Below are 128,539 nucleotides of genomic sequence, written 5' to 3'. Positions count from 1 at the left end.
TATCCAAATGCCTTGATTTAAAGGCATGGAGCGAGAGCTTGGTTTAAAAATCAAGTCCATTCAGTTATAAAGATACCAAAACTTGCAAACATCTTAGTGTTCATGAGTGCACAGTAGGACTGCTGACATGAATTAAAAGGGATCGATTTTTGTGATCTCCTTCTTGAGGGTAGATGGAGTTGAAATGGCAAAAGTATGTACTATGGTTTAAATACAAAGGTCTATGTGTTTTAACAAAAAAAATCAAGTACATTTTCTGGGAAGAGAAACACCTTCAGTCACAGATCAGCCTCCGACAACAGAAACTGCACGAGTTTTTTGGTTTAGCCCTGAAAGGTGCCAGAAGAGTTCAATTAAAAACCAAACCAAACTCCAACACTGGGGAGCGGGAGGTTTTTTTTTTTTTTTTTTTTTTGAATAATGCATGCATCCTTCAAATTGATGATTCAGCAGCTTCAGAGATGAGGACAGCAGAGAAAAAAGAAAACGGCAGACAGGCTAAGCAAAGGGGTGCGATCATCCCGCTGGCATTCCAGGACATCTCGTGTAGTTAATTTTACTCTTCTTTGTGTAATAATAAACCAGCATGTTCTCAAGTGTCACTTTTTCACTCCCTGAGACATGCCCAACTCAGCACAGTCTGGGAAGGGGGTGGTTCAAAGAAGCCAGAGAGAACACTCTAGGCTGAGGCCAACAAGCCCAAGACCTCCCGGAGTGTAGGAATAGGATCCCAGTGACTGTTTTGATATCAGGGAAGCTGCCAAGGAACAGCCTGAGTGAAAAACCCAGTCAAGAGGAAATGAATTTCCAGGTTGTTAGGAGAGATATTACACAAGCGAACGATTTCCGATCATAAGGGCAGTTAAACATTGTGTGATTTGGGACCACTCCTATCAGTGTGGGCTGCCTTTTAGCATTTTTTTACTGAAAGGAGAAAGAACAGACTGGTTGGTTATGCAACTGCCAAATAGCTAGGTTTCTGGAGTCGGGCAAACCTAGATTTAGATTTTTCCTTAACATTTTGGAAAAGCCATGTCAATTCTCTACACTTGGTTTTCTTGTCTGTAAAAATAGGGATAATCCTGCATTTTATCACAGTCTTGGCATATAGTACTTTCAAAATGGTTAACTCATATCTAAGCATGCTGGTGACCTAAAAGGCTGTATCTGTATCAGTGCTTCTTGGGGACAAATAAACCACACACACACACACACACACACACACACACACACACACACACACACACACACACACACACACACACGCACGCTATGGTCTCTTGTCCACGCTGGCTTCAATTCCCTATCTCCTTATGCAGCTGAAGATAGCCTTGTGCCTCTGCCTTCCAAGTGTTTGGGTCAAAGAATGTTAGGTGCTTCCATGTCTGTTTTTTTTCCATTCATTTATTTAGCTCATAAATAAAGTCATGCACAATTATGATACATAATACAGTATGTTCACAATGGCATGGCTAAATTAAACCAATTAACATGTTGTCTGTTTTATATGGGGCTGGGAATCAATGAAGGCCTTTGCTGCATGCCATGGCGACAAGCACTTAACTTGGTTACATCTTAGTCCTCAAAGTGCATTTTCTTTTTAAAAATGTATTATTGCAGTTTATTCTCGCCCCCTCCCCCAGGTCATGTAGGTTCTGGGAATTGAACAAGTTATTAGGATTAGTGGCAAGTGCCACTAAGCCATGTCACTGGGCCACCCAAGTGCATTTTCTACCATGGATCTGAATTTAATTTAGACAGGTAGTTGTGTTTTCCAGGTCAAAACTTTTCAAGATTCTTTCCCGACATTTAAATTGCCTGAAGATCTTGGAGAAGTTTCTATTTGTAAGATCTATCAACAGAGTAATCGGGGAGAGAAAGCAACAGGGATCGCGCCTTTACTTCAGCTGTAAGAATCTGGGATGGAAGAAAACAAATCGTTTACTAGGTCCCACTGCTAGAGAAGACCTCTGTCCAAGGGCACAGCAGACTGGGGCTAACTTCCTGAAACTTAGGGATTGTTTAGTTTCCAAGAGCCACTTTTCTAATTCAGAGCCTCCTCAAGTTCTTTATACTTCAAGCTGGATATTCACTTTAACCCTTGTGCTTAACCTTTGTCTTCCTATATTTCTGCTTCCATAATGTGATTGTTTATACTACTCCCAATTACTGAAAAATGCTCTCCTCATACTGTCCCTTCCAATTCTTTAGGATTTCAGGGCCCGTCTGGATGAGTAGACTTGGGGAGTTGGGCACCTTTTCCTCATTCTTTCAGGACACAATAGGCAAATGTGTGAAATGTGTTTGGAATGTAGAAAGCAACCAAAACATTTGTACTACAGTACTGAAAAGTAGGTTAGGGGTTTATGGCAGGTCACACCAAAATGCCAAGTAACACAAATTTCGTTTTCAGATTTTATTTTCCATTTCAAAATGGGGGTTATAGTTCACTAGTACCATGTATAGTTAGCATGCACAAAACCATACCTCAATATTCAAGACAAAAATAAAATAAACAGCTATTTGTGTCTCACTTATGAGCTAATTTTTGTATGCCCAAGACTTTCGGGTCACTTCTTACAATTATTTAGTTTATTATCCAAACCCGTGTCTTGACTTGGAGACATGTTCTCACTGTGTAGCCAACACTGGCCTTGACTCTGGATCTTCATGCTCCAGACTCTTGAATGCTGAGTTTACAAACAATGACACCCTGACTTTTATTTTATTTTATTTTATTTTATTTTATTTTATTGGTTTTTTGAGACGGTTTCTCTGTGTAGCTTTGGAGCCTATCCTGGCACTCGTGCTGGAGACCAGGCTGGCCTTAAACTCACAGAGATCCGCCTGCCTCTGTCTCCCGAGTGCTGGGATTAAAGGCGTGCGCCACCACCGCCCGGCCACCCTGATTTTTAAAAAGATTTATTTTAGTGTCATGTATATGCATGCTATCACATGTACATGCAGGTGTCTGTGCAGCCACAAGAGGGTTCAGATCCACTGGAACTGACGCTTCAGACTATTGTAAACTCCCCAGTATACTTACTGGGAACTGAACCTCTGCAGGAGCAGCAAGCTCTCTGAACCACTGAGCCATCTCTTCAGTCCATGGTGACTTTAGAATCCAAGCACATGGTTCCTGATATAAACCATGAGGGAGGGTGTCCTCATGGAATATGCCTGTCTCTAGGGGAAATCATACTTGCCTTAACCTGACCTTACACGGAGAATTCTTGAGAAGACTGCTGTTTCACTTCTAATGCAGTGCTCTAGAAAGGGGCTTTAATTCACAGTACATGGTTCTGAAATATGTTTTATCATGAAATTGCCCCTGGGAATGAAGAACACAGCCTCTTCCTCTAAATTCTTAGGTCAGACAATGTGCAAGCATCAGCCATGGGCAAAAAAAAAAATGCTCTTGTATTCTGGTGTCACAAGATAACTGGTCTGGTCATCATCCGGGTGCCCATGTGTTCATGCAATATGCACTGAGCTAACACATACCTGGAACTCATTTTCTTGAAACTTGCTCTGTTCTTAACCTGTGAATAGCTCTTCATTGTTACAGCTGAAATGAACCACTATCAATCACTCTTGAAAAGACTGAAGAGTTCTTAGAAATATTTTTCTGTTTGGTTCTTACTCTCAAGATCTAGTCTGTAGGCCAGTCTCCTGGTTACATTTTGTAGTTCTCAGTATTTATTCACATAATTTGTGTGAAGAACACCCATCTCCCCTTTCTCTTTCACAGTATCTTTCACATATTGAAGAGTTGCTAAAGTGGAACACCAGGGTACTCACAGGGGCCCCTCTCCTATAGCCTGCAGCGCCTACTGTATTAGTCTTTCGTTTATCTACCTCCCTTATACTGACCTATGTACCCTCTTCAATGAATGGGACATTGTTTTAGAACACTGTGATGGAGATATGAACAAAATACAATTCCATCATTAAACCATTAAGAATCATTTATTGCTTATTTACTATATCCCAGGTACTATGATAAGCAGTAGGATACAGCGGTTAGCAAACCAAGCATGACCTTAATGAACTTATTAAAACAGCTATATAAGAACAATGTGTGTTATATTCACCACTGGGTATCACTCAGCACATAGTAGGTGCCCAATGAATATTTGTTGAATGAATGAAAATACGCAGGTATATAACCTTGTAATGAACTAGAAACAAAACAAGGAAACTGTGGGAAGCTAATATGATAGAAATAGAGAAAAACACAAGGCTTATCTAGGAGGAAGAGAGAAGCCAGAAGAGTGAACCATGCCAAGACTGGAAACACAGCGTTCTAGCAAGACAGAATGGGTGAAGAACATCTCAGGAGAAGGCACAATCTAGGTGAGGGCTCTGAGCTTAAGTGGGAGCTTGATATGTTTCAGCCAGAAGCCAAGTGTACATGGGGGTGCTTATGTGAAGTGGTAAATGATGAAAGATCACTGAGACAAATTAAGAGGTAGGCAGGGGTCTTGTAGGACATTGTAACAGGGCTAAGTTTTACTCTAAATGAAATGAAAGTGGGTTATTGCCTTTAAGCAGAGTCACATGATTTGACTTGTATTTTATTTTTTAAAAACACTACATCTAGTGATAAGACAATTGTGAGCACAAGAGAGGATCCAAGGTCTCATTGTGATCCAAGCAAAGGAACGATGTGAGTTTAGACTAAGGTTGTGGTAAAAGCTAGTAGAGTCAAGATTATGCTTTGGAAATAGAAACAACAGACAGACTGGATGTAGGGAACGAGATGAGGAATTAAGGATGACTTCCAGGTTTCTAGCTTAAGCAACTGGGTGGCAGGAAGTGCCATTTTCTAACATGAAGAAAACTGTGGGGGAGGAAAAATCCTGGGGTATGTTGCTGCTTATTTTTAGCATGATTTACTTGAAACGTCTGCGAGACATATAAGTGTAAATGTCAAGTAGGCAGTTGAATATCAATCTGGAGCTTTCTAATAGGGAAAGCAGGATCAGAAAGTTTCTGACACAAGTCTTATAAATGACACAAGGCTTAAATGTTCAAAGAAAAATTTCATGCCTTCCCAGGTTAGAGGAATTTTCAGAAATAAGTTGGCATTTGAACCAAAGGAAAGATGATTAAGGAGAACATTCCAGAAGTGGACTAGCAAAGGCAGAGGCCAAAAATCTTAAGGTGCATTCAGAAATTGAAAAGGAGTTCATTGTGGGTGGAGTAGAAGCTTGTGTTTGGCTTGCTGGAAGATGAATGTATAGCAGAAGGTACACCACACAACACAGGGCTTGAGGATCATGCTAAAGAATTTGAGTAACATTTTGTGGCCATAAGAGGGTAATAGCAAATCTGTGAGCAAAGACATTACCTGATGAAGTTGTCTAGAGCTATTGGGTGATGTTAAGAAGTGCGCATTGAGTAATGAGAATAGGAGAAGAGGGAGGCCAATTAATCAATTTCAATCTTCAAGGAATGCCATGACAAGTACCTACATGCTAACTGTGGCACGTTAAAGGGAAACATTTGCAAGATTCATGTTAATCTCAGAGGAAAGCCAGTGGGAGGACTCTTTGTTTTCTTTATTGGTAGTACCTGTTTTCATGCTAGAGCATGGCTTCTGGTAAGGATGGGCAACACTCCAGTCTTTCCACAGTACTATTTAACACAAATTCAAGACTCACATGAGTATTTATCGATGATGGGTCACCTTTCAAAGCATTATGTATGGAACTAGAGAATCCTTTTATTGTGGTAAGGTTAAAGAATGTTTCAGAGGGCAGAGTACTAGTGTAGCCTCTGAAGTTAGTTGACAGCTTGACATGCTTCCAGTAGGAAACCAAGTGAGCCAGAGAAGTGCAAATGATGAAAGGCTGCTGAAACCAAGTATACATAGCCAGGGGTTCTGGTGGGACATTTGTATGATGTCAGGGTAAATAGGTAACAAAGTAATAGCTCCATTACTGGAGCGGATAGACTAACACAGGTGAGTGTTGCTGGAAGAAGCAGGGTGGGTTCAAAACCACAGGCTGACAGGACATGAACCAGGGAGTTTGTGCAGACAGGAAACACCGGTAAAGATGAGTTAAGTTTTCAATCTTTCTTCCCCTTTTGAGCTCCATTATCTGCCTTCCCCCACTCATCCAACAAACAGCTACACAGATTAAACTTTCCATTCACTAAAATCCCTCCTCTCCTATTCATATTATTCTTATCTATGCAAAATCCCACCCCTCCCAGTCCCTGTCTGACAAACAAGTATCACAGAACATAATCACATGCGTTATCCTTCCCTTGTTAATAATCCCATTTAGACAACCGAGGCCTTGGATAGACTGATGCAAATGGCGAACATGGAAGTTAATGATGCAGTATGCTAGAGCTGGGATGAGGTAGAGTGGTAGGAGCAGGGGTGTGATTAAGTACTATTCTAATGGTGAAGCCTGGCTATGGCCTCTCCATATTCTTCAGACTCACAGGGATATCTATTTATGATGGGCCTCCCTTCAAAGGAGGTAAAGTATCCCTGGGACAGTCTGAAGTAAACATACTGAGGAAAACAGAACGATTATCCAAAATGTTTTGTCTGTACTAGAGAATCCTTTTACTGCTGGTGGATTCCCCTTCTGTTTATTATTCCTATCCTCTATTTCCTAGTTCTCAATGCTGAGACACACATATACATAGGTAGGTGTGTGTATGCATATATATGTACATATATATATATATATATTTCACTGTACAATGACATTTCAGGAATACCTTCAACTATAGCTACAGAAAAATAATAAAGCAATGGATTCATAAAACACCTTCTTTACATAAGTATGAGATGTACTATTTCTGTACTCTGAGGTCTTCCTCTCACTCTGTAAAGCCTAGAAAGTTTGTACTGCAAGGGACAGCAAGTAAATATTTCTAATCTAAAATATTTCCCCAATACCTGAAATTTAACAATATGGTGATACATACAAACTTTGATCCTTATATATTTATTTTCACGTATCTGTTATTAAAATAAAAACACCATGGCGAATTAGTGAGTTGGTTGGTGGGTTCCTTTTACACTAACCTGTCACTCTTACCAAACACATTTTTCACATTCTGGATTTTTTGCACATTTGCTTACACTGTCTCTCCAGAGGCAATGTTAAACTCAACTTAAGCTATAAATGTAAAATGACTTTATACTTTCATAAATGTCTCATTTGACACCCAAATTCAAGCCTACTTGTTAGCTTTCAAAACAATTTATTTTCCGATGTAAGAAGAATAACAAGACTGTTATAGAAAATTTGAAAAGGGCAAGAAGATAGGAAGAAGAAAAACTATCGACCATAATCCTACCACTTCAACAACCATCTCTGAGAGTGTTGTCATGTTCACTCTTTAAAGCTCCATTTAGTCCCACTTAGGGTGTACTGCCTTCCTTTAAATTGCTCTCCTTTATCTTCTACGTCATGTTTATACCACTCATACACACCATACACTTCTTTGTATAGTCAGTTAACTTGCTGTCACTTGTGCTTCTGACTTCTTGTCAGCACCTTGGCTGGGCTACAAGCATCATTTATCCCACCAGGTACATTGGACCCAACACTTGCTGACAGATTTAACCTAAATGAATACGAACTACCATCAGAACATGAAATAGGCCAACTATCTAGATCACGAAAATTAAAGCTTTCGGGTCATCTAACTTGGTGACCATTGCTTTCCTGGCCTCTTCAAAGGCTATTTAAAGGGCCTCTTTCTCCATACCCACACTGAATGTGCAGCACACTGATTAAGAACCAGAACTTATTCAAGGATTCTCGATATAAGGCATACAGGTGAGAGAAAGAAAGAGGCTGGGGATGGATCAGAAGGGAAAAGGGGAGAAAGCAGCAGAGAGTAGATAGGGGAGGGCATACAGAACACAGGCAGAGAAGAGAAAAGAAAGCGAGGAGAGGATATATAGTCTGGTGCTCAATCCAGTATGTGATTTGCCTCCAGCACTGTGTACAGGATCCCATCCACTTGTTCTGAGTCATACCCGATCTCACGAAGCTCCAAGTGAGGGAGGACAGAAGTAAGGAGATAGCTGACGTGGATACGTAGCCGCGTAAGCTTTGCCAAAGCCCTGTATGATGGAGTGAGGGGGCAGGAGAAGAGATGACATGAAGTCATTAGCCAACAGAATTAAATGAAGTCCCTTCAAAATGGGCCTACATTTCTTAACAATTATGTCTCCATTAGGTAGAAAGGAGGCAGAAAGCACCATGCCATCAAACACAGGGAGACTGGCTGCGGCTTTCTAAGAAATAATTAATCAATCCATGGTGGTCAATGAATTAAGATTTTTCTCCCTTGTCTATGACCAGTAAGAGGGGGTCTTAGCAGGTAATTCCCATTAGTCCTCACAAGCTGATAACTAAACTCTAGTAATTAACCTTTCTAGGTCATCTCCCTCTGCGTTCCGGTAGGAGGCCTGGGCCTTCTGCAGTACTTCCAGGTGTGTCTCTGTCTCTTTAAGTTTCTCTTTCAGTTCTTGCTTCTCCTCTTTGGTTCTTTCTAGCTCGGCTTTTAGAATCTGGAATTCAGCTTGGCGATAACCCATGTGCTTCTTGCTCCAGTATAAGCCTTCTGTCTCCTGGGTACTATAGGTCACCAACTCATGCTGAGCTTTCTTAAATTCAGAATGCCAATGGTTCTTCTCCTGTTCCAGCTCCTCCACCTGCAGTCCAAGAAAGAGAAAGTCAATGAGCCATACAATCAAAAGGTAGAGTATGCCAAACCGTTCCTACTAAATCTACCCTGTGGTTACAGTATTTATAATGCTCTATTACACTTATGAAAATCTATTGTCAAACCTAAAATACAGAGGGAAAGCCCATTAGGGTCCACTCAATCTGAGACATACCATAGACTAGTTTAATGATGTATTTTGTTGAAAAGCTTCAGAGTATGAGAGAAATCACCAAAATATCAACACCCTAGTCCAGTGGTTCTTAACCTGCAGGTTTTGACCCATTGGGATTTCAAATGACCCTTTCACAGGGGTAGCCTGAGACCATCAGAAAACACAGATAGTAGTTACCTTATCATTCAAACTGTAGCTAATTACAGTTATGAAGTAACAACAAAATAATTTTATTGTTGGGGGTCACCACAACATGAGGAACTGTATTAAAGGGTCGCAGCATTAGGAAGGTTGAGAACCACTGCCCTAGTTCCTTGCTTACAATGACCTCTTCTTATCCCTAGTGATAAGGCAGTGCCCAAACCTTTTGCTGGAACAAATTCCTTTCAGCCAAAACACGTTCCAGTTTTTCCGTGGTTCTCTTCAATTCTTCCAGTTCTTTCTGATTCTTTATCTTTGGCATGTTACGACCTCCGCTCTCCTGGCAGCCCTTTCCTTTCCCTGGAGTGGCTGTGGCAGGGGCCACAGAATAAGGATTTGGGTTCCATGATTCTGCTGCCTTTCTTCTCCCTACAAACTCCTCCCTGTTGAAAGGGATCAGCTGGATGGGAGCTCCTGAATCTGTAAGTCCCTTTGCAACACCGACTACAGCCACAAAAGGCCCTTTATTCACTTCTTTGTTTATGTTTTCGATACTTCTGTTAGATTCTTCTGCTACCAATCTTGGCATCTGATCTTCTAATTCTTCAGGAAGCAGGGATTCCTGGTCTTGGTCCTGGGACCCTGGACAAAGTGCTGGAGCTTCCCTGTTCTGTCCTGTATTCTTGTTTGCTTCTGGGTATTCTGGTAAGAGGTATGGTGGTGTACTTCGCTCAGAACTGGATTTATCATGGCTGTTTTCTCCATCTGGGTAGGCAACAGCTGCGTCTACCCTCCTGTAAGGACTGGACATGGAATAGTCTATAGGAGACGGTGTCATGTCAGTTTGGAATCTCCTTCGTTTCTCCACAGGCTCATCACCCAGGATCAACTTGTACTTACTGCCAAAAAAGAAGAAATCAAATCTCGTTAAGTTGTCACAGTACAGGTTAGAGATATTCTACAAATCCCCTCCTCAAGGCACACTCCTGAGAATGTGCCAGAAGCTGTCCCTAGCGTGTCAATGTTAACAGGTAATGTAGAACTTTTAAGAAAATCAGATGCTATAAAAGATGTAATGGCTTTCTCTCGAACACAACCCTAACCCTGTGATCCCACCCATCATAAGGAAGGCTTTCACCAGACCCAAGGTGATAGCAGTGCCATACCGTGCCCTTGAATTTCTAGACCTGTGAGCTGAACAAACATTTTTTCTTATAAAGTTACCCAGTCTAATGTACTTTGTTACATTAACAGAGTAGTACAACAACTCAGCCCCCGACCCCAAGCGCATCAACCTCTTCACTCATGCAACTGGATGAGCTGGAAAATGGTGGTAAGGGAGAAATAAAGTTGATAGGTGTTAAGGGTCACCATAAGAATAAAACAGGAGGAGGATGACCTTGGTAAAATGTTTCAACAAATGAATTTTCAACCAGCCTAGTTGTGAAGCTTCCTAAAAAACAAACAAAAACTGCACACACACACACACACACACACACACACACACACACACACACACACACACACACACACACATCTCTTAACACAGAATGGAATAAAAGGTCATAAAAAAGCCTAGCAGTGTATGCAGAGAATAAAGCCAGCTCGTTAATTTTAAAGTATCACAAAACCCTCTAGTATCAAAGACTTAGCACATTTTTATATTGCAGTAGAACTCCATACAATTCCTTGCCAGCCAAGTGGATTATGGCTATTGCCCATTATTACCTTGTAAAAGTTAATTAAAACACAAGGCCCCAGTTAGAAACAAAGAAATTAAACCAGTCAGTTCAAGTCATTTCCCCATTATGACAAACAACTTCACTTTGTCAGGCACAAAGTGGAGCTCCCTTTGTTCTTCACAGAACCCCAGGATCATGGTCTCGAATCACCCTCCTTTTCTGACTGCTATAAGCACTAATGGGTGAAGAATCTATCAAAACAGCTGGTGCCAGAGAAATCCATAGCAATTTTCAATAGGGAGAAGGATTGGAATGCCATTTTCCTTCTTGTAATTGCCCTCTCTCTGGGTGACCAACATATGCCAAGGTAAAAATCAGCTGTTGAACTTTTGGTGAGAAAGAATCAGGCATGTAATTAGCCTCCTTAGAGGACCTGAAGGCTGCCCTTATCTCTGTGGTTTCTGAGAACAACTGTGGGACATCTTAACCTTAACTTCTTAAAACGCTCTATGAGTTTTCCAGAACACAAACTGGCCTGCCATCTCAACAGCTCTTCTGTTATCCTTCAGCAGTTGATATAATACTACACAGAAAGAAAAGCTGGACATAGTGGTGCATGCCTGTAATCTCAGCACTTGGGAAGCTGAGGCAGGAAGACTGATAGGACTTTGAGGCCAACCTGGGCTACAGGCATGTCAGGGGAGAGGAGGCTACAGGCTGAGGCTGTCTTAAAAAAAACAACAACAAAGAAAGGCAAAAACAAGTTTTATGAAAGGTAAATAAATTTGTATTATTTGTCTAATCTTCATTTGCCAACTCTAAGGGTCTGTTGATAACTATTTCCACTTTTGACTATGCTCCTTCCTTTTAGCAATCTCAGACAACCTGTGACTCCTACCTATGGGAAGGCAGCTCCCCACCTTCTTCTAACTTGCAACCCCCAATAATGAATTCACAACTTTCCGGAGGTCCCAATGGTAACTCTAACTTGGTGTGTATAAAACAGACTCTTCACTTTTTCCTTCAAAGATGTTACTTCTCTCCTGTTTCTTACTGCTGTCACCATCATCAAAGCGTTGGCAATTTTTACAGTTTTATATGGTGACTTATACTACCAATGTGCTGGCTGAGGCTGTCGCTGCAATGGCTTCATATGACCTGTTTTCCCTGCAACTCATCCTAAAGCCCAGATTATGCAATTTCCTTTTAAAATTTTTTAAATGTGGCTCCCAATAACATAAAAATTTAAATGGCTTAACTGGACAATCAAGACTTCTCATGCCAAAACACAAGGAACATCTCTATGCTAGATAGTGTATGAAACCTTATCTGATTCTCTCAGTTGGAAGGCAGATGGTAAGATTATCTTAACTGCTTTTAAGGGACTATCTGCTGATGCTAAGTGGTAGAGGTGGGGTATATAATTTGGCCCTAACTTTATCTCCCACTACTTCCTTCGCAAACACAAGACAAACTGAATTGCTGGGTGATTCCTTATTGTGACCCATTTAACCTCCAAGATCTTCTCTTTTCTAACATTGCACATTTAAATCCTGCTTGAGTGCTTCTTTGAATTTTTGTAACTGTGTGTGTGTGTGTGTGTGTGTGTGTGTGTGTGTATGTGGAAGTCAGGGGTTGACATCAGGTGTAGTTCCTAAGAGTCATCTACCTTGCTTTTTGAGGCAGGGGGTCTCATTGGGGCCTGGGGCTCATGATCAGGCAAGGTTAGCTGAAGAATAGGTCCCCAGGGAATCTTCTGTCAGTTTCCCCAGTGACAGGATTACAAGCACTCATTGCTGAATCTGGCTTGTTATGTGGGTGCTGTGGATGGAACCTGGGTCTTTGTGCTTGGCTAGTAAGCACTTTATCAACTGAGCTATCTCCCCAGGACCTCTTGGAACATTTTTTTTTTAAGGTTTTTCGAGACAGAGTTTCTCTGTGGTTTTGGAGGCTGTCCTGGAACTAGCTGTTGTAGAGCAGGCTAGCCTTGAACTCACAGAGATCCTCCTGCCTCTGCCTCCCGAGTGCTGGGATTAAAGGCGTGCGCCACCACTCTTGAAACAATTTTAACATTCTTTTATAACATACATTGCCATCTATGGGATGTGTTTGTACATCTTACTTGAGTACAGAATTGGAACCTGCTTGACAGAGATCACTTAATTGTGATAGAAACAGGTGAACAAAACTTTCATGTAAGTGGAAATCCAAATAGGATTATCATGCCAGGTGGTGGTGCATACCTTCAATCCAGCACTTTTGAAAAAGGCAGAGGCAGGCGGATCTCTGAGTTCAAGGCCAGCCTAGTATACAGAGTGAGTTCCAAAACAACCAGGACTACACAGAAAAAAAACACAACAAAAATAGAACTATGGATTTCTGTTATTTGTATTTCTCCAGAAACCCTGGTTCTTCTCTCTAGGAATCGATCATCATACTGGATCTATATCCACTCCTTTGGTAAAGACTAATTGTTTTATATTCGAGAAATTCAACAACATTGTTATCTTCTCATTCTTTCTTCTTTTTCTTTTTTCTTTTTGGTTTTTCGAGACAGGGTTTCTCTGTGTAGCTTTGGAGCCTATCCTGGCACTCGCTCTGGAGACCAGGCTGACCTCGAACTCACAGAGATTTGCCTACCTCTGCCTCCCGAGTGCTGGGATTAAAGGCATGTGCCACCAACGCCTGATTTCTCATTTTTTTTATTGTCACATTATCTGTTGTCACTTTACATTTTAAATTATTTTCTAATTATTTTACATTTTCAGACAAAACTACATGTACCTTTCTTACGCTACTTCAAAATGCTTCTTGAAGTGCTTTTCTTTGACTGTGAGTTGAGTACTTCAAAAGCAACACACAGAAGTCTCTATTAGAATTTGAACATTATAGTTTTTGAACATTCCCTCTGGTTAAGACACCATGATAGGCAAGAAGAAGGATCAAAACCGTGGCTCCTGTGCAATGTGTATATACTCTTTTACGATGACCTCTGTTAAAAATCCAGGATGATGTGGTGAAGTTTGCGGAGCCCTGGTTGAGGGCCCTATCCTGCCTGGGGAGTAGAGGGTGGATGGGGTGGGGGATGGGTTGGGGTGGGGGAGGAGGGATGGGGTTGACAGGAGGGAGAGGGAGAAGGGATCGACATGTGAAACAAGACTGTTCCTAATTTGAACTAATAAAATAAAATGCTGCACATTTACCCACTTAGGGTATACGTGTCCATCAACAGGAATTCTCTGCTTCAAACTTTGGAGCTGCTGGGATAACAAGCCTGGCTTTTCTTTTTGGGGGGAGGGGTTATATTTTTTAATTAGAAACAAGTTTCTTTTACAAGCCAATCCCAGTTCCCTCTCCCTCCCCTCCTCCCCTGCCCCACCTCCTCCCTGTCCCAATCCCTTTCTGCTCCCCAGGGAGGTCGAGGTCTTCCATGGAGGATCTTCAAAGTCTGTTATATCATTTGGAGCAGGGCCTAGACCCTCCCCTGTGTGTCTAGGCTGAGTGAGTATCCCTCTATGTGGAGAGGGCTCCCAAAGTCCATTCTTACACTAGGGATAAATACTGATCCACTACCAGAGGCCTCATAGATTGCCCAGGCCTCCAACTGACTTCCTCATTCAGCTATCAGTCTGGGCTCCATGAACAACCCCTTGTTCAGGTCAGCTTTCCCTGTGGGTTTCTCCAGTCTGGTTCTGGCCCCTTTGCTCATCACTCCTCCCTCTCTGCAACTGGATTCCAGAGTTCAGCTCAGTGTTTAGCTGTGGGTGTCTGCCTCTGCTTCCATCAGCTACTGGATAAAGACTCTAGGATGTCATATAAGGTAGTCATCAATCTCATTATGGGAGAAGGGCATTTAAGGTAGCTTCTCAACCACTGCTTAGATTGTTAGTTGGGTTGAAACTCATAGATCTCTGAACATTTCCCTAGTGCCAGAATTCTCTTTAAATTTATAATGGCTCCCTCTATTGTAGTATCTCTTTTCTTGCTCTCTTCAATTCTTCCCCTGACTAAATCTTCCTGTTCTCTCATGTCCTCCTCTCCCCTCCTCTTCTCCCCCCTCTTTCTTCTAGTTCCCTCTTCCCTCCCCAGTGCTCTCAATTAGCTCGGGAGATCTTGTCTCTTTCCCTTTCTCTGGGGGACCATGCATGTCTCTCTTAGGTTCCTCCTTGTTTCCTAGCTTCTCTGGCTGTGGGATTGTAGGCTGGTACTCTTTTGCTCTATTTCTAAAATCCATATATGAAGTCTGGCTTTTCATAACTGGTGTCTTTTATTTATTGAGTTTTCATCCTTTATTCAAGTTGTATCAGTATATTACTGTCTCTCTGGGGTTGATATGGTTTGTGTATGTACCCCAATAATTTACACGTAAAAAGCTAATCCCCCTTGTAAGATACAAAATATGGAAAAACTTGATTCAAGTATGTTTCAAGGTAGGGTCTTTGGGAAGTGATTAGGGTTAGATAAAACCATTAGGGAAAACCCCACTGATTACTAGTCAGGGTCATCAAAAGGAAAGGGAGAAACAGAAAATCAGGGGAGAGAGAAGAAGAGGACAATAGAGAGGGGAAGAGACTGAAAGAGACTGAAAACATAGAGAATATTGATGCAGACACAGATGTGTGCTTCCTGTCTCTTGCCATATGATGGATGCCTTTCACCATCTCGGCACTCTGCCAGCAAGAAGGCCTTTCTTCTCCAGAGCTAGTGATATGCTATTTACATTTAAAGCTTCCAGATAGGGTTACACAGTCTAGGACATTTCATTATAGTAACAAAAAGCCTATTATTACAAGTCCTTTATATGGCTGAGCAATATTTCATTGTATGGTTTTTAATTTCAAATATTTTACTTTTTCTTTTAGAATACCATAAAATGTACTGTGATCATCTTTATCCCCTCCCTCAGCTCCTCCTCTATCTACTTTATCCACCCTTTTTTCTCCTTAGCTACCCAATTTTGAGTCTTCTCATGTTTCATCCTCACCAAGTTCAGTTTGTGTTATCAGACTAGTCTTGGGAGTGAGTCTACCCTGGAGTGTGGCTGTCCTACCAGGGGTCACATCATTAAAGAAAACAGGACCATCTTGACCATTTCATTAGATACAAAAAGGCCTTTGACAAAACCCAACATCCCATCATGAGAAACCTTGAAGAGAATTTAGGGATTCAAGTCCATATCTCAAAATATTAAAGAGTCAACCACAAATTTCCTACATCTGACATAATTCATAAATGTAGTAGGAAACAAAATTTATATATAAACAATAGCTTCAGAAAATTAAAATACTTTGGAATAAATCTAGGGACGTGAAAGACATATAATAAAGACTGAGAAAGGGAAGAAAGAAATTGAAGCGAATGTTCTATATTTTGAATTTTCTGTTGATGGGAATTTCGGCAGCTTTCTCCAACCTACTGTAAGCAATGCTGCTATGAACACATGTATAGCTTCTGTCATGAATACACATTTTCACTATTCTAGAATGTATGTTTTGAAGTGGAATTACTGAATCATTAACTATTTGAAGAATCTGTAGCACTTCCAGACGTTTCCACTGAAGCAACTGCAATATTTCACATTTATATCGATATTGGAGAGTTCTGCTTCCACCACATCATCACCAACACATGTTATGTACCTTCTGAAGTTAGCCATCTTAGTGGTTGGGAAGCAAAAACTCACTTTGGTTTTGATTTGAATAGCTTTCATGGTTACTGATACTAGCTTCCTTTCATTTGATTATCAGTTATCTGTGTATCTTCATTGGGCCATTAAGTTGTTTTATTAGTGAGTTGCAATAGTCTTTATTTTTTCCGAGACAGGGTTTCTTTGTATTGCTTTGGAGGCTGTCCCGGAACTTACTCTGTAGACCAGGCTGGCGTTGAACTCACAGAAGTCTGTCTGCCTCTGCCTCCAGAGTGAGTGCTATGATTAAAAGTGTGCGCCACCAACACCCGGCTGTAATACTTTCTCTGTACAGTCTGGATTCCAACTCTATCATATACAATTTTTCTAAAGTGAGTTTCCTCAATTCTATGGGCAGTTAGCTTTATTTTGGTGCTGTTGCTGCTGCTATTATTTTGGAGACAGGGTTTCACTACAACTCAAGCTAGCCTTGAAATCCCAATACTTTGGCTAAAATCAATAACAACTATAACAATCTATGCTGGAGAGGATGTGGAGAAAGAGGAACTTTCCTCCATTGCTGGTGGGAGTGCAAACTTGTACAACCACTTTGGAAATCAGTATGGCGGTTTCTCAGGAAAATGGGAATCAGTCTACCTCAAGATCCAACAATCCCTCTCTTGGGCATATACCCAAAGAATGCACACTCATACAATAAGAACATATGTTCAACTATGTTCATAGCAGCATTATTTGTAATAGCTAGAACCTGGAAACAACCCAGATGTCCCTCAACTGAAGAATGGATAGAGAAAATGTGGTATATTTACACAATGGAGTACTACTCAGCAGAAAAAAAACAATGGAATCTTGAAATTTGCTGGCAAACAGATGGAACTACAAGAAACCATTCTCAGTGAGGTAACCCAATCACAAAAAGATAAACATGGTATGTACTCACTCATTTTTGATTTTTAGACATAGAGCAAAGGATCACTAGCCTACAATCCACACTACCAGAGGAGCTAGGAAACAAGGAGGACCCCAAAAGAAGATTGCATAGCCCCTCGAAGGGGGGGACAAAAACCTCTGACCAAATTGGAGCCCAGGGGCAGGGAGAGGAAAGAGAATCTTCATCCAGTTGCTGTTCGAAGCAGAAACAGACACCCACAGCTAAGCACTGAACCATACTACTGGAATTCAGTTGTGGAGAGGGAGGAGGGTTGAGCAAAGGAGCCAAGATGGGGATGGAGAGACCTGCAGAAACAGTGGACCTGACCTACTGATAGAATGGAGACCCTAGTCATAAAGCTGGGGAAACAGCATTGGACCAAACCAAGCCCTCTGAATGTGGGTGCCAGCTAGGAGTCCAAGACAGTCTATGGACCCTCTAACTGTGGAGCCAGTCTTTAACCCTAGAGCACAAATGGACATCTGGGAGCCCATTCCCTATGGAGGGTGTTACTATTTTGGTCCAGATACAGCAAGGAGGGTCTAGACCCTCCCCCAAACAATATGTCAGACTTTGAAGGTCCTTGGCAGAGGGCCTCACTATCACTGGGGAGGAGTGGGAGGGGTGGATTGGGGTGGGTTGGATGGGGAACATGGGAGGATGGGGGGGCAAGGGAATGGGGGGATGGATATGTAAATATGAGTAATTAAAAATAATAAAAAATGAAAAAAATTAATTTTGTGTTTAAAGTGTCAACCTAATAAAGTTCTAGACGCTTTGAAAAAAAAGAAATCCCAATTCTTCTGTCTCAGTTTCTCATCACCTTATTGACAAGGTTCTTCGCAGCTTTTTTTTTTCCTTCAAGGCAGGGTTTCTTTGTGTAACACCCCTGGCTGTCCTGGAACTCGCTCTGTAGACCAAACTGGCCTTGAACTCACAGAGATCCGCCTGCCTCTGCCTCCTGAGTGCTGGAATTAAATGCATCCACCAGCTCATTTTGTTTTTAAAGATCTATTATTTATTTTTATTCATGTATGAGTATTTGCTTGCATGTATGTACATATATGCACTGCATGTGCGCCTAGTACCTTCAAAGGCCAAAAGAGGGCTCCAGATCCACTGGAACTGGAGTTACAGGAGTTTGTGGGTGCTGGAAACTGAACATGGGTTCTTTGGAAGAGCAGAAAGTGGTCTGAATCACTAAGCCACCTCTTTTGATTTTTTACACTTATCAACTGAACTATTTCTCACTGTTTCTTCCGTTTTGGTGTTATATCCAAGAAACTATAGCCTAGTCCAAGGTTATAAAATCTTACTCCTGTTTTATATTAAAAGCTTTACACTCGGCTGTTACACTTAGATCTGAAAGCCATTTTGAGTTAGATGTGTATAGTGCAGAGTAGAGATTCACCTTTATTTTGTTGCATTTAAGCCTATTGACCATAAATGTAAGGGTATGTCTTTATTTTTTGTTCCACTGAAGTGTGTATAAGGCCTTATAGCACTGCCACACTGTCTTGACTACTGTGGATTATTAAAGGTGAGTGAGACTCACTTTGTTCTCTTTCAAGATTGTTGGACTGATTTCCATGTGAATTTTAGGATGACACTGTAGATTGCTGCCACTAAGATGTAAGGAGTTTGTTTTTGCAATACATTCATTTAGCAATAGCTTGGATCTTCCCCCTTTAGTCACCTCCAAGAGAGCACAGGATTTTCAGGGAGGTGATTTTATCTTTAAACCTGGCTTCTTGGGAATTGTCACTGGATCAGAGCATTATTTGGCCAGTTGTTGGTGGTCACAGTATTGAAATCCATGCCAATGGGTTTGCTGCCTGTTTGCCGTTTGATCTGAATGTAGCTTGGGTACTGGTTTCAAGTTCACTTTCTGTCCTATTCTGTTTGTTTTTTAATGGGTGACACCCTTGCTGACAACTGGAATTAACTGCCATCTCAAGAAACTTTCCTTGATGGTCTTTCTATTTCCAAACTTCTGCCTATCTGGCTATTTTTTGCAAGTTGTATCATATGGAGTTATAAGTACCCTCTATGACCTATTTTACTCCTGACAATGTCCTTAGGCATGAAACTCTTGATAATTCATTCTAGGTAAAGTCAGTTCTTTTAGGTAAGGCATGCAGTTCAACCTTAACACTTGCCTCTTTCTCAAAGTTGAACAACTTATGCAAAATTGGAAGTAGAGACAATGCCTATTTCTTCCAGAGAGAAATCCCTTCATTATGGATGAGGACTGGAGTGGTTTTGAACTTGCTCCATCCAGAATGAACCTTTGATCTATGAGCAATCTTGAGCTGGGGCAATGGAGGCCTAGCATTGTCAGCTTGCTATGTCCGGGTGAGTGTCTCCACCCTGCAAATTGGGGAAGCAAAAGCTGGATGGGAGAAGAGAGACCCAGTCCTTGGGGTCTATCTATAATATACCTCCCACAATATAAAACTGGGGAAAATGGAAGCAGTCAGAGGCTTGTTCCTCTGGTTGAAATCAGTTTTCCTAGGCAACAAAGGCATCTTTTAAGTATTATTTTAAAATAAAAACTCATTAGCTTTTGGCATACTTTATTCAAAGTATATAAATAAACTATAATAACAAATTCTTTCCTTTGCTGATACACTTATGGCTATTTTAGATCTTAGTTGGTACCATTTTTAAGGAAACCTGCATGTACTGGAGATATTTACACACAACACTGATTATTCCATCATCTTGGATACCTTATTATCCTAAAAGAACACCTTTCATAGATCACTCAAATTTATGTAGAATGAATTAACAGAAGTAAATTACTTTCTTTAACAGAAAAAAAGCTGTCTTCCCATAAAAGGTTATGACTGGTAGCTTACATCTTAGCTGAATGTTTTCTTCATTGTATTGTAATTCCAATCTCCCCTTGTTAGATGTGTAAGACTCATAAAGCCATTTCCAATGACCTTTGTGGGGGACTCTTCTAACCTACCCCAGTATGACTTCTTAAAGGTCTGCTGGACAGACTAGGCTTTATTTTATATAGTTTATAAGCAGGACTAAAAAGCTCAAAGACTCTTATTATATTTTAGGTTTTTGATAATAAAGGAAAGCTTTGCACCTCTTGGTTAAACCTATTCATTAGTACTCTTATCAGAAACTATATTTTATTAAACATGGGAGTATCCCCATTTCCCACTTCCAAATGAAAAACCTGCTAATAACAAAATTGAAGCAGTATTTTGGTATGTTTCCCAGGCTTGTCTCCAGCCCCCTGGACCCAGCTGACCTTCTGACCTTAGTCTCCTATGTAGCCAGAAATGCTACTGTGCCTCAACCAACTTAAATGGTGCTATATGTGCAGCCTTAAATAATGTAATTATTATCATTTGCTAATCTCACATAAGATATATTATTAGCAGCAACGGGTATCATTTAGCTCTTGAAAGAATTTTACTCTCAACACATTAGAATTGCACATAAAATTTCAAAGCACGTTACTTGCCCTCTACAGCCTAAACCTTATTATATTCCACAAAGACCCATGCAAAGTCTCCAATAAAAGCTGATGAGGTATGCCACCCAATGGATGTAGCATAGTATTGCACTCACAAAATATTTATTATAATATCCCAAAGAACATTTGTAATCCCCCTGGGTAGCCATAAACCATGACAGAGTGACCAAACAAATGTAGGCAGAAAAAGAAAAGTGGTCACCAAAGTGTAAGGATTTGAAAACAATGGCATGAAAATAGCCAGATGACCAAGAAAGAAGTCATAATGTCCTTAAAAAACAAAATTATGCAGGTTCCCCAGCTGTCAGTCCATAGTCCGTGTGGCACCAGGACCTATCCCAGGTGCATAAACTGGCTCTTTGGAGCCCATTCCCTATGGTAGGATACCTTGCTCAGCCTAGACGGAGGGGGGAGGGGCTGGGTCCTGCCTCAACTTGGTATGCCAGACTTTGTTGACTCCCCAAGGGAGGCCTTACCCCCTATGAGGAGTTGATGGGGGTGGGAAGGGGGAAGTGGGGGTGGAAGAAGGGGAGGGAGGGGGAACTGGGGTTGGTATGTAAAATGAAAAATAATTTTTTAAATGAAAAATTCAAACCTGCAATGAATGATGAAAAACTATTGATAGCACTAGGGTAGAGTTTGGGTCCAATTACAGAGACCAGGGCGGACTGTCATGTTTTACCCCTTTGCCTCAAAATTCAGTTTTCTAAACTGCTCTTTCAACCTGACCTGAATTTAATCGTTGCTTACCGAGTAATGATCATATTCCAAGCAAGGCAGTGTTCCAATGCTATCATATAGACTGTCATTTACTCTTTTAATAGTCTTACGTGTAAAGTTTACTTTCTCTTGAGGCCATCCGCTCATATTCAAGGCATCTAAAGATTCCTGTATTGCCTACAGTTTAATTATGGAAGAATCACAGTATAGGGGACCGGAAAACTTGTACAAGTCTGTGTTTATAAGAATGAAAGACTTGTCTCAGAAGAAACAAACAGGTAAAGAGTGTGTATCACTAGGGGAAAGGTTAGGTGACCTAGGAAATAGTCAATGGCCTCTATCCTATGGTATATTAAGAAGAACACTGAGAAATCCAGAGCTATTATGTAATATCACATTAATGAAGGCTGTAGACATTTCTACTATTTGAGAGCAATTCTCTGCCTGCCCTACAAGAATGAAAACAGCAGAGATAAATGCAAGGTATGCGAATAAGGAGTGCTGTGTTCATTTCTAGTGACACTATGGGGGCTGTTGTATCTTTTAGTACCTCAGAGATGCCTAACACCTAAGAAAATACGTTGCTATCCTCCTTCCTATTATATGGACTAACAATATTGATGAGACCATAGAAAATGAAGTGAGTGAAGCCCAAGAAGAAACTTTTTTTTCCCTGGACAGGATCTCACTGTGTAAACCTGGCTGGCCTGGAATTCACTATGGTCTCAAACACACGGGAGCCTCTGCTTCCTGGGAGCTGGGATTAAAGATGTGTACCACCCTGTTATGCAAGAACAAACTTTCAGTGATGACTTTTTTTCTAGAAAACATTTTTCTATTAGTTAATTTTATACAGGGCCAACATATCCTAGGCCTATGAATCCTCTGTAGACATTAATATTCATAAATTTAAGTATAGGGTCAATGATTTTCTATATAGCACTACCTTATTTAAATAGCACTTTAAACCGGGCGTTGGTGGCGCACGCCTTTAATCCCAGCACTCGGGAGGCAGAGGTAGGCGAATCTCTGTGAGTTCCAGGCCAGACTGGTCTCCAAAGCGAGTGCCAGGATAGGCTCCAAAGCTACACAGAGAAACCCTGTCTCGAAAAACAAAAACAAAAAAATAGCACTTTATACTTTCCAAAGAGTGAATATGAAGACTTCAGTAGGTAACACAAGACAGTGATCACTTCAAAAGTCTATAGGCTCAACATAGTACTTCTAAGAAGGAAAAACTAGGGGCTGAATACAAGACACAATTCTATCAATTCCAAACCATATTTCCATGAGTGCACTTCATGTGTTAAGAAAAGCAACTTACCTGACATGGTGGTACACTTACATTACATACATACTATATATAAGAGATATTATATATGACACATCAAATTACTCTACAGGAAAATAGATTCTGAGGCTTATTGTTGAAAATAAATGAAGGTTTTAGTCACCTGGAAAACTGAAAAACACTGGAATCCAGAGACTTAAGTTGAAGAGGTGATTTGTTTTCTTCTCTAACAGATGGAAGCAAATTAGGGGTATTGATTTGCTCATATCCAATTGTCTTGTCATTTAGTTCAGCCATATCTTGTGTAGCAGGACTCTTTGTTGGATTACTGAGGACCTAGCAAGAAAGAAACAGTTCATAAAATCCCACGTTTAAACAAAATACCAGAAGATGTGTCAGTTCTTCTGATGCTAGGAAAGAATGCTTGGCCAAATAAAAAGAAACTGTTTCCTAAACAGAACAAACAGTGCACAGTATGTACACTAGAACACTGAACCCAAACACAGTCAGTCACTAACCTTATCAGCTAGACACCAACAGACCGCTCCCAACTCTTGCATTGGTTACTAGACCTATCCCACCCACAGCACAAACCCAGGCCCCAATCGCTGTCTAATTCGTTCTTGCGACCCAGGTGGAGGCTGGGCTTTCATCCTTTCGGGCTCTGTGTCGAGAATATGGGTGGAAAGGAAAAGCATTGCGGCAGGTATCTGCTGGTTTAGGAGAGACACATGCCAGAGGCTACCACATGTTCACAGTGCACACAACAGAGACATGCACCTGGGATCTGGTAGGAGAGCCAGCATATGAAGAAAATACGAATAATTAGGGTGAAAGAATAAAGGGAAGGAAAACTGAATGAGGAAAGGGCAGTCCAGGAAATCCCGATGTCTGTATAGACATAGGATATGAAACATGACTGCTCATACGCCTCAGCTCGAGCAGGGTCCATGAAAAAGCATTAGTACTAAACTGCCTCTCTCCTCACTAGTCTCACCTGCCCGACTAGGGAAGGAAGTGAATCTAACATGCCACTAGCAGATCTCTGGGAAATAGGGTCAAGAGGGAAATCATGCAGAAAGGCAAGGAGGGGTGGGAGATATATGGGTGCTATGGTGGCTGTCAGGAAAGGAGTGTCCCTGAAAGGACGGCCAACCTTATTGCACCCTTCAGCGTCCGGAGCTGGGCAACCATGTCCGAGAGACAGTGCTCCTGAAAATTCAAAACAGCAAAGTCTTTATAAAAGCCAGCCAGCCTGAAAGCAGGGATGGGGGGGGCGGGGAGGCACAAAGAACCAACCCTTCTTCCCAAGAGAAAAGAGGAAGGAATGATCCCTGAATCCCAAAAGAAAGGAGACAGGAAAACCAGACACTCAAGAGGAGCAGCTTATGAAGATGGCACACGACTATTATGTGACAGCAAATGTGTCATTCCCACTGCCCAGAAGCCAGATCTGGAAAATAAGTGACGTGACTCTTCTGTTTAAGTGATCTGAACATCAACAGCAGAAGAGCAACACAAAATCCACAGATCCAATCCAAAGAAGAGAGAGTGAGAAGAAGTCCTCCGCAATGCGTTCTTCAACCTGAACCCTGTGTTGGGGAAAACGGTGTGAGAAGACTAAGACATGGACCTGTGTCTCACCTGGTGCTTGTCACTTTCCACAGCCTTCTGCTTCTTCTCAACAGTTTCTTCTCTAGAAGAGAAAAGTTCTGTTTAGATTCTGGAGGCCAATGTAGGAGGATTGTAAGCTCAAAGCCAACCTGGTCTACAGAGTCAGGTCAGTCTAAGCTACATACCGAGACTGTCTCAAAATTAGGTGTTATTTAGTTCACTCATGAAGTTCAGAGAAATTAGGGCTATATTTCTGAATTATATGACTGGAGAGATTTCAAATTCTCATTCATAATCTCTCTCTCTCTCTCTGTCTCTGTCTCTGTCTCTCTCTCTCTCTCTCTCTCTCTCTCTCTCTCTGTGTGTGTGTGTGTGTGTGTGTGTGTGTGTGAGGAGCAGGGAGGAGAATGAACGAGCAGATGACAAGTTGAGGCATTCTGCATTATGTGAGTTACGAGGAAGAAATGGCAGAGCAAACAGGTGAGGAAGGCAAGCACAGAGCCCTCCAAAGGGAGCTCCCTTCTCAAATCCTTGTCTTATCATAGGGAGATCGATTTCTTCACTCTAGGATGTGGAGCACCATCTCATGTATACTCAACTGTTGCTTAGCCTTGCTCAGGTATAAGTCTTCATCAATGCGTTCTTGTTCTTCCGGAACAGAGCATCTCCTGTAGAACAGAGAGGAGATCATCTTTCAGAGATAAAATATGGTCCTAGCTTTTATTCTGTACTTCCCTTGGTAGCTTAATGATAGAGCAGCTCAACATCTGAGTAACAGTATACAGTTAGGATCCCATTCGCACTACAAAAGCCAGTTATGCACATAACTACTGAGTTATGTCAGGCACTGTTTAGATGTTGGCTGCTACAAGGAACATATGGCACATTAGGAGCACAAACAAGCAAAAAACAATATTGAATGTGCAACAGATTCTATTTACATTGATTCTACAGAAGAGGCATATGAAAGCTATTGACTCAATGTGGAATGGAAGAAACTTAGTCTTAAAGAATTTAAAAGCTCTTGTGGAATCAAAATAAAATGAACACCTGAAAAATACCCCCCTAATAAAAACATGGCATCTGAACAAATAGATTTTGGGAGCCCATTCCCCATGGAAGGACACTCTCTCAGCCCAGATACATGGAGGAGGTCCTAGGCCCTGTCCCAAATGATGTAACAGCCTTTGATGATTCCACCATGCAGGGCTTCACCCTCCCTGGGGAGTGGATGGGGGTAGGATGGAGAGATCGGTAGGGGGCATGGAAGGATGGGAGGGAGAGGGAACTGGGATTTATATGTGAAATAAGATTGTTTCTAAAATAAATAAATAATTCTTTTAAAAATTGCAAATAAACAAATGTCAAGAATCAAATGGTGCAGGAGGTCAGAGAAAAATCATTGAAATTCGAATAGGAACATGAGATACAGAAAGTCATTTCAATCAAGAAAATGGACACTATCAAAGTCACAGAGGAGAGACTAATCATGGCACATGTAAGGTATTTTGGTAAAGTGTAGTGAAAAATAAAGTTAGATAGTTAGAATGGGGCCCAGTCAGCATAGGGTGCTTGAATACCAGGCTAAAGAAGGTAGATTTACTATGAAGTGATTCTGTGAAACAGGATGACAAATCTGGAGTTATGGAAAGAATAATGAGTCCTAGAACCTTACCTGTATTTTGGATGGGGATTATAGTAACAAAACCATCTTGCAGGTAATGTGCATGGATCCACCTTTCCAGGAAGTTTCCTCCACTTAAGACATTCATCGCACTGTACCCATGTCTGGTCAGGAATCTTCCTGAGAGAGGAAAAACAGAAATGTTATTATGCAGATCCTAGCTTTGTGCTTTGGCCTACATTTAACAGGTATGTCCTGAAAAGGGAAAAAATTATGTGGAAAATAGGCAAGAAATCTTATCATCTTGACATCTGAAATGTGTATATTTTGAGCAACATAGATAACTATACCAGATATGGACACAAAAATATTAATCTATGATTATTTATAGAGGTTAATAATAGTTATTCTAGAATTCTTTTTTTGAGAAAATAGGAAAATTTTACCTCTAAGATTTATTAACTTGAGAAACATTTCTATAAAGAAATAAAACCCATCAAATTGTTTTATTTGCTTGTCTAATCATGAACAAATTTTAAATTTATTTATAGGAGGCACAGAAGCATTGTCATCAAAATCTCTCCCCTACTTCCCTGCATGCTTCTGATTTCTCTTTTTCCTTTCAAAAACAGTCCTTTGAGTTTAGGGGTCTATCTCAGCATACAGCTTGCCTAGCAAGCACAAGGCCCAAGTTTGAGCTCCAGCCTCACATCCAACCCATGTGTTTATAATGCTGTGATCACAGTATTAGGTTGACATTCCCAACATAAATCATAAAAGGCAATATAATTTGGTTAAATTTCCTAACTACAAATGATGGCTCCAATAACTGGTTGAAATTATTAGGATAAACTCATTCAGAGTTGAACTCTTCAAATGCATATCAACCCTCATCAGTTCCAGAAGTGTGCAACTCAATCACTTGTAGATCAAAGTGAATTCATTCCCCATGGAAAGGAGTAGCATGTATGTGAGAGAAGGTATAGACAGTGTGAAAAGTTGTATTGGAGAGAAAAAAGGCTGATGAAAAGATACAAGGGGGAAAGAGGCACCTCAGGCCCATTTTACTACCAGGGTGGGTTTTGAGTATGTTGTATTCTACTGCTCTTCTGGACTATTCAATAAAGCACTGTGGCTCTTTTATGACTTCTTTCAGTAATTTTTCATTGTTTTAAATCCTGCCTTTTTATTACTACTTATAAAAGTAAACATATCCCATTATGGAAAATTAGAAAATAGAGAAATATATAAAGAAGAAAATAAAAGGTACTTGTGCCACTTAAATACAATGACCTCTCCTTTAAAAATTTATTTAGTCAAGTTTTCCCAGACTTTTGGCCCTCCCTATTGCTCTAGGTTGCTCCGGACTTGCAACCTTGAAGCTCTAAGCTCAGGTCTGACCTCTGCTGTCTGTTATTCCCACACAGCTACAGAGACAGAGCCCCTAGAGAGCAATTTCAGCAGAAGTGGAAGAGGAGAGGAAGGGACGGTCGTGTTAGCTTAGGTTTTACATGTATTTGCACAAAGAATGTCTTGCAGAAAGATGCCTGTATTATTCATGAGGACAAGAACACTAAAAGGCAACAAGTCTCTGCTAAGAGCTACAAACAGATCCTTCAACCTAGTTAGAAAGAAGGGCTTTAGAAATTCTGTTTGTAGTAAATAGGAAATTGAAGGAGCTGTACTATTTTGTCCTTGCTATATCCCTCCAGAAGATCTGGTTGCTTAATTTGAACCTTATCTCTAGATCTACTGTGTTCTACGTGTTTAATCCTGTGCAAAGGATGAAAGTTCTTGGTGTACTGGGCTTTATATCTGCAAAGAAATAATATCCGTGTACTGAGAGTTTTGTGGGTCATTGAATAAATTATTACATGAAAGGAAGTAAGAGCAATGTCTGGAATTTAAGTAAATAATAAATAATCTCTATTATTAAAATTCTGCTGCTAGAGAAACACTTAAAGAAATGTTCAATATCCTTAGCCATCAGAGAAATGCAAAACAAAATTAATTTGACATTTTATCTTATACACATTAGAAAGGCAAAGATCAAAAATAACAATAACAGCTTATGCTGGAGAGGATGCGGAGTAAAGGGAACACTTCTCCGTTCCTGGTGGGAGTACAAACTTGTAGTTTCTACTTAAAAAAATAGATGCCTCCCCTCATATGAGAGAGGCAGTGTAATCCTACCACCTTAACATTTAGTTTGGTGATTTTATAGCTAAGTGTATGTATGCTGATACTGTAGCTTGCCTTCTGGGCTGATCTTTGTCCCCTTACCTACTAAGGCATAGATCCAGTAACCTCTACTGTTTCTCTAAAATTTTCATTCTCTATTTCTGCTCCAAAATACCAGTTCAATCCCAATAAAATTTAGCAAGAATAAAAAGAAAGCAGGTTTGTTAACATATCTGAACACCTACTCTAATGGCTCAAAAATCATGGAGCCTAATTCAATACAAAGAAGTGAAGTCACTCACTTACCAAAGTGCACTCAACTATCAAGAAGCCGGTCCAGGCTTTCCAGCAATGAGTGTCTGATGTAAATGGCCATAACCCCCCCCACACACTATATTAGTCTCTTCTAAACTGACAGCATTAAACCTTTCACATTTATGATACAAACCACATAAGCCTAAATCAGAATGAAGAGGTAAAATGTTGTAATTAGTACCTGTGCTTTCTTATTGCTAGCTAACTAACATCCCTGGTGTGAAAAACACTATTTTACCCTTGTTTCTTCTATTTGATGAAAGGACATTACCCTTAATGTTTTCATAGTCTATATTCTATTACTTATGGTACTGGCCTGGATGTAAGTATGGTGTCAAAATTCTCTTGAGATGTTTTTTCCTTCCAATAGGCATTGAGCTTCTGGGTAAGAGCATTTATTATCGACCTGAAAGAAAATGCAAGGAATATGTCAAGGTTCAGCACTTGAGTAATATTTTATCTCTCAGAAGCTCCCATTGAACAGAATCCAGCAATTTAGAATAGTTAGCATAATTATGAATACCTACAACTTTAAAAACTAACATAGGATTCAACTGCCTTTGAGAAGTCCTATAATAAGACAAAAATGAAAACTATAACAGAAAAAACATACCATAATGTTAATATCATAATGATTGATAGTCACTTTGGTCATGAAGTTAAAATGGTTGTAAAATCCAAAAAAGCATAATGGTCTAGAATTTTTCCAAGGCTTATAGAATCATTCAACGAGTATGTTGTCATTGTTATTATAGACTATGACAGAATGACGACAGAGATAAATACTGATGAATTATTTAATTTTCAGATGATGATAGAGACATAATTCAGGATCAAATAGAAACATTAGAGGCTCATACACAAAACCTAATCTATTAGAAATCAGCCAAATATTAGCTTTATCTGTCATTATAGTTCCTCTGCATCCAAACAATAATCACAGCAGCACAGCACTTACATGGAAATGTTCCTTAAACATTTTTCTACAACACTATCATTAGAAGCTGAATCTGAGTTTGCCTTCTTGTCTAACAAATAATTCCTATTCAGTTTTATCCCCCAGGATTACAATGTAATGCAAATGTACACATACCTGGAACACAATAAACTTGAGAAATTTCAAACCTCTCTTCACCCTCTGGATCATTATTCAGTATCTTTGCAGATATTTTCTTCAGTATAACACTTCCTTACCACCACCTTACTCATTTTAAATTAGATTCTCACTACATACATGAGATTAAAATAATCATAGACAAGTTCCTGTATTAACTCATCCTTTTACTATTACCAGTACTTCCAGCTCTCTGTTAATAGCCTTCCCTCAAGTCATACACCAGCATATGCTTTGTCTCCTCCTCAAGGCCTACTTGATAAAGACAATTTGATGACCTTCTGGGAAGGTAAGTTTGAGACATGCTTAGATAATAACTGCACTGGAAGAATCTGCCTGACCACAGAGAAATAGAACTAACATGAAAAATGTTCCTTCAACATTTTCCTGCACAGTTGCTACAGGAGCCTGAATCTAATCCAGTTTATATTTAATGATCGGTATTTTGGAACACTAAGATAGTAAGCTGTGGTTAATTTTGGTCCATCTCTGTTCTTAGCAGAGTAATAGCTATGCATTCACCACCTCTAGTACCATAACAGAGAATCCTGCAAGTGTTCCACAAGCCACAGATAAGAACCATCATAGGAAAAAAGGTTGCCATCCTTCAAGGATAGTGTGCTCTCATTGCTATTATTTTTGATCACACAAGAGGCAAGTGGCCTTTTCTGTTACGTTCTCCATGATTACAAGTTTCTCCTCTCATTAAAATGATGTCCAGGAGATTCAAAATGATAGAAGTTCATTTTCACATGTTTTCCTGTTTGGGGAGTCAGATGTTAAAAACAAATACACTCAAAAGCACAAACACACATAGATACATGCACTTATTGATGCATATATATACACATAGCCACACATATATGCACATATAGAAAATTAGAACATCACTATAAATTTCCAGAGGAAAATTCAGGTTCAGAAAACAAGTGAGAAAACTTTAAGATTACACTATACCTGGTCCCTGGTACAGAGACAGCTTATAGCAAACCACACCACTGACACCAAATAAACAAAATAAAGAAAGCAAATCCTAGGAAAGGGTATGAAATCTCATTTCCAGAATTATTGTGTTATAGAGATCACAGTGAATACAAAGAAACACAAAAATATGGTATGATCAAAGAAAAATGAAATCCAAATAAAGTCTCAGGAAAAGATCTGGCTTAAAGATGCTCCAAAAGCCCAAAGAAGGTGTGAAGGAAGTCAAGTTCAAAGAGTTTTTTTGAACAAAATGGAAATGGCAATAAGAGGACAGAAAAACCTAAATCAATCAATCAATCAATCAATCAATCAAAACAAAAACAAAATGCAGAACTGAGTAGAATAGCTAAAACAGATAATTCACTTGATGGATTCAAAGGCAGGACAGACAGAAGAATCTGGGAGCTTAAAGAAATTACTAAAATTGAGGAACAATAAGAAAGAAATTTAAGAGATGGAAATAAAACCTAAAGGATGTGTGTGGCACCACCTGTGGTCCACCATAGGCACTGTAGAGGCCTAAACTGAAAAGAGACAGAGGCATCTTACATGTAGTCTCTCTGATAACCACAAGGAAATAGCTAGAAAAGAAACAAAAGAATTTAAACATTCCATTGCAAAACATCAGCTAAACATAAAATACAGCAATGTAGGAAAATGAGAGAGGCTATAAAATGTATTGCCAAATGACGGACATCTTCCCTTACTTTCAATGAAAATGGATTCAACCCAAATTCATAAATGTATGATGCAATATGATGTGACAAAAAGAATAGTGGTCCCTTGAGACAGTTCAGTGGGTAAAGCTTGCCATCAAGTTTCATGTCCTAAGCCTGCATATGCTCACATGTGTGCACATACACATAAACAGTTTTTAAAACAATAAAAAAGAATATGGCAGATTGTGGTGCCTAGAAACAGTACTACTATTTAAAAAAAAAACGTAAAATGAGAAAATTGCTTTGAAAGTGAAAATTGGCAACCTGGGATATTTCGGAGGATCAGGAGTTCAAGGTCATCTTTGGCTATACAGTGATCTTGAGGCTACAAAAGACCCTGTTTAAAAACAGAATAAAAGGAAAATAAAGAAATTTGCCTAAGGTTTGAGAAACATGCCAGAGTCTAAACTGCACTGAGCAGACTGTTAATAGATATATGGAGGGATGTTAACTAAACTGGTGAGGGCTCCAAAGGAAGTGGAGAAGCATGGTAGAGAAGAAGCTAGAGATTGCCTTAAAGACTGCCCAAATCATTGTAAGTAGAGTTAGAAATACAGATAGTAAAGACACTACTAACCAAGGCTCAGGGGAAATGAGTCAACACATTACTGGAAAATCTGAAATATGATCACAGCTACGTAGTCACAGAAAGCTTAGCAGAAACATGTCCTGTAGTTACATGGATAGCACAGCTTGGAAATGATGAATTTGTACGTTTGGCCAAGGAGCTCTCTAGATAAACTGCTGAAGCTGTGTCCTCTGGCTGGTCATGTAAAATGCAGGAGAGAAAAGATAAATGAAAAGAACTGATAATAGGAAAGGACCCAGAATTTGACAATAAAGGATATCAAAATGTACAGATTGTTAGGATTGTGAGCTCTGTGAATGAAGCGTAGGGTTGGACTGTCATTAGCTAATATCTCAGTCAGATCAAAAGGTCAAAATACCCAGTCACATACAAGGCTCTTTGGGACTATTAAGCATGTGACTCATGGACCTCCACAAACATCTCAGCTGAGGCCAAGAAGAGAAATAAGATTATCTAGGGAAGATCAGTCTAGAGACTTTGTTAAGTGGAATGAATATTCATCACATCCATGGAAGGCCTACAAGGTTTTTGAGATGGCAGGAGCACAAACACTTTCAGCTCTGATTACATAATAAATGGAGGGGAATATACAACGAAAGACTCATACTTAACTTTTACAAATATATGCATATAAGTAACGTTACACACACTGAGCAGGCTGTAATTAGGACTATGTAAGTATACACACATACATATGTGTATATAACGACTACTGAAAAAATAAGTCATGAATTTGAAAGAGAGCAAGGAGAGGTATATGGGAGGGTTTGGAGACAGGAAAGGGGGAAAGAAAATTATATGGTCATCACAAAAAATAAAATAAATATTTAAAAACGCTCTAGTGAAGATAACCTGGTGAAATTACTCTGCTATAAAAAATACTAATCTTCATGAACAGGTAATTTTAAGAGTTGAACCATAGCCCAGAAGGCGCTTCGGTGATAGGGAGAGTGTTGTAAGCCTCAGAAAATTATGCCTGGTCTTTGATATTTAATGGAATTTACATAGCTGCATTTATGAAATTGCTTGGTAACTGTAACTGTTTTCTTTCTTTCTTTCTTTCTTTCTTTCTTTCTTTCTTTCTTTCTTTCTTTCTTTCTTTTTCTTTTTTTTTTTTTGGTTTTCCAAGACAGGGTTTCTCTGTATTGCTTTGGAGATTGTCCTGGCCTAGAACTTACAGAGATCCGCCTGTCTCTGCCTCCCGAGTGCTGGAATTAAAGGCGTGAGCCACCAATGCCTGGCTACCTGTAACTCTTTTTCTTTTCAGTTTAAACCTCATTTGACACAGAACTTTTATATAACTGGTGTCCTGTGCATCTCCTGCTATTATATTTTAGCAGTAAAGTATGAGCGAAAGAGAGAGAGAGTATGACACAGGTAGAGAAAAATATTATCCCCATATACACCAGACTCAGAAAAATGTGATTAAGATATGAAATATGGGACTTCTGAGATGAAGACCCTTAGCTAAGACTTTAGACTCGGAAACTTTGGATGATATTGGGAATGGATAGGGCAATCACTTTTTGATTGTTGATGCACCAGAGGACAGACTGACAAATAAAATAATAGTCTTTCAAATACGTCTAGGTCCCAATCCCTAAAATCTGTGAATATCTAAGGTTATACACAGTAAGAGAGTTGCTGTTACTCATCGGCTAACCTTAAATTAGGAAAAGTATTCTAAAGGTCCAATGCAAGCACTTCCTTCAAGTGTGGAAGAGTGAGCCAGAGGAGTCAGAATCAGTGGAGTCAATGTGATTATGGAAGCAAGTTACTGGAATGATGCAATATGAGGAGGATGCAACTCATCACTGCTGACTTTGAAGTTGGAGAAGAGGGCCTTGGGCCAAGGAATGCTGGCAGTCTCTAAAATTGGAAAAGAAAAGGAATAGGATTCTCCCCTAGAGTCTCCAGAAAGGAAGACAGCCTGCCAACACCTTGATTTTTGCCCAGTGAGATCTGAGTCAGATGTGTAACCTACAGAACACTAATACAGTCAATTAGTGTTGTACTAAGCCACTAAATTTATGGTCAATTATTACAACAATAGAAGATGATTTCTGCTGTTTGTAGACAGAAGTTCTTGCCTAAAATGTAAATTATCATCTGGATCCTCTAAAACCATCAGATATAACTTGGCACATAGTTCAGAAATAGGGGTTCTAAGAAAAGGGTGTGCCAACAATAGCCTGGAAGGTAAATCTTCCTCACTGCCTGTTTTATGAACAAAATTGTACTGGTGCAATACTCACTCCTTTACTTACTGTCAATATATACTTTCATACTATGACAGAATTGAGAAGTTGGGTAAGAGACTATGTGGTCTACAAAGACCCAAATATTTCTCACTGGCCTTCTCCGAAAATATTTGTAAATCTCTGCTTTAGGATCTGGCCCTCCAGTAGCCATTTTGTTTGATTTTCTTCACTTCAGCACATCACCTTATCTCCATTTGCCCCTCAGAGTTTCTACCACCACAGTAGCTCATGCCACAACTGTACACCAGCATTCCCTTCCTTTTCAACATCCCGTATCCTTTAAGTTTGTAGTATTTATGTATACCTGTGGGTGTTTTCTCTGCAGGCATGCCTGTATACCACATGTGTGCCTTGTGCCCATGGAGGCAAGAAAAGAAGTAGTTGTTGGATCCCTGGGAGCTGGAGTTACAGACAGTTATGAGCCATCCTGTGGGTGCTGGGAATTGAATCGGGGTCATCTGGAAGAGCAGCCAGTGCTCTTAACCACAAAGCCATCTCTCTACAACTCCAATCTTCTATCTTTTAAGGAATACATCTTTTGTTTGTTAGCTTTTTTGAGACAAGGTTTCTCTGTGTAGTCTTGTCTGTCCTGGAACTTGCTCTGTGGATCAGGCTGGCCTTGAACTCAGAGATCCATTTAATGTATATCTTAAGTCATATCATCTATACCTAAAACTTTCCTTATCTGTATCATCAGAGCACTTTCCCTGTATAGAACCAAAGGGGTCTATGAGCCATTTCACGGCTATTTAGTTGTTTTCAGATGTGTGATAATCTATTATTACAAACGGAATGCAAAGTCCTTAAGGTAAGCAACTATGTTTGAAATTCTTTGGAAGATTCTACAAAACCTAGTCATTGTGTTATGTGTTAATGGCTTGCTCAGTTAAATGCTTTGGTTGCTTTTTTAAGGCAAAGTTGAGTCTAGAAATGTTTAAGCCTGAACCATGATATTTATAGCTAAAATCTAATATCCACATTGTTCAAAGTGATGTATTACAGATTATTTCTTCGTCGATATTCTATTAGCAATAATCGTGCCTCGGATAAACCTCATTGGCTACGATACTGCCACTGCACAAAGCTGTTGTCGATATTCTAAGTAGTATGATAGCTGCTTTTATCATTTGCACTTTTGAATCTGTAATACTGACAGGATGAATTTGTGATAGCAAACAATGTTCTCTTATTCCCCCAAATTCCCATTTTTGAAAGGGACAAAGGGAATGGAGGGTCTTGCTATGTAGATGAGGCTGCCCAAGAACTCATTATGTAGCCCAGGCTAGCCTTGAATTCACAATTGCATGGCCATAGACTCTGGGTGTTGGGATTAGTATCTGGTTTCAAATTCCCATGTTTTTATCTAAACTCTTTCTCACTTTGTATGAAGTTTATATAAAGGGCAATAGGCCTGGGGATCTAGCTCAGTAGTCGAGTGAGTTTGTGCTTGCTTATGCAAGGACCCGAGTTCAGTCCTCAGCATAAAGGCATAGGGCATGGTGATTCATTCCTATCATCATAGCACTTGTGAGATGTGGGCAGGAAGTACAAAAATTCAAAACTACCTTCAGTTGCATAGTGAGTTTGCAGCAAGCATGAACTATATGACATCTTGTCTTTGAAAACAGTGGGGCTAAATAGATGAAACTGGTTAAATGTGTTGCTGTTCTTGGAGAAAGACCTAGGTTCAGTTCTCAGCACACATACAGCAGCTCACAACTATCTGTAACTTCAGTTCCAGGGGACTTGATGTCATCTTCTGTCTTTCACCCAGCACCAGGCACACATGTGGTACACACATGCACACACAGGAAAAATGCCCATACACATAAAACAAAAATAAATATTTTAAAAGGAGATGGCATTGACACCCAAACTGGGTAATAATTAGCAAATTTATTATGCACAAGACTCTATGTATGTTAGTATTGTCATTCTGTTTTTCATAAAAATAAGCATACAGTAACTATTAAATTACTTAAGTAGAACTTCTACATGTTTCTAGAATGCCTTTATTTTAGCTCTCAGATTCATCAAAAAACAAAGGTCTAATGTAGCCAAAAATAGACTTTTTATGGTAATATATTGGCAACAATAATATGGAAAGCTGTTGAAACCTTTTAATATCTAACATTTGGATTTCATAAATATTATTTAGGTAATTATCATAAATTCATCACTTTGACTCAAAAGAAAGAATATTTGGTTCCATTAAACCAATGTTATTTCTAAACTTTCACATTTAGTAGACAAGTCTTGGTCAAGGTCTTCATTATGGGTCAGATTCACTTTAAAGGATTAATTTATTTGGATCCAGAACACACCATTGCCATAACCACTGATCAGCCTGAGTGACTAAAACCCAATTATGTTGAAATTAATTTGGAATTGCCACTCAAATCCCTATTTCTTTGTCAAACCCTATATCTAAAGTTCTTATGGTCTCATATAAATGAAGGAACATTTAATTAACTTTGTTGTAGCCTAAAGCACAAAAAACATTTCTGAGAAATGATTTTTCCTCCCACTCTCAGAAAAAGATACTGCTGGGATTTTAAATAGAATGATACCAAATGTTCTCATGTCGTCTCTTTCTTCATATCCCAAGAATACCCCCTACCTTTCTGTACCATTACCTACACTGTACTTTGCATAGAACAGTAATTCTCACCCTGGGGATGCAACCCTTTTGACAAACTGTCTCCAAAAACATGCACATTATGATTCATAACAGTAGCAAAATTACAGTTATGATGTATCAACAAAATCATTTTTATGGTTGGGGGTCACCACAACATGAGGAACTGTATTAAAGGATTGCAGCATCATGTTGATGAACCACTGGCTTAGAATACTTTTTATCATTAATTCACCTAGAACTTTTCATTCAAGTTTAAGCTAAATATGGTCTGTTTTGTGAAGCTTTTTTTGATTTTCTTTAGTAATATTTAACAGTTGTCCTCAGCCAGGTAGTGGTAGCAGGTAGTTTAATCCTAGCACTAGGGAGGCAGAGGCAGGTGGATCTCTGAGTTTGAGGCCAGCCTGGTCTACAGAGTGAGTGCCAGGACAAACAGAGCTGTTACAATAAGAAATCCTGTCTTAAAAAACAACAAACAAACAAACAAAAACACCTTAATTATTTTATGTGTATTTGTTTCATATTTTCATATACCGCATTTGTTCATAAAAATCAAGGGTTCTAAGTTTTTTATCCTATGTCCTTTACCTAATATATATGAGGTATCAAATCTAGGGTTACATGCATGCTAAGCTAGCATTCTATTACTGAGTTGTATCCTAACCCCGAACGTATTTTCAAGTTGATTTTAACAAATTCTTTCTTCAATTCCTAAAACATCCCTATTGGTAGGTGTCAAGTTCCCTTCTGATTCTGAACTATGCATCTTCCCTAGATGCTTTTGTGAGTGCACACATATCCACCTTGATGTTCCAACATTTCCAAAAGTTAACATTTCATTTGCTTCAAGAAAATTTATGGGACAAATTTCAATTCCTCTCCCCAAAATGTGCTCAATAACTGTATTCATTTGCTTCAAGATGAAAGACAAGGTCCTTCATTTGACCAGAAATCTTTTCTCAAAATATTTCTATATTCTGTAATTTCTAAAGGTAAAGTAGAAAAGAGAAAGCTCATCTCTAATCTTGGAAACTATATTTGCCATCATTCTCTGTTAACTTCTCCAGCTGGCTTTTAGTGGTGGTTTGGAAACTTCAGAGAGCAGGATGGTATCTAAGCAATTTATCTGAAACATCTCAGGTTGAGAGTGACTCACCGGTATTCCTTGGTGTACTCAAAGTCTTGTTTGTTGTAGGCAGGTTTTAGGAAATTGCACTCAACGACTCCAATTACTCCCACACCTTCTCCACAAGTTGGCTTAGAAGAAAATGTTAATTTCAACACATTACTATTGAAGGCCTAGAGGCATTTCCTTTTGATTCCAAAAATAATGGGAAAAGGTTACACAGTATTCATGGGTAAGGAAAGGCCATGAAGATGTAGAGGAACACATAGAATACACTTTAAAAGACTGGTTCCAGGCAAGTTCTAGAGCAAAGATTTTCTTTTCTTTTTCTTTTCAATTGTGGGAAATAGACTTTTTTCATATAATATGCCCCGATCACAGTTTCCCCTCCCTCTACTCTTCACAGTTCTTTCATTCTTCTCCACCTCCCATCCCATCCGGATCTGCCCCCTTTCTGCCTCTCAGATTGTTCAAACAATGATTCACAGATCCCTAGAACCCCTCAGCTCTAGTAGCTATCTATACTTCATCCACACAACTCCATTTTCATGTGTTTTATATTCTAGGGTTGCCAAGAGGTTCACTGGAATAAAGGATTTTACATTGCTAAAAAAGCAAGATTATGTAATAAGGTTCTGCAGAAGTGAAATGAAACCTTATTTAAAACTTAGAGGTGTGATATAATCACCACACCGAATCTTATAACATAGGCATTTCCATACATATATAGGCCACCAAGGAAACTACTAGAGTCAGAGGGGAAGTGCAAGAGATTTGGGGGGGGGGTTTAAAGCTTGCTTTACTCTTTACTAGAGAATCAATGAGTAATTAAACTGACACATAACCAGGAGTTGTTTAACAACTGGATGTAAGATGATGTAACAGGGAAAACCAAGATCTCACAGTTAATTATCCCCGGGATTTTATTACTGTCCTACTATGTCACACATAGTAGTGTGTCATTCACTGTGCCTCAGCCATCTAATTTTCAAAACAGGAACAAAGTGGTCACTTGTGGAAATCAGTACGTTTAATGATCACTAAATCTTCAAAAATAATTGTAACATTTGTGTAGTTTGGCTTATGAAATATTTCATATCATTTATCACACTTAATATCTTTTAGCCCTTAATATCTCAAAGGCCTTAATAAGGCGGTTGTTAAGATACATCATTACTCCAAACTGGTTATGATACTTGCAAGAGATCCAAACGTGATTTTCACCTGCTTATTCTGAGAAGAAAATCATTAAGGAGACAAACTCCAGAGGCTCCGGGAGGAAAAAAATGTTTAAATTACAAATTGAAAGGAAGAAAAAGAAAACCGTTTCTAATTTACTAGCATAGAAATTGAACCTCAAAGGAATTTCTTGATTTATCCAGGGATATAGCTTATAAATAGAAAACCCAGGGCACAAACCCTGAATTTTTTTAACCACTAAATTTTATGAACCTTCCAATATACCTTTATTGTCTCCACAAGATAATAATTAGAGTTATTTACATGTTAATAAGTTGATACACATGGTGTGACTGGTATACTGAACTCTATTCCTTATAATCAGATATCTAGCTGCTGGGTTAGGACCTGAGAAATGAGTTTTTTCCACATAGGACACCTCACATATTGATCCAGAATTTCAGTGTCATAATCTAACAAATGTCATGAGAAGGGTCTGAAAACCATTAATGTGTCTTATCTTTCCATAAATTTAAGATTCTCTTCCCATTCTTTGCAGGCATCTATGACAAAGCAATATTAACCACTCACCTTTAACTGGCAGCCCACCTTCTCAAAGGCCTTAATAAGGCGGTTGTTATGATACATCATTACTCCAAACTGGTTATGATACTTGCAAGAGAATCCAAACGTGATTTTCACCTGCTTATTCTGAGAAGAAAATCATTAAGGAGACAAACTCCAGAGGCTCCGGGAGGAAAAAAAATGTTTAAATTACAAAAAACAAAACCCAGCCAATGTCACTGCATGTGAATCAACATGAACTTTCTAGAAGGCATGTAAAAAGCAAGCAATGTCTTGCCCTACTTTTTTGCTTTTTCAAGACAGGGTTTCTCTGTGAAACATTCCTGGCTGTTCTGGAACTCACTCTGTAGACCAGGCTGGCCTCGAACTCACAGAGATCCGCCTGCCTCTGCCTGCTGAGTGCTGGGATTAAAGGTGTGTGCCACCACTGCTTGCTCTACTTTTTTGGCTGTCACAATGTGAGCTAGTTACTCTGCTCCACCATCTCTTTCTTGCACAATGGACTGAATCTCTGAAATCATGAGCTTAAATAAATCTTTCCGTAGTTTATCTTACTATGTGTCACAAAAATTAAAAAAAAAACTTTCAGTCTCTGTAAATGACAAGCTATGTACATCAGTACCATAGGACAAATGGGTCAGTAATGATGGAAACATAATACAATTGGTAAACTTAGTACTCTAACATTTGATTCAAAACATATAAAGTTTCTAAGCTCTAGGAACTCAAGACAAACTTCAAATAGGACCTTATTCCAAAACAGCAACAACAAAAAAAGGAAGTAAGGCAAAGCTTTCCCAAATCATCCAAAAGTCTCACACCATAAATTGACAGTTTAAAGATAGTGATAGCCAAATATTTTGTGCTGTACACTTTTAATGGACTGGAGGTACATTGTGGGAGGAAATGCATAAAAATCTGTATGAAGAGCACCGAGAGGAGTAAAGAGGAATAAATCAATCAGTACCAATTACCTTGTTCTGCACTCATCTCTGGAAAATAATTCCAGAATTAGGGGTTTCATTTTTGTCATGCCGATAGTGACTCTGTTTGACTAGAACTGTAGTATGAGAAGGTAACTGGATTAATAGGAAGCGGAGCTGAGATAACTATAGAATACATCATTGAAGCCAGCCTGATAGAAACCCAAAACAGTAAGAAGCCATACTCAGGAAAGGGACATATCGGAAAACAGAAGCTGGAAAACATGCAGTTAGAGGGACTCTGCTAAATGCACAGCACTACATGCTAACCCACATAAGGTGAAGTCATAAACAATTTTCTCACTTGCTAGCTCTGTCTCTAAGTTGAGCTTGTTTAAGCAAATTTCCTAGTAGAGAAGATATGTTTCCAAAAAGGAGAAAAAAATCCACTGTCAGTAATAACTACATAGTTTATTTTAAATAAGCAATTTCTAATCATGGCATGGCAGTAAAAAAAAAGAAGTAAAAATCTTATCTTTGACTTTAAAAATGCAGAGAACATGTCTATAGGGCCAAGAGTTGTATTCTTGACTACTGTAAAATAAAAAGGAAGTGTTCATAAATACTTGAGTTCTCGGTCTTCTGAAGACTAGTTTTTTTTCCCCCTCAAACCACCACCAATGAAGGCGGTTAGCTAGCATAGTGCATCTCAAGATTGTCCCTAGTATCTGAAATCTACTTACAGTGCAATGAAGTATAGAAAATAAGCAAGTGCTCTTCTGGGTGCCTGTCATTATGAAAAGGTTCCAGGAAATCCATGTTGAGCTTGTTCGTGATTCATCTCCTCCCACAAACACCTTTAATTTCCACTAATTCACATCCAAGTCTAAATCTGGACCAAGTACAACATAAGCTGTAAGACAACTTCAACTAAAAATTTTAATCAAATGTGGGGCTGAAGAGACGGATCAGTGCTTAAGAGCACTGACTGCTCTTCCAGAGGTCCTGAGTTCAATTCCCAGCAACCACATGGTGGCTCACAATCACCTGTAATTGAGATCTGGTGCCCTCATGTATGTATGTATGTATATGAATAAATAAATATTTTAAAAATTTGTATGTATGTATGTATATGAATAAATAAATATTTTAAAATTTTTAGTCAAATGTAATAGGAATATCTATGGATGCAATACTCAAATCTGGCTGCTCACTGGCATACCCTGAGGATTTACAAATAAATATATCTAATAAAAGGATTTCAAAGCCAGGTGTGGAGCCAGGTGTGGCAGCATATAATTGTAATCTTAGCACTCAGGAGATTGAGGCTGGAAGATCACCTCAAGTTCAAGGCTGGCCTGTGCTACACAATGAGTTTCAGGCCAGTATGGAATACAGTGGTAGGCCCTGTCTTGAGATAAATAAATACGTAAATCAACATTAGATCTTAAAATCTACTGAGCCTCGATCTTCAAATTCACATGACTTTTATTTAATAGTCTGCAGTCAGTTTCTGATAAAACTGGTGCAGGACACTTACAAAATTCTACCTTCAAGGGTAGTGTTTTAAAACTCAGTTTTGAATTGGTGCAAGTCATGGATTTGGCTGTGTACCAATAGAGAGATTTACCCCAGAGTGAAGAAGTCAGCAGCATGTAAGGATACTGTGAAGGGAGACTTATATACATCATGCTCCACATCGGCAAGGCTCTTCGCAATCATCTGGGTAGTCACCTTCTTTTGCCGCAGAAAAATCTTCATCCGGGGCTTCATATACAGAATACTACAAAACGCCTATGGATTTGTGAAAGGAAAGTTGTCATGCATATTGCCAATTCTACAGATAGCTCACCAAAACATTACTAGCCAGCTGAGCCTAGGCTTGGCAAATATTTGGCTTAGCTTCTATACTTTTTCATAATACAGTAACTCCCATTTTGAGACGTAAGTAGCTATATTAAATAAACTGTTTCAGTGTAGATGGTGAAAAGGAATTCCAACAGAGTATCATCTCTACACACCTGCACTTCAACTCTGTTCTAGGATGTTTTCAAGTCCGTCCCACTGTTGAAGGACTATTTTTTTGTTTGTTTTTTGAGACAGGGTTTACCTGCGTAGCTTTGGAGGCTGTCCTGGAACTAGCTCTTGTAGGTCAGGGTGGTCTCCAACTGACAGAGATCCATCTGCCTCTGCCTCCCAATGCTGGGATTAAAGGTATATACCACCATCGCCTGGCTGAAGGACTGTAGATACTCACCCGTAAGGAATACTCTGTTTCTGGCAACTCAGAGGTAACACCACCAATCTCTTTTTCTTCAGCACCAAAGTCTGATACCAGGATATCATATTGATCTGTATCAAAGTCCAGCTCAGATTTTCCATCTTTGTTTCTAAGTAAAAGAGACAAGTAGCAATTTAAGAATTGGCTCCCTTGGGGGGGGGGTTGCATTAGGAACCCAACAGAAATGAAATATAAGCTAATACTCGGGTATATGTTGCTTTTCCTGACTACCCAACCACAGGAACTACGAAGTGTGAAATTTGAGGTGCACACAATATTTAAGTTGTTCCTATTCTAAATCAATCTACCATGTTTCACAGTGTTGGTGATGATGAGTCCAATGGATGTCAGCTACCCTCAAAGCAAGATCTTGAGTATCAGCTTTCTGATTGCTGCTAAACCAAGTCACTAAATATCACTATTTCCAACTGAATGAACATATGAATCCAAACAAATTTCTGCTGACTTCAGCAGCAGAATATGGACTAATAATATACCAGGATTTTCCCCAGATCTAGTCCTATGTCTTCCCTCCCCCCAACTCACTAGGTATCCCAGACTGACCTAGAACTTACTGTATACATCAGGCTTGCCTCGAACTCAGAGAAATCCACCTACCTCTTCCTCTGAAGTGCTGTGATTAAAGGCATGCACCATCATGCCTGGCCTAGCACTAGGGGTTAAATGGTTAAAAGGCAACACACACACACACACACACACACACACACACACACACACACACACACAGAGAGAGAGAGAGAGAGAGAGAGAGAGAGAGAGAGAGAGAGAGAGAGAGATGCAAGTACACACACACCTCCACCAGCAACAACTACTACTACTACTACTGAAAATCATCTATTTTCAAGCCCTCTGAAATATGGAATCATAGAACACATACAATAACAGTGGTATTCCTTTCATATGGACCATTCTTATTTTCAGTCCTTTTTGACTACTTAAGCTTTAGAAGTATTTGGAAGGCTACTTCTTTCCAAGAGCATAGGCAACCTCGCCATTTCAGTATCGGGAAAAACATAAAGAATCACCTTTGCTCCTGGGGGGAAAAACTTTAAATTTGTTTTTTTAAAAGATGGGTTATAGAGCCGGGCTTTGGTGGCACACGCCTTTAATCCCAGCACTAGGGAGACAGAGGCAGGTGGATCTCTGTGAGTTCGAGGCCAGCCTGGTCTCCAGAGCGAGTGCCAGGACAGCCTCCAAAGCTACACAGAGAAACCCTGTCTCAAAAAACAAAAAAAAAAAAAAAAAAAAAAAAGAAAAGAAAAGAAAAGAAAAAGAAAAAGAAAAGAAAAAAATATGGGTTACAGAGACAATCTCTATATTAGAACAATAGTTTTCAAACTTTGTTCTGCGGAACAGGAGATAGTCTTAAATAAGAAAAGGAGAAAGTTGTGTGAGCAAATAAAATTGAGAAACAGATCTTAGCCTGTAGAGTCCCCTCAAGATCCAGTGCTAACCTCCTTCACACTCCCAGCTCAAGCTCAAGCCCAGAGTTGCGAGGCTGAAAACTCACCTCCATTCTCAAAGCTGACCAGGGACCACCGTGGCATGCAGCCTGTATAAGGCCCACACGAAGGCAAAGGTGTGTTCTGGATTTTTCAGGGTAATTGTGATTCTTACTATCCTAGCACACTCTAGTACAAGCACTCTGGAGAATGTCCCCATCTTCCCTGCCCCTCACCTTTGCCATCCAAGGAAAAAAATATCTGGAAAAACATTTTGTAAAAAATGGAATATACTAAGTCAGGAAGTGGTGGCACACACCTTTCATCCCAGCACTCAGGAGCCAGAGGCAGAAGGTCTCTATGAGTTCGAGGCCAACCTGGTCTAAAAAGCAAGTTCCAGGACAGGCTCCAAAGCTACAGAGAAACATTGTCTCAAAATATGGGATATACTAATACTTTATTTATTTATTTATTTATTTATTATTTAAATTAGAAACAAGCTTCTTTTACAAGTCAATCTCAGTTCCCTCTCCCTCCTCTCCTCCCCTGCCCCACACTGATACTATATTACTCTTTTTAAATATTAGCATGTGAATTTATCTGTAAAGTCTTTTAACAAAGCAATATAGTAGGCTTTAAGGCAGCTTTTCTCAAAATTATTTGAACATGAAAGCTTTTAAGTGTAACTGAGAAATAATGCACAAAGCAAAATGTGTGTTTAATATGTGTAAACCATTGGGAATACCACAACAAAACAGTCCCTGGTTATACAAATTATATCATTAAGGGTTTTCCAATGGGGCATATGAGCCCTCCTTATTTTTATTTTTAATTATAATTACAGTGTCTATATAACTATATAACTCAGTATTCTTTTAGTATATATACTTCACCCAGCTAAGAAATTAGAAAGTGCTAGACATATAGAAAAAATGAACATATTTTTCTATTAAACAGATAAGTAATCATTCGATGCTACAATAATAATTTTTAGGGTTTCCATGTTTAAGTTTTAATACACTCTTAAATATTTGCCATGCCAAAATTAAAAGATGCATCGTAGACTGTCTCTTGATTGTTGTGTTAGCTTTAGAGTTATGATATTAATACAGCTCCATTATAGTTAAAACTGATCTGCTTCAAGGATTTTTGTCCATTCCAAGCTATTCTAAAAGCATGAATACAGGATTTCTTATTTTTAAACTATGATGTTATTTCACTATAATCTTTCTTATTAATTCATTTTAGTTGGTCAAAGCATAACATAATCATCGTCTGCCAATCTTAAAACAATGTCAATAAACATGGAATGGAAATGTAAAGGATTCTGGGGATATCACCAAAATGTTGCATTGTATTATCATGATGATTTGCAGCTACAACCTCAGGAAGTGCATATATTCACCTTATATACACACCATTTTATCATTGAGGAGCACTATTTCAAAAGAATCAAGGAAGTTACAAAGATACAAGTTTCTTAGTATTTATCCAATCTAATCTAGAAAATATCAAAATGCACTTTATCATACAATATTGGCTTATTAGAATCTATTACCCCTGTAATACTATACCTCCGGACATTCCAAATGAGAACACGTGTGCCTTTTTTGCCTGGGATGGCATCGAACTGAGATAGCAGGTCTTTTTCACTGTTGAAAATTGAATAGTTCAAGATGGCTTCTAGGCTGGGCAAAGAATCTTCAGTAACAATCATTTTTTGTAAAAACAATTCAGTCAAAGAAAATCAATATCTTACGAGGATGGCATTAAGAAGTAAGAGTCATAATGAAACTCACTGGGTTACAAAAAAGGACTTAAAAAAGGAGGACTAGCTGAGAAGAGGAAGAGGATCAGTGGGAGGGGTCAAGAGATGATGAAGTAAATGTAATACAAACACATTATACACATGATCATGTGATAATGAAACACATTGTTATACAGTTATGTAAATGAATAAGGACTAATGAAAAGAGTGCCTTTGAGGTTACATGTAGACACAAAATCTACATGCTAAGGATGGGCATTACTGCTACAGAAAAGAGGGAAGTAGAAAGTTGAGGAAGACTGTTTACTCAAACATCAAAATCAGTAATGCTTGCAGAATACAGCTGCAAAGATGCAATGTAAACAAAGAAAGTGCTTCATTTTAAAAAAAGGGTCAAAGGCCAAAATTTTTAATTATCTGGCAGCAGTTAAGTTCAATTCTTCCTGCCATACTTCTCCCATCCAGGTATATACAAACAAACCATTCTGCTAGCAGATAATCTGGTAAATAGGATATTTCTAGGAGCGTAAACACAAATGCAGTTAGCCTTTATGGGCCAAAGGCCCTGAGAACTTTACCACAGAACAGTATCTAGCAAAATGATAATTTTAGAAATCACACTGTAACAGTGAGAATTTGAATGCAGAAAAAAATAAGCTTCTGCTAATGGTCCACATTTTTAAAAAAAAATATTTCATAGAGGGACTTTTCAGTTATGTTTGAGATGTTTGAATACCTCTTTAAGCATAAAAACTTATGAGAAATATGAACTACCAAGTAACAGCTGGATTTGACCTGAAAAAGAGGTTCTGCCAAACTAGTCAGACTAATACTTAATCAATTACTCTCCATTTCTAGGAAGGATATTGCTTTGCTGGCTGAATGGGGCAACTGGTACAATAACTGCCTGCGCCTGGATACACTCCAGGTAGCTCTGTGACAGAAGTCCAACAGTGAGAGTACACCCATTCTTGGTGAAGACAAGAGCATCTTTTCCTAGCCGCATGGAACCCGACTTGAAACCATTACCAAAGACCCCGATGGGACACTGGCTCTTCTTTATTACTTTATCTGTAAAGCCAAAGCTGAAATTACAGAAGAAAACAGAAATGAGCAAGGTAAAAAGCATCCTAAAATAGCAGAGAAAATGGCTAGCTTACACATGCAGAATAGCAACAAGTTCTGTTTTCACTCTTTTTAGTACTTCCAGGCAAAACATAGGAAATTATGATTGGGCTCTGAGACCAATTTTCCAGTGTAGCTTGTGTGTACTTAAATATTAAATAGTTCTATATGCCAGAGTCACACTTTGCAAATGAAATGCTCCTACTGGCTAACATAACAGTAGGAGCCAGGGGAGGCCTTGCACAGCTGCCTTTCTTGTTTAGATAAATCAGCCCTGACTGCTGTGAGTCGGGGCTATATGAAAAGAGTTGTTACCTGGAGAGGGTCAGGAAAGTACCAGTGGTGCTAAGTGAGGTACTTGGACTAAGCACCTTCTCGTCTGGTCACATCACCCTCTAAAAATCTCAAAGAGATCATTTATCTTGACAATTCCAACTCCCCACCCAAAGGATAACCCTCCTAATTCTAAGCCTCTGTTCCATCTGCTGGGACAGTTCACTGGAACATTGCCAAGGGATAAAAATAGGTAGTTCTGCCCATGAATATCTGCAAACAGCTGCAGTATAAAGTCTCTCTTGTTCTATTAAAGGCCTCTCACTGAGTCACCTCAGCAAACTCTGCAGCCCCTTGTCATCAGCTTACTCTGAGGGTCAAAATACTCCCCTTTCTTATGTTTTTCATTTAGATACTCAGATACACATCCAAATAACTGAATATAGAAGTATTTAAACACATGATGCCTACAAAATGATCTTCCCCTTGTACCCTCCACCACCACAAGTAACACAAATTTAGGGGATTGTATGGCTCCATATTGCACAATTTCACAATAACGTACACCGCGGTTAGTATAATATTTATTGGAGCTCTATGAGTTATGCATTATGCTGAGCACTGGAGACACAAATTTTAATACAACCAATATGAGTCTTGCCTTCATAACTGATAGCCGACAAGATTTCATGTTATTACAGATTAGCTGCTTCTCCAACGTCAGTGAAAGAGACACTGTCTCCACATGGCACAACTGAGAGGGTTGGTTCAGGACTTACTCTTTCCAGTTGGAGGGAAGAGGTTTCAACTACCTGGTCTACATTTCCAGAAGACTGTGGGTTTGTGTTTACTACCCAATAAAAGGGAGCAGCTTTCAATTTTCTGTTATATAATGATATGTAACAATGTACTGATGTTCTCTAGGTCTCTGTGCATCCTACAAATAAATCTAATGTGAAATGAAAACAACTTTCAGGGAAGTGGTCCTCTGAAAAGAACACCGAGTTAACATTATGTTTGAGCCCTAATGATTCCAGGAAGTAAGGCTTACAAACTGATAAGATTCTGATATTTTTCATTTCTCTTGTAGAAGAGCTGGCTGGAAAAGTCATTAGGAAGATAAAGTTACAGTCTATGTAAAATACATCAATTATAAAGTAATATTCAATCTTTAATTTTAAACTGACTCTAGGATTCACTCTGAGAACTAGAGAATTATGTTCCTTATCTATACTCCAGATCTAATGGCATATCTAAAATTCAGGGATCTTCAGGAACAGGCCTTTGACCTGCTGCATGAAATGGTCATTAGGATTTATTTTTTCTACTATCACAAAACTTTCAATTAGGTAGTCAAGGGAAAGTGGTACAACAGGCAAACTGTCAATCTCTTATTTTCCAGTCTCCTCTACCATCTGTCACCTATTTTCCCCTCCATGCGTATAGATCCTTGTACTAGTTACTGTAAGTGGAGCAGGGGATGATATAAGGTTGAAAAGGTAAGTAACATGGCAGAGTCAAAACCAGTAGGGAAAAGGATAAAAGCAAGGAGAAGAGAAATGGAAGCTCTAGACTTTGTTCTATTACTAACTCTTCCATGTGCTCTATTTTGCCAAAGGTCCCATGGCTTAGATGGTTCATCTTCACTAAGTCAATCTTGTTCTAGCCTCTCTTGTAACAAATACTATTGTTTATACACCAAGGGACTTCAAGACTGGCACTCTCAATGGAATACAAGAACACAGCAACTTCCTCTTGAATACTCTTAAGATGTCAGGAATCTAGATTCTTAAGAGATAAATTTAAATCGGGATGCTGGCCAATAAAACACACCATAGCAGAACTCCAGGGAAATATACGAGCAGGCATTTGTGTTTGTTTCCTAGATACAGTGGTGATGTGACATGTACCGTAAATGGCTGAAAGACTGGCAAGCAGGCTGTTACTCTCTGGCTGCTGTTTTGGAGCAGACCTACTATGTCATAGGATTCTGAGCGGAGGCAGCAAAGGCCTTCGATCTGTGGCTTTGTGCCTCTTTCTAATCCTTGGCCTTTGAAAGAGGGAAAGGTTATTGAATGGATATATATTGATTCACATACTATCCAAGAAGAAAAAAAAAAGGACAGAACAGTGGCTCTTAAAAAACTGAATGAAAGGTTTTCTTTGATTTAGTTTTGTTCTTCCCCTTGAGGTGATGGGGATTAAACACAAGACCTTCACATGCCAGGCAAGTGCTCTATTACTTGGAGGAACTACCTATTCAGCACAGACTTTGCTTTTTTAGTTTGATTTTCATGGGTTTCTGTGTTTATGAAAGAAACAGCTCCTTCACTTACACACCCTAGTTTATCAGCCTGAAAACAGGAAGAGTAGCATAGTGAGTCATGAAAACAGGCACAGGATACCAATAAACGTCGGGGTCAAACAGAATGGCTATAGGCTTAATACTTCCACATACTTTGCACGGCGACATCTGTTACTTTTTTCCTAATACAAAAAATATATGCCACAAAATGAAAAATAGAAAAAGTACTTTATACAGTAATAATATTCAAAACTACCTCTGAAGTTTAGAGTGTTTTTTTCTTCAACAATTGTGGTGGGCTAGGGCCATAGAGACCAGATAGAACAGTACTTTCTGGTCATGTACAAGGCACTGCCAGAAAAACAACTGTGGGAAGTGAAGTCTTGGGTTAGATGGATTAGACTAAATGATCTCCTTTAAATAAATGGTATCTTTTTTAGCTAATTCATATTTCTTTTGAGATACAATCACAAGTAAAATCCAGTATACACACTACATTAAGTACTCATTAACACAGTTTTTGAAAACTATTTTTAATATAAAAAATGAGCACTCTGTATATATGGTGTGACAGGAAGAATGCTATGGCTATAGGAGTTTCTGCTTATTTTGGCTTCTTTGTGAGGGGCCAAAATTTTGAATGGATGATGCTGATCCTTCTTATTTTGCTTCAAATGACATTTTGTTAGCCATCAAGATGTCTCAGTAGGCAAAGGCACTTCCAGCAAGCCTGAAGGCCTGAGGTCAATCCCAAAATCACATGATGGAAGGAGGCAGCCAACTACTGAAAGTTACCCTCTGAATTTCACACACAGGCACCCCCCCACATAAATGTGTAAGTAATTTTATAGTGTAGTTTTTTATAATTTCATAGACTAGATTGATTTCCTTCTGTTAAATGTACTCAAAATATTGTACTCTTCTTTCTTACCACTTACCTCTGAGTGGAAGAGCCTACTTATCCGTTGCACCAGCCAATTTCTCTTTTTCACTATGCTGTCAACACCTTTAGTGCAAAGATCATATCTGTCTAGATTACCACTGGCATTTGAAATAGGGTTTTTCTTCAGAATCATTCATTCATCTATTTAGTAAGAATTTACAGAATGAATGAATTTGGAACAAAACTTGTGATTATTTTTAAGAAATATTTTATTTGTTTTTGTTTTATGTAAATCAGTGCTTTACCTGCATGCATGTCTGCGTATCACATGCATACAGTGCTCACGGAGGCAAAAAGTGGGTGTCAGATCCCCCAGAACTGGAGTTATAGACAGTTGTGAGCCACCACGTGGATGCTAGGAATTGAACCTGAGTCCTCTGGAAGACTCTTAAACACTGAGCCATTTCTCCGGGCCCTGAAATTATCTTTAAATCATCCTCTTCTTCCCTTCTTTCTTATAACTATATCAACTTTCATACAAATAGTTGAAGAGAAAAAAATGGAAGGTGTTTATATTTGTTGGACCTACTGTTTGATGCCCATGTAACTGGGATAAGGAGTTGTAGGAGGAAGTCAGTGGTGATCAGTAGGAGCTAAAGGGGTGGCTTGGAGAGTAAACTGCTTGATGTGTGAGCAAGAGGACCTGAGTTCAGGTCTCCAGGACCAACATAAAAACCTACACTCAGAAGAGCATGCATGTGACCCCATCATCGAGGAGGTAGAAACAGAGGGCTACTTGGGGATTGCTGGCAAGCTAGTCTAGCTGATTGTAAACCCCAGGTTCAAGGAGAGAGCCTGTTTGGGGGGAAAAAGGTGGAGAGTAGTTGAGGAAGACATCTGACATCAACCTCTGGCTTTGACACACAGACATACATATACACAAACATGTACATACACACAAACACATATAAAAACAGGTGACCAGTAATTTTAGAGAAAAGTAGTAATGCAGAATTAGACATAAATATTATAGTTCTATCCTATCTAAATTGTCTTCTTTTTAGTAGGCACTATTAATTTTAGAGAATAAAACTGACATTGTGGATTAGAGAATCAAGTCAACTCTCTCTCTGTCTCTCTCTCTGTCTCTCTCTCTCTCTCCCTCCCTCCCTCCCTCCCTCCCTCCCTCCCTCACCACATACTAGATATATTTTGCTTCACTTTTAGAGTTTTCCCTCGAGTTTTGTTTTGACAAAGCTTCGTAGCACAGAAAAGTCTAGAACTCTCAATACTCCTAGCTTTTTCTCCCAAGAGCTTGGATTACAGGCATGCACTACTATACCTGGCACTCAAATATTCTTCTAACTAAAATAGACTAAGAGAATAAGGGCTGGAGAGGCAGTTCACTGCTTAACTGCATCAGCTGTTCTTCCAAAGGACTTGGGTTCAGTTCCCAGCACGCATAGTGCAGCTCCAGAGGATCTGAGACACACACACACACATATATATATATATATATATATATATATATATATATATATATATATGCAAAACATGCATACACATAAAACAAAATATTATATTTTTTAAAAAGAGAGAGACTAAGGTAAAAGAAGACTGCTGAGTAGTAAAACATAACCACTTACTTTGACCAAATTTCATTTTTGTTTCTTTGAAGGAACAAAGGGATTCCCTATAAACAGCTACTAATTCAGAAAACTTTCCAATAAAACTACAACACAATGAATTTGTTTTCCATTTTTAGGACTCTGAGCCCTTTCCCTTCTCGTCAGCACTGATCCATTGTTACCCACACTTTACATGCCCAAGTTCAGGAAGCACATGGAGAGTTAACAACCACATCTGCTAAAAAGGAAAAAAAAAGAAGGAAAGGGTTGAAGAAACACCCATCTTGCACCAAGTGATATGGGAAGACAATAAAGCACAAACATTCTCAACCACAAATGTTTAAAAATAATTAAATCAACTCAGTCTGGCAGTATGCATTCTCTTCAGCTTCACTAGTTAGAAAATACCCCCTCTTAACTCCACAGTTCTACTGTAAAACCTTCCAAGACTATGTGTGTGATTACCTTCTACTTATCTCTCACGGGGTTTTCTTTTTAATCAGGTCCCTTCACAGTTCTAACCTATGAGTCATCCCAACTCCAGTACTTGTGACTTAAGAATGAGTCTAGGTGACTCATGAACCGGAGAAGGTATCAATCAGATAAATGGAGAAACTCGGCTTTTTGTTTACACCATCTTCTTTTCTAGAACTGCCATTCCTTACTCCCTCCCTACCCTTCCTTACCTTGTTAAATTGGACTCATCTGTTACATCTCTATGAGAACAGCATTCTAAGTAGGAGACTTTTACAGACCTCTGATTAGGTTCTGCTGTGTCCTTACCCCATGTATCTCATGCGTTCCTATTTTTCTACTTAGAGTATTTTATTATGGTTACTTGCTTCAGTCATCTGAATTGCCAGCTAGATTCTAAGTTCCATGAAGGCAGAAATAATGTCTGCTTCACAATCAGTGTTTTGACACTGAGATCTGCTTAATAAATATCCACAGGGTACATCCAAATAAATGAAAATGTTATTACCCTTAAACGAAGTCTGTGAAGTCAAGATAACAAAATAGGATAAAGACATTTTTACCTGAGCATTCGGTGGAGTTTGTGAGGCGTCATCCCACACCCATCATCCGTAAAGGTCAAACAAGGTTTATTCTTGACCTCCTCAACATCTATGAAGACCGTCCTGGCAGATACATCGGGATCTACAGCATTATCTGGAAAGGTAGAAATCTGTGATATTAGAACCCCCCCCCCCCTTCTCAACAATCTATCAAAATCTCCCGTTCAGTACCAAGATCTATAAATCTGACTTTAATTCCTTCCTATGGATGTCCCAGAAAATAAGCAAGGAGGCATTAATAGTGGTGCATTTACTGAGTTATAGAGACCAATGGACATAATGGCAGATGGAGCCATGAAGGTGATTTCTAGGTTTCACATAATGGATGACCCTGCAATCTGATTTTCTCCTTACAAAAGTCAGAGTCTATGGGAAAATGTAATATTTGCAAAGCATTTTGCCTTGACTTGGCTTTCCTACCTCTTGCCTCTAAGACACTTTACAGTTCAGGAACACAGTAAAAGGTGGATAGAGTGAATAAGTTGAACCAGCAGTTTGGGTAAAGAAAAATGGATGTATCTTATGCACATTACAGTTTCTTTCTGATATCTCTCCTGTTAAAGAACATGGGTATTGGTGTGGTGGTACATACCTTTAACCCCAGCACTTGAGAGGCAGAGGCAGGAGGATCTCTGTGAGGTCAAGACAAGACTAGCCTACATAGCAAATTCCCAGACAGCCAGGGGTACATAGTAGACAGATTCTCTCTCTCTCTCTCTCTTCTCTCTCTCTCTCTCTCTCTCTCTCTCTCTCTCTCTCTCTCTCTCTCTCTCCACACACACACACATACACACACACACACACACACACACACACACACACACACACACACACACACAAGTGCACATGTGCATGCACCCAGACAGGTATTTTCGATAACTCTGTTTATAGTTATAAAGACCTCAACGAGTTAAAGGTTAATTTTTTTTTTGGTTTTTCGAGACAGGGTTTCTCTGTGTAGCTTTGGAGCCTATCCTGGCACTCCCTCTGGAGACCAGGCTGGCCTCAAACTCACAGAGATCCGCCTGCCTCTGCCTCCCGAGTGCTGGGATTAAAGGCATGCGCCACCAACGCCCGGCTAAAAGTTAAAATTAAAACACTTAATTGCCTGCTTAAACCCCAGCGATGGCAGCAAGCCTATTTAGAGAGGAAACAGTGATTCTGCTGCTTTTCCCCATGTTAAATGTGAGGCTGTCTAGCGCTTGAAACAGAGGACCAAATAACGGTAGAAAACTGCGTAGAAACTTCCATGGTTCCCCCTAAAGTACATCTTCACAGACAGATAACTATTTCTAAACTTAACCGTATTAAAAGTGTCATGTCCTCCTTGCCAGAGAGGACCACTATCTGAAAAGCTACTTCTATGGCCATAGGCACCAGTTTATACAATCATTAACTGATGCAGATTACTAGTCTCGTTAGGACTCCCTAGCCATGTTCAAAGTACCTTCTATACAAAATGTTGGATAGTACTATTGTTTGGATACAGTTTGTTCCCTAAAGGCTTATGTCCTGGAAGCTCTGTCCCAGGGAGAGATGGCAGAGCCTTTAAGAAGCAAAGCCTAGTACAAGGTAATTAGGTCACCAAGGATGCTACCTTGGAAGGGACTAACACTATCAGATCTGAAAGGACTGGATCAGTTTCCACTAAAATGAGTTGCTTTAATCCAAGGCCACCCTGTGTGTTTGGCTCCTGAACATGTGGAGCTCTGTTTTGACTTCTCTGGCACATTGTGATACCTTGTGATGCAGCTAGGGGGCCCTTTCAGGGATACTGGCATGACTCCATTTGGATGTTCCAGGCACCAGAATCATAGTTCAAATAAATTGCTTTATTTACAATGCACTTATGCTTGGGCATTTTGTTATAGTGACACAAAGTGGACTTACACAGCTAGGGTACTTGAATCATTTCTATTTCTCCTAGTTTATTTTTAAGCAACAGAGACCTTCCTTTCTATATATCCTTCTTTCTCTTGCTGACACTATATATGGCTTTACTGATACCAGATAGGTGGTATCAGTTCTGATCATATACTTGCATCAATACTGTTGATCAAATCATGTCATTTCTCCTTTGGGAACACATCTTACAATCAAGAAAAAGTATTACACTTACTCAAAATACTCATTTTTTTTTTACAATATAATTACCAGTATCCGTTACAACCACTTGGATGTGTGAAATGTCTGTCAAATAAAACGAGACACAGATTAATTTCAAGTGATACAACAGTGTTGCCAGTCATTGATCAAACTGTCACTGGCTGCAATCTGGAAAATAAAATCTGGACAGCTTCAGAAAGGGGTTATGAGGTCTACTGTAGTCAATCTATATGACCGAAGTTAGATCTAAGCTCCATATAAATGTGGCAACATTCCTGGGGCTGTAGTTGAGCAGAACTTACAGGTTGGTAGGCAAAGGTGGCATTAGCAGAAATGTAGTTCTTTACTTTGTAAGAGACCGTTCCCCACCCCCACTCCACCCCCCCCTTCACCATCAGGACCTAGCATTTTACATCTGTCAGCATTCAGGAAATTTTACTTGGCATGCAGGCTCTTATCAGTCACTCCTGCTGGTAGACAGCCAAAGCCATTGAGACCAATACAAGTTGTCAACCAGCTGGATAGCATTTATACATGGAAAATGATGAATATCAAGGACCTTTTTTCTAATACTTTACCAACATTCACAATTCAAACACACACTGACTCCAAATACACACACATACACTGGGATATGAAATGAATCAGTTTATGGATCTCTAACAAAATCACTTCTTTTTATTCTCTAATGAAAGTTTGGGCCAAGCATTACCAGCTTGTTTTTATTTGTTTGTTTTATAGGAGTGTAGCAAAGAATCTGAACAGAGCTTTGAAGCTCTTCTTGCCAGTCCATGCCTACTGATCTCAATTTCCCTAATGCTCTGTCTGACTCTGTCCTCTTGGCTCCTATATTCCCTGTACTTCATGAACCCTCAGCTCACATCTGACCGCTCCAGACAGCCACCATGTAACTCATGAACTTTCTCTGTTCAGACTCTTTGGCACTGTGGCCTTTCATGAGGCCTCAACAAATGGAAGTATAACATGATCAGCCCAGTGGATGAACTTTCTAGGGTGCTAACAAGGCAAGCAGTTTCAATCCCACCTCTTGCTTTTCAGCACTGTAAGAACTGGGCCAACATGTAGCATATCCTATTGCATCTCAGGAAATCCATCTTCTAGCCCAGTCTAACCCATTTAGACTAGGAACAGATATAGTGACAGACCTCTCATTCCTTTCCCTAGTAGCCAGGTGAGAGCGGTCCTATCTTCCTCTGTTTAGTCTGGATTCACAATTCCATACACTAACAGAGTCCTACCTCTCTTCTCTTGGTCTGTGCCACCCCTTATGAGAGGGCCCTAGCTCCACCTTGCCTTTGGCTTCCAAGTTATAGCAAGAACATGAGAATCCTTATAGCCTAAGCCATTCCACGTTCACCCTCTACATGATTCCTTGTCTTTTAAAAAAAAGCTCTGTAACTGAAGAATCATACCTCATCAGAACCTGGCAGTGGTGGCCACAGGGAAGGAGGAGCCTAACAAATCATTTAGTGACAAGAGAAATAAAGAATGGGAGGCTGCTTTGAAATAGTATTTCATGAGCTTCTTATTTGTTTCTGCTCCAGTACATGGATATTTGCAAGGTTGCCAGGGACAGGCTATTGCACTATAAGGCAACTTGCAAGTAGGTAGAAGTGTAAAAGCAAGGTCATCATCTTTGTTCACGGAGCTATTCTTAAACACACACACACACACACACACACACACACACACACACACACACACACACACAGAGATTCAAATGGCAAGTATGACTGGAGTTGTAGCTCAGTGGAATACTTGCCTGATATGTTGGAAACCATGAGTTTTATTCCTATTTAAAAAGTTATTTTTATGGGGTTGAAGAGATGGCTCAGTGGTTAAGATCAATTGCTGCTCTTGCAGAGGATCCTGGCTTGGTTCCCAGTACCCACATGGTGGTTCACAACTGTCTACAATTCCAGTTCCAGGGGATCTGACACTCTCTTCTAGCCTCTTTGGGCACCGCCCTCATGCATGAGGTACATTTACATACATGGTAAAACACCCATACACATAAAAAATACTTTTTTTTAAAAAAAAGCTATTTTTAATCTATCTCTCTTTCTGCCCTATATATCCCCAGGTTCTGTTACATCTTGCTTTTTCTACTCTCATAATCATTTTTAATGTACAGGCTTTATTCCCTCTCATCTGTATTATTGCAATAGCTTCATAACAACCTTTAAAATCCACATCTCTCTTCTCCAACTCCGCTTCTGTAAGATCAGCCATCCTGAAGCAGAGCTCTAATCCCCAATTCCTGTTGTCAGGCTAGCAGGTCAAATGTCAAGCCTCCCAGTCACATCCTGGTTCCAGCTCACCTTTCTAACCTCATTTCCTATTTGGAAGCTGAAGTAAAATGACCCCTGTTTGTGCCCTGAACCTGCCACTTACTAGACATGTGACCTTAGAAACGGACACTATCTACAAACCTCTGTTTACTCATCTTTGAAAGAAAACAAAGCAGCACTCATTTCCATGGACAAATCCACAAGGACATTTTGGAAAGCTCTTTGTAAACGCTTTAGACGTGTATAGTTCCCAGGGCTTGTGAACTCGGTGCTCTAACTCAATTCAGGGACCTAGAAGATATTCTTCATCACTTGTTCCTTGTGAGTGGAATCCCTCCCTCACCATATCCTCATGTCCCCACCCTTCAAATCTCTGCTCAAATGTCCCATCCTCCACAAGGCCTTTTCTGAGCCCTCTGTTCCTGATAAACTTAAGCCATTCCTCCTCTCTCTGTACTCCTACAGCACTTGTACACATCTCTTCCATACATCACTTTCTACATGGTTGTTACAGAAATTGTAAACCTTCTGACATGTTTTGTCACACCTAGTAATAGTGTGGGCCTGGATTATACCCATTTTCTTTTTTTATTTGAATTAGAAACAAGATTGTTTTACATGTCAATCCCAGTTCCCTCTCCCTCCCCTCCTCCCCTACCACCCCCCAAATAAAACCCTACGTATCACATATCCTTTCTGCTCCCCCTGGATGGTGTCATCAGAGTCTATCATACCCTTTGGGAAGGGCCTAGGCCCACCCCTGTGTGTCTTGGCTCAGGGAGTATCCCTCTAAGTGAAATGGGCTCCCAAAGTCCACACCTATGCTAGGGGATTATACCCATTTTCCACCTAGCTCGGTGACTTTGTGCATAGTGGATGTTTAATACATGTTTATCAAATGAGTGGTTCCCTAAAAATTAATTTGGAAGTAGAGAAAACTGTTAAAGGAAAACCAAAATGGAAGTTTTGGATTACCAGTCAGCACTCTGATGTTCCTTTCTCCTATTAGTTTTTGTGTCTCAGTTTTTTTAAATCCATCTTTCTATATGTATGTATATAATATACACATATTTGAATTCATGATAGTAATCTTAGGCCAGGTATATATTTTTATTTAATGTTTTAAAAAAATCATATAGTGAGTTGAGTAGAGTGGCACAAGGCTGTAATCCTAGCATTACAGGGCAGACACAGAAAGACCTCTGTGTGCTGAAGGCTAGCCTGATCTACACAACAAATTTCAGGTCAGCTGCGCTACATAGTGAGACCCTGTTCCAAAAACCAAAAGGAAAGAAAAAATAAAAGAAAACCATATAAATTCATTGATGTAGCTTTAGTGGTAGAGCACTCACTGAGTTAGCATTCATGAAGCTCTGGGGTTCAATTCCTAGTACCATGAAAGGTGGGCGGGGGCAAATCATGTATTTCAAATTTACAAATTGAAAATATTGTGGTTTCCTCTCTTTTGTCTTTTGAAAATGAGCTACATGCACATAGATATCATTCCACTATTCGAAGGTTCCCTGTCGAAAGAGTGAAAACCCTAAAATAATCGCTGCAGCCTGGAAATTCAAACCGTATCAATGCTGCTTTCCTCCTGAACTTTCTAGATTGCAATCAGCAACCTAGTATGTAACATTTTGCGTTACAGCCAAACAAATCATCAAAAATTCTCCATCACCTTCCAAATAACTTGTTTCACTCTTCCCATCCCTCGCCGACATCGTTACAGAAACAAGCCTCATGGCAAGGCCACAGTGATGGCTTAAGTACCCAGTGGGGTTCATTCACGTAGCTTTGAAGGCATTTTCAAGATTTTTGTTCTGTGCTAACTAGCCCCATAAATCTGCCTCCCTTCTTTCGGCTTTTGAAATATTTATAATGTGCTTGCTCTGTGTGCTGCTGAATTTTGTGCAGAACTGCGTTTCCTCTTTGCTTTCTGAACAGAACATTATTACTGCAGAAGCTGATGCAGTCAGCTCCAAGGAAGGAATCAACTGAAAATGCTTTTTAAGCAAGCCGTGGTGCACCCAGAGGTTAAGTCCTTAAGTCCTCCCGGTTCATTCCAGCGGTGTGAGGGCGCTCGTGGACTACGGACCCAGCCCTCTGCAGTCTCAGGGAGCCAAATGCACTCGTGTCATCATCTCTTAAGAGATGTCCCATCATTCCTAGACTTTGTCTCTAAAGTTAAAGAAGTCGTTTCCAGATCTTTCCAACGACTCTACACAGTCCTCTGCACTGTTCCTTTGCCAGCTTGGGGCCCTCTGTTGGCCGCCAGACGCCGTCGAACCCAGCTGCCTCGGGGCCCGATATTTTTATGCATTGCTTTTGATTATTAACTAAGAATCCTAAAGTGACTGTAACATCACGAACCAGACTGAACAAGGGTGCAGGAACCCCACCAACCTCTCCATACACACCTCGATTACCGAGCTTTCAGGGCGAGATCTAGGTCCCCCACCACCACCACCCGAGAGAACACGGTGGCCGAGGCCCCCCAGCCCGCCCCGGGCGGACCCGCCCCACGAGCCTCGTGCATTCCTCTCGCGTCCACCGCACCACGCTGGCACTGCTGCCCCGGGCTAAGGACCCGCGGCCCGGCCAGCCCTTGCCACTCACCTAACAGCTCCGCGATGGCACTGAAGGGTCGCGTGTGACTGCTGGAGTTGCTCTGGAGGTAGCGGGGGCTCATCTGGGGGCGAGAGAAGGTCCCGTCCCGCGTGAGGCCTCGGCCCGCCGGGCCCACCCCGCGCGCCCCCCGCATCCCGGAGACCCGCGCACGTTCGCGCGAGTCCGTCCCCTCGGGGGGCCCCCGACCTACCGTGCTCAGGCGGATCCCGAAGGCCTGCGGGACGCTGCCCGCTCGGGCCAGTCCGCCGCCCGGCACGCCAGGGCCCGCGGGGGCCCCTCGGTACAGGAGCATTTTTTTGGCCGCCAGGATAGTCGCTTGTCGCTGCCGGACCCTTCGGCCGGCTGTCCCGCACTAGATCGCCTTGTCCCCCGACTCGCAGCTGGCAGTGGCCGTCCTGGACTGGCCCTCGTTGGTTCCCACTCGCAGCTGGCAGAGGCGGGGCGCACTGCAGCCACCTGTCCCCAGCGGGAGGGGTGAAGCCTGAGGAGCCCAGCGTCCGCCCCGCCTTGTCAGCACCTCTCCTGACCCACCGACTGCCGGGGCTGCCCCACGGCCGTACAGAAATATGGCGATCTCCTGACAGACGCTCCTCCATCCCCGCCCCTAATTAATTCTTGGCGTTTGCCATAGGCCAGGCGGCCGAGCGGGAAAAGCGCGAGGGGAGGGGGGATGGCGGTGCGTGGGGAGGGGCGGGAATGTGGCAAGAGGAGGGAGAGCGTGCATGGGATTTCTGGAGTCCCACTTAGGCTGCATGACTAACAGGCAGGATAAGACAAGTCTTTCATGTTCGAGGGACTACAGTTTTGCTATCTGGGAAGATAGCAGACTGGAGCTAAAGGAAATCATTCCAATAGCTGCTTCGAAAGTGTATGGAAGCACCCGGAACTTTCTAGAATGCAATTGGCAAACTGCCTACCAGTCCTTCAAGGAGAAACTGAATTTACTTACTGCAAAATAGGGGATTGATTAAGTTATAGAATGCGCATCAATTAATATGCAACTTTGAGTGTTTGCACGATTGTGGTTGTACAGTGCACACACCACTTGTGTTGTTCCACAGGACACACACCACTTGCGTTTGAAGGCCAGACACTGAAATCCATCTGGTGTCTCTGTGGCTGGGGTTGCAGGCTCGCACTACCATGCTCATGCTTACAGAGCAAGCACTTTACCCCCTGAGCCACCACAGCAAGCACTTTACCCCCTGAGACATCATCCCAGCCCCTAACTAATGTGGAATTTTTATTTTAAAAAGTTTTATGACTGCACTTAATTATTTTGTGTGTGTTTTGGTGTATCTGTGCGTGGCCATGTGGAGATCAGCGCACAATTTGCAGGAGTAGGTTTTCACCTTCTACCTTGTCATGTCAAACTCAGGTTGTCTGTCAGGCCTGGTGGGAAGCACCACTGAGCCATTTCTCCCTGTCCAATAATCAACTTTTAAAGGACATGCCTGTTGTAAATGAATCTACATTTACACATGCTGTATTGCTCAAATGAGGATGGCTAGCACGTTGGCTTCATATACTTATTTTTTTCATGTAGTGTTGGAATCAAACTCAGGTCTTTTAGGACCACACCAGGCCAATACCACCAAGCTGAGTGTCTCATTTCTTTTTCAGCATGTGTGCACATGTGTGTGTGGGGTTGTGGGGTGAGGGGAAGAGCCATACAGTGTATATCTTTTTAAATTACTCTCCACTTTCTTTTGCATCTGAAGCTCACCAATTTAGCTAGACTGCCTAGCCAGTGAGCACCAGGATCTATCCCTGACTACCCTCCCCCACCTCAGCCCTGGGGTTATAGAAGCTTTCATGTGGGTGCTTTGGATCCAAACTCCAGTCCTCAGGCTTGTATGGCAAGTGCTTTACCTACTAAGCCACTTCTCCAGCCTCTCTTTGCGTGTGTGCATGTGTGCATGTGTATCTGTGTTCATGTGGAGAGGTTTTTGTGTGTGTGTGTGTGTGTGTGTGTGTGTGTGTGTGTGTGTGCTCGAGCACCAGAGGTCAACTTCACCTTTTTCTTTTTTGAGACAGTGTCTTTTGGTGGCCTAGAATTCACTACGTGTAGGATGGCTAGCCCATGAGCTGCCTGTTTCTGTCTCCCCATGGTAGGATTACAAGAGAACACTGACCCTAGGGATTGAACTTATATCCTTGCATAGCAAGCACTTTCTTAACTGTGCTATTTCAACAGACCCCTTTGTTTGCGAGACTGGCTCAGCTCAGGCAGGTCTCTCTCTCTCTCTCTCTCTCTCTCTCTCTCTCTCTCTCTCTCTCTCTCTCTCGCTCTCGCTCTCTCTCTCGCTCTCGCTCTCGCTCTCGCTCTCCCTTCCTTCCTCAACCTGTGCTTGGACATAGAGGAGGGCCACCATACCCAGGACTACGTTTGTCTTTTGTTTGTGATGAAAACGTTTGTAAAGTCTAGCTATTTAGAAATTTATAGTACTTTATTGGTCACCACAGACTACTTATTGTTTGGTGGCATAGCAGAATTTATTCCTTCAAACTATATACCTTCTGCCCAACTTCTGCCGATGAGTGCCTCTCTCAATTACCTCCCAGTTTACCTGTTGTTGGGCATTTAGGTTCAATGTAAATTGTAGCTATTGTGACTGGTACTGCATTAAACATGGAAGGCCAGATGTCTCCTCTAGTGATTTCATTTCCTTTCGATATGCACCCATCTTTGGGATTTCTAGATTGTGTGGTAATACACTTTAAAGTTTTTGAGAAAGCTCAATATAATCAATATGTGTACACTAATTTGCACTCCCACCATCAGCTTACAAAGATTTCATTTTCTCCACCTTCATACCATCAATTGTTTTCTTTATCATTCTGTTGTTCTAACTGGAGTTGAGGTGTCATCTCATTGTGATTTTCATTTTAGTTATACTGAGATTTTTTGTGTGTGTATACGTGTACTGAGATTGGACCTGGGGCATCACACCCCATCATACTACGACTAAACGATCTATAGCCAGCATCTTTTTTACCTTTTATTTTGAGAGAGGATCTCACTGAGGTGCCTTGGCTGGCCTTGAAATTACTTTGTAGCCCAAGTAGCATGTGGTCATCCTTCCTCAGTATTCCAAATAGCTGGGATCACAGGCCTGTGTCATTTAAATGGGCTTTTTATTTATTTATTTTTTTGAGAATTCGACTTCCCCCTGTAAGTATCAGGAAACTGGGTAAGAGGTTATATACACAGTAAACAATTGGTGGGGAAGGGACAGTTCTTCAATGGTATAAAAATGTACAAGTTGCCCAGGGCACTCTGGTAATGCAGGTTTTTTGTGAGTAGTCACCCATGCTGGGGTAAGGATTTTTGGCAAAGCAGCTATCTGAGTCAGCCATGTTCCTCAAAGTAGTCCCTCACCCATACCTCAGTAAGTAACCCCCCAAACTCATTGATTCACCAAAGTTGATTTGAATGGAATCATTTCTTTGATCTGCTCTTGTTCTATCTATAGAAAAAGACTCCACAAATAAAGGCATGCAATACTGTGTAAAATGATACCTTTTATTGGGTAATCAAGTATATATGCATGCATTTCCATATAGATCTATATACAACATATCTATGTATCCAGTCAACTCAATGTCCATGGGGGACTGGTTTCGGACACCAAATTCTTTATTTGCTCAAGTTCCTTGCATAAAATGGTGCAGCAATTGCATATAACCTACCCTTATTTTCTCATATACTTTAAATAATCTATTGATTAATTTTACTATGTAAAATGTTAATGCTATGTAAATCATTGTTGTGCTGTATTGTTTAGAAACAGTGACAAGAAAAATTGTACCCATTCAGTTCAGAAGTATTTTTAAGCTGGGGTTGTTTAAATATATGCATTATATAAACTAACTAAATATGTAAACATACAAACTAAGCAATATAAATATATGTGGATATGTATAAGTAATTATAGGTGTATAGAAATGCATGTAGTTAATAAAATATATGTATATAATAAAATATATAAATATATGTGTAGATACAAGCCCACAGATACAAAATGCACATTGTAGACACACAATAAAAATAATATATTATTCCTGTATTTGCCTTTTAAAACTTATCTTTTTTTTTAAACTTCCAAAGTACACAAAAGTATAGACAACAAAATAATTAATCTCTGTTCACACATTGCTTTGGCGCAGAAACAATTAAACTCATAGAGCTACACATACATACTCATAAATGAAATAAATAATTCTTTAAAAATGTCTCTGTTAGAGATGTTTTAACAGGAATGCTTATGTCTGATGACACATCCAATCCCTCTTTCAGAGCAGCCTGCGACATTTCTTCCTCCATAAACACAGCATTTGGATAACCTTGTTCTTCCCTTGGTTTTTACATTCAAGCCTTGGCCATCTCTCAATAGGCTCACTGACTGCCATCTTCTACGATATGTATGTATGATTCCCCTGTCCTGCTTGCTTCTGGGCATTGTGAATGTATTTTACTATTGTGGGATTTGGGATCTGTGGCCTCACAAGCATTTAGCATTATGATTGGCAGTTGGAGTTCCAAGCATTTCTCATGCCCTTTCCAGCTCTCCATGTCAGTCAAGAGTGACCCCAGAGGCGAGTGCACTGCTAAGACTCCTGGGCCTGGCCTCTAGCTTTGCTGCCACTAGGCAGTCCTAAACAAGACAGTAAATGAATCTATGCAAATCTATGCAAAATCTATGCTATCAGTGTTGCTCCACAGGGCAATCAAAAGGCCATGACATGAAGTTCCACTATGTCACCCCCAACAAGGGTTCTACAGCAGCTGGCACATTTGTGAAGGAAGATGGATTCCAAGAGTACTGGGCTATTGTGAAACCCTGGGGTTTGCTACACAGAACCAGGAAGTGCTTCTACAGGACACGACAGAACCCTGGAGCATCCCTGCTAGTTTCTGTCCTGGGGCTGAACTGTAGGAATCACGTCCAGTTTCCCTCTGCTCTAGGGCCTTTGGGTCATAATCTTTGAACCTTCTACGTGATCTTTGCTATTTCATGCTGTCTGTTCACTTGGTCGGGGTTGAATGCCTCGCCTTGGAGGAATCACACAGAGAAGGACTTGGCATTGTTACATGGGGCTCAGGGTGTGTGTGAGTTTCTCCTATCACATTCTGACCTATTCTCTAAGGTCACATACCCCAAGTTCCTGTGTGGACATGCTGAAGCCCGAAAGGTTTCAGGGTGGGAGATGAGCCAGGTGCCTCTGGAAGGCACTGGTTCCTGTCCATTGCACTGTCCTGTGATCTTAGAAACAGATAATCTTCCCAAGGAAGCACACTGAACCAGAGCATGCAGGCAGAAGGATGAGGGCGACTGTCAGGATAGACACCTCCAGGCAGAGAGAAAACAGTGCCGGACAGAGAAGGAAGTGGAACTAAGATGCAGCTTCAGGGACATCACGGAAGACCGCATGGACACCCTGAGAGGTTGTGTTTGTGACAAAGAGCCAGACATTTATGGGCCATGTTTGAACAGTCACTGGATAGAGGCTGTCACCGGGGGATGATGTGTAACCTTAGGCACCTTAGGCTTTCTTCAAACAAAGCCATTCCTGGAATTGGAATCATCTGTGTACTGTGACCACCAGCATTCCCTGAAGCTGATGAAGCTTGAGTGTGTCAATAACAAAGCACAGGCAACTGCAAACATGGAGGAGGGACTTTGGAGCTAGACTTCAGTTGGAACACAAGTGTCAGAAGCTGTAGGATATTAGTAAAGTCAGTTATGCTCTCTAAAGCTATTTGTTCATTGAAAGAAATGAAATTATCGGTCTTCCCTGCTTGGTTGCTGGGAGAAACGAGTAGGTAACTTGGAGGGAATTGCCCTGTAAAGCGTCACAGAACTCAGTTACTCTTAGTTCTCGTCTCCTCTGAACCCAACGACATCATCCAAACAATGGTTTGAAGACGAGTTTGTATTGAAGACATGCTTATGTAAATTGGAATAGTTTTTGCTAACTCATAACTCTAAAAAACTGAAGTCACTTCAAAATCTGCCCATGGCAACAAAATCCCCAGTGTATGTTCAAGCTGCCACTGGTCTGCCTGACTGTCATGGGCCCAGGCCCCTTGGAATATAGATTACTTCCTGTTCCCTCTGTCAAGAAACCTCAGTCAGCATTACTTGAGCATTTCAAGGAAGTGCATTCTCATCCACCAGGTGTGTGGCCAGTAGGTCTCAATTGCCTCTGCTCTGGAACTCAGGACTCAGCATGGGCCACTGGCTCTGGGGATAATTAGTGCCTCAGCTCCACCCCTCACACTCTCTCCTGTAGGAAGAGCAAGACATGACAGCAGTGGCTAAAAAACAAACAACAAAAACACCAGAAAGGGCAGGGCTTTTGCCATGAGGTCTTGGATATAGTTTGTACTCTTTGCAACTACTAAGATCCAAGAGTAGGGTGCTGAGCCCTGCCTATGGCTGGCCAGAACCTCCTCCTTGCCTCTGTACAAGTTCCCCTGAATCCAGAGACCCTTGACCTTCATATCTCTTCAGCACAGCCCTTAAGGCTATGGTTGTCAACATGTTTACAGCAGACCAACAGCACCCGCACCATGTGGGAGAGTCTGTCACAAGCCACATTCTCAGACCCTCCCCACACCACTTCAGGTGATTCTGATAGGGGTCCAAGGACAGGACTTAACACTGGCTTTAGTTGCCCAAATAAGGTTACAAGCACAGGGTGGCTGCAATTTGCTTGCTTTGAGGGGGGAGAGAGAGGGCCTTTGAGACAATGTCTCATGTAGCACCAGATGGCTTGGAACTTGCTATACAACCAAGGATGATGACCCCCGAACTCCTGATCCTCCTACCTCTACCCCCCAGGTGCTAGAACTACAGTTATGTACCACCATGCCAGGCTATAATTTGCTTCTTCATCTTCACATTTTTTCTGGGAACTTTTTCCTAACAGCACAGAAGAATTCACGGAAGACAGAAACACACTGATGGAGAGGGTTTCTAGCGCCACACTTCCTAATTAGAAGGCACTCCTTTCCCACTTTACTTGGCATTTATGTCCTGACCAGTGATTCTGAATCAGGCTGGTGGCTGATCTAGCTTGATTTGTACTTCATGCTTATTTCTCCAGTGGCTTGTTGCTACTGGAAAAAGCTTTGGCATCCCAAACAGAACATTTGGAATATAATATAAATAAACACTTTCAAAGCAATTGCATTACAGCCACTAGCAGGCATGTTTTACAGACTTGATTTTTAACTCGATTTGTAAAAACCTAGGGAAAGCAAACAGATCATCAGAACAGAATGAAGATCAAGGGCAGAGGCGGGCAAGGTACACTCTCCAAATGACAGATCAATTAGAGATCTAAATGGATCTAGGAAGCTAAATTAGCATGGCCACGTTACAGGAAGAGAAACTTGTAAAGAGCCACTACACTTGGGCATAATTAAGCTTGGAACCTTCCCTGGGGAAGGAGGTCACTGGGGCACAGTAAGGCTGGCTAAGAGCCTGGAGAAGAAGACCAAGGAACACGAGGAAATTATGTGAGAAGCTCAGGAGGGCACATTAGGGGTGGGAGCTGTGGCCTAGGGACTGGTGGTGTGAAATATTAGAGGGACGGCTGCATGGCAAGTGGGCTCAGGTCCTCTCTGAAAAAAGACAGAAGGCTTGCAGAGGGAGAGGCTGGAGCCTGCAGTTTCTCTGTACCTGACAATCCTGTGTGATGACAATAAGAAAAAGCTCTGTTGTAATAGAATTAGAATTCCCTACCAGAAATGCCAGGCTGGGAGCTAAATGGGCCCCAGTCAGTAAGTTCTGGCCCCATAAGCCAGGAGAAAGGCTTGCCTGACACAGTAGGGAACTAGGGCTCACAGCTACATTTCCACATGCATATTTTCTGGCCATTGCTTCATTTTTTCTAAAATTGTAGCACTAGTATGGGCAAGAAATATACAGACTAGACGTGATTTTTTTTCCTTAATTTGACCCAATCTGTAAATTTATTCTCTTATTTACATGTCTAGTTGTTGGAGATCAAACAAAACTTTGCACATGTTCAGCAAGCATCCTCACCAAGCTAACCCACGCTGTTTGGTTCTGTCTTTTCCCTTCTGTTTGTTTCGTTTTCTAATACAAGGTTTTGTTCTGTAGTTCTAGATGCTCTTAAATGCATGCCAATCTTCTAGACTCATTTTCTAGAGTGCTGGGATTGCAGGCATGGGCCACCATGACTGGTTTGTTTCCTCTTAATGTGGGTGAGCATTTAGACTCAGAGCCAGACTATATGGATGAAGGCTCCTCTGGCAGCCTCTTCCACTTCCTCTCAATGTCCCCGCATCCCAACTAAACCTAGGTGAGCCTCATTTCTTCCTTTTTCACAGTTGGCAGGAAACTACAGCAGGGACTGAGTTAACATTAGTCCTCCCCAAAGAACTCCCCTACTTGTGCAGTATGTGTATTTAAAGTGCGCCTCCTCAATCCCTTCTCTTAGGACTTATATGGAGACCTCATACTTGATCATTGGCTTTGAACAGACATGTGTGCTTAAGAATTTTTGTTTTCCTGTCATGACAAATTAAAACTGGGGTTTCAGAGCTCTGTAGAGAAAAGCAAAGGGATGATCTGACTACTTCGAGGGACAGGAAAAGGAATGACTGTTGCTTCAGACCAGGCAGATGTACCCTGTTTGTTCAGCAAAACCCATCTTTGTGAAACTTGGTGACTCTTGATGCCAGCTGGCCATGGGCACAACTCTTCAGTAGATAGTCAAGAAGATTTTCTTCTGGCCACGTTGCATTCAGAAGGAAAAATCACTTGTCTAACTGGTGTACAACGGTATAGATGAGGTATGTGTTGTGTGTATTGCTTCACCAAGCAGGCTTGTTCCAGGTGAATGAGTATGTTTGGGGAGACACACTTAAACGGTAGAATATGCAGGCTGTGTGCACTGTTTAAAACATCAAAGATTTGTAATGTTATGATGTGAAATGTTGACCTAAAGGGAACAATGAACAAAGAAACTGTCCACGAAACAGAAAGAACTGTAAGCAAACATTGATCTTGAAAGATATACATGCAGCAGTGTTGCAAGGAAAATGACCTGCTGCCTGCAACTTTGAAATGCGTACAAAAATCAGATGTGTTGATATATGAATAGAAGAACACATAAACAAATGATGAAGTCAATATAACAAATTGTACATTTAGAAGACATTTTTTGCTTATCAACTGCATGGTTCTTTGACTTTTTAAAAGTCTGAAAATGGGAAATTACACAAATGACATTGTTTTCAGCAGGAAGATGTTGAAATTAGCATCATTCTTAAAGATCGAATGTGCAAGAATCCAATCTCACATCTTTGTTGAATTCCTCCAGCATAGATGGGGTAGATGACGTCTAAACCCCACTCCTTACTGAGGAGCTGTTGTCAGTGGACAGTTACTAGGGGAGGGAGTTTAATTCTTTATTAAGGTTATATCTACTGGTACATGCCCTATGATCCAGATAATACCAGAAATTCATGCACACATAGGAAGCACTAAATACACTTAGCGGTCTGTTAAAAAAAAAAATCCAAGAAGTTTAGACAGAGATATTCTGGGGGAGATATTAAGGCAATTGGAGGGAGAAATGGTGGTAAATGTGATCACATTTCATTGTATGCATATATGAAATTCTCAAGAATAAAGAAAAATTAAGTATCTTTTGGAAAACAAATAATTCAATTTAACTAAATCTTTTCATTGCCCCCAATACCTATAAAAATTAATGACTTTTGTTTTTAGATATGAAAGGAAATGGGATATAATAAGGGGTAAAATCAATCTACAAAGTAATATATATAGAACTTTTACCAAGCCATTTTGATTATAGGATTCATTCCAGTTTTTTTTTTTTTTTGAAAAGTTGGTTTTTCTAAAACCCTAGGATGGGGCCCAGGATTCTGTAGTTTCTCAAATAAAAGACTTTGAGGAGGCGCTTTATCCACTATGTGTGTTTAAACATGGTATGTATCGTAGAGAAAGGTGTAAAGACACACATCAGATTAACATTGCTTACTCTTGATGGAAGAAACCAGAGGAAGTGAGAACACTACGTCATTATTTATATAGTTCTGTTATTCTTATGAGAATGAGTTTGAATTACCTACAACTTTCCTTTAATCTGCTGATTTTTAAAGCCACGTCAAAAGGCTTCAAAAATCAGGAGTAACATAAAGCAGTTAGAGGGCGGTCCTGAATCTTGGCCAAGCAGTCCTTCTCAGCCCTGCTACAGCATCACACATTCCCCCTAAATAAAGGCAGCTAATCCTGGCTAGTTGTAGATGAGGTTTGCACCTATGGGACCATGAAATAGTTAACAGAGTTTCTATGTTGTTAAAATTTTGGTTCACACCAAAAATAGTTTATACAGGTTGTGTAACAGCTGCTGTTGAAATTATGTCTAATGGAAGGTTTTGATTCACACCAAAAACACTTACATGTGTTTTGAGTGGTTAAAACTTCTGGTTTCCTAGGAACTAACTATACAAGTCTCCCCTGGGGACTCTGAAATCATCCTTCTTACTTTTTTGCCTGGTTCACTGCCTTGGAAACATTCAAAACAGATTGGCTGATCTGCTTCTAGGCATTGGGATTATGAGACTTGCTTGTCTTTTTATTTAGAAAAAAATGTTTTTCTGATTATGCAAGTAATTACACGCTTACTGTAGAAAATTTGAAAAAGACAGAAAAGTATACAAAGAAATAAAATAGAATCACTCATAACCTTACTTTTCAGAAGCACATTCCCTTCCAATATCATATCCAGGCACTTTTTTTATAGAGTTGAGTTCATCTTGGATATAGAATTTTGTATAATGCTTTTATTATGTGATGTAATATAAATAAGCAATGTCTAATAAGTTATGCATCTATAATGTCTCGTCTTCTTTAGATGAACACTGATTTACTTTCCAATTTCCCTTTTAATTTCATTAAGTTGTTTCTATTGTGAAAATAGCATCAAAGTTTATACTTCTGAGAGTAAGACTCCATGTGAGGGGATGCAGTGACAGCTCATCAGTTAAGAGTACCTTGTCCTCTTCCAGAGGACTTAGCTTCCTCGCACCCACATCAGGTGGCTCACAGCTGCACGTGACTCTAGCTCCAGAGAACTGCACGCCTTTGTCTGGCCTCTGCAGGCACCTGCATACAGGTGGTATGCACACAGAGAAATACACATAAATAAAAATAAGTCATAAGACCTTCGAATTGAAGCAACTCTGCATATCTAATTCTGGTGATGGTGTTGGCTAACAGCTGTACTGTAATTAGAGACTTGCAGTTTTTACCTTACAGTTAACATACTACAAGTTCAGATATCTTTTTTTTTTCAAAAGCAAATGGTTCCTTTTTATTTCAAGCTGGCCAGCTAGGGTCTCACTGCATGGCAGGCAAATGAGATGCCAACCAGTCAAAAAAAAAAAAAAAAGGTTCTAAAGGGGCAGACCATTACGGTTGAAGGCCACAAATTTCAGAATATCTATGGTTATTTAAGGTCATACAAAGTACAGAGTAAAGCAATACATATATATTTTATGTGAGATACATTTGAGTGAGATAAGACAAGGCATGGGCTTGCAGGGTTACAGGGTCACAAGGTCGGTCAGTTATTCCCTGGGCTGGGGGATCTTTAACACCTGCAATTTGCAAAGGATGTTAACAAGAGTGGGGAACAGTTACCTTCCCTTCTCTGAGAGCAAGGGATCAGGCACCAACCATGGCACTCCGAATTTAAGGAGTTAAATTTTCCTTTACCATTAGATGTTCCCTTTTCAGGGCCCAAGTTCTTAAACTTCTATTAATTTTAATTTTTGGTTCCTCACTACCTACTTCATTTCTTCAGGACATACATCTTTTTTTTCAGATTTTTTTATTTGAATTAGAAACAAGATTGCTTTACATGACAATCCCAGTTCCCTTCTCCCTCACGCCCTCCCCTACCACCCCCCCAACTAAAACCCTACCTATCACATATCCTTTCTTCTATTCTTCCCCTGACTCAACCTTTCTGCTCCCTCATGACCTCTTCAGATATCTTCTTAAATGTTTTTTTCCATTTTAATTTAATTGAGAATCATTCTTATTTTACATATCAATCCCAGTTCCCTCTCCCTCCCATCCTCCCATGCCCCTCACTGACCCTCCCATCCCACCCCCATTCCCTCCCCAGGGAGGGTGAGGCCTTTCATAGGGGATCATCAAAGTCTGTCACATTATTTTGGGGAGGGCCTAGGCTGAGAGAGTATCCCTCCATAGGTAATAGGCTCCCAAAGTCCATTTGTGCACTATGGATAAACACTGGCTCCACTGTTAGAGGTCCCATAGACTTCCCAGGCCTCCTAACTGGCGTCCACATTCAGAGGGCTTGGTTCAATCCAATGCTGGTTCCCCGGCTTTACGACTGGGGTCCTCGATATTAAATCCCCTAACTAAGGAAGCTGACTTCCATTAAACAAAGGACAAGGAAACAAATGAAATGAAAGAAAAAAATGAATATGCTATCCTAAGGCCCAAATATAATGAGCTTCCAGAACAGTGACAACAATGATATCTTTATATAAAGTGAAAATGTCAATATATCTATTCTTGTATTGTACTTTGTTCTTATCTGAAGTGTTCAGTCAAAAACTTGCACATAATTGTTTATTCTGGCTGAGCTCTGCCAAAATTGTCTTGTCCAGGTGAGCTGCATGCTGCTAGATGTATAAATGCCACAGGAGACATCTCATTAATTTTTTTAAATTTAACTTGTGTACCTCTTTACAACTACAGAGTTATGATGGTTGGAAAGATGTACACTTTCTCATTCTGCCTTGATATTCTTTCAAAACTTTCTAAATAATAAGACCGTAGGGTTTTTTTATTTATTTAAAGATTAAAATATAATTACATCACTTCCCCATTTCCTTTCCTCCCCCTAGCCCCTTCCATGTCTCCTCCCTTCAATACCTCTTATATTCCTGCTTTCACTCCCTCTAAGATTGAAGGTTGTAGTTGTTTTCAAACAACGCTCTTCCCAAAGGTGTGACTAAAGAGAAACATGAAAGAAGGCTAGTAAAATGTTGTTAGTTTTTAAAAGTACAGATTGGCTATAAAATATGCTATTCTGCAACCTCTGAGTGAGTATGCTCGGAATTTTCCATAAGATGAAGAAAGAGATGGAAGGAGAGAGAGTGAGAGACTAAGAGTGGGATTTGGTGAGAGAGAGGGAAAAGAGACTAAAGAGACCGAAAAGCATCTAAAAATAAAAAGAACAAATCCAAATGATCCATACAACCGTCATAGAAACGATAACATTTCACTTGGTTTTGAGTTAGAATTTTCTCACCTGTAACCCATTTTCTAAAATAGTTAGGTAACTGCATGGCCAATTTTAAAGGATACACTCAAATATGTGGTTTCTTGACCATAATAATTTAGCTGTGGTAAGCAGAAATCCTACTGACTCCTAAATACTTGAAGAACTCATATTGCACTGACTTCGAAACTGTACTGCAATCAATCACCATTGCCTTACAGTCTTTGCAGAAAACAGAGGTAGGTGAACGTGACTAACTTTACAGTTTCACAGAGGCCAACCAGTCTTCCCACAGATAAAAGCCACTACATTGAAGAGCAGCTTTTCGAACAGCATACCCCCACCCCACCCCCCAGCCAGCGCTGCAGACTTCCTCAGCAGAACCAGTTATTCTAGCCAGTTTTTCCAAGTCTGTCCCAGGCTCTGGCATGTGATATGGTGATATTTCTCTCTCCTGGTCTCTCTCCCCTCTAAAATGACAACAACTTGGAAGTCAAGCCTCTGTCTCACCCAGTTTGTTGTTGTACTGTTTTCATAGTGCCTAGGACAGTCCCTGGAAAGTTATAGGGAACGTAAATACATGAAAAACGAACAAAGGAAGAAATATACAAAAGTGCAGAAACTGGAGCATGGGAGTGGATGGAGAAGATCTGGGCTGGCTTCTAGGTTCTTAGCAGCTACAGGCTTCAGAGAGTTCCTTAACCTCTGTGAGTCGCAGCTGCAAATTCAGAATGACAATGCCAAACTTTCCTACTTCACAGTGTTATTGCAAAACTCAAAATCCACTGGAAGTAATGCATGTGAAAGTATTTTCAAAACCAAAAGGGAAGGAGGCATCTGTGTTGTGTTCAGAGAGACAGCTGGTGTTTGGGGTTGCTTTTACTGGGTGTCTGTGGGACCAAAACAATGTGATGTGGGTAAAACACACAAGGCACCTGAGACAAAGCAACCTTTTCAGAAACAGTAGTGAGCCTGAATATTCTCTTCAATGTGAAAGGGTCCATGGTAGTGACATTTTTCTATGAGTTAGTATTATGGGCTAAATGGTCTTGAAAATGACTATCTGACCTCTGATGTCATGATAGTCACTGTCTTCATGATCCACATATATGTTTTCATAATCTACATGTAGTCCCTTTACAGTCAGCTGTTGCCTTCCCCAGGTCTGAGCATGGTCTTTCCCTGGGTGTATATGTGTATATTGCATGTGAGGGTATAGATGTGTGCATTTGCGTGTGTATCTGTGTATAAGTGGATGTGTTTCTATGAATGCATCATATTGAGTCTGATGATTGTCCCAACTGAAGTATACATATCTCTATGTTTGTCTATGGAAATATGTGTGACTTGCTATGTTTATATGTACATTCATATTTACATGTATAAACACACATTGTATACACACACACACACACACACACACACACACACACACACATATATATATATATATATATTATATATATATATATATATTTGTTTTAATACATGTATCTTGATAAGGATTGTTCACCCTGGCTGATTTGAATGCAGATGGGTCTGGGGTTAGAGAAGGCCACAGGTGGGCTGGAGAGATGGCTCAGCCATTAACGGCTAAGCTCACAACCAAAAATATAAGAGAAGGCCACAGGCCCAAGCCCTGCTAACATGGCTCTGGGGTACCTGGCTTAGCATTGGAATGAAGGGCAGGCCTAGCTAACTAGGCAGGGATGGCTCTTCATGGCACAGACAGACATAGCTGAGGCAATAGGGATGTGAAGGAGAGGACACAGATTCGAACAATGGAATGCCAGCTGTGGCTACAAGAAGGAGAAATTACAGGCTGGTGAGGATCCTGTGCACGGAAAACCAAAAACGCTTTGCCCTGGGGCCTACCGCTGAAGAATGTGGAGAAAAGGGGAAGAGCAGCAGTGCACCGGGGACTAGAGGGTCAAGAGTCATATCTGCAGCACTTGCTAATTTCTACAGAGTTCTCTCACAGAGGACCACTCTGAGTCAAAAATCAATGCTGAAACATAAGCGCTTGGCTTTAAAGACACGAGAAACACCCCACATTTCACTTCGACGGAATGCTACACTGAAGTGCAGAATCAGAAGAAACTCGGGAAGGAGACACTATTTCAGGAACCAGAGACTCAAATAGGCTGGTTCCCCTTTCTCCTGTGTCTGTCCATGGATGACTTCACTGTGTTCATGTTATTTCAGAGAACCACAAACACTATCTAAAAGCTGAAGCCTTTATTGAACTGCCAACTCAAGATTTTTATCTGCTTCGCTTTAGATTTTCCATGACACTCAAGAGGAAGAGAGTTCAGAGGACTATGTAGTGGTCTAAGAAATCTTACATCTGCATTTTCTTATTGTCTCACTTGGGATGATGAAAAGGCTGGTGGGAAGGCTAATTTCTTTGTCTCTCTCAAATGCCCTTTCCTCAGACAATATTTTGCTTCTTCATCATTTGGGACTAGCAAATGGAGACATAGGCAAGTCCATCTCTAACAGAGTCAATCGGGTTCTGAGTCCAATGGCTCACAAACTACTTCTAAAAGATAACCACAATCAGCTAGGTGGTGGTGACACACACCTTTAATCCCAGCACTCAGGAGGCAAAGGCAGGCAGATCTCTGTGAGTTCAAGGCCAGCCTGGTCTACAGAGTGAGTGCCAGGGCAGTCTCCAAAGCCACAGGGAAACCCTGTCTTGAAAAACAAAACAAAACAACAAAAAAGATGACCACAATCCACAATATCCTACAGGTTCACTTTAAATGTGACTGGGATGTTCTTATCCTCAAATACAAGGGGCTATTTTCTTTCTTTCCTTTTATTTCCCCTTTGGTATTTTGTAGAGACAGGGTCTCACTATGGAACCCTGGCTGTCCTGAAACTCGCCGTGTAGACCAGGCTAACCTCAAGTTTACAGAAATCCACCTGCCTCTGCCTTCCAAGTGCTAGGATGAAAGCTGTGAGCAACACCAGGCAGAAGAGGTTATTTTCAATGCAGGCTACTCCTTGGATTGGTCTGAACAAATAGGATGCAATAAGTAATGAGCTGAAACTAGATCTGAAAAGACCTCAATAGCTTCTGGTTTTGAACATTTTGGAAGTTTCCATATGGAAAGAGAATCTCCGTGGAAGAAAACTGGGACATGCTACCGAAGAATGGGCAATAAGAAGCAAGACGCGTGAGATGCACTTTGGCTCTTCTAATCTCAGTTTAGACCCCTTAGATGACATACATGAGGCATTTGTTTTTAATTGTCTCTCTTTAGATGGAGGATATAAAAAAAAGCTGGTGGCAAGGCACTCTGAAAAAGACTGCATATGGTCTGAGTTTCTGGACCACAAGATGAGCAATGGACGTTATTTTGTCACTGTTATGCAGCCATTGATAACTGACTAGAACAAAGAATTCAAATTCAATTAATCAAGCGCTAAGATGACACGTACAGTTATGTACATGTCACCCACTTTACAACAGATGGCCAGACAGGCCCTGACAACAACTAAACAGAATGACCTTTGTGTATACTCCCTGCTTTTATTTTTTAAAGAGTTTTTTTTTTTAGATTTTTAAAATTTTATGTGCATGAGTGTTTTGCCAGAATGTATGTTTATACAGTAGGTGCACACCTGGGGCCTGCAGGAGTCAGGGGAGGTCAGTGGATCATCTGTAATTGCAGTTATGAATGAATGGTTGTGAGTCACCATGAGGGTGCTAGGAACTCAACCTTGGTGTTTTGCAAGAGATCTAAGTGCTCTTTCTTAACTGCTGAGTCATTTCTCCAGCCCACCCTGCTCTCCCAAGTAATCAAAGACACGTACTTAGCAGTCACAGATCTCAAAAAACACAGTTTGAAATGCTGTGTTTAGTGAAGTTTGTTTACTCTAAGTTAGGACTACTAAAAACAGGAAGTTACTCTGTTAATCATGAAACATTACAACTCATCTAACCTTCTTCAATAACCTTCTTTAAATTTATAATACTATTTCCATTTTACAGTTGGGAAAATTGTGGTGTAATCCATTAGTTCAGCTATGAGTTATATGGGAAAAGTAGGCCACTGAGGTCGTGTATTTGAAGAACACATCCTGTGTCTGGCTCCTTCCTTTCACTCTCTGCTTACTGCTTGTCATGAAGTAAGCAGCTTTGTCTTCCTTGCCTGGTCACAACGCTTCTGCCTACCATAGACTTAAAAAAAAGTTGAGGCACTTTAGCATGGATTTAAATCTCAGAAAACCTGTCCAAAATCTGTCCTCCATTAGTTTATCACCTCAGTTACTTTGTCATAGAAACAAAAACATTAACACGTATATATACACACTTTTAACCAGTACATAATTATCACACACACACACACACACACACACACACACACACACACACACACACACACACGTAACTAATCCTGGTTCTCGGGGTATAAATACTATGTTATGGTGAAGAGGTGAGCAAGTATCGGGAAGGAAAGAACTTAGCAGTCTCACCTCTCATCCTCTGTTGTTCCTACCTCCAGTCCCATCATCATTCCAGGTGTCAAGTAGAAAATTCCCTATCCTACCTTCCAAATACAAACCATAACCATAGTAACATTGGCTCAGGAAACTGTTGATGTTCCATTTCTTAAATAAGTCAGACAGAATTCAAGTGCTTCTGTATACTAGGAGACATGTCAAAGCACATCCACGACAGCACTGCTTTATAACTGTCAAACACTAGAAACACTTGAGATGGCCATCACAGTTCAGAAAGACAGATTGTGTGACATTCATATAACAGAATACTGTACAGCAAGAAAAGTGAACCAAACACAGGCTTCTACAATAGCATAGAAAAATGCCTCAAAAATATGGAGGAAAAAAAGGTAGTCACAATAAAATATATACAACAAATTACAAGTATGTAAGTTTGAACCTATGGAAATCACAATTAGATTGTTTAGGTATGCTTACCAGGAAGATAGACTCACAAAGGAAGACAAAGAAATTGTGTGAGAGAAGTAATGTCATGAGTGGAACAGAATGGTGGGGGGCAAGGATTATTGAGTTTTCTTTTCTTGTCTTGGTCAGCCATCACATAAGTGACAGCATTACAAATATTCTTTTGCCAAGTAGTTGTCTTCTGAGTGTTTCCATTTTTTCATACAATGATCACTAGCTAAGAATTAGGATAGAGAAGAAAGTATAGAAGACAGTACACAATGAAGGTAATGTGATGAGAGAATCTGGAAAGTAAATAAAATAAAATAAAATAAAATAAAATAAAATAAGAAAGTGTAGTATTTTTCTTTTCTTTCTTTGTCTGGGGCAGGGGTAGACAGGGTTTCTTTGTGTAACAGCTCAGGCTGTTCCAAAACTGGCTCTGTAGACCAGCCTGGCCTTGAACTAACACGGATGTGCCTGCCTCTCTCTCCTGAGTGCTGGGATTACAGGTGTGTGCTACCACCACCCGACCTTTTATTTTTCTTTTAAGAAAGCTGTTGAATTTAATCTCATTCTTTGTGGTTTTCTGCCATGTAAAACATTTTATTAACTGTAATATTCTATTAATATTCTAATAATTATTCTGTCTTTTTATTTTTCAAGACAGGGTTTCACAATATTACATCGTCTAAGGAAGCCATAAGAAGAAAACAGAGCAGGTAAAATTTTCTTTTTCGACACAGGCTTTTCTCTGTTCAGGCTATTCTGGAACTCACGCTATAAACCAGACTGGCCTGGAACTCACAGAGATCTGCCTTCCTCTGCTTCCTGAGTGCTGGGATTAAAGGTGTGTACCACCACTCTGGCTTTTATCAACTATTCTTAACATTTAAAATGTAGTGTTACTTAATGTATACAAACGAATTACAGTAGCTATGTTATTAACTGTAATTAAGACACAGTAATTTTGGATTATTTATGATTTCATCTGTACTTTAGAAAAGCCAATGCGTTCACAGTTACACAATGATATGCAGAGATCATATGGAGGTCGTATTTTGTCCTTCTACCTTCCCCCAATATTTTTGTTGTTTCTTTAGACAAGGCCTTGTGTAGCACAAGCTGGCCTTGATATCACAGTCTGTCTTCCTGACTCCTGCTCCTTAACGCTGAGTTTGCAGGCTTGTAACACTACACCTGAATTCTACCCCCAACTTTTGTCCCAAACTCTTTAGGGTTAAATACTAAATATTATCTTTATTTAAACAGCTGTCCACGTTTATCACATCTCTGTTTTATTACAAGTTCTAAAAGTCATTTTAAAAACATCACAGTGTCAGTATTTTAATTCATCATGCTGCCACCACAGCATGAGCTAACAATATGTAAAAGTACCAGAGAACAATGACAATCTTAAATGTCACTCAGAAGAATTAAATAGCAAAAGCTGCTATATGTACTATGCACATTTCTACCATACTGCCTGCATTTTTACATGAACCCATGGCAAAAAATAATCATTTCAGTTAGGACACATTTTAATTGTAGATCAATATTCATTATGACAGAATTTCAAGTATCAACTTATTTTGTGTGAATTAAAGTTGTCCTGCAGACAAATATTTAAACCGCATAACTGTCAGGATTCCTCAGTTATGCTTCCTGCAAAGTTCAGGTGGTGCTGTCTGCAATAGCATTTGTGGTCTTGCTGATTGGTTGAAAACTGACAGGTGCTTTCAGTGAAAATACCAGGGTTGGGACTTCTGGAAATTCTTTCCCCCATAAAAGCAATGAGAAATCTATCAAAAGAGGTCAATGGGCACATTTTTTTTTTTAATTTTAGAATTTAACCAAAAATTTGTAATAATCCAAAGAGCATGTATTCACAAAATTGTTGAATTTTGTTAAGAATAATTCTCATTTTCTCTTTCCTGTGCCCCATGGTAGGCTTAAAAACTAACCATCTCAACATCTCTTTGAAAATAAGTACCCTAACAGCTAGTGGGCCAGGGACAAGTTTTCAGTTTCTGCTAAGTCCCATATTAGATTAACTGCCATGATTACCATGCCTGGAAGTTCCCTGGAAAATTACTTCACCAAGGCCCATCTTTATCTGACTTGACTCTGAGTGTATTCAGTGAAAAGCCTTTTCCCTAGAAGCATTGTCAAAAAACAATCAGTGGCAATTGCTTAACTCAGCAGCAGCCTGGGGCTGGGAGGACACTTGGGACAAAAACAAGCTGTCAAAAATCTTAAAATGAAAAGGCAGAGAATGAGTTGTTCAAAGTTTTTTTCCCTAAGTATCAACAAAATCCTTGGAATATGGAAGTTCATTTGCATGTGGAGGGTTGTGTGCCTGCTCAGAGCTATGTATATGATGTAGAAGAAACTCAATCAAAGCAATAAAATTGATACTAAAAAAAAAGAATTTACTGATAGATTTGCTTAGGAGACGTGAAGCCACACACAAGTGAAACTTAGCTTAAGGAGCATCGCCTCAGGTCTGTGCCCAAAGATAAGCAGCAGGCTAACCAGGCCTGTTAGAGATAAGGAAAACTTCAGGATGTTAAGATGTAAGTGATAGTTCTCCAGAATGGATAACCTTCCGGGCCCCATTCCTATGAGAAAGGACACAACCTGACTTACAACCAGTCATTAAACCCATCTCTCTATCAAAGAACATGCCTCTATCAGGCAGTGGAAAGAACCCAGTTCTCTTCTTCTGCCAGGTGGGCAAGATGACCCTTGATAGCAACTGTTTGAAAAAGAGCAATTGATACTGGAATGTTTAAAATAATTTGGACAATAAGCAGTATCTTTTCTGTGCAAGATTCCCATCTGCCTTAGTGGCCAGACTTGCTGGGGCCTGTCTCTGTTTAAATCGTTCAAATTGTAACCTGGGGCCAGGACCCAAAAGAGAATAAAGTACGACGGTGTTTGTGGAATGCATATACCTAAGGTGTATATAAGTTAGCTAAATACATTCTATGCCAGCTCCTCTTTGAGCATTAGCCAAAGCTGGACATGTGGTATTATTAAGGAGCTTTTCCTTTTATTAATCTCTAAGTGTGCAGAGTGATTTCTCACTTGGAAGGCATATTCTTTATATATAACACATCTGCCCAGGAAAACACAGACTTCTCAACCCTAGCTGACTTTGAGGCTATATAAGTAGGGAGTGATGCCTGAAACAGAATTAGCAGTTGTCCTTGAGTGCTAATACATATCCCAACCTCCACACACAGCCCCTTGGCAAAGGCTTGGAGAGTTACTGGTTTTAGACATTTAAGGAAATTGTTCTCCAGAAACTACCCAGTCAATAAGTTGAAGGAACAGATATTTCAATGGCCATACACTACTAAGAAGAAAGACTTAAAGATCTAGGTCAGAAAAGTCAGTAAATAAACAATAGATAGCAAAACCCATCAAGCCTTTTGGAGGTTGTTACAACTGTACCTCCAAAGTTGTAAACTTATATTATTTAAAACATATGCTTTTCAACAAAAGTGATGATACATAAAAATAGCCCACGTAGAAACTATGACCAAAAAAAGTATTACTGGAGTTAGACAAGAAGTCTTAATATGCCATTTGACGTATATTAAGGGAACTAAGAACTGGGCATCTGTGGTAACTGAAAAGGAAGAAGGAGTTGATTTTGTTGTTGAATTACAATGAATTTAGACCTGTATGGGAGGTACTATGTATACAGAAAAATGAAGTATATGATAGAATGTAGCAGGCTGACCTTCCTCATCAGAACTACAAGCCTGCAAATAATGACACAGAGACCTATTAGTTAATCAGGAAAGCTCAGCCTATAGTTTAGTCTTGTTCCTAAGTAGCTCTTATAACTTAAATTAACCCATTTCTATTAATCTATGCTCTATCACATGGTGTTACCTCTCTTCCATCTTGGACCTCTTGTTTCCTCTCCATGTCTACTGGAGTCCCTTGCACCTAGATTCCTCCTGTTCCTTTCTCTCCCCAGAAATCCTGCCTATGCCTCCTGCCTAGCTATTGGCTATTCAAATTTTCGCTACACCAATCAGAGCAATATAACTTCACACAGTGTACAAATATCCCACAACAACAGAATTCATTGATTGCAGCTCGGGACATGATTTTATTCTTTGAGTGTGGTAGCCCAATTAGTCTAAAGCCTGTCAATATTTGTGTGGTCTGTTTGTGAAGCAAGTAGACATTAGCTAAGGCATTCTGAAACAGCTCTCAATTCCTTTATGCAAACAATGTCAAAGATATTTTCAGTCATCAGGAACTTGGGCACAGTGTGCTTTAGAATTCATGGAACTTCTTGCTTTTGTGTAGGAAAAAATTAAATTTCCTGTCAGTAAAGTAGAGCTTGTGATGCAGTATTTGTTTGGGTTGAGTCCATCATAAGAGACTTGATGTTAAATTGGCTATTCAGAAAGAGGTGCTGAGTGGTGCTATCCTTTAGTATTTGTGCTGGATTATGTTTTTAGTTTCAAATGTGCTAGATATTGCCATAGAGCAAAAACTAAGGATTTCTGGAAGGCTGCGATCAAGGTCAGACAAAAGATGGTACAAAAAACAAAGACCTTGTGCTATCTGGAACATCTGATTCTGAATTTGGAATGCATTAAAACCCACTTCATATCAAAAAATTTATGATGGACTGGATTGTTATTATTCCTCAAAATAATGAGTTCTAAAGATAGAATTTCTCCAGTGTACAGTTCTCTCTCGATACAAAACATCACAAAGACTGATCTCTCAGGATATCCATAGTAACACACATAATTCCAAAAACACTTTGTCCTCCTGTGGAAATCATTCTAACATGAAAGGATAATGTCTGTCTGTCTATATTCAAAATTGGTACACACACACACACACACACACACACACACACACACACACACACACACATACAGGTACAAAGCCTGGGAAATATGAATTAGATGTGTGTGAGCATTCAAGCTACCATGTACCTCATAGATGCCAACAAGTTGCAGATTTTGATGTATTTTCTGGACTCACCTTTTGATAGCCCATGCCATCCCAAACAGCTGGCAGAGTTTATTTTGATGGGATGCAGCACAGTCTGAGATCTGAAATGTAGTGCATATTTGGGAATGATATGTTTTGGAAGTGTAACATGGAGGAAGTCTGGGTACAATAAGCATCTAAATGAATATGTGTGTGTTTATTGCTCAAAGTTGCTCTCACTGGTAGTAGGTTTCAATTTGTGTATGTTTTCCTTTCCTTTTCCTGGAATATACTTGACATTTGTTAACATTGTATATAGTTTTTGCATCAGGCTTAAAACCTTCTTCTTTAGACAAAAAGGGGAATTGTAGTGGCATCTTGCCTGAGACCCTGTAACAGTGGTCACACCCCTTTGGGCGTGGCTTCAGATGCAGACAGATGTGGAAAGAGGAAAGCATGAGGTGTAGTAGCTCTCTAGGTCTCTCTCTCTTGGGTCTTGGATCCGACTGGAAGGGCAGAGAAATGCTGCAGCGGTTCTTTATTGCTCTGTGTAAGTTGTTCCCCAATAAAACACCCATTTATCATTTTACTTGGGTCTAATGAACTCATTATACCCACGCCTTCAATTGATGCTCCATTCATATGGAGCCTTCTACACCCTGGGGACCTATTGCTGGGGCTTGATTTGGTGAACTGTAACTTAAATGGTGAGTACCTCAGCAAAATGAATTCACAATTTCAGATGGGGTATGAATAAAAAAGAGGTAGAAGTAAGCGGGACAGTGGTGGCATACACCTTTAATCCCAGTACCGGGGAGGCAGAGGCAGGCGGGTATCTGTGAAATCAAGGCCGGCCTGGTCTACAGCATGAGTTCCAGGACAGGCTCCAAAGCTACACAGAGAAACCCTGTCTCAAAAAATATGTAGACGTATACTGTATCGCCAGGCATTGGTGGCGCTCGCCTTTAATCCCAGCACTCGGGAGGCAGAGGCAGGCAGATCTCTGTGAGTTCGAGGCCAGCCTGGTCTCCAGAGCGAGTTCCAGGATAGGCTCCAAAGCTACACAGAGAAACCCTGTCTCGAAAAAAAAAAAAGTATACTGTATCAACATAGTATACAGTAAAACTAAAGGAGCTTGCGATTTATAGAGAAAACATACAGATGAAAAAAAGATATACTGAGGTTCCCTTGAGAATCTTGAAGATGAAGCAATTAGGGAAAAATGTCAATATTTAAGATTGATTCAGCTAACCCTGAGGAAAGTGACACAGAATATGAAGACGTGCCTTATATCAGGTTAAAATGCTTAAGAACCTTCAGATTTCCCAAGATGCCATTGGTGCATAGGGTGCATTAATGATGACATAATGAAGTCATGCTATACACTCTGTTTAGTTGTGGGCTTAGGAAGTTAGAAAAAACATTGTCATGTATTCCTCCATATTTTGAGAAGAGAAACTTTAGTTTGAAACCTGAATAAATATAATAAATATGACTAATTTTTTTTTTTTGGTTTTTCGAGACAGAGTTTCTTTGTGTAGCTTTGGAGGCTATCCTGGAACTAGCTCTTGTAGACCAGGCTGGCCTCGAACTCACAGAGATCCACTTGCCTCTGCCTCCCGAGTGCTGGGATTAAAGGCGTGCACTAGCAACGCCCCGCAATATGACTATTTTGATTGCTCAGATATTACTATTTGTTTATTTAAATCACTAAAAACATTTGATAAATTTGAAATTATAAATAGGAAAAGGTTAGAAAATGTGATTTATGTATTTAGTTTTTTTTACTTTCATTATCAATATACAAAGTACTATTGTATTTCAATATGCTATGGTGCTGGTAAATGCTTTAACTGAATTCAAGCATAAAACCAAGCTTTTACATTTGTTTTCACATTGGATTGCTTTATGAGCATATGAGGAGCATGCATAAAGAATGATTTTTTTCGAGACAGGGTTTCTCTGTGGCTTTGGAGGCTTTCCTGGAACTAGCTCTTGTAGACCAGACTGGTCTCAAACTCACAGAAATCTGCCTGCCTCTGCCTCCCAATTCCTGGGATTAAAGGCATGTGCCACCACAGCCTGGCTAAAGAATGATTTTTAATATGAAGTTGTTATGCACATTGATCTACTTTAGATCAATTTTATGTCCTTGGGATAAGGAAATTATGTTTCAGCTTATCACTGGATATTCGGGAAGAGTGTCAATTCTTTTGTTGTTGGTTGGTTTTTTTGAGACAGGGCTTCTCTGTGTAACAGCACTGGCTGTCCTGGCACTTACTCTGTAGATCAGGCTAGCCTCGAACTCACAGAAATCTTCCTACCTCTGCCTCCCAAGTGATGGGACCAAAGGTGTGTGCCACCACCTTTGGCAAGTGTCAATTTTTTCTTCGTAAAATTAGTATCTTTAAGAAAAAGAAACAAATGGAAGTTATGTTTTTAGAACTAAAGAGAAGTATGAGAATAATGTTTCTATAGTGATATGAACTGTATCAGTAAAGACAGAGAAAGAATGAAAGTTAGAACAAATAGAAATTATTAAATTGAAAAACCTAAAACATGAACAGAAGACTTCAAAGTAGACTTGGGTAAGGAGAGGACAGAAGAGTTAGTGAGCTTGAATCTAGAGCAACTGAGACTATGATATGTGAAGATCAAAGAAACAAAAGAATGAAGAAAATCTAACAGAGCCCCAGGGATTGGGTGTGTTGAAGTCTATTAGGCATTGCTAATTAATCATTATGGAATGGAAATCAAAACCACAGTGAAATAGCACTCCACACCCAGTGGGACGACTACAATTAAGAAGGTAATAACAAATGCTGGTGAGGATGTGGAAAAGCTGGAACCTTCATACCTTGCTGGTAAGAATGTTTCTTAAAAGGTTGGATACAGAGCAGCCACATAACCTAGTAATTCAGGTCCTAAATATGTGTACCGAAAGAAATTAAAATATTTGTTGACTCTAAAATTTATACATGAACGTCCACATAATACACAAAGTCAAGTGTCCACATACTAATCAAGAAAAAAACCCAGTATATAATACCCACATGATGGAGTAATATTTAGCTACTGAAAGAAGTCCTGACACACACGACAAGGATGAACCCATTTAACCCAGCACTATGAGGTCTTTCAGGTTCACAAGGCCAGCCAAGCAATTTGCCAAGTAAAGCATAGCCACCCCATTCTACCAGTGGGGCTAAGGCTCAAAGACTGGTGTGCCAGGATTATCTGTACATCATGGCATGGAGGATAGCAGGGTTCAGCCAATCCCAGGATGAGCTAGTATTTAGATCTCAGTTCTCTCTGACATGTGCTTTGGAGAAAGTACGTTTGGTTTTCAGCTTTTCAGTTCAAAAATTACTCCTAGAACTGCTTGAGTGGTCAAGAACCTAAAACTAGGTAGGCTGAGGGCCAAGGGGGAAATCACATACTATTGTTCTTCTGCTAGAAGACTATAATAATAAAATGGTTCCTACTGAGACTCTTCTATACCCATAGATCAGTGTCTTGCTCAGCCATCCTCAGAGAAGCTTCCTCCTGCAGTAGATTGGAACAAATACAGAGATCCACAGCTGTGCAATATGTGGAAAGTGAGAGACCTTGGAACACTGAGTCCTAAATAGAATGTCTGCCTCCATCAAATCCCTCCCCTCGGGGCTCAGGGAACCCTGCAGAAGAGACAGAAAGACTGTCAGAGCCAGTGGGGATGGAAGACATAAAGGAAACAATGCCTTCTAGACACAACAGGACTCACACATATGTAAACTCACAGAGTCTGTGGCAGCACGTACAAGGCCTGCACAGATCCAAACCAGAAGGGGTCCCAGCACTGAGAGGGGGAAGTGGACATGATCTGACACCCCTAAGCCAGAAGCTGTCTCCAATTGTAATCCATTTGCAAAGGGCCAATTAGTTTTCTTCAACAGAGTCTCACTGGGAGTACAAACCACACTTAAGGTCAGGATCCATGGCCAGCAGTAGAAGGTCAATTCAAAATGAAGTCAGTGTTATTTTTGAAGGCTTTTTTTTTTTTTTGCCTTACTGGTCTTTTGGTTTAATATTATGGTTTCCAATTTAAAAAATTACTCCTATGTAAAAAGTTCTCTGGGAAATGAGAGGAGGCTTTTAAGTCAGAATCCTTGAGATCATAAAGAAGAAAACTTTTTAAGTTCTTTTTTAGTTTTCTTTTATTTTATACACTGACTACGATTTCCCCTCCCTCCTCTGCTCTCATCCCTTCCCCCTCACCTTCCTTCTAACACCCCACCCCCAATCCACTCCTCCATTCAGAAGGGGTAAGACCCCCCCATGAGATTTACTAGGAAAGACTGAAAGCTGGGAGACCAGAAAGCCTGTGCAGCCATGCACACACTCAGAAACCCTGGTACTTTTCTCAACCCGATTGCTTCTAAGTAAAGGAGGTGGTCTAAAGAGAGAAGCGTGACATTTTCCCCATTATGCTTCAGAAAATTCTAGGTTATTGCTATGAACTAATCTTTGTCTTCCTCAAACTCATTTAAAGCCCTTAGCCATAATGTGACTACCGAGTTTAGAAATAGGAGCTATAATTATTTTGAGGATAAAGGGTAGATGCAGTCTGAGATTGGTAGCCTTAGTAACAAAGGATTTGTGCCCTTAATTACAAGACAAATATGATACACTGTCCCTCTTTCTTCATTCCACTCTGAGGAAAAGCCATGTGAGCACACAGTAAGAAGGTGGCCATGTGTAAGCCAGAAAGAAGACCCTCACCAGGAACAAATCATAAGAACACCTTGATCTTGGATTTCTAGCTTTCATAATTGTAAGAAATCAATTTTCCTTCATACCCAATCTGTGATATTTTGTTATGGCAGCCCTGGCAGGCTAATATAAGTGTAGCAGAAATATATCAGTGTGTAAACTTATATTCCACTTAACTTTTAAGTTTAAAAGCTCTAATAAAAATCATGGATCTATTTATATGTGTCATATGAAAAAAAGTGTTAAAGACCAGTGATGTGTGAAATTCTACTGGCAGATAAGTTCATTTTTCAAAATACCACTGAATAAAGAAGTTTCTTTTCCTATCTGCTTAAATAAAGAGCAAAAGTCTATTTCAGGGTAAGCTGTTTTAAATGAATGAACAACTAAGCCCATATTGAAGGGAAGGGGTATAAAACCAGACCCTATCTAGCAATAGAAGGCATATGAATTTGTATACCTTTTCCTCATCTTTTCTTGTACTGACACATACCTGACATGATTTAGTATTACTGGCATTTTCTGCATACAGTTCAGTGGTGTTAAAAACATAAAAAATGTTGTGCAGCCACTACCAACCATCTGTCTTTGTAACTCTTTCATCTGGTAAGACAAGAATTCTATACCCATTAACAATATATTTCCATTCCCCCTGTCGGCCTAAACCCTGGCATCTACTTTCTGTTGCTGTAATTTTGACTAGTCTAAGTACTTTATTTAAGAATAAAGCAGTACTACCGTTTTTGTAGTTAGGTTATTTCACTTAAAATAATGTCTTCAAGGTTCATCCATACTGTAGTCTATTGCAGGGTTTCTCCTTCTTAAATGTTAAATTATATATCATACTAGAGTACACCACATTTTAAAAAGTCTGCTCATTCATCTATGAAAGCTTTAGCTGTTAGAAATAATGCAGCAATGAATATGAGAGTGAAGATGTCACTAAAGCTTCTGATTTCAGGTTTTTTTAGTTACATACCCAGAAATGGAATTACTGGATTGGATGGTAACTCTGCTTACTATTTTACATGCCAACCAACAATTTGTCAGGGTTCCTCTTTGTCTGATAGTCTCAAAAGGGACATGCTTGTTATCTTTTGTCATTTTGCTAATTGATGTTCTTACTGGGATGAGGGAATATTGAATTGTGTCATTAATTTGCATTTCCTGATGATTAGTGACATTGAGCTTGTTGTTGTTTTTATATTCCTTTCAGCAACTTGTATGTCTTCTTTTGAGAAATGTCTACTTAGGCCTATTGCCCATTCTAAAATTAGGTTATTGTTATTTTTTCTCTTTTTAAAATTTATTCTTCTCTCATACAGTACGTCCTGACCACAGTTTGCCCTGCCTCCACTCCTCCCACACCCTACCTCCCCTCTCCTCCAGACCCACTTCTCCTCTGCTTCCCTTCAGAGATGAGCAGGTCTCCCAGGAATATCCATCAAACACGGCATAACAAGATTAGATAAGACTAGGCACAAATCCATATATCATGGCAGGACAAGGCAACCCAGTAGGAGGAAAAGGATCCCAAGAGCAGGCAGAAGAGATACCCTATACTACCACTGTTAGGAGTCTCACATGAATACCGTGCTGCACAACCATAACATATATGCAGAGGATGTAGCACAGTCCCATACAGGGTCCATGTCTGTGAGCCACTATGAACCCTCCTTAGTTGACTCTGTGGGTCATGTTCTCCTGGAGCGTTGTTAGTGCAGTAGGTACTGTGTCAGTCTCCTATTGTTTAGATATTGATTGTTTGGTGCTTTGAGTACCCCATGTGCTCTTGATATTAGTCTCTCATCAGAAGTATAGCTTGAAAATATTTTACCTTTCGGCATCTGTCTGTTCACTTTTTCTTTCATTTGTTTTGTAGAAGCCTTTTGATTTGATGTAACCCTGAGTCATGTTTTTTTTTTTTTTTTGCTTTTGCTTCCTGTGTTTTGGGAGTTCCCTCCCCTGGTCCTCACTCATTTCACATCTAGTTGTTTCATAATTTCAGACCATAACTTTAAGTCTTCAGTTCATTTTGAACTCATCTTTGTGTAAAGTATCTATAGGTCTCCATTCTTTCTACATGTGGATATGCAGTTGTCCCAGGACCACATGTTGTATATTGTTGTCATCGTTCTCAAAAATCTATTGACCAGATATGTGTAGGATAATTTTGAAAGTTCCTATTCTGTCCCATTGCAGACAACTCCATGTTTACTTCAAATGTATTCTGTGTCTCAAGACTGAAGGATGTGAAGATAAGAATATTCCTTCGAGGCTGGAGAGATGATGGCTCAGCAGTTAAGAGCAAGGGCTGTTCTTCCTGAGGTCCTGAGTTCAACTCCCAGATTCCCAGCAACCACATTGTGGCGCACAGCCATCTATAATGGAATCTGATGACCTCCTCTGTCATTCAGGAATACATGCAAGTGAAGCACTCATATACATAAATAAATCTTTAAAAGAATGTTCCTTGAACTTTGGGAGCCCATTCCACATAGAGGGATACTCCCTCAGCCTAGACACACAGGGGTGGGCCTAGGCCCTATCCCAAAGGATATATATGACAGACTCTGAAGACCCCCTATGGGAGGCCTCACCCTCCCTGGGGAGCAGAAAAGGTATGGGATAGGTAGGGTGTTAGCTGGGGGGGATGGCAGGGGAGGAGGGGAGGGAGAGGGAACTGGGATTGACATGTAAAATAATCCTGTTTCTAATTCAAATAAAAAAATGGAAGAAAAAGAATGTTCCTTGAGTATGAGAGTATATATTAGTGGTGCTTATATATTAGCATGTGCTTAGTGTGTGTGAGATCCTGGATTTAATATTCAGGAACACACACACACACACACACACACACACACACACACACACACACACAGAGTCACACACTCACACATACACTCACACACTCACACACTCACACACTCACACACATACAGACTCACACACACACACACACACACAGAGTCACACACTCACACATACACTCACACACTCACACACTCACACACATACAGACTCACACACACACACACACACACACACACACACACACACACATTTTACTAGTACCCTGAACTTTTAATTTTTTATAACTCACATTCAAACCACTTTTATATTGTTTTTAAAATATTTGTGGATCAATTCTCATTGAAACTGAGTGCTTGTAAAACACATTTTACATGAATGATTCGAAATAAACTATAAAAATTAAAAGGCAATATGTGTAGACAGACTAAAGATTTATAAAATCATAGACTAGATTTATACACATATTGTATGATGAATGACAACAAATCAGCATGGCAAGTTGTCATCATGGTAGAAAATTGAGCCAAGGATGTAACTGGTACTTCAAAGAGGAAGAAAACCAGCTGAACAAGAATCAGTGAAAAATACTTAACTTCACTAGTAATCAGGTAACTGTGTATCAGAGTGATTGCTCATTTTACAATCACCTCCCTTTATTTTTTAAAAATCAATGCCTGCTTATATCAAGTGTTGAAACAATGTTGAGAAGTAGAAAATCACACACTTGTAGTGAAAGAGCAAATTGGTTCAATCACTTTGGAGAGCCATTTGGAAACACCTGATAAGCACTCCCTAAGACTCACAATTACACTTGCAGGGGTAAGCACTCCCTGTGGCTTAGTAATTACACTTCTAAGCATGTGCCCTAGAGAAAAATCTCTAGCATATATAATCTCCATGGAGACTCCTCTTAAGGATGTTCACTGAAGCATATTTTAATAGTAAAAAACTGGGGAAAGAACACAACTACAAATAAGAATCTGTGGAACAAACTATCCCTCTCCCAACAGCTATCAATTACCAATAATTTGTTTAATAACCAAGCACACTACAGTTAAAATGAGTAGACTGGATCTAAATGTATCATAATGAATGAATCCCCAAAACATCATATGGAGTGTAAAGAGAAAATTGATAGCACACGCAAGGTCATGGCTTTGCTGAGTGTACACTAGTGAGCACCAAAAAATGCTCAGCTTTTAAATACACTGTTTCTGAACTGGGCGTCTGTGGCGCAAGCCTTTAATCCTGTCTCGGGAGGCAGAGACAGGCGGATCTCTGTGAGTTCGAGGCCAGCCTGGTCTACAGAGTGCCAGGACAGCCTCCAAAGCTACACAGAGAAACCCTGTCTCGAATAAAATAAAATAAAATACTGCGTTGCAAACACTTTATAGACTGAGCTGTTTATCCATCCCTCATAGTCTCTCTCATCATTTTTATACTTTATGTGTTATACAAATAAAATAAACTTTAATTTAAATATCATATTTCTTTTTAATAATGTTATACTGAATGAACTAAAATACACTTCAGTTTTAGAAGTATACTGGTCTCATTTGATCTTCCATTATTCTCACTTACTGTATTTTCTGACCCTTATATGTTCCATGTTTCATTCACTTTACCCTCTCACACTCTTGCCTTCATTGAATGTGCTAGGATAAATTTCCTTCTCATTCCTTTATTTCAGGGTTCTAGATGCTAGTCAATATATAGATTAGATTTGCATCACTTTTACTAAATACCTTATTAGTTCTTTGAGAATTTAATACATTGTATCTTTATATTATTCACTCCTTTCTCCCAACTTTTCTGACCATGTTCCATTTTAGTAGATTTAAATTTTTTTAAAAAAATTAATTGTGTTTGTGTGTGGGTTTGTGCATGTGAGAGAAGGTGCCCATGGAAGCCAGAAAAGAACATGGATCTCCTGGAGCTGGACTTATAGGAGCTTGTGAACCATTCAACATGGTTACTGGAACCCAAAACTAGGTTTTTCCAGAAAGCAGGATGTGCTCTTACTCACCAAACCATCTCTCCAGCACCCCAAATATCTTTTTTCCTGATTGTGCTGTTTTACGGGTCAATGAATTAAAGATAAATATTTATGCCATTTTTACAAAATGGTAAGCACTTTGTCTAATGCTGAGGATGGCACTGTGGAAAAGCCACGGTGCTCGCTGATTAGTGAGGAACATGACTAATTCAACAGATAGTGAGATCAATGTTAAGGCAAAGGTAGCACAAGATGCATTGGCCATTTCCAAGAAAGAAACTAAAATCATTTTACAGATGGGAAAACTGAAAGTTAAACTCAAGGTCACAGTAGTCAGGACAAAGTATTTCTGCTCAAGTTTTCTTACCCTGGCTGTTCCATACACTTAAACAGCAGGCATATTTCCACCATTCCACCAGTACCCTTAATACTTAAAATTAACCTATTTATTACCTTACTTTTTTCTAGACTACTCAAGTATAAATGTGCTGGAGTCTTATGCCTGAACTTTGTTAGTCTGAGAGATTTTATTTACTATTCTTGGTGCATTGAAAACCTTTCCATACCAAGAATCTCGTGATACCACAGTATCTGCTGTGTATGGCAGCAAATTGTTTTATTAAAAAACTATTCCATTACAGAAATATCAAGACTATGGCAGGTATTATAGAACTATAGTTCACTTTCATTTCTGGGAGCTGAGATGAGGTTCCTTAGAGAAAATGGAGCTTTCTGTATTGAGAGATTATACTTTCCAACTAAACATGCAGTTCATGGAGGCACATGATAGACAAATAGAAGTTGTGGTAGTTTGAATGTAATTGGCTCATAGGGAGTGGCACTATTAGGAGGTGTGGGTTTATTGGAGTGGGTATGGCCTTATTGGAGGAAGTGTGTCACTGTGGGGGCAGACTTTTCAGGTTCCTATGCTCAAGCTTCACTCAGTGTGACACTCAGACCATTTCCTGTTACCTGCAAGATGTAGGAATCTCAGCTCCTTCTCTGGTACCTCTGAAAATATAAACCACCCCAATTAAATGTTTTCCTTTAGAAGTGTTGGAGTGGTCATGGTGTCTTTTCACAGCAATAGAAACTCTAACTAAGATACCAATTCTCCCTGACTAGCCACTTAAGGCAATTTAACCTTATTGATCAATTAGAGAGCACTGACAATTATCAAATCACCTCAAAATTTATTTATCTAGTGTAGGCTTTCATTTCTAACCTAAATGTTCAGTTACCATTTATGACACCTTTATGCAATTGTACAATTCCCTTCCCATTGATGTGGACAGCTTGGGGTATTTTGTAAGCTCTCCCTCCTAATTTCTTTCTTAATTTTTCTTTTATGAGGGGAAAGAAGTGGATGACCAAGAACAAAGTAAGGACAAAAATGACATAATCAAAGACAGTACTTTGAATGTCAGTTTTAAAATATGAATTTAAAAAGCACATGAATGATGAGTTCACTAATTGTAGTTATACCTTCTTTCCTGTGTGTGATTTCTCTACAAGTTTAATGGATAGAGTACCTGTGGGTGCTTCATTAATGAAATTTGTCCTCAACCTGTTATTGCCTTAAAGGATACAGGTATGCAGGACTCCATCTCTTCTGGCGAGGGACTACTGCCAATGTACCTAAGTGTTGTTCTGTGGTAGAAGTTTGGAGGAGGCCACCAAGGGTGTTTGATCCATGACAGATTTGTAGCTGAGGATTCAGGTTCAATTGTTTCCTTTCTGGAACTGATAGTTCATATTGGTGTCATTTTCAGTTCTGTTACTAGCTTTAGTTTTGTCATGAGTACCTTGAGGGACAGCGATTCAGAGAGCTATGGACTCCTTAAGGTGTCTGAACAGCAGACTCAATGCTTGAACTATGAAGTACATTGTCTATGCAAATATCATCTGTTTGAAACCTAAAAACCAAAGCTGAAACTAGCCGTAGAAGGAAGTGACCAGCTCTTGGCCTACATACTTGGGACCGTGAGATTCAAACCAAATCTTCAGGGCAGGGGGTAAGCCTGAGGCAGAGAAACCAGAAATTTTGTTCTTGAGTCTCATGTAAGTATCTCAGACCCAAACCCACTATTCATTTATGGCATACACTGTGCCTGGACCTTCATCATCCCCATAGCAGGTTTTATATACCAGTTGCCCTCACCCCTTTGTGAGCCTCTGCCTTAGCTTGCTTTCTGGTCACAGAAGGAACTGACCTTTACATAGAAGTTGGCTGTGCTCTCAGTGCAGCTGTGCAGTACTACTGAAAGGAGCACAGCCAGTTTCCCAAAGGAAATGTCTTCCTTCAGTGTCCAAATTCCAACAAATACTAGCAATCCGATGCAATGCTCATGAGATGCTGATTGAATAGGCCAGCAGGCAGGAACCCATGGCAGTGGTTTGGGGAAAAGCTTAGGGACTCTTCTCTTGTCCAATTTTGGTTCTTCTTGATCTCTTTTAGACTGAGTCTCAGCATATTGTTAAAACAATCACAATATTTTCTCATAAATACAAAAAGTCAAAGCACACTCCCTAGGGTCCAACTTGTAAAAACTTTCCAGAACTGGTCATTGTGAACTAATTTGCCTGTTTTTTGTTTTGTTTTGTTTGTTTTTTGAGACAGGGTTTTCTCTGTGTAGCTTTGTAGACCAGGCTGCCCTCTGAACTCACAGTGATTCGCTTGCCTCTGCCTCCTGAGTGCTGGGACTAAAGGTGTGCACCACCACTGCCCCGCTACTAATTTGCCTTCTATTGCTGTGATAAACACCAGGACCAAAAGCAACTTGGAAAGGAAAGGGTTTCTTCGGCTTACACATCCCATTTACAGTCCTCACTGAGGGACGTCGGGACAGGGACTCAAGCAGGAGCAGAGACAGGAACTGTGGAGGAAAGAACGCTCCTTACTGGCTTGTTCCCTATTGCTGGCTCAGTTTTCTTTCTTACATACTTCAGGACCACCTGCTTAGGAGTGGCAGTACCCACAGTGGGCTGGGCCCCTCCACATCGGTCATTAATCAAGAAAATGTTCCACAGACATGCCCACAGGCCAATTAGTGATGGCAATTTTTCAGCTGAGGCTCTGTCTTCCAAGATAACCCTAATGTGTGGTAAACTGACAACAGCTACCCAGCACATGGTGTTCCACTGTATGCTCCTGCGAAACTCTGGCCACAGATCAAGAGAGTTTTAGATCGGTCTTGTGGTTTTAAGAAATTCAAAATGGCCTTTCTTCTTTAACAGAGCACAAAGCTGGCTGGCCTTGCCTTTACTTCTTTGACACACGAGTCCAGTGACTTCCCAACTCATCAGCTTGACCTTAGTTCCTCTTGACAAGAGATACCTGTGTCAGCTTATCTGCCGTCCCAATCAGCTATTATGGGCCATGTGGAACCCTGTCTCCTACACAGCAATGCCATAGTTAACATTCTGACATGATGGCCCTTATTACTATGGCTTTAGTAGGTATTCTGAAGTTGATCATATCTCTAAAGCTAATTTTGGTAACCACATAGGGAGACTGTGGAGTTTTCCTTAAACTTTGTCTGTACACATACAAAATTGTAATTTGAGAATCAAATATACAATCTAGTTTTTAGCACACTGGCCATGCTATATTATCATGACATTAAACCCAGAACACTTCTGCCCTTTCCCTGTTAGTAGGCACTTTCGCTCTCCTCTCACACCCTGAAAACCACTAACCTACTTTCTATACCTATTAGCCATTTTATATAAATAATATATGTGGCTTCTTTCATATAGTATGGCATATCAAAAGTTTACCTGTGTTGTAGCATGTATGAATACTTCATTCCCATTTGTGGCTGAGTCATATGCCATTGGGTAGATGGACCTACCACTCACTGTTGCTTATCTATTTTTTTAGTTGGTAGAAATTTGGGTTGTTTCTACTTTTTAGCTACATAATAATGCCACTATTAACTTCACATACAAGCTTATTTATGTGTTTGTTTGTTTGTTCTTTTGAGACAGGGTATCACTATGTAGCTCTGGCTGTCCCAGACCTCACTATGTAGACCAGGCTGGCCTCAAACTCACAGTGGCTGGGTGGTGTGCAGATGGTCCCAGCTTGTGGTCTCTCCTGGAGTCAGGTGTTGCCCCAGAGTAAACTGAAATTTCAGGCCTACTTTCTGGTTGGTCCCCACTGAGCCTTGGCATGGCAACAATGCAGCCAAGTAGCAGGTGTGTACTAAACTGGCCTGAGTCCTACATATTCAAAGGATTGTGCTCGCTGCCTCAGTGTCTGGTTTCTCTGTGTAGTCCTGGCTGATCTTCTCTGTAGACTTGGTTGGCCTTGTACTCAGAGCACTGCCTTCCTTTCCCTACTGAGTGCTGGGATTAAAGGTTCTGACATAATGTGCAATAGTACAGACCCTTGTTTGGAAGGAGCACAACACTGGAGCTGGAGAACTGAGCATATTGGAAGTGAAGGAAAAGAAGGCTCATCCCAGAAGAGAGGCACACTATGCTCCTGTGGAGGGATGCAAGATTTCATATGAGGCCGGGCAGCAGCAGGAGCCCCCCTGGTTCCTCTCTGAAGTCGTCACCTACGCCACAGCTGCAGCCCAAGACTGAACAGTACATTTCCTATCCAAAGGCAGATTAAGACAAGCCTTGTCAAAATGATATTCCAAAATGCCTTAGGGACTTCTGTCTATTACATTTATAGTGATTGCTGCCAAGAGTGTCTGCCATCCAGTTTTTGTAAGCTTTCAGCCACATCAAACTGTCTCTGCAGCTTAGGAAGCCACCCACTGCTGATCACCCTTCGATGACCTCCAGATCCCTTTGAAAATAGAAGGCAAGACACAAGACTCAACAGTCACCTTAACTCCCTGTGAGTCACCATCAGTCTGTTCTGCTGTCCTAGTAATGGTCTCCGGGACTGCTTCTAACTAGACTGTAAATAGGGTGGTTTGTGGGCTGGAGATAGCTTGGTGCTTGTTTTATAAGTATTAAAATCCCCTGAATTCGTATCAATGCTTGGTGGGCATGAAGGCCCACCTATAATTCCAGTATTCCAGTATCCCAGTATTCCAGTGCTCAGAAGGGCAGAGAGGCCATCCTTAGAATAGACTGGCTAGTTATCTGCATTTGCAAGCTGTGGTTTCAAATGAGAGACCCTGCCTCAAAGAGGAGTGTGATCAAAAAAAGAAAAGAAAAGAAAAGAAAACAACAACAAAAGAAACTCACAGTGATCTTCTGCCCACCTCTGCCTCCCAAGTTCTGGGATTAAAGGCATGCGTCACCAAACACATTCTTTCAGTTTTCTTGGTTTAACAAGAGAATTGCCAAGTGTTTCCCACAGTGGCGGCACTATTTTTATCCTTACCAGGAATGGATGAAGTTCTCAATTTGTCTTTGTCCACACCCAAACTTGTCATTCTTTGACTTTTATTTTATGGTACAACCATCCTACTGGATGTAAAGCACCATGGCACTGCCATTTTGATTTGCATTTCTCTAATGATAGATGGCATCAGCCATATTTTCACAAGGTTTGTACATCTTTTAGAAAAAAATGGCTATTTCATCCATGGCATATCTTCAGCTTTGTGTCCTGGTCCTGATGTGGGCTTCATGGATTTTGACTGGTCCATTATTCTCTTGTGGACTCTCGGCTTTGCTTGTGTGCAGTTTTCTTGACTCTGTTCTGTGGGCTGTGGGTAGTTTAGGCAAATTCCACCCAGCTGTGTTTCTGGGTTGCTGTGTCCCCACAGGGTCAGAAGTGGCTGGTGGCTGAGAAGTGCCTGAAACTCTGTTTCCAGTTTGAGAAGCTTCGAATTTCCATACTGAGGCACTGAAAAGCTACTGCCTGTTGATGACTAGAGAAAGGGAAAGTCGGTTTTCTTTAAGAATGGAGCTCCTGGTAAATGTATCATGTTCCATGGATGACCCCATACCGTAAGTGTATGGGCAGTACAAGCTGGACTTTGTAGGCTATTTTAAAAAACGAAAAGTTAAGAAAGAGGTTTAGAAGGGGGGAGGTGGATCTGGGAGGAGTTAGGGGAAGGGGTGAACATGATCAAAACACATTGCAAGAAATTCTTAAATAGTTAAATATTATACTATAAAAGAAAAGCATCTATTCAAATACTCAGACTATATTTGATTGAGATTTGTTATTTTCATTTTTAGTTTTAAAAGTTATTTACATTTTGATATCATACCTTGCCAGATATAAAATATGTAAGTATTTTCTCCTATTACACGAATTTAGCTCTTATTTTCTTTTTGGTTGTTTATTTGAGACAGGGTCTCACTATGTAGCCTTGGCCAGCTTGCAGCTCTTTACATAGACCAGGCTGGCCTCGAACTCTGCCTAGGCCTTCCATGTGCTGGGATTGAAGGTGTGTGCTGCCACTCCCAGTCTACTTTCAGTTTCTTATGGGTGTCATTTGAAGCACAGAAAAAATTAAATTTGGATTAAATCTAATTGACCTACTTTTTCCTCATGTCAGTTTGCTTTTGCAAGAAACGATTTGCTAATACAAGGCCACAAATATTTATATCAGTCCACTACCTAGTATAATATAAAGACCTAGAGACTATTTTTCTTCTAGTAGACTATAGTTTTAGATCTTACCTATAAATCTGAGGCATTTTTTCTACAGATTTTTTTACTTGAATTAAAATCAAGATTGTTTTACATGACAATCCCAGTTCCCACTCCCTCCCATCCTCCCCTACCACCACCCCCCAACTTAAACCCTACCTATCACATATCCTTCCTGCTCCCCTGGATGGTGAGGCCTTCCATAGGGTGTCATCAGAATCTATAATATCCTTTGGGATAGGGCCTAGGCCCATCCCCGTGTGTCTTGGCTCAGGGAGTATTCCTCTATGTGGAATGGGCTCCCAAAGTCCATACCTATGCTAGGGATAAGTACTGAACTTCTATAGGAGGTGCTGTAGATTTCTGAGGTTTCCTCACTGAAACCCATGTTCCTGGGGTCTGGATCAGTCCCATGCTGGTATTCCAGCTATCAGTCTGGGTACCAAGAGTTCCCCCTTGTTCAGGTCAGCTGTTTCTGTGGGTTTCACCAGCCTGGCCTGGACCCCTTTGCTCTTCACTCGTCCTTCTCTGCAATTGGATTCCAGTTCAGTTCAGTGATTAGTTGTGGGTGTCTGCTTCTACTTCCACCAGCTGCTGGATGAGGGCTATCGGGTGGCATATAAGTCAGTCATCAATCAGATCTGAGGCATTTTAACTTAACTTAATACAGCTTTGAAGTGGGTATCAAAATTCATTCTTTTGCTTGGATAGCTCTGATTCCACTCCATTTATTTATTTATTTATTTATTTATTTATTTATTTATTTATTTTTTGAGGCAGGGTATCTCTGTTTTGCTCTGGCTGTCCTGGAACTGGCTCCATAGACCAAGTTGGCTTCAAACTCACAAATTCTGTAGTATCTATATTTGTTGTGATGATGGCAACTAAAACTTAGTGCCTAATTAATAAACGGACAGATATTTGGAACAACAAAAAACCCAAACAAAACCTGCCTCTGCCTCCCGAGTGCTGGGATTAAAGGCCTGCACCACCACCTCATGACCTATTCTTTTATTTTTTATTTTTTATTTTTTTGAGACAAGGTCTCACTATGTAGCTCTGGAAGTCTTTGTAGACCAGGCTGGTCTCGAACTCACAGAGATACACCTGCCTCTGCCTCCCAGTGCTGATTAAGTCATGCACTCCCCTACATACTGTGCTCCATTGTTTTTCCAACTAGGTGATCTATGGGTTACAATCAGAATCTTAATTTATGCAGAATAGCTCACGTTATTGACTTATGTTCTATATCATATAAAATTTGCTTCTATATAGCTGTTTCTCCTTTTATTGTCATTATTATCATGAACTATATATTATATAGTTTGAGTCTATTGCTTTAGAGTTGTAATTATTGCTTTGTGAAGTTGTACTTTAATATTTAAAAATATATATATAAACTACATTTGTACAGTTTTTGAATATTCACTCACATAATTATCTTTCCTGGCCTTCTTTCTTTGTTGTGTGAATTTGAGTCACCATCTGGTGTTCTTTCATTCCAGCCCAAGTATTCCTACTACTGGCAAATTCTTAATTTTTTCTTTCACTTAAAATATTTAAATTAATTGACTTAATGTTTGCAATGTTTTCATCAGTGTAATAGTGAATAATAATTTTGTCCTATATGCAATGTTAGTGTGATAACTTGGCTTTTCACCGTTGACTATATTAGCTTGCTGCCTTTTAATTTCTTATGAAAATCAACTGTTAATTATACTGCAGCTAATTGCTTTTTGATGAGTCACATTTCTCTTGCTGAGTTCCAAATTCTCTTTTTGCTTTTCACGTGTGACAATTCGATTACAATGAGAAGAGGTGCTGATCTCTCATGTTTATTCTGACTGGGTTTTAGGGAGCTCCTTGAGTATATATGTATTTTTCACTATGTTTGGGGAAATTTGTTAAATTTTTTCTTATCCCTTCTTACTTCTCTTTCTGAGACATCTAGTGTGTAATATCTTGGTATCCTTAATACTGACCCATGTTTTTCTAAGACTATTCATTTATTTCAAAAGTGTTGATTGTTAGTTTTACCTCATTTTAAATTTGTTTTTAAGCTCCATAGTGATTTTTAATTTTTATTTATTACACTTTTTAAATTCATCTCCCTTGGTCCTTTTAAATAATTTATGCCTGCTGATAGTCTCTCTGCTGAGATCTTATTTTTCTTATTTTCATAGTTTCTTTAGAAAATTTTTCCTTTACATATTTGAGTTTTTAAAAAAATTAATTGATATAACTCATTCTCCAGTAAGCCTAACCTCTTACTCTGGAAAATTTCTATTGATTTTGTCATTGTTGTTCATGTGTATAGGTGATACTTGGTTTTTCTTTTCATGCCTCATATGCTTTTGGCAAAACTAGACATATTAAATATTTATGTGTGGATGTGTTGTTTCTGTTCCTTCTTTGTTTTTATTAGTATTTTTCTCAACTAATTCTGTAGTATCTATATTTGTTGTGATGATGGCAACTAAAACTTAGTGCTTAATTAATAAACGGACAGATATTTGGAACAACAAAAAACCCAAACAAAACTAATATTTTCATAGGGCCTTTTGAGTGTCTGCTGTATTTTCAACACTGCTTTCTCTACAGCCTCCAAGCTAACTAAGGGTTAAGTGTCTAGAGCTTGGGTAGTGAGAATACGCACAGCTCAGAGTTTATCTGCCTGCTCCTATAGATTCAGGTTTTCTTGTAGACAGCCAAACTCTTATGTACATCTTTCTAAGCCTTTCCTCTGAAGATTCTTGATTAGTCTATTGTCTTTCTGCACTGATGCCTATTGCCTAGAGCAGCAGTGACTAAAGCACAAATGCTTTGGACAAATTTCTCTCAGGAATTTTAGCACTGGGTTAAATCCAAGCAGCAAAATAAAGACAAGCTTTTTCAGTGGGTCTTCCAGACAGCCACCAGACAGATCAAATAAGGACAATTCTTTGTGTATGCAATCCATTCAGCTCCCTCTGGTACCAAAAATATGGGCTATTTTCAAGGATAGCATGAGCTGGAGGGTGTAAGATGGAACGGGAGGAAAATACCACAAAGCTTGCTGTTCTTACTCATATTCAGCTGCTTTTCTTGAATAAATATTTCTCATATTGCTGAACATCTTTGATTAGTCTCCAGCTTTCTGAAAATATTAATTCTAACTATTTTGCCAGTTTCTGAAACAGAGGCACGAAATTCTAAAGTATAAATTCTGCTGACATGGTTCATAGAATGTTAAAATGAAATAAAATTCATTTATCTAGAAGAGATTTGATTACTGGACAATTCAAAACAATCAAATTCATGTTTTGTTCTAAGGTTGCAGGTGTTCCAGGTATCATACCCATTTTTAATATGGAAATGTAGGTAAACCAAATATACAAGGCTATACAGTGATTTTGATCCTTTTGTCTCAGTCTTCAAGTGGCTGGGATTGCAGGCACACACTCAGCTTTTGGGTCTTGTTCTCTGAGTGTAAGAATTAGACAAAGAATAGAAAAGTTGGTCTGGCATGGTGGCATACATCTTTAATCAAATAACTTGGAAGGCAGAGGCAAGTAAATCTCTGTGAATTCAATGCCAGCCTGGTCTACATACTGAGTCCCAGGAAAGTCAGGGCTAAATAGTAAGACTGTCTCAAAAAAAAAGAATAGAAAATTTTACTTAGTCATGAAATATAAGCTAATGTTATTGTGCTGGATAGTTTTATGTCATCGTGACACAAGCTAAAGTCACAAGAGGAGGGAACCTCAATTAAGAAAATTCCTCCATAAGATCAGGCTGTAGGCAAGCCTGTAGGGCATTTTCTTAGTAATCAATGGAGGAGGGACCAGCCCATGGTTGGTGATGCCATCTCTGGACTGTATTCCTGGGTTCTATAAGAAAGGGAAGCAAGCCAGTAGGCACCACCCCTTCATGGCTTCTGTATCAGCTCCTGCCTCCAGGATCCTGCCCTGTTTGATTTCCTATCCTGATTTCCATCCATATGAACAGCAATATAGAAGTGGAATACAAATAAACCTTTTCCTCCCCAACTTGCTTTTTGACCATGGTGTTTCATTGTAACAATGAAACAGCTACTAACTCTAAGCACAATAGGTGGAGAACTGGACCAAGGGAAAGCCTTATATGAAAATATTCTCATTTCAGGGTTGGAGTTAAAAGATAAAGTTAAAAAACGAGTAAAATAGTGTTCTGACTTCTGTGGGTACCCCAAGGGAAACACATATACCCACAGATTCAACTAACATCCACAAATGGAAGAATACATGTAGCATTTCTATTTGGGGCCTTGGTTACCTCATTCAAAATGATTGTTTCTATCTGCATGCATTTACCTGCAAATTTCATGTTTCCTAACAGCTGAATAATATTCCATTGTGTAAATGCACTGAATTTTCATTATTTATTTATGAGTTTGTCATTTTATAATTTATCTAGGCCTTTTCTATGCCATGGCTATTGTGAATGGAAAGCAGCAGTGGCCAAGAATAAGAAGGTTTCTCTATAGCAGGATATAGAAGAGTTCTATGGTTGGATCCTGAGGTAGATCAACTTCTTCACACTGGTTTCCTTAGTGACTGCATCAATTTACACTTCCACCAGGAGGAAATCAATGTTCCCCCTTTCCCACATCCATACCAGCATTTATGACTTTTTTTTTAATCTTAGCCATTCTGACTTGGATACAATGAAATCTGAAAGCAGTTTTAATTTGCATTTCCCTTGTGGCTAAGGATGTTGAACATTAAAAATAAAAATTTTCCCAGTCATTTATTTCATCTTTAGAGAACACTCTGGTCCCTACTTCATTTTTAAATTTGGTTATGAAGCTTTTTGCTTGGGTTTTATTTTTAAAGATATCTTTATTAATTCTTTGAGAATTTCATATATTGTGTTTTGAACATCTTTAGCCCACTCTTCCAGCTCCTCCCAGATCCACCCTTCTTTCCACATCCACCCAACACCGTGTCATCATTATTTTAACCCATGGAGTCTCATTAGTGCTGCCTATATACACTGGACCTTATTAGACCTACCAGGGGTCCCAATCTTTAAAAAGTAACAACTAACTAACTAACTAACTAACTAACTAACTAACTAACTAACTAACTAACTCTTTCTCTCCCAGCAGATAACAATTAGCAATTGCTCCTCAGCTAAGGGTGGGACTTCATGTCCACTTTCAACCTCCATGCTGGGACTTGTTTGCCTTGAGCTTGTTGCAGGTATTTTTGTAATTATCATACCATATTAAAATTGGTTGTTCATTTTGTCTCTATAACAAATAGGGATAATTTTTTAGGACAGGGACTCTCACTTAATCGAACTTTATATCTCAGTCACCTAAACAAGTTTTGGATACTTCAGCTTCTTTGAATGAATAGAATACCCTACAAAATTCAACTTGGAAAGAACTGCTAAACAAGTAATTTAACAGATCCTTCTCATTTATGTGCTATTCATGTCTGAGCCTTTAAAAGAATGCCTTGTCTCTAAGAACTAAATGAGAAAAATATCAAAGTTGGCAGAACTACTTGGGGTTATCAGGGTGGAGACTCACATTTCTTTGACTCCTTAATTTTTGTGCATGAATATTCCATCATTCTTTCAGCCACAATCATGGAGGATTGGAAAATATTTACATTGGAACTTTCATTTAAATAATATGGGTAGGCTTATCAACTTTAAGCATAATTCCTCACAGCTTAAACATAATATTTTAAAATGGGCTATTTAATGCAACAAAATCTTCCTTGGGAATCAATTTCATTTTTTAATATCTCTCAATGTTTTTGGAACATGCTGCTGACATTCTATATGCTTGTTAGTTAAATTAGAAAGCCATAGCAACATAGCAACAGAGGAACAATTTATTTTAGTTCAGCATCGTGGTGTTTTATTGTCTGAGACAAGGTCTCACTGTGCAGCCCTGGATGGCCTAGGACTCCTATGTAGACCACGATGGCCTCAAACTCAGAGGTTTGCTACCTCTGCTTCCAGAGACATAGGATTAAAGACATATGCCTCCATGCCCAGCCCTAGCTAGCAGCATGGTTTTCAATGAGCTTTCTGATATTATTGTAAAAGCTCCATGATGGCATTTTTAAAAATTCTTCTGAGTGAAACAGCAAAATGCACTCATAACATAACCTAGAAAAGGAATCCCTTCATCTGTGCACCTTTTTGACAGACACAGGGTTTTCTCCTGATCTTATTATAAATCTGAGACAATCCAAGTAGCTGTCAACCCATTAGTGAAGGGGAGAGCATCGATTAACAGTAACACTTGTACTCTAATCAGTTTCAGTGAGGGGTATCATGAAATTATCCAACAGGCAAAGTAAGTGTATAAATACTAAGATCCACCATAAAGACATATCTCATCTGCAAATTGGCTAGTCAAGCCTGATCTACTTTATTGAGATTTTACTCTGCTCTGAGAAAAATTAACTATTCACATTTATAATCACATTTATTGAGGAGAAATACTAAGTTAAAAGTAACAAAACATTCCAGGTGGTGGTGATGCATGCCTTTAATCCCAACATTTGGGAGACAGAGACAGATGGAGGCAGGAGGATCTCTGTGAGTTCAAGGCCAGCCTGGTCTACAGAGCAGGTTTCGGGACAAGCAGGGCTACACAGAGAAAACCTGTCTCAAAAACCAAAAGAACGACAAAAACAAACAAACAAACAAGTAACAAAATAAGAGATAGGACTGGATAGCTCAGTAACAGTGTGCTTTCCTAGAACACCCAAAGCTCTACTTTTGATCCCAGTATGGCAAAGCTTTTCTGAGAGAGGAGCCTCATTGGAGGTCCAGAAACAATGAAGTTAGTTTAATCAAATTTCAAGTTCAAAAGAAATGACATTTTTTATATTCAATAGAAGTTTATTTTGTTACCCTTTTGCTGCACTGGGAATCAAAACCAAGGCTTTGGCAACAAAATCAATCTTGTCCTTTCTAAGCCATGAATCAATAAATACTTACAATTGATTTTGACAAGAGGGCCAAGTGAATTCAATGGAGAAAGAATGGAATTTATAACAAATGGTGTTAAGACAAGGATATGTTCATGTGTAAAATCCTAGTATTCAGTAATGGAAATGTACTATATATCTGACCCTGCCTGCTGACTCTTTTTCTAGAACACTGTCTACCGAACCTTCTTAAGGATCATCTGATGTTCTATAAATATACAATTGAAATTAGTAATTATGTTTGGTTCTTTTTTGGAAATTAATTTTATTGCTGCTTTCCCAATTATTTATTTATCTGCTTATTTTTTAAAGTTTTTGCACATTTATATATTTATATTGTGCATTTCCCTCCGAAGTCCCATTTTCTTCTCCTCCTCCTAGTTCCCTTGTCCCTCTAGAGATCTTTCCTTCTGTCATTGCCATGTATACATTTGTGACTTTTATATATCCATATAAAATCTAGAAATCACAAGCAAGAGAAAATATATATTATTTCCCATCAATGTGGATCCCAACTTAGTAAGTTAGATGTTAATTGCTGAAGATAACATTGCAAATGCAAAATATTAAATGTCTACTATCCAGTTTTATATCTCACTTAGAAAGTCATTTCACCAGTTGACCTGACCTAGTGACAGCATGGAGACCTTAGTCATAAAGCTGGGGAACCATCATTGGACCAAACCAAGCCCTCTGAATGTGGGTACCAGCTAGGAGGCCAAGACAGTCTATGGGACCTCTAACGGTGGAGCCAGTCTTTAACCCTAGAGCACAAATGGACTTTGGGAGCCCATTCCCTATGGAGGGATACTATTGCAGCCCAGATACAGCAAGGAGGGCCTGGGCCCTGCCCCAAATTATATGACAGACTTTGAAGGTCCCCCGTGGAGGGCCTCACTATCCCTGGGAAGGAGTTGGGGGATGGGTTGGGGGGTTGGTGGGGAACATGGGAGGATGGGAGGGTGAGGGAATGGGGGGATGGATATGTAAATATGAGTAGCGATTAAAGAATTTACATAAAAAGAAATTCATTTCAGCATATTTTTATTTTACTATTTTAAGTTCAATCCCAGGGGCCTGGAGAGATAGTTCAGTCATGAAGAGCACTTGCTGATCTTACAGAGGACTGGTTCCTGGTCCCTATATCAAGTTGCTGAAAGCTACCTGTAACTCCAGCTCAAGGGGCTCTGACACTGTCTTCTGACATTCATTGGCACTGCACACACATGGTGTACATACAGACCAGTAGATACATAATACACATAAATAGAAATAAATTTAGTCCTGAGGCACTGCACACAGGTGGTTCAGTGGTTAAGTGCATGTACTGCTCTTTGACATATTGAGTTCCCAGAAATCATATTGGGCAACTCATAGCCACCTGTAACTCCAGCTCCTTGTGGAATCTGATACCTCTGTCCTCCATAACACCTCCACTCACCTGCGCACAACCCACAACACTCATAAACAGACACACACACACACACACACACACACACACACACACACACACACACACGTGCGCGCGCGTATACATCATTGAAAAACTATTAATAAATAAAATAAATTCAGTCACTCAAATTATTCTTGGAATCTATGTTATCATCCTGTTGTTTTCCATAATAATGATGTCAATAACCTTTAACTAGAATAACTAGGAGGTGCTATTTATTATTCATTCATGTTGGTATGGCAATTTTCTCATTGTTTGTGTATATATATGTACTCAGGCAATGACTGTACTTCCAACTTGCATTCCAGCACCATAATAGTTTTTTCACAAGCATTGAAAACCATACCACATATGTGAACTTACTTGACTTATCTAAAAAAATGAATATATAAACTCCAATTCTAGTAGTTAGATGACTTTAGAAAATTATTATAAGATGCTAAGTTGGCAAGTATCCCTTCATTCTCAAATAGGCATTGTTTATTTTTTTTTCCTTTTGGGCCTTCCCTTTCCCCCGCTTTATTATCACACTTTGTAATTGTGCTCTGAGCTTTTGTTTTGCAGTCACATCATGTGATGCTGACACCTTCCAGCAACCCTAGCCTCCCATTTGTCACCCTCTCCCTGAGTTCCTTTTCACCTAGATTGCAAGTACATAGTGAGGTGCTGTTGTTAAACTGACATGCTTTCTTTCTTCTCTATTTGTCCTGTATTTAAGGTCAGTTGTTTTGCATCGTTAATTTTGTAATCAAAACATTTATTGGTTGAATTTATATCATCTACACCTCGGTGAGCAGCACATTCTTTTTTTAATTACAAAACACTATTTTTATTTCCTTTTTAAAATTTTTTTCTCCATTTTTTTATTTAAAGAGGAAATAAGATTATTTTACATGTCAATCCCAGTTTCCTCTCCCTCCCCTCCTCCCCTGCCCCCCACTAACATCCTACCTATCCCATACCCTTTCTGCTCCCCAGGGAGGGTGAGGCCTTTCATAGGGTGTCATCAGAGTCTGTCATATCCTTTGGGATAGTGCCTAGGCCTTCCCCCGTGTGTCTAGGCTGAGGGAGTATCCCTCCATGCGGAATGGGATCCCAAAGTCCACACCTATGTTAGGGATAAGTACTGACCTACTAGAAGAGGCCCCATACATTTGCGAGGCCTCCTCACTGACACCTACGTTCATGGGGTCTGGATTAGTCCCATGCTAGTTTCCCAGTGATCAGTCTGGGGGCCAAGAGCTCCCCCTTGTTCAGGTCAGCTGTTTCTGTGGGTTTCACCAGTCTGGTCTTGACCCCTTTGCTCATCACCCCTCCATATTCTTTCTGATGTTTTGAAAATTATTCTCCTTACACTGTAAATCTTGTATCAATCCTGAACCTTCTTGATCCTCCAAGATGGCTTTAAGGGCCACCAGCTGGGAGCTAGGAGTATAGGTGCATGATGTCTTCTCAAGACAACGTCAATGCTGGGGCCTTTAAGGGGGAAAGGGTCACTTTCAAGTAGTAGGTTCATTTTGTTTTTCAATAATGATGGGGTTATGATCATTGTTAAGTTTTTCCAGGCATAATACTAATAGCCTTATTTGTTAGAATATAATCAAGATATCATTGCATTTCCCCTTTTTATCTAAAATACAAAAGAAGGTTATAAATAATACAAGAAAAACTAGATACAATAAGTACAATAACTATATACAATATATACAGTCAATAAATGCATCAACAATGTCAAGCCCATTAACAACTGGCAAATTCAGAGATACTCCATAGCTATCCCATCTTATGTGACATTATTAGACATAATCCTCATGGACAGCTCTTGTTCCAGGCCCACTGGTTCATGCCCTAAATAAATCTAAGTCAGAGAAAGAGTTTATATTATTTATCTTTAGAAAATTTCAATTATGCAAGATATAATTCAGAGAAATTATCATTATTAATATCACATATTAAGAATATACACTAATAAAACTTAGTTAAAAAGATCAAGAACAAGGTCATGGATCAGTTGCAAAATGCTTACCTATCATATGTAGTCCTGGATTCAGTCCTCAGAACTACAAAAACATGCCCCATATAATAAAAAAGATAGTTATCAAGTTGCTTTTTTTCCCCAACATAATGTTTTTATTGATTTCTTGAGAATTTCATACAATGTGTCCTGATCACATTCACTTTTGATTTCTCCCAGGTCTACCCTCCCATCCTCGTGCCCCATCAAAATACATTAAGTACAATTTGTTTTGCCCATATACTCATTGGAGCATAGTCAAACTCCAAGTGGCCACCCTCTTAAAGATAACGGAATTATTCTCATTCATTAGCAATGATTTCTCCCCTTCTTTGTGGAATCAATTTTTCAAGATTATACAAACTATTCAAATACCTGTCACTTTCATCTTTGTATCACATTTGACAAAAGAAATGCCCACAAGTTATTCAAGACATACTTGTTTTTTTTTTGTTGTTTTTTTGTTTTTTGTTTTTTTTTGTTTTTTTTTTTTTTGTTTTTTTTGAGGTAGGGTTTCCTCTGTATAGCCCTGGCTGTCTTGGAGCTGACTCTGGCCTCAAACTCAGAGATCCACCTGCCTTTACCTCCGAGTACTGGGATTAATGGTGTGCACCGCCATCACCTGGTGGCAACAATCTACTGTCACAAGCCACGTTTCAGGAGGATATTTTTCTCACCTTCCTGGCTTTTAAATATTTTACCAAAGAAATATTCCTAGATTGTTCAAACACCGCTTTCTTAAAATGTTCCTGTGATGGTTAGTTTTATGAACTTGATACAATCTACAGTAATTTGGCCAAAAAGTTTGCCCAAAGTGAGAGATTGCCTAGATCAGGTTGCCCTGTGGGACATTGTCTTGATTAATCTAATTGAGTTGGGAAGACCAACTCATTACTGGGAGGCACCATTCCCTAGTCAGGGATTCAGACCTGTGTGAGGATGGAATATAAGAGCCAGGAGCTGGCATGGATGCACTAATTCGTTGCTTTCTTCTTTTGATTGTAGATAAAATGTCACTAATTGCTTCAAGTTCCTGATGTCTTCAATGTTCCAATATGATAGACTACCCCCTGGAATTGTGAGCCAAACAAATCCTTTCTCCATTAAGCTGTTTTTGTCAGGGTATTTTTATGATAGTAACAGGAAAAATAAAATAAGACAGTTACTATAATAATCCCTTTTCATATGTTTGTATACATGTTCAATTTAGGTAGAGATTAACACTAAGCTCTCCAAAGCTGTTTTTTTTAAACAATTTTTTGTTTTGCCCATAAAATCTAAAAAGCTCTTATTCCACTTCATCATTTGAGATTGCTATGCTAATTTTGACATTGGTGATTTATCATGGTAACTGTAATACTAATTTCTCTGATACCTAATAACAGTGCATGCTTTTTAATGTGTTTCTCAGGCATTTTGATATCTTCTTTTGTCAAGCAACTCTTCAAGTGTCTTGTCCATTTTTGTTTGGACTTTTCTTTGTCATAGTGAATTGTAAGAACTATTTCTTTTATATGTGAGTCATTTATCAGTTGTAGACTTTTACAAGTACCTGCTCCTACTCACTTTTAAAATTAATTTTTAGAGTTTCATTGTGACGTTTTTTAAGACAGGGTTTTCTCTGTGTAGCTGTGGCTGTCCTGGAACTCGATCTGTAGACCAGGCTGGGTTTGAATTCACAGAAATCTGCCTGCCTCTGCCTCCTGAGTGCTGGGATTAAAGATGTGCGCCACCACAGCCACCCAGTTCACTGTAACATTTAAATACATATAGAACATTAAATTTTTCTTACATATAAATTTAAGCCTGTATTCCACATTTGAAGAAAAATATGTGTTATTTATCTTTGTTTGGCTTATTTTGCTTAACTTGAGTGCCCTCAATTTTTCTGCAACTGTCCTAATTTCTTTCTTCTTCACACCTACATAAAAGTGCATTAGATGAATGAATCACATTGTTTTATTCAATCACCTACTGGTGAATGTGATGCTTAGTGCTAATTTTTAATTTGACAAACTCTAGAATCACCTGGGATATAATTCTCTGACCATGCATGTAGGGAAATTATCTTGATTATGTTCATTGAGGCTGGAAGACTTGCCCACTGCGGGTGGTACAGTTCCATGGCTGGGATCCTGGACTATAGATTTGGAGAAAAGGAAGCAAGCAGCATCCAAGAGTATTCCTTGCTCTTTGATTCTTTACTGTGGATGCAATATGTACCAGCTTCCCCAATCACTTGCTTCATCACGATGGACTATAATTTAATTACGAACCTGAATAAGCCTTTTCTTCTTTAAGTTGTTTTTGTCCATATACTTTATCACAGCATCAGGAAAGGGAACTAAGACAATGGACCTGTAGGCTGGTTCTGTATTGTGTGTCTGGTAGCTGTGACAAAATATCTGACAGAAGCAACACAAGGAAAGGATTTAGGTGGGAACATGATGCAGTGTGGTGGTTTGAAGAAGAACGACTTTCATAGGCTCCCATATTTGAATACTTAGTTATCAGGGAGTGGCACTACTTGAGAAGGATTAGGCAATGTCGCCTTGTTGGAATAGATGTGTTTCTTGTTGGAGGAAGTGTGTCACTGGGGGTGTGTTTTGGGGTTTCAAAAGCCAAGGCCATGCCCAGTGGCTCCCTCTTCCTTCTGCTTGAGGATATGGATGTAGAACTCTCAGCTATCTCTTCAGCCCCATGTCTGCCTGCATGCCACCATGCTCCCTGCCATGATAATGGACTAAACCTCTGTATCTGTAAGCTAGCCCCAAGTAAATGCTCTCCTTTATAAGAGTTGCAATGGGCATGGTGTCTCTTCACAGCAATAGAACAATGACCAAGGAATGTCATCACATTGTGTCTACAGTGAGGAGGCAGAGAGAGATGAATGCTGACGATCAACTAACTTCCCCTTTTCTCCCCTTTCCTCTTTTTCATTCAATCACAGGCCCCAGTCAGTGGGTCAGTTCTTTTCACATTAAGGTTGTATTTTCCCTAGTTTAAACTTCTCAGGAAATAGCCTCACAGACACAGCCTGAGTATATTTCCTAGGTAATTCTAAATCTAGTTATATTGACAATGAATATTAACAATCATACATATCATGGCTATTTTGAATAATGCCATAATAAATATGGATATACATGTATCACTGTGGTGTGCTGACTTAGCATCCTTCAGGCTTATGATGTGGAGTGGTATACCTAGATCGCATAGTAGTCATATTTTCAGGATGTTTTTTGGAGAAATCTCTACTGATTTTCAGAGTGACTATCCAGTTTATGTTCTTACCAGCAGTGTAAAAGAGTTCTTCTTAGACCACACACTCATTAGCATCTTTGTCATTTGTCTTAGCTTTCAATTTTTTTATCTATAATATACTGTTAAGTGTTTCACCCATTTGTGAATTTGAGGTCAAGGTCCATTTTCTTTGTTAATTCCTTCTTTTGATCCAGCACAATAGTTTTTCTCTCCCCTGCAGTTGTCATTGTCATAAATCAATATCTGTGTGTATTGAATATGTTCCTTGACTCTATTATAGTTTGTCTGGAATTCTAAAAAAATAACTTGGCTGTTAATGTAATTCTGTAAATATTGCTATCTGATGGTATTAACTCTTCCCTTTGTTGGCTATCCTTGGAGTCTTAATTGGTTTTGTTTTCTGTTGTGATAAAGACATTGTGGCCAAAGTAACATGGGGAAGAAAAATAGTTTATTCTGCTTACATGTTCTGATTACAGTCCATCATTGGAGGAATCCAAGCAGGGTAAGAATCTGAAGGAAGGAACTGAATCAGATATGGAGGGGTGCTGCTTACTGGCTTGTTTCTCCTGGCTTGCTCAGCCTTCTTTATTATAGAACCAAGGACCACCAGTCCAGGAATGACACCATACCTAATGGACTGGTCACTTCTACATCAACCATTAATCAAGACTCTGATTGGAGGCATTTTGTCATTTCGGTTCCTCTTCCCAGAAGACTCAGCTGACAAAAAGCTAATTATGGCACTTGAGTCTTTACATTACTATCTGCATTTTAGATTCATGCTGAAAATTTCCACCAAATGAGAAAATGCATTGAGATTTTGATTTACTTGTATTACATATATAAATCAACTTGGATAGAACTTCGATAGTCAGTTTCCAGTCTTTATATCCATAACTTAGTTTTTCCACTTGTTTGTTTCTACTTCCCATATTAATATTTTGTAGTTTCTTTTTAATTTTTTTTAACATTCAACTATGGTGTGCATGTGTGCGTGTGTGTGCGCATGTGTGCGTGCGTGCGTGCGTGCGTGCGTGCGTGCGTGCGTGCGTGTGTGTGTGCGTGTGCGTGTGCGTGTGCGTGTGCGTGTGTGTGTGTGTGTGTGTGTGTGTGTGTGCGTGTGGGTGTTCATATGTGTGCATACATGCCACAGTACCTGTATGGAAGTAAAAGGACAACTTGCAGGGTTAAGTTCTCTTCCACTATATGGGGTTTGGGGATGAAACTCAGGCCATTGGGCTGATAGCAAAAGCCTTCACCAACCGGGTCATCTCACCACCACCCCCTCGTTTTATATATAGCTTCTTATGTAGAGTGTTTTTAAAATATTCCTAGATATTATATGTTATTTTAAATGGTATCTTTAATTTTTTATTATAATTATTTTTATTAGTACATTAAAGTAAATTGATTTTTAATACTGACCTTTTATCCAGTTAAAATTTCATATTAACATGTCAATTCTAATATGTTACTGTAGATATATTTTTCTACATACATTATTTATATAGTCAATATAGTCTAGGTATGTTTCAAGACTCCACTATATTCTCAAACTAAGAATAGAACTAAATTCTGTATATGTTATAATAATTTTCTATACACATGCATACCTATAATAAAGTTTACTTTATAATTAGATATATTAAGATTGGCACCAATAGCTAGTAAAATACAGTAATAATATCTTTCTGTTGTTGTCTTTTTCAAGAGGGTCTCACTTTGTAGCTCTAGCTGTCCTGGAACTCACTATGTGAATCAGGCTGGCCTTGAACCCACAGAGATCTGTCTACCTTTGCCTTCCAAGTGCTGGGATTAAAGATGTGTGCTGCTCTGACCTGAACAATGGGGACCTCTTGGTCCCCAGACTGATAGCTGGGATACCAGCATGGAACTGATCCAGACCCCAGGAACAAGGGTTTCAGTGAGGAGACCTCAGAAATCTACGGGACCTCCTGCAGTAGTTCAGTACTTATCCCTAGCATAGGTGTGGACTTTGGGAGCCCATTCCACATAGAGGGATACACCCTCAGCCAAGACACACGGGGGTGGGCCTAGGCCCTATCCCAAAGGATATGATAGACTCTTATGACACCCTATGGAAGGCCTCACCATCCCTGGGGAGCAGAAAGGATATGTGATAGGTAGGCTTTTAGTTGCGGGGGGGTGGGGGGAGAGGTAATAGGGGAGGAGGGGAGGGAGAGGGAACTGGGATTGACATTTAAAACAATCTTGTTTTTAATTCAAATAAAAAACCATCAGGAAAAAAAAAGATGTGTGCTGCTATGCCAAGTTTATAATATCTCATAATAAGTTATATAAATATGGTTTTTACTATTTCAAAATATCTTGTACTATAGATTAAGCATATGCTTTTTCTTCCTTAAGCTAAAAGCTTTTACCATTGCTTATATTTGAATGCGTGAATGTCTATATACTCTCTCCACTTCATTGCTTTAAGACAGGGTATCTCAGTGAACCCAGGATGAGACTAGCAGCCAGAAACCCTTAGCAATTCTCTTGTCTCTACCTCCTACCCCCAGCTCTGGCTTTTAACCTGAGTGCTGTAATCTCGACTCAAGTCCCTTTGTGCCTACACAACCAGCTAGCTCTGTTACCTCTGAAGCTATCTTTTCAGCCACCACTTTTGCTTTTCAACTTCAAGGAAGTCATTTGCAATTCATTTGGATACATTTGAATTGGCAAGATCACTGCTCCTGTGCTTGGGGACATTATTAATTAAAACAATGGTTAATTGAATTAATACAATGACAGTTGATCTGGTAACTAATATGGCTACTAGAGACTGGGGGTGGGTGGCAAATACACCGTGGATACACTGGACAAAGATCTGATCCACATCACAGGAAGTATGAAGCAGGACTATACAATATTTTATTGTGCTACCCAGAATGGTATGCAGTTTATAACTCATGAATTGTTTATTTCTGGAATTTTCCATGTAATACTTTCAGACCACAGTTGGCCTGAGATCAAAGAAGATTACTGTGCATTTTTTTCTGTGCCATTGTGTATATATGTACGTGATTTTAAAAAAAAAATGTCTGTAGGGAAAATGTTGCAAAAGGATGTCTCATGCATGACTACAATTTAATGAATTCGTTGCAGCTATTGTGTAGCACTCGCTTTCACCTTTATTTCTTTCCTGGCTCCCATTTGCCCACTTCTGCTGCCTGCCAAACTGCTCAGAAAAGCACCAGCATTGACATCACCTACCAAGCCAAACAGACAATATCTGCATGCTTTGAAACGCCCACTATTTGGGGGTATCAGACCTGTTTGGGTGACATGAAGAGCTAAAAGGAAGGGCCTCTGTACTCTGTGCTCGGCTGTGCTTCCTGTGAATGAAGTCTAACTGCTTGTGCTCCATTTTAGAGCCTTTCAGAAATGCTCCTTGCAACCTCTGGCTCTCTTGCCATTCATTGACCACAAGAGGTCACTCAGCCCACAGTGCTAAGGACACGTCATCATTACCTCTGTCTTCTTGCTTCATCTCTTTGTTTCCTCCTCCCAGTAAAACAAAACCGAAAAAGACCTCTCCCCGTTTTAATGGATGGAAGCAAATGGACAATAACATGTAGAATGTATAATAAAAACCAAAACAAAAATAGACAAAAGATCACATGGTGAGATTCTAGTCAGATTTGTCCATACATCCAAACAAACCATAAATAAGACAAAAATACACGAAATATTGGTTTTCTTTATTGAATAGGCAGTTCAGGGATATTATCTCCACTAGAAAGAAAATAACAGAGAAGCAAGCTCTTCATTTTCTCCCAGCTGCCTGCCTGATAATGTCGCTGAATTGAAGATACAGAAAATTACAGGCTATTAGGACACCTCGAATTTGAAAGACAAAGTACTGGGAATGAGAAAACCGAAAAGGTGATGAGGTGAGATGGAGGTAGAAAGGAAATGAGGACAAAGAGGAGGAGGGGGGAGGAGAGGGAGGAGGAGAGGGAGGAGGAGAGGGAGGAGGAGAGGGAGGAGGAGAGGGAGGAGGAAGGGTAAGTGGGTAGGAAGGACAAGAGGAAGAAAACAAGAGGCCAGAGGAACAGAGGGAGATGAGGAGGCTAGGGAGAGAGAGAGAGAGAGAGAGAGAGAGAGAGAGAGAGAGAGAGAGAGAGAGAGAGGAGGGAGAGGGAGAGGGAGAGGGAGAGACAGGGACAGGGACAGGGACAGGGAGAGGAGACAGAGACAGAGACAGAGACAGAGACAGAGACAGAGAGACGGAGAGAATATCCAAATCTTCTGGAGGTGTACAGAAGATTTCCCGATTGTTTTTTAGCTGAGTACTGATTTTTTTTTTTGCATCCCAGCTACAGTTCCCCCTCCTCTACCCCTCTTCCTGCTTCCCCTCACCTCTCCTCAGCCCATGCTCCCATCCACTCCTTCCAGAGGGAAGGGCTCCCATGAGGAGGCCAATAAAGCCTGGCACATTCAGTTGAGGCAGGACCAAGCCCCCAGTGAGGGGTCACTTACAGGAGCAAAAATGACTCATAGTCAGCTTAATCACCCAAATCCCTCCCCAGAATGGATGATAGCTCTTAAAAGCTAGAACCTGGAGTGTGCATTGCACAGTCTGCAGGTATCTCAAAAGGTTGGTGAGTGTCCTTTCCAGGTAACTCAGTTGGTTTGAGCTTCTTCCAGGCAGATTTGCTGGTCTGAAACTCTTCCAGACATCTGAGTTTGTCTGAAAGTATCTCTCAGCATTCCATGCAACTTATATATGCTTGGAGATGGAGAGATCCATTGAATATGGCTAGTTTCAAGGACTTCCCAAAGCTACTGAGTTGTGTACTTCCAGAGCTTCCCTATAGGATGGAATACATCATCTCCCAATAGAACATCCTGTTGTTTCTCCTCCCTTTAGAACATTTCGTTGTTTCATCTCCTCTTAGACCATCCTATTGTTTCAATGCTCTTTTTAACATCCAGTCTTAATGAGCTTCCCTCATCTCATAGGAAATTGTTATGCAACACCCTTGTCTCCAACCCCTCTTCATGTCCCCTTCCTATGTTCATGCCTTTGGTTTTGTTTCATGACCTACTGAGTTTTACTAGAGCTGTCTATGTGACCATGGGTTTGGAACTATCGAATGGAGCCTCGAGGGCTCACCAGTGGATACACAACTGAAGACAATGAATCCTCCTCCCCCAGAATAAGGAACCAATAATTCAGTAGGGAAGGGTAAAATCCTCTAAGTCCCTCCTTCATCCACAACTGTCTGCTGATAGGCCCACTTTTGTGCAAGCCCAGTGCAGGAAGGAACAGCTTCTGTGAATTCATGGTTGCAATGGCTGTGGCATGATCATTGAAACAGTATTTCACAGCCCTTCTCTCTATCCTCCAGCTCTTACACCCTTTCCACCCCTTTATTCCTCCATGTTTCCTGAGCCTTTACTGGACAAAAAGGTTAAAACAGTCTGTTTAAGGCTGAGCACTTTCCAATCATTCTCAGCACTTTGAACTGCCAGAAAAGAGTTTCTGTATTTACCTCCCACTGTTCAATCAAAGAGAAGCTTCTCTGATTAAGGCTGAAAATAGTGTTTGTCTATGGGTATAAACAAAGATATTCAGAAGACAGTTTGGTGCCATGTAAATTTAGTTAAACAATAGTACTAAGTTCATTCCTAGGATCTAGGCCTCCGCATCCATGTTTTTTTTTTTTAAACAGGATTTAAAGTACAAACCATGAATATTTTCCAGTGGAATTGGTTTCAGATCCAATCTAAGAGCTGTTGGTCACCTCCACAACCGTTGTGCCACTATTACACTAGTAGGCACAACTTGCCTGGCAGAATGGTTGGTAAGTTCCTAAGGTTCACAGTAAAGACCATTTGCATCCTCCCACATCAGCCTGCATTATACCTTCTGGCACTGGAAAAGCTAGAAGGATGCTTCCAGCTCAGTTCCAGCTTGATTTCTCCAAACCTAGCAGTCAAGGTGTGTAGTGTCATCAGCAATAGGGGTCTATTAACTATCTACGTGGGCAACCAAGAGAAATGCCAAGAACGTGTACTGTTTTCAGGGCCAACAACTCATAAGGAGGTATCTCACACCTGGCACTGGGATTTTTGTTTACCTGCCCATGGAACTAGCTAAACTGGGAGATGGAAATAAACAATGGCAAGAAATAGGAAGAGCAACTTTCAGCACTCTCTTGAGCTAAGGAATACTTTGTAATTCTCCCAGGCACAGTGGAAAATTCCATAATTCCAAGCTATAAGCTTCAGTGCCCACAAATTTATTTAGTCAGTAGTGGAGACAAAAAGTTCTAGACTAAACCCAATAAAGTTTAAAAGCAAGCCTCAGAAGTATATCACAAAATCAAATTGATCTAATAATACTCTAGAAAAAACCTTTTTAAAAAAAATTTTTTTTTGGTTTTTCGAGACAGGGTTTCTCTGTGTAGCTTTGGAGCCTATCCTGGCACTCGCTCTGGAGACCAGGCTGGCCTTGAATTCACATCGACTGGCCTGTCTCTGCCTCCCAAGTGTTGGGATTAAAGGCGTGCACCACCACCACCTGGCTGAAAAACTTTTAAAAAATGAAATACATTTTAAAAATTCATCATTCACCAATGAAATGACATGATGGCTGATATCCAATAAAAATTGTGATACATTAAAGAAAGCATAATACGCCGGGCAGTGGTGGCGCACACCTTTTATCCCAGCACTCGGGAGGCAGAGGCAGGCGGATCTCTGAGTTTGAGACCAGCCTGGTCTACAAGAGCTAGTTCCAGGACAGCCTCCAAAGCCACAGGGAAACCCTGTCTCGAAAAACCAAAAAAAAAAGCATAATACATCCCATAATGAGGATAAAAGTGAACCAATTAAAATACACAGAAGAAACCAATGAGACAATTACTAGGCATAAACATTAAAACATATAACTAGTCTCTGTTTTCCATAAAGGTAGAGAAACATTTGAATACAATATGATATATAGAAGTCTCAAAGCAAAATTTAAAAATTTCTGAGATGAAAAATACCCCTAAATATGAATAACACTAGATTACATAGTGCAGCAGAAAGATTAGCAAATTTGAAGACAGGAAAAGAAAAATCCTTAATAAAATACGGAAGAAAAAATTTATGAAACATCATTTAGCTCTGTAAGACAACTTAAAGCAGCCTAATATAGAGTTCAATGTGAGATAGAAAAATGTTAGAAGAAACAATCACAGAAACTGTATGATGACAAATTTATAAATCTACAAATCTCAAAAGCTCAGTGAATCACAAGCACATGAAATATGAAGAGAAATATACCAAAAAATGCCTTTAACTGCTTAAACCCAGGGATAAATGAAAAAAAAACTTAAAAGCATCCAGAGAACCCATTACATACAGAGGGACATTACTTACAAATGAACAAAGATAAGCATAACAGTGCATTTTTTTCATGGAAAACAATGCAAGCTACAAGAGTGAGGAACAACATATTTAAAGAACCAAGAGAAATAAAACTCAACAGATACCTATGCAAATTACCTTTCAAAATGAGTGGGAAGTAAAAAATATGTGCAGACAAAAAAGACCTCAAAAATACATCACCTATAATTCAGTCAGTCAAGAAATATCAAGGAGGACACATTCAGATGTGAACAAAATGGCAGAATAGCCAATTCCATGGAAACATTAAAAGAAATAAACAAATAACACATCAAACACAGATCTGTCAGAAATAACTTCATCAGAATTGTGGAAAACAGTAAAACCTCTAAAGAAACTAAGTAAACAATGTATCAAGAAAAAGGGCACTTTTAAATGTTTTTCTTTTATTTCCCTTTACCCCAATCCCCTTCCTTGTTCAACATTGGTCTTGAGACAAGAGGTCATGTTTCCAATGTGGCAGCCTGGTCCCTAATTTCAAGGACAGCAGGTCAGACACTATTTATAAAATATTGGAATATTTTATATCTATAGAGCCAATGTATTAGAACCTGGAACCAAACCATAATAGACAGGAAACTCTCATTTGCATTTTAAAATTTAGTTTTGAGAGTTAGATTACAATGTAATGAATTTCATCATGATATCTTTATATATATATATATATATATGTGTGTGTGTGTCATTATACCCTGTTCTAATTCACTGCCTTTCCAATTGCCCTCTGCCAGGGCCCTTGCCTGCCCTCATGGTTCACTTCATTCCCCCTGCCTCAATTTGCCCTTATGCTTTTATGTGAAATATATACATCTCATTATCCTTTCTTCCTTCCTTTAAGATCTTTTGACTCCCTCTCATGATGCAAAGCCCTGTGTTTACATCACACAGAACACACACACAGACACAGACACAGACACAGACACACACACACACACACACACACACACACACACACACACACACACACACTGTAGTTGGAATTTTCTTTTGTCCATCAACCAGCTCACAAATAAAGACACAGAGACTTTTAAATTATGCTAGGCCTTAGCTTAGACTTGTCCCATTAACTCTTTTAACTTAAAAAAAAAAGATGTATTTATTAGGTATACAGTGTTCTGCACGCATGTATGCCTGCACACCAGAAGAGGGCGCAAGACCTCTTTATAGATGGTTGTGAGCCACCATATGGTTGCTGGGAATTGAATTCAGCACTTCTGGAAGAGCAGCCAGTGCTCTTAACCTCTGAGCCATCTCCCTGGCCCCCTTTTAACTTAATTTAACCTGTTTCTAGTCGTCTACATTTATACCTTTCTTTCATTCTGTATGTCCAATTTTCCAGCTTCTTCTGTGTCTGTCTGTCTGGACGCTGGTGTCTCCCTGGCATCTTTTTCTTCCCCTAAACCTAAATTCTTCTTCCTATTTACTCTCCCTGCCCTGAAGTCACATATATACTTCCTCCCTTGCTATTGGCATTTCAGCTTTTTATTAGATCAATCCACTGCCTTAGGTGGGCAAGGTAAAACAGCAACACATCTTTACATGATTAAACAAATGCAACACATGTTTACACAGTTAAACAAATATTCGATAACACACACATGTGCACATAAACACACACTGTGTATACTGTTCCGCATTCTCCTTATGCATTTATCTGTTTATGAACATCTAGACTATTGGGAATACAGCATTAATAAACATAGATATGGAGATATCTCTATTTTAAGCCAACTTAGAGACCTTGGGTAAATATGGTAGTTCTATTTTTAATTTTTAAGAAATGTCCAAACGCAATGACTTTATATTCTCACAAGCAGTGTCTAAGAGCACTTCCTCCCTCATAGGCTCAATAGCATTTGTGGCCGGTTGATAACCATTCTGACTGGAATGAGATGGAATCTCAAAGAAGTTTCTTATTTTTTATTTTTTTGAGAGAAGGGATCTCTGTGTAGCCCTGGCTATTATGGAACCCACTCTGTGGCCCAGGCTGGTCTCGAACTCAGAGATGCACCTGCCTCTGCTTCCTGAGTTTTGGAATTAAAGGTGTGCGCCACCACTGCTCCACTCTTAATGAAGTTTTAAATTTCATTTCCTTGATAGTGGAAGACGTTGAATATTTCTGTAAATATGTATTGGCCATTGTATTTTTTGGAGAACTGTCCATTCAGTTAATTGGCCCATTTAATGATAAAATAATTTGTTTTCTTTGGTGTTTGATTTTCACAGTTCTTTACATACTCCAGACAATAATCCTACCTGATGTGCAGTTGGCAAAGATCCTTTTCCTTCTTTGAGCTGTCTCTTCACTTTGGGAATTATATTCTTGGCTGTGGAGAAAATTTTAATTTCATGTAGTCCCATCTGTCAATTCTTGGGCTTATTTCCCATGCTGTTGGCATCCTTTCCAGAAAACCTCTGCCTGTTTTTGTATCTTCAAGTGTTTTACCCATTGTCTTCTAGCAGTTTCAAGTTTCAGGTACATTATGGTAGTCTGTCCATTATTTCTTTGTTCCTCTGACCCCACCATCCCATGTTATTTGGGGTTAAGTTTTTCATTTGTATTACTTCAACTTTGAGTCATTTATTAACATTTTATACTGGGTTTTATTTATTTTAGTGGTTATTCTAGAGCAGTGGTTCTCAACCTTTCTAATGCTACAACACTTCAATACAGTTCCTCATGTGGTGACCCCCAGCCACAAAATTATTTCCATTGCTACTTCATAATGGTAACTTTGCTACTGTTATGAATCATAATATAAATATCTGTATTTTTCAGATGGTCATGGGGAATCCTGTGAAAGGATCATTCGACCCCAAAGGTATTGTGACCCTCAGGTTGAGAACCACTGTTGTAGATCAATGGTTCTCAGACATGGGTAATTTTGCTACCCCTTAGGACATTTGGCAATGTCTTCAGGCAGTTTTTGTACTCTTAAGGGGAGGTACTACTGGCAACTACTAGAAAGAGGTTAGGGAGAACGGACATCAAGAACAAAGAATTATCCTCTACTACAGTTAATAGTAGTAATGTTGAGAAACCTTGCTTTAGAAATTCTGAGTCCAAACTTATTGTCAGTTCATCTTAAATTTATACCTCATCAGTTATAAATTAAAAAAAACACTAAAAGTCCCATTATCTGTTCTTGTCTGGGTGTCCTGTTCATTTTTATACTTAATTCCAAAGTCATTGTTATTGTTACTTTAAATAATAGAACAAACATCTTTTATAGTTTGTAGTAGGTATTTGCTCCGCCCATGACCTTGGGCTATCTGGCCCAATAGAGTCGGTGCTTGTCTGCCTATATGACCTCTTATAAGGAAGGGGGGTCTCTCTCTTGGGTATGAGGCCCAGGTCAGGGTGAGAAACAGCCTGTGATAGGGTCCCAGCTTTCCAATGACTCTGCAACTGGATTTACCATATCATGTCCCCCTTTCATATCTTAATAAATCATTGGTACCCCTTAATCAGATGCATGTGAATTTCTCATTACAATAGTTGTCCACATATTTATCCTTTCTGGTTGCTCTTCAATTCTTCCTATAGTCTTTTTTTTTTTTTTTGAGATAGGGTTTCTTTGTGTTGTTTTGGCTGCCCTGAAACTCACTCTGAAGACCAGGCTGTCCTCTAACTCACAGAAATCTGCCTCTGCCTCTGCCTCTGCCTCCTGAGAGCTGGGATTAAAGGTGTGCACCACCACCACTTCCTATAGTCTTATTCTTCAAATAGTATACATTTCCTTCAGCCTAAAGAAATAGTACTTTTGTTGGCAATTCATTCTCTTGACTTTTTCATTTCCAAAGGATTTTGGCTTCCACAGCTTCAAACAGAATGTCAGTTTCTCATAATGCACACCTGCAACTGACCATTTTTGATATTTTTTCCTACCTCACAGAGTTTCCAGTTAAATAGGAAGATATGAAACTCCCAGTCTCAACATAACTGTCAAATTAGCTGATTTTCCTTCTGTCTGGAATTAAAATAATTCAGGCATAAAGGTTTTCCCCTCATGGAGAACAATAACTGCATACAAAATTCTACAAACTAAAAATAGGAGAAATGTTTCTTACTCTGATAACGTTTATAAATGTACAACAAACATCACACTTAATGGTTAAGTGTTGCTCTCCCTCTGAGACTGGCAATGAGATGAAAAATACCCAATGCCACTTTTATTCAATACTCAGTAGGAAGAACACAGTAAAACAAGAAATCAATATGGAGTAGGAATGGTACAATACACACACAAAAAAAGAAATACTAAGGCTATGTGTAGAAGGGAAGAAAATTACCCTTATTCACAGATATTTTCCTAACTGATATAATGATCTAGTAAATGATACTTAATTAGAGAGTCTATGTCCTTGATTGGATATAAAATCACACTACAAATTATGTACCTAAAAGTCAAGTCCAGTCCTATATTTTGAACAAGAGAATTGAAAAGGAATACAGCCAGCAGGCTGGGGAGACCGCTCAGTGAGTAAAGAACTTGCCTTGTAAGTTCTGAGTTCAGATTCCCCAAACGCACGGGAGCTGGATGTGGTAGTGCATGTGCACAAGATGGGAGGCAGACAGGAGAATCTGCAGAAGCTTGCAGACCTTCTCACTTGGCTTAGGCAATAGCAAACACCACAAGAGAACTGTCTCAAGCTAGAAGGTAAGGAATGAGCCAAGGTTGTCGTCTGACCTCCACACAGACACCAGGACCTGTGTTTTCATGCACTCACACACATGAACATGAACATTTATACTTAAATATAAAACAGCATCCTCTGGAGGAGCACAGATCATGTCCCGCCAGCAGAGGGAGTGGCCCAAGCTGACAACTGGCACCATTACAAGATGGCACTGGGAGGAAGCTACAGAGGCTTCAGGTGTTTATTAAGAAAAACAATTGGCTGCCCAAACTCACACCAGATGAGGTTATCACACTAACAGACTGTGCCCAAGATGGGATAGGACACTAGATATGTAATAAAATACCTTTAAAATTACTGGGTCATACTTTTCCTGCCCTTTGGTTTTTTACTTAAAAAGGGCTTTGCTGTTAAACAAGAAATGCGCTGCTTGACTCGATGCCCTGTTGTGTCTGATTGTCTTCAGGTTCCAGGAAGGCTGCGGCACAAACAAACAGCACACTCTACCCTCTCTGATCTTCACCCAGAGGGCCCCTAGAGATCCCAATAGCATCCAATACAGTATCATCAAAAATAAAAGATATCAGAAAAGTTTTATCAAATGTACTGAAAATTATGTTTCAGTGACTATTTTACTAAAACATGAAGGATATGAAGGATAATAGCTCATGGGGCAACAAATACATTTCCTAGTTTTTTTAATGGCAAAATTGTATACATATATGCAGAAATTGTTTTAGAAAACTTATTTGTAGCATGGGCTGGTTTGTAACTCACAGCATAGCTCAGGTTAGCCTTTGTCAGCAATCTTCCTGCTGTGTGGTCCTGAGTGCATGCACCAATCTATCTGGTTCAGATTTTTAAATATGTAATTTTAGGCAGTACTGGGGATTGAACCTAGGGCCTCATGAATGCTAAACAAGTGTAATATTAGTGAGCTATATCTCCAACTATAGAGATTGTGGTGGTTTGAATGAAATTGGCCCCATAGGCTCGTATGCTTGATCATTTGATCCCTAGTTGGTGAACCCATTTGGGAAGGATTAGAAGGTGTGGCCTTATTGGAGAATGCACTTCATTGGGGATAGGCTTTAGGTTTCAAAAGACTCACACCATCCCCAGTGTGCTTTTTTGCTTCTTGTTTGTGAATCAGTCTGTGAGCTCTCAGCTACTGCTTCAGTGCCACGCCTTCTGGCCTGTGGCCACTCTCTCTGCCATAGTAGTGATGGACTCCTATCTCTCTGGAACCATAAGCCCCAACAGACCCTTCCTTTTACAAGTTACCTTGGTTATGGCATTTCTGACAGCAATAGAAAAGTAATTAATAGAGAGATTTTGAATTAGTGGCTTGGGCTCACCTATGAAAAGCAAAAGAGAAAGTGGTTTTGGGTTTTCAGTGGTAATCAGAGACTACACCATACTTAACTAGTTAATGGAAATAATTGTCTTTCCAAATCTTTGTTTCATTAAAATTACTTTTATTTTAAAAAATTCACACATTAAAATTCATTCTTTTGGAGTATAATTCTCTGAGTTTAAACAAAAACATACACATTGTAACTATAAACAACATAAAGTTCCTATTATTAAAAAAATTCCTTGTGCCAACACTTGATATCTACTGGATTCTCTGCCTTATTGCTTTACCCTTTCCAGAAAACACACAAATGAAATATAACAGTAATCAGCCATTTGAGTCTGGCTTCTTCTACTTAGCAAAATACATGTAAGATTTATCCAAGTTGTTGCATATATGGTTCCTTAGTTTTTATTGCTGAGTAGAATTTCATCATCTGGATATAACAGTTTCTGTATCTCTGCACCAGTTGAAAGGTATCCTCAATTTTTTCCCCATTTTTAAGTGGTCTGTAGGTTTAGTAAGGAGGAGGTAAGGTTTTCCACCTAAGAGGAAGGAGTCCCTTCTGGGAAACCTAGCTGAGAAGTACGTCCCTGGGTAATGTGTGCAAGAGGCTGTAATCAGGGGCCTTCACTTCTCATCACGTAAACGCTATCAAATTTTGGAGCGTTAATCGTGTGAGCAATATAGCAAATGAATAGAAATTTGTCCTGAGTAAAGTCAGAAATCCCCAGAGTGGGTCTGACAAATATTCTGGAAGCCAAGTGTTTATAAGAATATTTAAAAACTATTTTAATTTAAAAATATTGAAAAAGGTAAAAGCCACTCCAAATCACACCACCTAAAAATGTTCACAAGGCGAAGGTATCTTTTCAGCTTGTAGAGTCCCACTGTCAGAAGGGTTACAGCCTATTATATATATTCCCTATTTCATTCCTATATTTGTTTTGAAGTTATCTCTACAAACTATACACATAAACTATTTGCTTAAAAATGTATCCATACTATACATACATCTTATACATACATACATCTTAATTTATAGCTTAATATAAAATCTTGGATATGAGTACAAGTCACAATATATTCATAGATTGAGTCTACTGCTTTAAAATGGCTTGATAGCATCCCACTAAATGAATGCGCCGTAAGTCACTCATGTTGACAGATGGACATTTGGATAATGTCCAAGTTCCTATCTTTGTGAGTTTCACTGAGATTTAATACATGTATCATAAAATTCACCCACTTGGTGTATTCATAATTATATAACCATTAATGTAATTTATGATCATTTCCATCTACTTGCAAAGAATTCCCATCTACTCTAGTTATTATTTTGTCATCAGCAGTGACTGGCTTCTTTCACTGAACATATTCTCAGGGTTCTTCCATATTGCAGTAATATAACTCAGAAGTGTTCCCCATTTTTTTAAAAAACAGCTTGTGAAGAAATTGGACTACTGTTACATGAAGCATTTAGTAGAATTCAAATAAAAAGTCTGGCCTTTTCTTTGAGGGTATCTTTCTTGTTGCTTATTTAACCTATATTTT

General features: G+C 39.7%; 2 protein-coding genes and 2 pseudogenes across 4 annotated transcripts in view; 1 reads left to right on the top strand and 3 right to left on the bottom strand.

Moving 5' to 3' along the window:
• Window positions 1–7,202: 7,202 nt before the first annotated feature.
• On the bottom strand, window positions 7,203–61,021 carry Morc4 (MORC family CW-type zinc finger 4). 2 transcript variants are annotated; one of them, XM_027433665.2, is made up of 17 exons: window positions 60,689–61,021; window positions 60,487–60,559; window positions 53,411–53,543; window positions 47,027–47,244; window positions 45,966–46,113; window positions 42,905–43,037; window positions 42,313–42,441; window positions 39,731–39,850; window positions 37,991–38,091; window positions 28,846–28,935; window positions 26,085–26,213; window positions 25,009–25,077; window positions 24,440–24,491; window positions 22,959–23,131; window positions 9,249–9,924; window positions 8,415–8,698; window positions 7,217–8,104 (listed from the first exon to the last, which is right to left on the bottom strand). In XM_027433665.2, exons 1-17 carry the CDS (start codon window positions 60,788–60,790, stop codon window positions 7,951–7,953), a joined length of 2,784 nt encoding a protein of 927 aa, XP_027289466.1. In that variant the 5' UTR covers window positions 60,791–61,021; the 3' UTR covers window positions 7,217–7,950. The 2 variants fall into 2 exon arrangements, with proteins under 2 accessions (XP_027289467.2, XP_027289466.1); XM_027433666.2 differs by lacking the exons at window positions 53,411–53,543; window positions 60,487–60,559; window positions 60,689–61,021 and having other exon boundaries at window positions 7,203–8,104; window positions 47,026–47,164.
• On the bottom strand, window positions 35,125–35,282 carry LOC113837838 (annotated as a pseudogene).
• Window positions 61,022–82,864: 21,843 nt separating the features above from the next.
• Window positions 82,865–97,870, top strand: LOC100763236 (annotated as a pseudogene).
• A 29,219-nt stretch (window positions 97,871–127,089) lies between these two features.
• The window catches only part of Rbm41 (RNA binding motif protein 41), a 55,072-nt gene continuing 53,622 nt past the window's right edge, over window positions 127,090–128,539 (bottom strand). For both annotated transcript variants that reach the window (XM_027433561.2, XM_027433562.2), the window contains one exon: window positions 127,090–128,539. This exon is cut by the window's right edge and continues 3,729 nt beyond it. The gene's annotated coding sequence lies outside the window, so the exon portion shown is untranslated.

The sequence above is a fragment of the Cricetulus griseus genome, chromosome X (genome assembly GCF_003668045.3).
Source record: "Cricetulus griseus strain 17A/GY chromosome X, alternate assembly CriGri-PICRH-1.0, whole genome shotgun sequence".
Lineage (NCBI taxonomy): Eukaryota > Metazoa > Chordata > Mammalia > Rodentia > Cricetidae > Cricetulus > Cricetulus griseus.
Note: the sequence above shows the minus strand (reverse complement) of the source record. Positions and strands in the feature narration are given on the sequence as shown.

Excerpts from the sequence above, each read along its gene's own strand:
- Morc4 (XM_027433665.2), bottom strand. The coding sequence starts at position 60,790 with ATGCTCCTGTACCGAGGGGCCCCCGCGGGCCCTGGCGTGCCGGGCGGC. Across the intron at positions 47,245-53,410 it reads AAACTCCACCGAATGCTCAG|CTTTGGCTTTACAGATAAAG; the intron begins GTAAAAATGTCT and ends CTGTAATTTCAG. Across the intron at positions 42,442-42,904 it reads AAACAGAGTATTCCTTACGG|GCGTTTTGTAGTATTCTGTA; the intron begins GTGAGTATCTAC and ends ACAAATCCATAG.